The 118,003-nt window shown below is 36.7% G+C and overlaps 20 protein-coding genes and 1 long non-coding RNA gene across 31 annotated transcripts; 6 read left to right on the top strand and 15 right to left on the bottom strand.

The window, feature by feature from the left end:
- Nucleotides 1-5,865: 5,865 nt before the first annotated feature.
- Nucleotides 5,866-8,385, bottom strand: LOC118435013. Of its 2 annotated transcripts, XM_035849979.1 has the most exons (4): nt 8,150-8,385; nt 7,987-8,080; nt 7,876-7,922; nt 5,866-7,816 (listed from the first exon to the last, which is right to left on the bottom strand). In XM_035849979.1, the coding sequence occupies exons 2-4, from the start codon at nt 8,069-8,071 to the stop codon at nt 7,271-7,273; spliced, it is 678 nt and encodes a 225-aa protein (XP_035705872.1). In that variant the 5' UTR covers nt 8,072-8,080; nt 8,150-8,385; the 3' UTR covers nt 5,866-7,270. The 2 variants fall into 2 exon arrangements, with proteins under 2 accessions (XP_035705872.1, XP_035705871.1); XM_035849978.1 differs by having other exon boundaries at nt 7,987-8,385.
- Nucleotides 8,386-12,059: 3,674 nt separating this feature from the next.
- Nucleotides 12,060-13,532, bottom strand: LOC110846176. The gene is made up of 2 exons (XM_022092831.2): nt 13,376-13,532; nt 12,060-13,299 (listed from the first exon to the last, which is right to left on the bottom strand). The coding sequence occupies exon 2, from the start codon at nt 13,290-13,292 to the stop codon at nt 12,168-12,170; it is 1,125 nt and encodes a 374-aa protein (XP_021948523.1). The 5' UTR covers nt 13,293-13,299; nt 13,376-13,532; the 3' UTR covers nt 12,060-12,167.
- An 899-nt stretch (nt 13,533-14,431) lies between these two features.
- Nucleotides 14,432-17,729, bottom strand: LOC110847725. Its single transcript, XM_022094722.2, has 5 exons — nt 17,585-17,729; nt 17,226-17,498; nt 16,816-17,152; nt 15,087-16,740; nt 14,432-14,999 (listed from the first exon to the last, which is right to left on the bottom strand). Exons 2-5 carry the CDS (start codon nt 17,427-17,429, stop codon nt 14,897-14,899), a joined length of 2,298 nt encoding a protein of 765 aa, XP_021950414.1. The 5' UTR covers nt 17,430-17,498; nt 17,585-17,729; the 3' UTR covers nt 14,432-14,896.
- A 545-nt stretch (nt 17,730-18,274) lies between these two features.
- LOC110845932 (probable chitinase 10) lies at nt 18,275-20,078 on the top strand. Its single transcript, XM_022092489.2, has 5 exons — nt 18,275-18,429; nt 18,493-18,686; nt 18,769-18,929; nt 18,997-19,238; nt 19,314-20,078. Exons 1-5 carry the CDS (start codon nt 18,342-18,344, stop codon nt 19,793-19,795), a joined length of 1,167 nt encoding a protein of 388 aa, XP_021948181.1. The 5' UTR covers nt 18,275-18,341; the 3' UTR covers nt 19,796-20,078.
- A 50-nt stretch (nt 20,079-20,128) lies between these two features.
- LOC110845492 lies at nt 20,129-22,566 on the top strand. The gene is made up of 9 exons (XM_022091923.2): nt 20,129-20,473; nt 20,549-20,670; nt 20,740-20,853; nt 20,922-21,042; nt 21,123-21,265; nt 21,347-21,464; nt 21,532-21,832; nt 21,915-22,058; nt 22,124-22,566. The coding sequence occupies exons 1-9, from the start codon at nt 20,210-20,212 to the stop codon at nt 22,426-22,428; spliced, it is 1,632 nt and encodes a 543-aa protein (XP_021947615.1). The 5' UTR covers nt 20,129-20,209; the 3' UTR covers nt 22,429-22,566.
- LOC110847266 lies at nt 22,422-25,064 on the bottom strand. 2 transcript variants are annotated; one of them, XM_022094176.2, is made up of 6 exons: nt 24,866-25,064; nt 24,666-24,773; nt 24,449-24,595; nt 24,215-24,388; nt 23,130-24,140; nt 22,422-23,040 (listed from the first exon to the last, which is right to left on the bottom strand). In XM_022094176.2, exons 2-6 carry the CDS (start codon nt 24,753-24,755, stop codon nt 22,753-22,755), a joined length of 1,710 nt encoding a protein of 569 aa, XP_021949868.1. In that variant the 5' UTR covers nt 24,756-24,773; nt 24,866-25,064; the 3' UTR covers nt 22,422-22,752. The 2 variants fall into 2 exon arrangements, with proteins under 2 accessions (XP_021949868.1, XP_021949869.1); XM_022094177.2 differs by having other exon boundaries at nt 24,905-25,064.
- Nucleotides 25,065-25,208: 144 nt separating this feature from the next.
- LOC110846502 lies at nt 25,209-27,416 on the bottom strand. 3 transcript variants are annotated; one of them, XM_035849276.1, is made up of 5 exons: nt 27,140-27,414; nt 26,932-27,077; nt 25,963-26,863; nt 25,746-25,900; nt 25,209-25,682 (listed from the first exon to the last, which is right to left on the bottom strand). In XM_035849276.1, exons 3-5 carry the CDS (start codon nt 26,092-26,094, stop codon nt 25,280-25,282), a joined length of 690 nt encoding a protein of 229 aa, XP_035705169.1. In that variant the 5' UTR covers nt 26,095-26,863; nt 26,932-27,077; nt 27,140-27,414; the 3' UTR covers nt 25,209-25,279. The 3 variants fall into 3 exon arrangements, with proteins under 3 accessions (XP_035705169.1, XP_035705168.1, XP_021948973.1); XM_035849275.1 differs by having other exon boundaries at nt 25,209-25,900; nt 27,140-27,416; XM_022093281.2 differs by lacking the exons at nt 25,209-25,682; nt 25,746-25,900 and having other exon boundaries at nt 26,291-26,863; nt 27,140-27,406.
- A 1,401-nt stretch (nt 27,417-28,817) lies between these two features.
- LOC110845899 (alpha-L-fucosidase) lies at nt 28,818-30,623 on the bottom strand. The gene is made up of 4 exons (XM_022092450.2): nt 30,252-30,623; nt 30,013-30,181; nt 29,850-29,929; nt 28,818-29,777 (listed from the first exon to the last, which is right to left on the bottom strand). Exons 1-4 carry the CDS (start codon nt 30,565-30,567, stop codon nt 28,885-28,887), a joined length of 1,458 nt encoding a protein of 485 aa, XP_021948142.1. The 5' UTR covers nt 30,568-30,623; the 3' UTR covers nt 28,818-28,884.
- Nucleotides 30,624-34,644: 4,021 nt separating this feature from the next.
- Nucleotides 34,645-36,821, bottom strand: LOC118434749. The gene is made up of 3 exons (XR_004834223.1): nt 36,208-36,821; nt 35,227-36,148; nt 34,645-35,167 (listed from the first exon to the last, which is right to left on the bottom strand). It is a non-coding gene; the product is annotated as an uncharacterized LOC118434749 (long non-coding RNA).
- Nucleotides 36,822-43,749: 6,928 nt separating this feature from the next.
- LOC110846130 (toll-like receptor 2 type-2) lies at nt 43,750-47,902 on the bottom strand. Its single transcript, XM_022092764.2, has 5 exons — nt 47,092-47,902; nt 46,641-46,998; nt 45,610-46,242; nt 45,039-45,518; nt 43,750-44,973 (listed from the first exon to the last, which is right to left on the bottom strand). The coding sequence occupies exons 1-5, from the start codon at nt 47,698-47,700 to the stop codon at nt 44,042-44,044; spliced, it is 3,012 nt and encodes a 1,003-aa protein (XP_021948456.2). The 5' UTR covers nt 47,701-47,902; the 3' UTR covers nt 43,750-44,041.
- Nucleotides 47,903-49,340: 1,438 nt separating this feature from the next.
- LOC110845489 lies at nt 49,341-52,326 on the top strand. The gene is made up of 10 exons (XM_022091921.2): nt 49,341-49,755; nt 49,821-49,941; nt 50,017-50,048; nt 50,570-50,714; nt 50,784-50,911; nt 50,974-51,096; nt 51,166-51,330; nt 51,412-51,523; nt 51,673-51,797; nt 52,021-52,326. Exons 1-10 carry the CDS (start codon nt 49,431-49,433, stop codon nt 52,134-52,136), a joined length of 1,392 nt encoding a protein of 463 aa, XP_021947613.1. The 5' UTR covers nt 49,341-49,430; the 3' UTR covers nt 52,137-52,326.
- Nucleotides 52,327-52,684: 358 nt separating this feature from the next.
- LOC110846343 lies at nt 52,685-54,357 on the top strand. Of its 4 annotated transcripts, none has more exons than XR_004834461.1 (5): nt 52,685-53,373; nt 53,463-53,567; nt 53,635-53,997; nt 54,101-54,178; nt 54,230-54,357. XR_004834461.1 is itself a non-coding variant. In XM_035850173.1 (5 exons), the coding sequence occupies exons 1-3, from the start codon at nt 52,789-52,791 to the stop codon at nt 53,971-53,973; spliced, it is 1,029 nt and encodes a 342-aa protein (XP_035706066.1). In that variant the 5' UTR covers nt 52,685-52,788; the 3' UTR covers nt 53,974-53,997; nt 54,101-54,118; nt 54,230-54,357. The 4 variants fall into 4 exon arrangements, 2 of the variants coding, with proteins under 2 accessions (XP_035706066.1, XP_021948753.1); XR_002547579.2 differs by having other exon boundaries at nt 54,280-54,340; XM_035850173.1 differs by having other exon boundaries at nt 54,101-54,118.
- Nucleotides 54,358-58,356: 3,999 nt separating this feature from the next.
- LOC110847379 (delta(24)-sterol reductase) lies at nt 58,357-60,635 on the bottom strand. Its single transcript, XM_022094313.2, has 7 exons — nt 60,058-60,635; nt 59,879-59,984; nt 59,692-59,810; nt 59,510-59,604; nt 58,908-59,433; nt 58,674-58,849; nt 58,357-58,599 (listed from the first exon to the last, which is right to left on the bottom strand). The coding sequence occupies exons 1-7, from the start codon at nt 60,391-60,393 to the stop codon at nt 58,446-58,448; spliced, it is 1,512 nt and encodes a 503-aa protein (XP_021950005.1). The 5' UTR covers nt 60,394-60,635; the 3' UTR covers nt 58,357-58,445.
- Nucleotides 60,636-61,678: 1,043 nt separating this feature from the next.
- On the bottom strand, nt 61,679-63,455 carry LOC110847820. Its single transcript, XM_022094829.2, has 6 exons — nt 63,235-63,455; nt 62,920-63,159; nt 62,468-62,839; nt 62,182-62,400; nt 61,914-62,123; nt 61,679-61,839 (listed from the first exon to the last, which is right to left on the bottom strand). The coding sequence occupies exons 2-6, from the start codon at nt 63,154-63,156 to the stop codon at nt 61,729-61,731; spliced, it is 1,149 nt and encodes a 382-aa protein (XP_021950521.2). The 5' UTR covers nt 63,157-63,159; nt 63,235-63,455; the 3' UTR covers nt 61,679-61,728.
- Nucleotides 63,456-69,442: 5,987 nt separating this feature from the next.
- Nucleotides 69,443-70,902, top strand: LOC118435116. Its single transcript, XM_035850457.1, has 2 exons — nt 69,443-69,713; nt 69,773-70,902. The coding sequence occupies exons 1-2, from the start codon at nt 69,575-69,577 to the stop codon at nt 70,594-70,596; spliced, it is 963 nt and encodes a 320-aa protein (XP_035706350.1). The 5' UTR covers nt 69,443-69,574; the 3' UTR covers nt 70,597-70,902.
- A 106-nt stretch (nt 70,903-71,008) lies between these two features.
- LOC110845487 (ABC transporter G family member 20) lies at nt 71,009-74,509 on the bottom strand. Its single transcript, XM_022091919.2, has 15 exons — nt 74,304-74,509; nt 74,184-74,213; nt 74,067-74,092; nt 73,897-74,000; nt 73,675-73,829; nt 73,513-73,580; nt 73,405-73,444; nt 73,217-73,310; nt 72,765-73,144; nt 72,432-72,687; nt 72,181-72,358; nt 71,993-72,108; nt 71,859-71,926; nt 71,438-71,787; nt 71,009-71,363 (listed from the first exon to the last, which is right to left on the bottom strand). The coding sequence occupies exons 1-15, from the start codon at nt 74,429-74,431 to the stop codon at nt 71,146-71,148; spliced, it is 2,211 nt and encodes a 736-aa protein (XP_021947611.2). The 5' UTR covers nt 74,432-74,509; the 3' UTR covers nt 71,009-71,145.
- A 2,008-nt stretch (nt 74,510-76,517) lies between these two features.
- On the bottom strand, nt 76,518-78,059 carry LOC110847690. The gene is made up of 2 exons (XM_022094676.2): nt 77,638-78,059; nt 76,518-77,179 (listed from the first exon to the last, which is right to left on the bottom strand). The coding sequence occupies exons 1-2, from the start codon at nt 78,028-78,030 to the stop codon at nt 76,655-76,657; spliced, it is 918 nt and encodes a 305-aa protein (XP_021950368.1). The 5' UTR covers nt 78,031-78,059; the 3' UTR covers nt 76,518-76,654.
- A 3,925-nt stretch (nt 78,060-81,984) lies between these two features.
- LOC118434886 lies at nt 81,985-92,041 on the top strand. Of its 3 annotated transcripts, none has more exons than XM_035849436.1 (5): nt 81,985-82,120; nt 82,313-82,726; nt 83,873-90,666; nt 90,777-91,805; nt 91,884-92,041. In XM_035849436.1, exons 2-4 carry the CDS (start codon nt 82,321-82,323, stop codon nt 91,800-91,802), a joined length of 8,226 nt encoding a protein of 2,741 aa, XP_035705329.1. In that variant the 5' UTR covers nt 81,985-82,120; nt 82,313-82,320; the 3' UTR covers nt 91,803-91,805; nt 91,884-92,041. The 3 variants fall into 3 exon arrangements, with proteins under 3 accessions (XP_035705329.1, XP_035705327.1, XP_035705328.1); XM_035849434.1 differs by having other exon boundaries at nt 91,876-92,041; XM_035849435.1 differs by lacking the exon at nt 81,985-82,120 and adding an exon at nt 82,198-82,225 and having other exon boundaries at nt 91,876-92,041.
- Nucleotides 92,042-92,319: 278 nt separating this feature from the next.
- Nucleotides 92,320-93,492, bottom strand: LOC118434887. 2 transcript variants are annotated; one of them, XM_035849437.1, is made up of 3 exons: nt 93,082-93,492; nt 92,759-92,954; nt 92,320-92,591 (listed from the first exon to the last, which is right to left on the bottom strand). In XM_035849437.1, exons 1-3 carry the CDS (start codon nt 93,115-93,117, stop codon nt 92,470-92,472), a joined length of 354 nt encoding a protein of 117 aa, XP_035705330.1. In that variant the 5' UTR covers nt 93,118-93,492; the 3' UTR covers nt 92,320-92,469. The 2 variants fall into 2 exon arrangements, 1 of the variants encoding a protein (XP_035705330.1); XR_004834341.1 differs by lacking the exon at nt 93,082-93,492 and having other exon boundaries at nt 92,320-92,599; nt 92,759-93,074.
- A 2,996-nt stretch (nt 93,493-96,488) lies between these two features.
- On the bottom strand, nt 96,489-97,979 carry LOC118435080. Its single transcript, XM_035850255.1, has 3 exons — nt 97,656-97,979; nt 97,197-97,571; nt 96,489-97,123 (listed from the first exon to the last, which is right to left on the bottom strand). The coding sequence occupies exons 1-3, from the start codon at nt 97,915-97,917 to the stop codon at nt 96,870-96,872; spliced, it is 891 nt and encodes a 296-aa protein (XP_035706148.1). The 5' UTR covers nt 97,918-97,979; the 3' UTR covers nt 96,489-96,869.
- A 2,773-nt stretch (nt 97,980-100,752) lies between these two features.
- Nucleotides 100,753-105,702, bottom strand: LOC118434764. The gene has a single exon (XM_035848941.1). The coding sequence runs from the start codon at nt 105,700-105,702 to the stop codon at nt 100,753-100,755; it is 4,950 nt and encodes a 1,649-aa protein (XP_035704834.1).
- Between the last annotated feature and the right edge of the window lie 12,301 nt (nt 105,703-118,003).

Genomic DNA, 118,003 nt, shown 5'->3' with positions numbered 1-118,003 from the left:
ATGACGGGTTTAAGGTAATAGTTCACCATCTCATTACATGAACTATTCATAATAGCCGAAAAATGTTAAATTTCCAGGAAAACGCCATCCTAATTTTCTTATTACCATCAATAGCGAAACCCTCGATAGAAAAATATTTGAAATTAACCCTTTACAATGCCCAGATTCACTTTATATTTACAAATAACACAGTATCTGATCATATCTTTGTCTGTAATTATTGTCAACGACAAAAATGGGAATCATCGCCAAACAAATTAGTACAATTCTCCAATAAAAACTCATTTTCTAGTCACTGGTCTAAAAAACAGAATATCTTCACCAGAATCATAACCGCTGTTGACTGTCATTACCATTCCGTTTGTGATGACCACATTTACTGCCATCCAACCCTACGTTACATCTTTTTAGCACGTTCTTATTTCAATTTTACTCTAAAATGTCACTCGCGAGGATTTCCACCGCACAAAATTGACGACAGAAATGACCCCCATTCGTTATACATTGGTCGAGACACTTATCTCGAATGGCAACGCAGTACGAGTGAAAATACCGTTCCATATCTCCGAACTAAAGAATTTTACCATATTTTATACTGCGAAAATGGATGGATAACTGAAGAGTATTCATATTCGCATTGGACGTCTCCATTTCATAGCTTGGTTTGGCTCCTTGTCTCCTCATTTTCAGTGGTAACTTCATTAATTTTGGCCAAATTTCGAGTGACGACAGTTATTTGTAAATTATTTGAAATAATTTCATTAATTTTACGGCAACCATTGTCCAATCGGGTAGGATTTTATCTCTTACATTTTATTTTTTCATTGTCATTTACCTTCGTATGTGTCGAGTATGAGAGTGCGATAACGAGCAAAATTACTGTCCCTGAACCTCCACGGGTGCTCAAAAACTTGAAGGAATTGATAAATAACGGATACAAAATATTTTTCCCGATTTATGATCTCAGCGAAATACATCGATATGATTTACACGAATTTAAGAGTGGATTTGAGAAATACAATTTGACTCATGTCTTTTGGAGCAAGTTACAGGTACGACTTTTTGTGTATAGATAAATAAAATAGCAATATTCAGATAACAGAAAAATGTGATTACGTGCAGGGATACGATTCTCCGAGCCCACGGAAAATGGCAGCCTTTGCTAATCGAACAAATAAACTTGGGACTGATGTACCGTACTCGGAGAAAGAATTGCAAGTTTTGGACTATGGACTACCTTGTTATAAAAATAATCGGTTTTGTCACGTAACCAAGGAGCCATTCTTCCAACGGATGCATGCGACATACTTCAAAGGGCATGGGGTTTTGAGGCTTCTTTTTTTTTTCGGAAGGTTACGACAAGTTGGACTTGAGGTGAAATGGTTTAGGTAACGGATGAAACATTGGTCGGTCAGAATGTAGTGTGGATATTATTTGATGGTAAAGAACGTCCGGGAATGAATGGGAATGGTCTGAAAATGTGGTCATAAAATCACAATGAGTTATCGGAATTTTAAACTTTTTGCATATGTATAATACCAAATACGTACCTACATAATTTAATTAATAGCTAAGGCCGCCACACCCCCGTTGGCGACTAGTTCGATTTTCTTGCGAAGATTTTTCATTAAATTTTTTCCCGAAGTTTTTGCCACTTCCGAGGTGATTTTCTTCCATCGTCCTTTGAATTTTCGAAAGGTGTCAGGCACATCTTGAAGCCGGGAGTATACTGACTTAGAACGTGCCCAGAATTTTTCGATTGGGCGGAGTTGGGGTACATTAGGTGGGTTGATATCTTTTGGTACGAAATCAATATTTTTCTTTCTGAGGTACTCGGTCACTTTCTTTGCATAGTGACAAGTGGCGAGGTCAGGCCAAAACAAAACTTTATCATTTTTGTGAAACCTATTAATAAATGCTTCCAATCCAGCCTTGACGCAATTTTTCAGATAAATATCTTGATTGATATTCCCTTCGAGAACTACCGGGTCTGATACATGTCCGTGACTGGAGATGCATTGCCAAATGCAATATTTCTTTGGAAATTTGCCTTTTTTTCGTACTTTTTCTTCATAAGCCACTTCAGAGGGATCCGAGCTATGAAAAAAATGACGCCCTGGAAGATTTGATGGGTCAACCGGAACATACGTTTCGTCATCCAGGATCACTACTTTTCCACGCATTTTCTTCAACAATTTTTGACAGCAATCCTTGATCCGACTTTCTTGTACGGGCTTGTAATTTGGTGCAGGTTTTTTGGTCCTTGCTTTGATTCCTAATTTATGGACCTTAATTTCCCCCAGGTAGCTTTTGGAAATTTTGACTTTCCTGGCAGCTACAGCTACTGACGTTGATGGCTTGGTTTTGAAAATTTTTTCAATTCTATTTTTCACTCGAGTGGTCGCTAGCTTCGCCGGACGACCAGCTGGCTTCTTGAATTGCACATTTTCGGAATCCTTGAACTTTTTTATGTAGGAATAGACATTTGAACTTGGAATTCCTTCCTGCTTAAAAAAGTTCCAGGTCACCTTGGAGTCTCGGTTGGCTGTCGTGTTGTAGAACTCCATCACTCGTTTTGCTAACAGCTCCCTTTCAAACAAGCTTCTTCTACCCTTATCCATTTTTGAAATTTAAGAGTGATATACCAAATTGACCCTAATGAAGTGGGCTTTCAGAAATTTAAATTATTATAGTTCGCGGGTTTATTGATTTGTCAATATACTCGCTAGAGCGCGCATTCCCATTCATTCCCGGACGTTCTTTAATAACAACACGAACTGGTCTAATTACTCACTTATGTGTTAGGACATGGAGTTGGTCAAATGCGAATTGGAGAATGAGAAACATGATGAAAGTGGGTAATTTCACGACCGTTCTGGACATATATTCGAAAAATAAGTGGGGTCAAGCAAAGCCGATGGATCTTTCCAAGAAATTTGTGCAACTTTTTATAATTTGTGGGGTTGCTGTGGGGGCTTCTTTTGTGTGCCTGTTTATCGAAATTTTGTTTCATGTGCTATTGCAATCGGAAATAGTTGTGTATTAAGTTTGCTTATGGCGTGTGCATATTTATGTACTACTTATTATTTTGTTACCGTTGTGCATAATTAGTTTTGTGTGCGTGGTGTAATTATTATATATAAATATGACCACCCCAATACCATGAATATGTATGTAGGTAGATCAACAACTAAAAAAATACTTTTCCATGGAACTAGAGAGCGATATTGTATATATTCTAATTGTAAAATACTTGCATATTCCGTATAATTTTGTACATGTAAACATAGTTGTTTTGTACGTTGCTCTACGACCTTTAAAATGTTTAAAGCAAGTTTGCCCACTATTTACTTGATCTTAGTATTAATTAATAAAACATTTACAAATTTGGACCTTACTAAAACAAACGTTGAATTAGATTTGTATTTCATATCGTATAATAATTACGAACAGGAAAATGCGTCCCCAATTAACATAACTCTTAACAATAATTCTCCGATTACACGATATTTTCTTGATTCTTCACAATTTAGAATCCCATTGAATTATCCTCGCCTTCGAAATGTTACATTCACTCTTTGGATCGTATCCGAGCCTAAAATTGGTGACATTGTGGGACTAATTAGTAGTACAGGATCTGGATTTAAGGAAAGTGTCATATTTCTCATCATCCTAAAAAACTCGGATCAATCAAATCTCAAACAATCATTCAAACTTTTTTTGTACTCTGCAAAAATAGTTTTCACATTTTTTACACAAACTTTACAAAACAGATCAACTTATTTCGTTTGTAATTACTGTCAACAAAATCAAAACATTTTAGAACCAACACCATTAAGCGAAACCTTTCTCTTTAACAAACAACCTGAAAGTAAACAATTTCCTAAAGTATTAGCAGCAATGGAAGGAACTCAATATGACTTTTGCGACAAGTTGACTTGCCAAGCGACATTTCGTTCCGTATTGGTGGCTAAACAAATTTTTAATTTTTCTCTGTTTTTATACAAAAATGGTGATAGCATGAACCATGTGGAAGATGAAAATAAGTTGCACTCGGTTTTCATTGGGAAAGAAAGTTATCTAGAATGGTACAGAAGTGTGGGTGTGAATTATGCACCTTACATCAGAGACACGGAAGATTATTATTTACTTTATTGTGAAAATGAGTGGAAAACGATGGGATCTTCGTATTCGCATTGGACGAATCCTATTGATTTGTTCACTTGGATGTTGGTTATTTTCACTGCTGGATTTGTGGCCATCGTAGGAGCTCGGTTTAAGATGAAAGTAATTTTTCATGTAATTTCAGTAATTGGAAAATACATTTATTGTAACCCTAAAACTTTCTCATTTAGGATCTCACCCCACGATTGTTGGACTCACTGGCAATAATACTTCGTGAACCGATGGGAAATATGGACAGATTTTACATGTTACACGTTTTATTAACCTTATGCTTCCTCTGTATTAGTTTGCAAGACGAGAGTGTGCTAACGAGTCAAATAACGATCCCACCACCACCTTTAGTGGCGAAGGATTTGAAGGAATTAATTTTTGGGAAAGGTTTCAAATTGTTATTTCCTATTCTCGATACAAGAGACCTCATATTTTACGACCTGAACGAGTTTAAAAGTGGATTCGAAAAATATGGAATCGAAATTTTTTATCCAAATATCCAAGTGAGTAATTTATATTTTGTAGGTAAGTGGCAGATTGAAACAACTATTGTAAAATTTTCACAGGGAAAAGATTCTAAATCAGCAAGTAAAATGGATTGCTTGGCAAATAAGACCAACAAACTTGCGACGGATATCCCTTCTTCGGATAAAACAATGGAAATCTTATATTTTGGAATTGCTGCATTCAAAAATGGTCGGCATTGCCATTTTGCCGTAGAACCTTTCTTTAAGCGGCATTATTCTATGCATATACGGGGATACAAATTTTGGAGTTTTATTAGATTTTTTCACTTGTTAAGAGAAGTTGGGCTAGAGAGGATGTGGGTAAAGTGAGTAGTGACATCGGAAGAAATGTATTTTTCTAATTAATTACTATGCAAAAAATTATTTACTTTTTCCATTTTCAGAAATTACAAGTGGTACAAAAGGATAATAAGTATGCGAAGATTTATGAAATTGAACCAATCGGCCCTTGTTTTCGCAAAATATTCCAAAGATTATTGGCCGCCTATAAAAGGTATGAAGCTAACTGAAAAATTTGCACAGATTTTTGCAATCTGCGGAGTGCTTGTAAGTTCTGGAATTATTTGTTGGATTTATGAAATATTTTATGGCAATCATGCGATGACGAGGAATATGGTGGAGGTTTTTGGATAAGTTAATTAGCGATTATCTACTTGGTTATTTATTTATTTGGCTAAGAATAAAATATGACTTTTGCTATGGACGTTAAATTCTAATCTCAAATTGTTGTGTCACCTTCACCCAAAAAGTAAATTAATTCCTCACAACTGAAGCCACAACTTGAAGGAGTCCACTTGACTTTATTCTCACATTTCCCATAAGCTTTACCATGCACCCCATTCTCAAGGATGTGAAATGAGGCTACGTGCGAGAAGGTGAAAATGTAAGAAAGAACTTCAACTTTCACCATTCTCTCGAATTTTCTTGTACTTCAACTCTTGTTGATGTGGTTGCGATGATACGTGACGCAAATCAAGCTCGCCCATTGTATTAGTTCACCTTTACATAAATTGCCTGCGAACATGACATTGAAAACTGATTATTGGAATAGTTTGAGAAATATTTGCAATTTCAATGCGCACTAGGACATAATTGCCTCTTTCATTTTCAAGGTTAGGTTAACCTTCAATTTTTATTTTTGCCAATTCCAAGAAATCAAATAATACAACATTTTAATATTAGACAAGAAAAATAATTTAAGAGTGATTGTTGAACATGAAGTAAAAGTTGCGATGGAGGGGCTTATGTAACAGTTTTTTTACATGCAGATGTACATATGCACAGTTTCATCTTTCATGTTTTTTTCTAGTTGAGCTAAACGAACATGTTTTTAAGGTGTTGACAATCATGCATAAATCTATTTCGTATTTCTATAACATAAAGTTGTGTTGGTTGTCGAATTAATTTCTTGACTTGGTAAACTATCAAGTAGGGACTGTTCAAAAAGCATGTGATCGATTTGAGGGGTAAAGGTCACAGCATTCTATCTTTTCCATGTTAATTATAACATGGGGAAAATACATAGGTCACACGAGGGGGTGGAGATCAAAATTCTACGAAAATCCATCACATGTAACCTATTTTTGTATACTACTGATATTCACTAATTCATCATTGTGTGTATTTACAACTCATTGTGCTGCGCAGCATTTTGTATTGACTTAACAATTACATTTTTAATTTTAGTTAATATTATATATGTACATATTTACATGTAGTTGAATCTTCTAGTGTACTGTTTTTTTGTACTACGTATAATCTTTCCCTTTGTCATCAAAATATTTTTACTTACCAAACTGACGCAACTTGGTGAAAGTTTCTGAAGCAAATTTGTACATAGATTTGTAAGTAGTTGAAACTTTTGTACTTCTTGTACTAATTGAGATTCAATGGATTTGTAATTCAAAGATTATACGAATACCAACTACTTTAACTATTGTTCTCCACCAATCTATCAATCCATGGGGAACTTGAGATTTGTATTTTTAAAGTACTTATAATTCCGAGTCCATAAACACAGGTACCACAATTCTATGATTTAAGGGTGTCATTTGCAGCTAAGTCTCTACTATTTGAAGTGCGTACTACATATATATGTACACATAAATACATTAAACAGCAAAATTCAACATATACTTTCTCCCCACTTCTTTCAATCAATTCAAACAAATTGGAATACACAGAGATTTAGTGGAAATTCGAAAGAAAAGTTTGTTTTTACTCTATCTTTCGACATTTTGAGTGAGATATTTATATATTTATATTTATATAGTAATTCGAATTTTCAATCCAAACAATTAAATTACTCAGGTATTTTTTTTCTTTTCAATACAACAAACCAAAATTGCAACGATTTCCATCATTTATCTGCATACTACAACGTAACATATCCAATCAGAGATACATAAATAATTATAGCCCAAGACGACTAAGGGTCTCCAAAACCAGGTACTGCAAATTTACTGTGCGAGGTACATAGCTTTCATATCATTCATTTTTCAATCTCATAAAATAATACCAACCAACGCATGAGAAATTCTTCCCATATTTCCAAATTTTTTTAAAATTTAGATCAACGTCTCTTTTCTACCCCCAGTCTCACTCGCGAAATCAAACACGATATCATCTCCCTCTTTCTTAATTTTCATGTCGTACCCAATAAAAATGACAACATCAGCACCATTTATTTTCCCATAGTCCATCATTTCCATACTCCTTCGCCTCATTGACCCGTTATCCTCACACCATGTCGAAATACTTACAGGCTTACCACCCATTACCTGAGCCACCTTGTTACACGACCTGCATCTTCGAATTTGTGGCGAAACCAATCGCATCGGTGTCTTCTTGACGTAAAACATTCCACTCATCGAGTAAATGAGTACGGGACAGATTATGATGTAAATGCAGAATGCTATCCCAACAGCGTAGTAAATTGGGTGATTAGTGTTATCCGGATTCAGGCAATTAGTAATTCCTGGCATTTCGAAAATTCTGTAATATGAGATCAGGATCCCGATGGGAAACCAGAGCAAGATGAATATGGCAGAGTGCGTGTACATGAATCGGACATTTTGAACAGTTTTCATCATTTTTAGTGAGGTGGTTTTGGCCTGTAATGAATTAGTTTGAATGCTTATGTCGAAAGGAATTTGTTTTAATTATTTCATACCTTCAGTTTGTAGCACAGCTTAAATTTTGACCGTATTTTATACAGTTCTAAATATCAAGGGGCGAGTTGAGATTAATAGTTTAATCACTACGAGATATTATTCTCACTTACCCCATCCAACCAATACAGGTATGGTCACATGAAAGATGATGCATCTCACGATTTCTTGTATTATCTCAGTTATTAGCGAATTCATCAGTATTTTCTATCATAAAATATTTTAATTAGTTGGGCATGATTGCTTCAGTAAGTAAAACATATGTATTTAAACCACCTTGACACAGCACTCCGATTCGTCCTCATATCCAGTTGTAAACCACGTCGGAATAGCAGAAACTCCAGCGACGCACCAAATCACCGCAATTGACAGGAATATGTCCTTATCAGATGAGTTGTCCTTTTTAAATTTTTTGCGACATTCACAACTGATGAGTAATACGGTCAGAGATATTATGCTGATGTTGAAATCTATTCAAATAGAATGAAATTATTTGTGATGTCAAATAAAATATGGAAAAATTGACAAAAAATGGTGTGAAATTAATGTCTTACTTATCATGTACGATCCCAATGAACATGCAAGTTTTTCGTTAAGCATTTTATCCGCACCCGAGAAGCCTATGATGGCAGAAACTGATCCAAACACGAACGCGATGCATAAGTTGCACAGGAGGTAAACCAGTCTCCTAAAATTATGGGATTAAAAAAATTGTATTTTCTTAAAAATTCCAGTATTGACCTTACCGTGACCTTTTGTTGCTCTTCCATTTTCCCACGAAACCAATAATTGTCAAATTGAGAATTAGTGAAACAATTGCAATCATGATGAGCGCCATTGTTTGTTTCTCCATCGTGGATGTTCTTAATGATGCCCAGGTCAGACCGTGGTCCACGGTCGTGTGAGAGGTGAAAGTGAGATTTCGGGGGCTATTTATATACGTGAGAAAAATATATATCTGCTTTTTTGTAATTTGTTGGTGGGTGGCGTTTTTCTATCTACAGATACATTCATACATGCATAAACGGCATGAAATTACAGGTAAGGAGGCTTCTGTGATCTGTCTTTTTTTGTGTAAACGAGGGTGAAGCGTGATTGATTTCGGGGGAGGCTTTCCCTCAGAGAAAAAGCGATACAACAGGGCATGACTGATTTCTAGAGAAAAATGAGACGTTACGTAAACTGGACAACAACTTCAAGGTTGGTGGAAATCCAAAAGAGAAAGTCAAAGTGAGAATGTGAGATTGTTCATGTGTACAGCATTTTTCACGATTTGAGCAATACATATGTACATATATGCATATATTTAAGCTTATTTGAATTTGATCTATACGTATTTAATACAATTATTATGCATATCACAGAATAACTCATGCATAGGAAAAAATAAGATGAAATATGAAGTAAAATAATCATTAAAAAATAACCATCACTTTAAAAATCATCGTTGAATAAACCACAAAAAGAGCTAAAAGTTGCTAAATACTAAATTTTAAGGTGAAGGACTAATCGTGCCATAAGCATTTGTGATTGCGCAGTAATCCCCATGTACCAAGCACATATGTAAGTTTTATCGCATTCGTAATGCCCTCTGCTAAAGTTAACAATGTTAAAATAAGAGTTTCATCTTTCATTTTCCAACTAGAAAGTCCAAGGCTATCGACAAATTCTCAATAAAGGTCACGATCGGCATGTGGATCTTAATTAAATTTATCTCGAAGAAGACTTCAAGCATCCTCCAGATTGCTGCCCACTCGCCCACGGCTCACACATGAAAATATCTTCAAAGTCGGACCTTCATCTACTTCGCAGGTGGTAAATACTTACGAAGTCCAGCAATTCTGGACAAATTAGAAATGGTGAAATCGGACCTGTCGCTAATTCTAACTCGCTAAAATATTTGTGCGGTTGCCAGGTCACGAGGTGGGACGTTAGGAATCTGAACGGATTAATTCTAATACTTACTGGAGAATACATAGCTTCTAGTTTTTCTCTGGTGGAATTACTTATGTTTCACTTTTGAATTCGCAACTCGCGTAAATTTTGTGGAGTTGGATTTCGAAAGTCTGCTGCAGTATGTAAACACATACATATGTATGTATGTACATATGTGGAAAGAAATAGAAAAGAGGCGACGTGCATATGTTTGGTTTTTCAAGAACACAGCTGCAAATTAGTTTCCTGAGAACCTAACATAATTTGCTACTAATTAAAGCATAACTTTTTTCTCCAGCGAATTTATTTGCTTTTCCGACGAGAATATGGCGAACCATTCAATTTCAGGGTGGCTTTCTTCGAAATGAATGTCCCCGTCGGCTGTTCTACTGATTCTGAATATAACCAAAGAGGTAAATAATGGATTGGGAACTTTTTTGAGGATGACGAAGCTGATTGATTAGCTAATAAGTTTATTTAATTACACATATTTATAAGCTAAATAAAGAGAAAAGAATGTCATTTTGTGGTGGCACTTATCACTTATGATGATCTAAACCTATACATAATTAGAATTTAATTTAGTATCAGGTAAGTCAGATATACATTATCAATATTGAATACTTACTATATACTCGATTGAGAAAGGTCTACAAATGTTATCATATTGATTGAAATACAGTGCACATATACAATTGTTGACCTCTGAATGTCACACAATTGTATGGTCCAATAAATTGCTGCATTATCATTTCCCTCTTCAGAATAACATCCTTAACCAGTACATATTTAGATGAGTATATTAATAAAATGATGCGCATCGGGTTGAATATATCCGTACTGAAAAATGTGCCCATTATTAAGGGGTGAAAGCCCTTTATAAGATCGTTATGTCCGTCTGTCTGTCCGTCCGTCCGTCCGTCCGTCCGTCTGTCTGTCCGTAGCTCCGATAACTTTTGAACGAAAAGACATAGACACTTGAAATTTTGAACGTAAACTCCTAACGTCAATAGAGAGGACGAGTTCGAAGATGGGCACTGTAGGTCACACCCATCAAGGTCAAAAGGTCATGAAATGTCATTTAAAGGTCAAATTGCATACATGCATCAATTTGAATTGAAATACGGATAACACACTTCTTTCACCCCTTGGTTACATTCGTTGTGACGGTTTATTGCATTTAAGTGCGTAAATAAGTACGTAATGGAACAAATATGTACATGAATATATATTTACATTTGCACACACAACATCTTAATATATGTTAAGTGAAATCCCACTGAACGTATCTCAAATTTGTATGTGACAGATCACAATAATAATGGCACGATTGGGCTATAATGGATTCAATAGACAGCTTATCGAAGAGAAATACTTAACAATTTTATCAGTACTGACTTTATTTCTTGGCAATGAAAATAATGATATTTTAGGCTAATTGTATAAAAAATGGTGAATTTGCAGAAAGTGAAGAACGATATAGAAGTTCTTTTTGGGTTTACAATTCTCCGAAACGTGCACGGAAGTTCATTTTAATAGGAAATTAAAGAATTGACGATCGCATTCAATAGAAATAAGCTACCAAGCGCTTGGGCTTGCAAGCCCAGCCCCAAACACAGGGCACAGGGACAGAGATGAATAGAGGAACAGAGAAACACAAACAAGATATGCCACAAGCACAACTATCGTGAACTCTGCTGAGGGTGAATATATTGTACATATGTATTATGCAACGGATACAAATCAATCCGGACACAGCAATTTTTTTCATGATCCTAAGACTTATGACAAATTGGTCCAATTACGAGTAATAATATTAATTTTATGCCTATTCGAAAATTGATTTTCCATGCATATGACATATGTATTTGTAAATATCCGACTACTTTGCTCCCCACTTTTTCAGCTTTTGCACTGAAACTTATATTGTGTAATACATATCTGCACTTGGAAAATACAAATTTATAAATCAAATTGATTGATTAATAAACTAAATACTTCAAGCTCATCAATTTTGTTATTGATATTTTACTTGTTCGTATATAAATCGTAAATATGTACGTATATCGTTGAGCGATTAGTGTTTGAAGTGTATATCTGATGACATTGGCGATTGCATATTTACTTACGAACTCGTTGAACTTGGATACTGCGATCTTAAAATCATCATGTGATGTGTGTTGTATACGGACAATGCCCGTACTTTGGTCACTTAAATAAGTCCACGTACACAGACAAATTTCGAAAAAAATCAGTTTGAATGCATAATATAATATTTATTTAAACCCAAACTCATTCTATCATTAACAATTTCGTAATTTGAATATCAACCCTTTTCTCATTCCGTCATGTCGATAAATCATTTCCCCTTATGCACCTTAAAGAAAAGCTTAATATAAAGCGTCAACATCCCCCAAACAAAAAAATTGGCCGAAATCCTCACCAAGCTAAATCTCATACAATAAATCGAAACCTTGCTATTATAATAAGTCCACTTATCATGCCAATTCATCATCCCCCAAACTTTCTCTCCCTTAATATCTGCCAATTCCATGGCTTGAAAGATCAGTGACTTTGCCGTAAGAGAATACGGAATCGTAGTGTTCACCAAACCTTCAATCATTTTTTCAATGGAAAAAATTACAGATTCATCAGCCATTTTCAGACCTGGCTTTCCTAATTTCGTAACAATTTCCATATACAAATCCCGATCGGGGTGAAGAGCTAAGTTGTATCTGTCCTGAACTCCCAACATTTTGCCAATCACTGCCCAAATGTGGACGTACCCTCGAAGTCCTTCATCTTCTTGGAACGTGGTGTAAAGTCCTACCTTGTTTGGGTACACGATGAACGGTGCATACATCCCAAAAGCGACCAGGGTCACGTCTAGCTGGGTAAAATACATTGATGGCGTCCAGGATATCAAGTGGGATGGGTAGTCCGTGGTGTCCACAGATTTCATGTCTTCTCTGATGCAGGCGAGAAGTTCCTTGTACTCTGCGGGGTACTGGATTCCTTCCGGTGGAACGATCGGTTTCACGGCTGGGCGACCCAGGATCTTGTGCAATTTGCGGACACGTTGAATAGCCTGGACAAATTCGGAATTAGCTCCGCTGCTGAAGTCGGACAAAAGCCATTGGCACATCGTGGTTCGAAAGGTGGAGAGGAATCGTCCTCCGCAAATATTGTTGGGATAAAAGCTCTTGAAAACGGTGGATGCAATTTGCTTTGAGATGAACCCTATCGTATCCGCGAGCATCATTGTGGTCAAGACCACGGCGTAGTTTTGTTTCACGAATTCTCGTCCCTTGGCGAGGAGGTCGTAATCTATCCAAGGAATTTCGTGCGGCTCAATTAACGTGGGGCTGTTTCCATCCGTTACTGAACCTTCTTGGAGCAATTCCTGGAAAAATTTGCTGTGGGTGGTGCGTCCAACTTTTTTCGGAGAAGACTTTGTAGGCGTGGAGTGGGTGTTGGGAGGCATTTTTGCTCTAATAATTGGAAATGAGATATATTTTTAAACAAGATCTGCGTTAAGTAGATTTTTAAAAAATGTGCTTATTATACCGTTGGTGAAACAATTTGAAATATGATGAGGATTTGATGGCCAATAACAAACTGCGAGTTATAAATATATGTACACGTCTATTTAATTAAGGAACGAGGAAAGCAAAATTGCAGCTTTCAATCAGCTACATATTTATAAGTGCTGTGGTATCAGCATCAATTAAATAGATGGCTGGGTTGTTATTATGTTATATTATGTTGGCTTATCATAATGGATATCTTAATATGCATTCGTACACAATGTACGTGAGATACATTCACATTGAAGAGTAGTATTTATTCAATGTCAAAGTGTCATATAAGTACGCGAGAGGAGAGTGCAATGGTCCAATCTCAATCAAATACATACTTATACGGTGTACATTCATACATATGTACACATACTTGCATACTTTACACGCTATTTTTCAATGCATCTTTCAATTGGTTTTATTTTATACTATTTATTACTTCTACCTCAATGCCTTTAATGCCTGCATATATACTTAATGATAAAGTCCGAAGTTATTATGCAGTTTAAATTTTCATGAGAAGTGCATTAGTTTTACAGGAGTTAACAGGTACGTCATAGCCCTACTTAGGCCTTAGTTTGGAACAGGAAAGGGTCAAAGTAACATCTTTATGGCAAATTACGTAATTAAGGTTCTCACGCTATGTTCGTTCGAATTTGAGTAAATTTATGTCGTTATTTAGTTTCTGAACTATTAAGATAAAGGAACACATAGTTATTGTTTATCATAGTCACGCAGTTTAATAAAAATGTGGCATTATGTAACTCATAGAAACGTATGTTTACTCAAGCCAAGGGATTACCTGTTTTTTTAAGAATCGGAGCCCAATTACAAGCCTAATCGTCATGCCAAGTGCTTTCTCGAATCACGAATAAGCAAATACAGAAACCGATTGTGAATTTAATTTATGATGTCGTAAATAAACATACATTTTTGGTTTGAACGGTGAAATTCTGAAGATGTACACCGTAATCTTGAAAAATAAGAAGAAACGTTTGACATCAATTCCTATGCAACTTGTAACCTATCGTAAAACTGATGAAAATCGTGATCAATGTAATTTTATTTTTTTACGACTTATAAATTAGACAACAAGTCATTTTTAAAATTACCTAAAATAGTGTTATTTTAATACCTATATTATTTTAGATTAACACCAAATACCAAACTTACGTACAAATAAATTTGTTAGTACTATTTTTAGCCGAGTGAGGGCTTATCTGTCTGTCTGTCTATTGATTACGCTCGTAATCAGTAGCTTATCAAATCGACTTCGAAGATGAGCAAAATCTGTCGAAAAAATCAAAAAGGTTGTAGGGGTGCTACCCACCTCTATTATTTTATTAATAACAACCAAACTTTGGCTACACACTATGAGTTTTACTACTATTGCATTAGTTAAAAAAAATATTAATTGACTGATTGAATATGTAATATCAAAACAATTAGAAAATATTATATGGTAGAAATAATTAACGAATCTTTAACCAAAAATGCTTCGTTGCAGAATTCAGTCGGGTGAGGTCATTAGCTCTTTTATTGCTCTTGTAGGAAGGACATGGCACATCAGATTATCCATATTATGATATTTCATCGATTTTCGGATACATATCCTGCAATACATACATTAATGCATACATTAATTACACTATAATCTTTGTTGATTACGAAATAAATGTCATATATAAAAATCCGCTCACCCCACAAAACGTTGAAGTGTACAATTCTTTTGTTTCCCAATTTTCATCCATTCCCTAAAATTCAATACCAACTCCTCTTTTCCAATCAGCTGCAGAACGGCGTCATCAAATAAGTTTTCAATTTCATAAAAATCCATCTCTCCACCCGCCCACCACAATTTCTTTAAAACTTGCAAATATTGGATTAAGCAAGGGTGACATTTTAACAAGTTTGTCAAATTGATATGATCCGCATATACCCCATTGTCCAGTAAACTCTCCAAGATTACGACTCCGGTAGACTCAGGTTCGATGCAACGTGAGGAGTACATTCTTGGATAAATTGGAGAGTATTCATCATCAAAATGCAAGTCTTGATCATCATCTCCAGTTTCACGAAATAATGCAAGATTGTTCTGCTGACCTAGGCGAACTGCAAGTGGACAGACAGACAGTTTTTGAATTACTCCGTTGATTGGTAGAGGATATGCTCTACTAGGTTTTGGAGCCCAATTAATTTTTGGAAATGACAGTAACTCCTTAAATAAAATGAGGGCGTCGTCATGTTGGGAACTTGGTAGATATAGAGTAGCATTAACTATTGTGCTGGTTAATGGCTTCGTCTGGTTTTGGTAAAGATCATATCCACGAGTGAGGAACCCACGAACAACTTGCATTACAGACGGCAGGCAAACGTATTCTATAGTTTCCCAATTTCCGAGGCTTTTTTCCACAAAGTTTTCGAGTAACGTGGGCATTTCCTCTTCAGTTTCCAAATTACCGATTAATTTGGAATAATTCTGTCTCATGAAAAGGGACGAATCTTTTGGCATCATTTGCAATATAAACTCTACTAAAAATTCATTTCCGCTTTCCGTTGATTTGAATAAATGTTTGCAATCCAGTTGAACATTTGGCACGAACGTCTTGATATAATTTAGTTGAGACATTTTATCATTTACGCGCATTTGGAAAATATCTTCAAATTCTTTCATCCGATTTGAAATGTCCATTCTGGCATTCATGAAGACCTCTGCCATTTTGATGTCATTTCGTGACGTTGCGATGTTGAAGGCACTTTTCGGCCCGATTTTTATGAAAGGGTCAGCTCCAAGAGTAACCAAGAAATGCATTAATTCAAAATTCATTGGATTGTTTTTAATTGCACTCAAAAGGAGAGTACTTTCGATGAAGGACAAATCTTCTTTGATCGTACTTGTAGAATTGATATCAAATCCATGCTCCACATAAGTTTGAATTAGCTGTTTCGTTTCATTACATTCAAAGTCAAATGCTCGAGATCCGAGTTGATGTAGAATGAGTATGTCGGTTCCCTGAACTTTATCACATTTTAACAATTTCTTTTCCACTTTCGGCATGATCATATTAGCCATTTGGGAATCCCCTTCGAGAATACAGTAGTGAAGGTCATCCAATGAAACTATCGAGTCTGGATGACGCAAAAGGACACTGAGAACGTCAAGTTTTTTCATACGGACTGCTCGACCAAGAGGCGTGATTGCTAAATCGCGACGATACTGATTCAAAACTCCACAGTCATAACGGGATTTGGTGTCACACGCACACCAGTATTGCTCTTGCAAAACGGCGTACACCGACGGAGTGTTGACATTTAAGCCGATTCCGAGGAGATAATCCACTATGACGACACGGCCTGTTAAATAATAATAAAAGTAATATTTCAAATGCAGAACTGACGAATTAATTAATTAATTAATTAATTAATTACCTTCATCGACCGCAACATGAAGAAGAGGACGAACATCCCCGTGACCGTCATTCACGATTTCGGCCCCGTTGTCCAACAAACATTTCATCATTTCTACATTCGAGGCAACCAGTGCTACCCAATAGAGCGGCGAATAACCCACGAAATCCGAAATGTTGACATCTGCCCCTAATTCGATAAGGACCTTAGTGACCAGACATTTTCTTTGTTCGATTGCGAGGAGAAGTGGGGTGAATCCTTTCCTCGATCTCTTGGTGGATGGTAGGGTGTCGGTAGTTTGATTTATGTTGCACCCAGCTTGAATATATTTCTTGAAGATGCACTTGACATTTTCTTCCTGTAAAATAAAATTTTAACAATAAATGATGGATATATAATGATACAGAATAACAATGATAACTCTCTCTCACCTCTTCAGCCGACGTGCCAGATTCAGTCAGGAGATGAACAAGAGCAAATAAGTGGGGGACATCACACGATGGTCGGTAATTTGATAATGCAACTTGACCAGTAATAAAGATTTTGTTTAACGGCTTTGTCGGCTGTTTGCTCAACCAGGTCCAAAAATCAGTCACATGTCCAGCCTTCAATTTTGATAGTAATTCAGCTTCCATTGTATGTAGGGTATTATGAAGGGGGAGGGCCGAGGGATAAATTTACCAATTTTTTGTGTGATGTTACAACTGCGTGAATGTAAACAATGAGAGAAAATTAATTACGATTTGACTTTATATGTCAATAGAAAAACAACAGAATTAACCAATCCTACCAAGAAATTTATGAATCCACTTATTTTGTCAAACAAAAATAAAATAAAATAAATTATTATTTAATACAAAAATAACCATGCAGGCAGCAGATTTTGTTTTATTCGGGCAATCATTTGAGGATGTTTGTTTGCTGCTTGTTTTCGTGTCTTGTCTTGTCTTTGTACCATTTGAGACGAGATTGTCCATGTATTTAGACTGTCTCAATATGCCTCACATCATCAGCTTATCATGGGTGAAAAGTGACCTGCATATTTTGACTCACTCTCACTCAATCATTTACATAATTATCAAACTAACCTATGAAGTCATCCTTGTAACAGCGGTGAAATAATCACTTCAAGTGTTACAGCAATCCATTAACACACTTAAAACTGTTACAACTTCTGATACTGTCAAATTACATAAACTGATTGATTGCGAATTTTACGTTTAAAAATAAGTACGTTTTGTTTATTAAGATGTCAGGCGAATGCTGCGTGCTCGTCAAATATGCACAACGTATTTTACCACTGTTGGTATGTGGGTGGGGTGCAAACTACACACTTAAATATGTCACAATGAACATGATACATCGGTTTGATGGCTTAAGAATGTAGTTCAGATAAAGGATGAGGTGACACTATCAGAAATTATCAATCACTTTTTACATAAATTTCGGGTAATGATGCCACTATAAAATGCATTTCGAACGAGAATTAAATTTATCCTGCTTGTTACACCAACGCATAACGCATCTCAAAACTGTACTGAATCAAAATGGGGCTCTTTTTAACGAGTATTTGCCTCCTTTCTTTGGCAACTTTCCATCTGGGGGCAGCGTCCCCAGTGGACGGGGAGAGACAAGGTATTAAAACAATGCAAATTTTGATTTTTGAATCTCTAATTAGTTAATTACCTGGAAAAATAGGAACAAAAAAACTAGTCTGTTATTATACAAACTGGTCATCATCTCGATCTGGAAATTCTGCATTTTTCCCAAGCGACATTGACGCCTCGTTATGTACCCATATCATCTACAGCTTTTCTATTTTGGACGCCACGTCGTTAGAAATGGTGGTGCAAGACACAGAGACGGATATTAATCAAGGTTTCTATGAGCAGGCGAGTCAATCCCAGCCACTTTTCTTGATCATTTACATTATAACTATTTGCGACATTTTTAAATGGTTATGTACGTAAATAGGTGACAAGCTTAAAATCCCAAGGCGTCAAAGTATTAATCGCCATTGGAGGATGGAATGACTCTGAAGGGGACAAATATTCTCGAATGGTCACGAATCCTGCCTCCAGAGCAAATTTTGTCACCAAAGCGGTTGAATTTATAAGACGATACAATTTTGATGGGTATTTAATACTTATATTTAATAATTATATTTAATAATTATTATTAAATTGGTTGACCTTGGTCAAGATTGGACCTTGATTGGGAGTACCCCAGTTGTCCCCAAGGGGCGTGTGGTGATACGCCGGCATCGGATAAGCAAAATTTCGCCAATTTACTCCGTGAATTAAGGACAGCATTTTTGCCACATGGTTTCCTTCTCTCGGCCGCTGTTTCGGCATCATCATCCATTGCTGCCAGAGCGTACGATATTCCGACACTAAACTCACAATTGGACTGGATTGGCTTGATGACGTATGATATGCATGGAGGTAAATAATCACTTATTGATTAACTCAACTAATTGTATAATTATTGACTCATCATTGATGTAAATGTTAATACAGGATGGGACGGTGTCACAGGACACAATTCTCCCTTCCGAGGGGCATCCCCCAACACGGTAGACACCATCACCTATTGGCTTCAGAATGGTGCAACCGCTGCAAAATTAGTGGTCGGCGTCCCCTTGTACGGTCGCTCATTTACGTTGTCAAACCCCAATAATAATGGCGTCGGAGCACCAGCGAGTAACGGGGCTCCTGGCGAATATACTGGAGAAGCTGGATTTCTAGCATATTTCGAACTTTGCATGAACCTCGCCCCTTTCACCCATGTCCCCCAAGTCGGGCCGTATGGGTTTCGAGGGACTCAGTGGGCATCGTTTGATAACACACAGATCATTGGCGATAAGACGGGATTTATTATGCAACAAGGATTGGCTGGGGCTATGGTTTGGGCAATTGATTTGGATGATTTTAACGGTGGCTTTTGTGGGGCTGGAGAGTATCCTCTGCTAAAAGCTTTGAAAGCTGGGTTGGGAATTTAATAATTTTTTTGCTTGTCGGTACGAAGTTAAATTGAATTTTAATCAATTAATTAATTAACTTGTCACAGTTGTCACTAATCATTAACTTAATATTAGTCATCACATTTAACTAAAGTTTATTTATTCCAGTATCGTGATACTGCACCTGCTATGTAACATGTTATTCAAATTAATACGATTAGTCATCCTTGTTATAAAATCATGTCACTATTTATAAGCTTGTAGCTTGTCAGATTGGCGGACGCGTTTTAACAATAAAATGGTGATAATGGAATCATTTAAATTGAGGTGACTCTGCTCCATTTTTTTCATTGCATACATATTACACTTTATTTGCAAACACACACACCTCTAATTCGCATTCAAATACCGTAAATACTTACATAAGTGTTTAGTAAAAAAAAAAAAAGCAAAATGAAAATCACAATTTTACTGCTAATATCTGTAGTGGCCACTTTTGTGGACATTTCTTTGTCGTTGACCCCCGCTCAACAAATAGAAGTTGATGAGTTGGTTGAATCCGTTTTCATGGACTACAACAGAATTCCAGGCGTGGGTTTAACAATTGTGGAGAATAGAGGGGCAACTATTTACGTCAAAGGGTATGGGTTTCAAGACATGGAAAGTGGAATTCCGGCGAATAGCAGGACAAAGTTTTGCATTGCTTCTATTTCAAAGGTAAATTAATAGGACATAATTTTATTTTTTTGAGTATGCACTTATTTAATTTAATTTGTGTAACGTTTTTCGCAGACATTTGGAGCTACCTTGCTTATGAAAGTATTAAGTGAAAAATTTCCAGAGTTAGGTTCCCGTGCTTTGGACGTACCAATCAAACAATTACATCCAACTGGAAATTTCACTTTTAGTGATCGGTAATTAGTTAATTTATTTTTTATAAATAATTTTAATCAGTTATATAAACTCTTTAATAATATATTTAGTTATCGATCAGAGTCCATGTCATTTCGAGATTTATTAAGTCATCGGCATGGCGTTGCTACGGAAAGTTTGGGCTCATCTGCTGGTGCTTATCCGGATATCGAAGAATATATTTAGTATGAATTCAATAAATTTGTCTCCATTAATTTTTAGAACTTTTATTCCATGTACTGTATTTCTATAGTCGCAGCCGTTATGCAAAAGAAGTAGGACCATTCAGAGCTTATCCCGAGTATAGCAACACTTTTTATGTTCTTCTGGGAAATATTCTGGCTGAAATTGCAGAGATGAGATATGAAACTTTGGTACTAATTTCTCCATGATCAAAAATGCAAATTATAAAGTTAATGCATATGTAATAGACAATTCTTGTATTGAATTTTAGCTGCAAAACCTATTTGCTGACATTGGAATGACTGAGAGCACCTTTGTGACCAAGACGGGCGACTATGAGTCATTGCTGGGAATGGCGAAAGGGTATTATCTCAAGGATGGTGAAGTTCTGAAGTATAACATGTCACTAATTAAGTTAGTGCTAAACAATTATTTATTTGATCCATTTAATAATATGGAATATGAATATGCACATTAATTTATTCTCTATTTCAGTCGAATTTTCTTGGCACCCTCCGCCGGTGGAATTATAACAACTGCGAATGATATGGCAAAATATATGTCGTTCCATCTAAATCTGGGGAAAGTAGGAGAGACTCAAGTTATTCCTGAAGTGTGTTATATTTAACTACGAATTTATTTGTCTATTTACCACAAATTAACATTAATATTTATTTTAGGAAGCGATGAAATGGATGCGTCAATCGGCTTATTCACTTGACGGCATGACCTTCAAAACTCCAGAATCCAACCTAGTCCAAGGAGTATATGCTTTGGGGACCGGATTTCAACTGGGGGCAGTGAATGGTTATGCTTATATGGCGCACAGTGGGCAATTCACACCCTTCATGTGTGAAATGAGAGTATATCCGGAAATTGGATTGGGGACATTTTCTGTTAACAATGGACCCGTCAATTTGTACCCGTCGCCTTTTGGACATCCGTTTTTGCATGAGGAGATTGTGCGAATTGTTACAGGGGGTATGTAAAATTTGCATTTTTTGCATATGTAAATTTCAAAATGCATATGCATTCTTACACAAAGTACATTTTGTTTTTCTAGGACAATCTAAAAATGAACCGTATCAAAAACCAAGTGGGAATTTTGTACCTAAACCTAAGAAAACAAACTTGTCACGTTGTGATAAAGATGTGAAGGCTCTCGATCAGGGGACACTTCCTGGTATATTCGGGCACGCTGTGGAAGGTAAGAGGTTGCCATTTCAGTCTTTGATTTTATAAATCTGAATTCTTTCTTACAACTGCTTGAAGGAGAACTAGAGATAACAAATCCGAACGGCACGCTATACATGAGATATGGAGAATGGGCGACTGGTTATTTGACAACTTATCCTGACGTACCGAATGGATTCCTTATAAATTGGGATACAGATCTTGTGCAAGAAATATACTTTAATTCGGGTGTTTTTGTGGACATGATTGCCCAGTTTTCAGATGTAGACACGTTGAACTTGCACTTATCGGGTGCCATGTGGGAGTTTAAGCGGAATGTTACGCTGATTAGTTTGCCTGAAATTCCATGGAGTGAGAATAGTTGCGGACCAGAGACTGGTTAATTGGACAGTTTTATTTCACGTGTGAAAAGAAATTTAAAATAAAAGTTATAAAATATTCTCCTTAAAAAGCGTAATTGTATCACATCATGTTAAATGCTTCAGATTATGTAATGGGTAATAAAGCAAATTATCAAATTCGAATAAGTATAAAATAATAATAAAACTTTGTACATACACGTCGTGTTTATAAATAAATAAGTGCGTGAGATAATCATTTTTAGAACCACAAGTTACAGCATAACACAGTTCAGTCATATTCGGTCTCTTCGCCAACTTCTGCATACCCCCAAAAATTAAATTAAGAATTTAAAAACATTCTCTTAACTATTCAGATTCTTGCAACATTTCTTCTGCCTTCTCACTGACAACTTGCATTTCATGATTACTAGCATTAGGGAAAATTGAAGAAATCCGAGCCTTCCAAGTATTCAATGGATTCGATTCATACGGAAAAGTAGTACGAAATTGAGTTATTTGTGGTATCACAATCTCCTTCCCTTGAGAATCCATTGCTGGGAAGAGTTGTTCAAAGAAATTCGCCACATGACGTGTTATGATTATTTGTAAGGAGTGTAGCAATGGAAATTTGGCGTGGAAAAGGTTACCACCATTCTGTAAGTAAAAAAAAATTCGTTCAAATTGTATAAACATTGTCCCCCATCAATATTATTATGTACTACAAATTATTATTTGCAGTGCACCTTAAAAACCTGAGAAAATCCTAATAAATCCACGTCGCTGACATCAATTGACTCTACATATTCCATCCCATCATCCTTCAAATAAAAAGTGTACGAAAGTTTCTTCAAGTTTGGACATGTCGGCATGTCTACCGGTGGTTCAAACAGCGTTTCATATTCTTTCGAATCACAATGAATAGCCAAACTCAATTCTTTCAAGACTGGACCGTGTTTATCCAATAGATTCTGAATTCGATGAGTATCCACATCATACCGGTCGAAATGGGTTTCAATTATTTTGAGTTGGTGTGGAAAATCAATCAAAATATCCACCACTTCTGATGTCGCCCATTGTAAGCGGATTTCTTGCAAATTTTTAAACGCGACCCCTCCATCCGATGGTGAATTCACAAATTCTTGCAGCACAGCTTTTTCCAAAATACCCTCCATACTATCATCCGCGGCGATAAAGAATTTTATAATGTTTGGAAAACTTTTTACAAATTGAGATGCAAATGAGACAAGTTGTTTTGGTGGTTCATGTTCAAAACCGAAATTCAATATTATTGATTTCACTGATGCCAGGATAATTCCAGTGGGAAAGTATTTCGTCGTATAATCCGAATCGTTTGATACAAGAGTGAGAGAGAGCTCCACTAAATTATGAAGGCTTGGATCCGACAAAATATCTCGCATAAAGGCAAAATCATTTCTCCCAGGCATAATTGTTAATTCAAGATTTTTGATCTGTTGCCCATATTTTCGGATGAAGAGTAATACGTCTTCTTCTATAAATCCGTCAGAAGGATGTCCGCTATAACAGATTTTAAAGTTTTGGTGGCCGTAGGTCATTACGTTATCCGAGTAGTCGCGAAATTCTTTTTCCCAATCTGAAATCCAGGGAGATGGTTGTAATGAACTTGTGGAGAGGGGGATGAAATACTTCTGAGATTCTTTTTTCCAACTTTGAGAGACCAGGCGGGTGGATTTTAGGTCGGCGTGAGGGAGGAAACTTAAAATGTTGGAGAGGATCTGATTAAAAAAGACAATTGTTATTTTTATTTAATAGCTGAAAGAAATAGTAACAGTCTCAATCATTTTCTTACTCCTGGTTCTTTCCAGACTTTCTGCAAAGGGAGACAACTCTCTAATTCCATACTGGTATGCATTGTAGTATCTTCACTGTTATCAGAAAAATCGCTGGTGCTAAGTTCATATACACTTTCGTCACAAGATTCTTGGCTACTATCGTCATTGTCTCGCAGATATAAATCCTTCACCTGCAGAAAGTATAGAATTATAGTTTAACTAATGCCTGTACGAATACGATTAATTATTACCCTCATCCGAAATCTTGCTGACGGTTCGGCACATTCTTCATTTAACCCGATTCCCAATCTGTCATTATCGCGTAACGCGAGCCTTCCATTATATTCGTCCTTAATTTGGGAAATAGCTGGATGGTCATTTACAAAGATAGCGGCGCCCTATGAATAAATATATTAACAGAAAGTTGACGCAATTAATTTGGATTCAATTAAACAAATATCTGCATACGCTAATTGGACGGAGGTAGATTCGCCCGTTTTCGACAATTAGTTCACATCGAGTAACTTCCTGGACAAGTTGTTCTTGTTCCACTTCCATCTTTCACAACAAATAGACCTTAAAAAATCACCAATAAGAAGTTCATTTAATTTTAAATACGTTTCTTATACGTTTTAATAACAAGCTTATGGTTATTCGTAATTTTTTACCTATTGAAAAATATAATAGATCTAATTTCACCTACTTACATATAACAAATTCTGATTGTTATCGAAATTCAAGGAAACCAGCAGCACCAACCTTCCAGTGTATTACTTTATTTAAATTAATTAATTAAACGGACAAAAATTATTCCAAATTCCTTGTCCAAGTGTTGAACTCAACTTACAGTAGATACACAGTGTGTTTCAGTTCAACACTTGGACAACAAATTCCGTTTTATCTTGTGCTGACAGTCAATACAACTGGTTGACAGTGGTTGGCGGTTAAACGGCCGGCTCTGAGCGATGATGATGATGATCAACCGTTGAATCTTTGTTTCTCAAATTTTCATAATTTGTTATTCTTTTATTCACAAATTCCAAAATTCCAAAATAAAAATTTCAAAATTTTTTCTTATATATTTATATAAAGTTGAACTTAGTTGGACACTTCCCCACCGAAACCGCTGGCCCTACTGTAAGAAATTGTGTAATTGTAAAAATTAACGTAATTTCAGGATCAGTTTCGTCTTTCATCGCTTTTCCAGTCTCCCCAATTCTTGTAAGTGTTTTAAATTTAGTGGAATTTGAGTTATTCAGTTGCCACTTGTACAAGAAAAACTCTTTATCTCCTCCAATAAAGGAACTTTCCACCCATCTCTTCCGGTAAATTGGTGAAAGGTTGTTGATTCTTCCCGTTGTGGTAGATATGTCGAGATCAACATCAAATTCCGCATCTGTTATTCGCCAAGGGTACTTTATTTTCAGGGTGGTTATCACATCAGGTTTTGAGTCCGTGACCGGAATGGCAGAAATGGTGGCGTCGCTGTACAAAAAATTGGTAACCTTAATAAAGCAATAATTAGTTAAGAATGTGATAATTTTGTACATGGTAATTGCCGTGTTCATCGATCTCGGTACGGAAGAATGAATAACCTGTCTTGTTAAGGACTTTGGTTCGTGGAATCTTGACGCGTATTCGTAATATTTTTGAAAGTTGGCGACCGTCCATATCATTTGATAGTCTTGCTTTGCAATGTCGACCTGTTGAGAGATTTTGTTTATTAAAATTAAAACTTAATAAGATTATGAGTGTGTATTTTTACAGTAGAATGACTACAATCTTTCCCCTTAGGAAACCAGTTCCAATTACTGGTATCATCTCTCTTGTCCTTGTGACTATCTGCGAAGACGATTCCTTGGAGGGCTAAAAAAGTTAGGATCACGAGGTTCCCCATTGGATACAGATTTATTTAAGTTACTAATTCGTGCAGATAATTTGTGATTTGATGCGTTTACTAGATTAATAGAACTATAATTTACGCAGTTTATTTGAAGGTGATTTAGGTTTAAACATGAAATAGAATGGGGTGGGGATATAATGCAAAAATAGGGAAGCTTTATGATGTGTCGGTATGTATCGACACGCCAATGTCATCATGAATAAAAAAATCCATTTGTAATTTTATTATCAAGGACAAGTCGGACAACATACGACTTTTTAACTCTGGATTTATGTACATTTCTAACATTTATGCTATTTACGAGTTATTTATGCATCAATATATTTAATTTAAAGTTAAAATTCGATTAGCTATTTTGTACGTAAATAACATTAATAAATAAGTAAATGTTCTCTAGCCATGTCTAAACGCAGAATGAGGTTCTTCCCCATGTGTTAATCCCCCTAAACTAACGCATTCTCTCTTCTCCACTCCCTGAGAATAATTAAACTGCACAACATTATACACCAAGTCAATTTCGCCAAGGCTATCAGCCCTGTAAATTTCATCCGAATTAATCTTGTCCCATGTAAATGACAACATGGAACTTGCAGCGTTCCCCAACGACCTCAGCATGGGTGCTTTTGCCACCGTGAGATTTCCCAAATTGCTACAGATTGTTAATTCTACACGAATTTCTACATCCTTCGGTATTGACCAGGGCAGTTTTAGTGTTAAAGTTGCTTTCAGATCACCTGATTCCATTAATTGAAGAGTGGATTCGCTGAGATTAAAAAGGGAAAGAGAGATTAAATTTTGATTAGGAAATTTCTTTGATTTATTGCGACTAACATGTTTAGATTTCCAGAATTTCCACTAGATAAAGATCTCTGTTGGGTTAAGATTTTTTCTGCATGGTATCTTTTAACGATGTCAAAATATTCGTTGAATTTCTCTATCGTCCAAATGTATTCAAAATTTTTTCGTTGGATATCCATCTAAATTAGGGAATCAATTATTTAGCTGCTGTTCAATATAAAAAAATTGTTGAATTACTTACTGAAGATCGAACACATTCTTTGTCGGTGGTGAACCATCCGGCAGTTTTAGCAGAGGTGGTAGCTTTGGTTTCATGGTTTGAAATTATAACTATTATAAGGGCTATGGTTGAAAATGAGAATCCTATTTTGTACATTTCAAATGGGTTAAGATTTTGTGACAATATTTAATCAGGAAAAATTGAAGCACACGATCAAGTTCATGGAAATCAAGTTATATATGTGGATAAATAATTGTGAACGTGACGTGACCATCGTGGGGAAGGTCAATAAAATAAGTTAAGGTTAGAGTGCTGATGATGGGAACACACATATATATTTACATATTTATATGTACGTATTTACGAGTGACGCAACATTTGTTAAGCTAGATAAATACGTACATAAATACTTGTTTATTCATTACAGTTCACATAATGAATAGGTATGAATCTATGCGTAGTTTTGATTAAGCTGTATGTAGTCAAGATAAAGACGAAGAGAACATTATGTCATTACAGCAGCACCCAATTTGCATGGAGCAGGAAAGATTGACCATGACGTACAACTGAAAAACACAAATATACAAATATAAATAAATGTATGTAGCTGGATGGATTTAGATGCTGGATGCACATGTAAGTACTTACATTAGAGGTGAGCTGGATCGTCATTTTTTTGAGATCCAATCCGTCCAAATCCATTTCACCCAAAAAATTTCGGATCCAATCCATCCAAATCCATTTGGCCCAAAAAAATTCAGATCCAATCCATCCAAATCCATTTGACCCAAAAAATTTCAGATCCAATCCATCCAAATCCATTTGGCCCAAAAAATATCAGATCCAATTCATCCAAATCCAGTTGGATCGGATCAGGGCATGGATTATCCAAAGAATTATATATATAAACTCATGGTTAGTGTCCGGGGTAAATCTGATTGGACTGTATATGTGTCCATGCAACAAAAGTATGGCCCAGTTACTGTTAGGATGAGATCGGAGTGCTAAAAAGAACACTTCCTGATATTCTTTATGGTGACGAAATTTATCCAATTCGACCAAATCCAATCCACCCAGATCCTATTCATCCAAATCCATTTCACCCAAAAACTTTGAGATCCAATCCATCCAAATCCAATTCACCCAAAATTGTTCAGATCCAATCCATCCAAATCCATTTGGCCCAAAAAGTTTCAGATCCAATCCATCCAAATCCATTTGGCCCAAAAAATTGCAGATCCAATCCATCCAAATCCATTTGGCCCAAAAAATTGCAGATCCAATCCATCCAAATCCAGTTGGATTGGATCGGGCCATGCATTATCCAAAAAAATGGATATCCAGCTCACCTCTAACTTACATGTAAGGTATGTAGCTATACATATACATATATGTAGGTGTGCTAATCCTAAGTATTTGGTCCTACTTTTTACCAATATTAAAGATCCGTTAGTGTACACAGATGACAAATACGCACATATGCAAATATACCTATATATATATTTATTCATACTTATTTCGGTAATTTATGTAGGGTGACGAGAATTTTTGTGGATTCTGCCTTAGTATCATGGATTTTTCATGATTATCCGTAAGCATATACCATACTCCTTCCCAGCGACATAAAATGTAAATAAATGCATAAGAACGATTACATAAATAAATAGATAAATAATTTAATCATTTCTACAGTTGGAAACTAATTTCAACCCCAAATATTTTTATTTAGTAATAAATATGTACAACATGATCCTCATTATTTCTTTTTACACTTTTTCAATAACCAGAGTCCACGCCCACTTGGAATCAACCTTATCAAGAGCAGGTAGAATTACATTAATCCCCACCTCCGCCCCACTCCAGAGCAACATCCCCTCCGCTCCCAACATCCTCACGGCTGATACGGTCTGCATCTCAACCGCACCAAGATTAACCTCCTGGCTCCAGTTGATCAAAACTGCGTAAACCTTGGTTTCGTTCTTATTCGTCGTATACCACACATCCGGAGTCACAGTATCGTTTTGATAAAGCCACGGCACACTCTCATAAATCGCTTCCCCATTAATTCCCAACCACTCCCCCATTTGGAGGAGACGCTCCTGCTGCACCGGAGAAATTATGCCCTCCTTCGTCGGCCCGACATTCACCAAGACGTTTCCTCCACAAGACACGCTTTCCACAATCGTTTGAATTAACTTCTCCGGCGTCATGTAATCCTCAATATTGGCATTTTTTCTATACCCCCAAGATTTATCAAGGGTCATGCAATTTTCCCACTTGTGAGGTTGCAGCACTCCAGGATTATATCTGTCCGCACACGTGTAGTAGCCTCCATGCTTGCATAATGTATCCCCACCCCACCGGTCGTTCGTGACGACGGTGTCCTTTACTGGGGACGTGTTGTACAGCCAGGCTAAAAATTCTTGTGCGTGCCAATATTCCGAAGGAGCGTCCCATTCTCCATCCGACCAAAATATCTCGGGTTCGTACGTGTTCACCAATTCGTAAAGCGATGGCGTTATCTTGTTATCTACAAACTCCGTCGTGGTAAAATTGTTAGCGAAATCGCGCATCCATTGTGGATTATACCATTCGTAGAGGGAGTGATAAAGGCCAAATTTTAGAGTGGTATTTTCCCTAATCGCAGTGGCAAGATCCCCTACAGAATGAATTACGGAGAAAGATTAGATAATACTTGGGAGATTTTTAGATTTATGGGTATTTATTTTACCCAATAAATCTCGTTTGGACCCAACATCCATAGAATTCCAGGACCACGAGTATCGCGAGGGCCAGAGGGTGTAACCTTCACTATAATGCATGTCAAATTTGAAGATGCTTCCTCTGATCTTTGGTTATAAATAGTGTATTACAAATTATTTGTAAGAGCTTACTGGTGTTTTGAAGTCAACACGACGTACTTGGCTCCTGACCTGGCGAATAAGTTTGCCCACGCAAACGGATCGTAAAACTCTGCCGTGAAATCAGGAGCAAACTCTTGATAAGTAAAGTTTGGTTTGAAGTTGTTCAAAACGTACATTTCACACTCGTTGCTGTTTCCACCTACAAATTTGTGTATCAAAATCAAGCATTAAAGAAATTCAATTTAGAATATAGTAATTATACGACTAACGTTTCCAAACGTTCCAGAACCACTCAGTTCTCACGGCCGGGACGGAAAATACTCCCCAATGGATGAAAATACCAATTTTCGCTTCATCATACCAAGATGGCAGCGGACGAGCGTCAAGACTTTCCCAGTTCGGGTCGTAGAGAATGGAACCATTTACAGTTTTTTGCTGCTCTAAAGGTAATTTTGAGACGAGTTTGTTCAAATCGACGTCACGAAAGTCGAGGTCGCGTTCTTCCAAATTGTAGGATTGGAAATTTCCCCAGCCAGCGACCATGGCTGTGGCGAGAGAGATGAGAACAATTTGCAGCAGCCCCATCGTATGCACAACCTATGTTACGGGGGGACGGATGGCAAATGAATGGTAAAAAAGCTTCGGATTAAACCTGGAGGTTTGCCGTAATCCTCTTTACTTTAGTTCACTGCCATCGAACCTTACACAAATAAGCTTCTGTGGAATTATAGATAGAGTCATAATTAAAAATAACGATTAAATATTTAGATCACCTATGTTGAGCTTGTTTTTATTGTTTAACTCGATTTATTTACATTTAGCAAATATTTAAACGTATTCGTTACAATAAAAAACGAGAATAATTTTTTTTATTGTCCAATGATACACGATAACCTTCCAATGCGCAAAGGATTATGGGATTTTGATCGTTATATTGAAGGATTGAAGAGTAATCTCTGTATCAGATTAATCGGTTTACTGCCCTCTGGAAAATAATTCCTAGCAATAAAAAAACGAATTATGTACTTCAACCTTTTCATAGGACGTTACACGGTGCTATACATATGCCCATTACCTACATAAATGACAATATTAATATTGTAATATAATATAACACATAAAATGTAACATTTTGAAATCGCTAGGAATGATAAAAAAAGCATTTGCATAAATTTCAAGCCTTGTACAGATGTATGTAAGTATGTATGTATGTAGTATCTAGTGTGTAGAATATGACAACACAATTAAATCTAAGATTTTAAATGACATTCAAATTTGAATAAATAATGGAACCTAAGAGAAAAAAACATTCCCTTACCGGTGTCATGTTTCACCTCTTGTTAACAATTCGTTTGTAACGGTTTATTAGAGCGTGTGTAAATATGGCGCCAAATGTTTCCGAAAACCTTCACCCGTCATAGACCCGTAATTTTTTGACATTAAAAAATCTAAATGCCTATTCGGACGGAAAGATAAAAACTTGGCGTTTCATTTCCTGCATGAAACGGAAAGCATGTGGTGTTCTTTCTATGTACATATATTTCTATGAGGTAGAAATTGAAACAATTTAACGAATTGACTTGGCGATACATGGATAAATGCTTATAATTTTCTGTAATGTTTTGAGCAAATACATACGTTTTTCTCCAGACTAATAATTACATGCACAATTTTACAATATTTGCACATAATTGAGGGATTTGCTTATAAGCAAATCCCAATTCCAAGTTTCGTGTTTGCCGATAGAATTTGTAATTTATAAATTAGGTATGATCAAAGCACTTCAGTACATCAATAACGCTATAATTTATGCGAATTTTTGACTCGCTGAAATAAGGTAATTAGCTAAAATATTATGCAATCATAAGAACACCGAAAAACTGCATGCGACAACCAATCATAAATACATATATCCAATTACGGATAAATATAAGCTATAGTTCTAAATATTTTAAATATCTTTGTAAAAATACACTACACTGTAGTTTAGGTATTTATGCATATATACATACATATAATAAATGTGCACATATTCTTAAAATAGTAAAGTTGGAGGCCAGCAAGTATTCAAATATTTATTGCATAATAATACAAATCATAAATAAATATGTACATGCAATACAGTTGTAATATTTATAATAATATAATTATGTATGGATGCAATTTAGAAATCCCTTTTCAGAGGAATATTTTAAATGCTGAACACGTCCTTCAAAGCACGGATAAATCCTTTTAGAGTTTCATATTTTGGTTTGCGTCCAAAATATAAATACAAATTGTAAGTGACATCCTGAAATTTCATCTCCCAGAAATGTCAGACAAATTAATTTTGGCAATTATGCAATTTACATGTGTCATTTTAAATTTCTTGTGCACGTTTAAGCTCATACAACACAAATGACAACTCTGTTGAAAGTAATTCGCATAAAATTATAAATCATAAAATTATAAATCGCTCAATTATTTTTCAAACCAGCAACAAAATTGTCCACTTATGCGCTTGTGGAAATAAACAGGATTGGAAAATTTGTAATACAAGTATTTTTGACAATATATGTCATGACCTTAGTTGACATTAGTCTCTTATGGCGAACAAACCTTCCAGAAACTTGACCCGATATCTTGCAAAAAGGATTGAAATAAGGGAATTCAGAAATCCACCATGTATTCCAAAACATTTTACAACATTTACTGGGCCATATCCCTCCTGCTTACGCACGTCGGAGTGACCAGCATCCATTTCGATAGGAACAAGAGGATTTGCTACATAACTAATAAGAGTCGAAAAAAATGCTTAACGTTGTGCTGGACAAGCACCATTTTCGCCCTACACGGCACTTCAAAATCCATTTATATGTTGAAGTATGAAGGAGGATATGCAAATAAGGACTTCTTAATTGCATACTCTTTCGCCTTCATAGAAATTCTTATGTGTGGAGGATTAATTCTTGTTAATCTGAGACAGGACGATATTGTCACAGCTTTTAATTGGTTTCTCAATTACGTTCGACAATTTCAAAGTACGTACTTATTACTTCAATTCAAATTTTTCGCTAGTTTTTAATTTAAGAAAATCCTAACTAATCTACATTTACAGGGAATTGGATTCCAAAATGGAACCCGAGCAAAGAATCGTTATCACTATTTATGACCTTTCAACTTGGCTCCCAACTTCTCTTTCTAGGAATACTAGCACCTCTGTCGGCAACGGTTTTCTACATTTTATTCCCAGCCACGCCTATTTTTATGCATGGTCGCTTAACTGAGTTGGGATTCATTTACATAAATGTGCAAAGAGTAAATGGGACTTGGCTTGAGATCGGGATGGACTGGACCATTTATCTCGTAGATATGTGGTTAGTCACTTTAGGGGGTAATTATACATTATTTTGCGGTTATATTGCTGCATTATATCAATTATACTTTTGCGGTAATTATAATTATTTATAATTAGGGCAAATGGGGTTCTACGGCCTTCTAAATTTACTCGCAGTTGGCAGCGTGTATATTTGTAAGATTATATATTTTTTACTAGTTTGATAATTAGTAATCAATTAGTAATCATTATTTAAGTTCGCGTAAATTGTCTGATTAGTCACGACGTGGATGTTCCTCTTGGAAATGCGTGGCCCTGGCAAGCACAGGAATAACCGATACGTGTATAAAAGTAGCAACGATTTTCGAAGGGTGGACTTTCTCTCACATGAAATACGATGTCTTCAACTTATGCAGAAAGAATTGACGAAAATTGTGGGAGTCGCAATCGTCGTGCTTCACGGAGCATTTTCACAGCTTTGTAAACAAAATTTCACACCTACATTTTAAATACTGAATATGATCATGTCGATATGTATTGAAATTATGCTCCCATTGCAGGTTTGTATTGTAACTTTGTCGTTATAAAAAATTGGAATCATATACCCAAATTTACAAGTGTGAGTTTCATAATATGAATTTATACAAATTTTGGACATTAGATAATATTTGTAAAAATTAGAGACAAATTTTCCAAAATCAGTTCTCAATTCAATTACAGTCCAAACTTTCTTTATTACATCACCCATTATTCTACTTCAAACTCCAAAATTTATGAAATTATTTAATATTTCAGATAGCACTTGGCAGCTGGTCGCTTATGATTCAAATAATTTGGGCCTGGATCCTAGAGATTTGTGGGCGGTACAATGCAGAATCAAAGAAAACTTTGGACTCTTGGAAATTTCTGGAGCACAGGGGAAAAGAGGAGAAGAAACTAATGTCGAAAGTTAGAAAGAGCTGCCGTCCTTTTTCTTTTGGCGAGAAAGGCATCTTCGTTATTAAGAGGATGACCGTGCTAAAGTTTCTGAGAGGCATTGTAAAAGGAACTTTCAGAGCGCTGCTAACACTGGGAAGAGGAAGGTAAACTTATTTTAGGGAAGGGAAAGCTTCAATTTTCTCGTATTATTGCAGACAAACTAAACTAGTTATTGCACACCGTAAGTCTCTCTAGGAGTATATGTATTTATTTAATACAGACAAAATGCGATTCATAAAAATGTTCTAATGTTCCAAACCGTTATTTCCTTAGTTTTCAGCATGCATATAGTAGCGCATAACAGCATGGATATTTTTCAGTAAATAAATATGTCCAGAAACATATAAGCGATAATAATAGAAATTATCTCAAAACGTACAATGCATTATATTTATTTTTCCATAAATCGCTTAAAAACATACATATCGGTATTCATTCCAATGCTTAATTCGATGGGACATAGTATTTGCCATCCTCCGACTCGACGTATCCCAAATTACAAGTGCACTTTCGCACATTCTGTGGACAATACGCATTTTCTACGCAATCGTTAAGGGCCCACCTATCGTAACAAGGGGACCCTGCGAAGCCACGACAGCGTTGTTCAGCCACGTCAAATTCACCATAATCGAAATATCCATTTACAGGTCCACAATTTCTGGCGCATTGACAGCGACCCGTCGGTACGCTGACTACCGAGCAAAGCCCAGCATTAATTTGTTCGGTTTCATTGTCTTTACCAAGGATTCTGAGCATGCAAATTACGCTTTGGTCGTAAGTGTTTGTGTATTTTTCGCATTGATCGGCGCTGCTGCAAACTTCGTCATATTGTGCTGATTGCAATGGCGATCGTTGACAGGAGAAAAGCGACTATTTTGAAGGACATGGTATCTGCAAGAAAAAATTTGTAAATTTAACAAAATTATAGGAATGATGATGCAGACACTTACCTGGCAAATTAAGTTGGACGATTTTTTCAAAATGTTCCACAAGCATAGTACGAATGACAATTTCGAGTGAAGTGAAGGGTATTTATGTGTGATACGTCGTTTCGTTTATCAACGTACCAGTCTTATATATTTGTTTGAATGTTGTATTGCCCGAAATGTACGGATTTTCCACTCACACCACGAGATTTGCAATAAGAAACTTTACATGATGAGGTAGATAAGATTAGAATAAGTGTATGCAGATCGTACGGTGTAATCATTAATGTACTAACCATGTCGAAATGTTATTAAGGCTGCAGGGTTTTCCACGACAAAACGGAAAATGATAAACAGAATTGGACGATGCCAGCACAACGAAGCTCTTAAACATTAACCAAACGTGACAGGTTTTGAAGCTGCATATTTACATACATATATCTCCCAATTTAATAGAAATAATTAGATTAGGAGATAATCACCAATGGCGTTAAGTTACGAAGTATTTATAAGCATATATTCAGTTTGCATGCATGAAGTAAAATGAGTAAAAGTAGATAACGCTTTCATGTACTATATAACAATGATATGCACATATCTAATGAATTTAAACAATATTCAAGGAGTGTATGGTGTACATACGTACTTGTTAACCTATTATCCATAAATCGGAAATTGGGAATTTGTGGTTAAATGTCCTTTATGAACATCCATAATAATATGTATATATAAACAGACAATATTTTGTCTAGATCGTAAACATATGTATGTATTTGAGGGCAACGGTAATTAGAGTTTTAAAATGAAGCAATTGACAGGTATATTACTGCGTTCACTATAAATTTTCATACCCTGGGTTTTGTAAATAGGCAGCAGCTGTGGCTAAATCTGTATGTCTGGTGGCGTCCCACAAGTTCAACAATCACTGGATCAAGTAAGCGTCATTCTAAATAAAATTCCACCATTTATGACGTATTCCCCACGCCATAATCTGTAAATACTCACCTGATCTAGGATGAGATACAAAATTCACTGAACTTAATTCTATATCTCTCTCCTATCGAATGATCCGAGGTCGATAGATCGATGCGAGTTCCAATTCCAAAGCGTCATCATCATTCAATTCTCACGGACTAAATTGAACCCAAAGACTCAAGTGATGATGCTTTACTTCATAACTCGTAGATTTCAACACTTTGACAATTAATCTGTATCTATTTGTGGTACAATTATTCATGGTCTACGTGACTTGACATCCCATAGATAAATGTTCAGATTGTACCATCAAAAGCGCAAATTTAGACATTTCCTACATAATAATGTCAGGTCAAGATAAGGAAATCACATATAAACTTATTTGCCTTTCCATCCGAATTACCAATATTGATTCTGACTAGAAACCGAGACACAAGTACAAATAATTTTAAAATCGTAATTGAAATGAAATTTTCTTACAATTTCATAACGATTGCTGTGGCAAGTCTCGTACTTGTTACGTCTTATAGCGCACAAGTTGACCCAGACGTGGGTAAGAAACTCAAATTGTGACAAATTTTAAACTTTTAAATTGTTCTTTAAGGAGGACGCACCCTTCTTATGAGAAAATCCCCCCCCGTGATATTTGCCCCAAATTTTGATATGTTGTACACCTTGAGGTGCTTATCAAAAAATGTATTGGTCCCTAAGCCCTAAGTGACCTGGTTCGACTGGAAACCGAGGTCAAAGGTCAGTGCACTTTTTCCCTCGAAACCCCACAAACCGTATATTTTTGGAAAGCTACGGACCTCATGAGTCCGAATATACACCATAATAGGGTCAAAGGTCAAGTCTTGACCTTTCGAAGTCAAGTCTTGACCTTTCGAGGTCAAGCAAAAAGTTGCAAATGTGTGTTGCTGTTGCAACACAGTTGCACACACAACAGCCATAGAGTCGACTAAGCTTGTTGCCATGCACTCGGCTGACCGGAGTGCAGCGGAAGTCCGTAAGGTCCATAAACGGTCACCTTGCCCAAATAGCTGACCTCCAAAGGGCTTAGGGACCAATACATTTTTTGATAAGCACCTCGAGGTGTACAACATATCAAAATTTGGGGCAAATATCACGGGGGGGGATTTTCTCATAAGAAGGGTGCGTCCTCCTTTCTTAAATTCTGAACTATTAAATACATATATGCATGTACCTCAGCTCTTCACCTCCTCCGGGCCATGATACAAAAGTCCGAGGTAGTTAACAAAATCGTCGTCGAACTCCTATTCGTTAACATGAACATGAATAACCTTAATTCTCCTCTCTCCGACCCGATGACATTTGATAACTTTACGCTTGACCATTTCTTGGTCTTTACCAGTGGAGAATCACACACGTTGTAAGTTCGCCAATTTATAAATAAATACTAGGGAGTTTGCATGAATGTTTCCGTGGACCCTGAACGTGACGTAGAACCGTAGATTTTGAAACTACGTCGACGTTGCGTTGTGACAGTTTGCAAATTGACGTCCGTGTCGTAAACCGTAACGTAAAAATGCATCTTTTTTATACGTTGCACGGTTACGGAATTATAGTTTGCAATTCCACAAATAAATAAATACGTAATTATGTTTTCTATTCTTCCAATTTTTACTTTACAATTTTTAGTTGTGAATTATTTTAGAATTATCAACAAAAGTTTTTGTTTAAATTTCAAAACCCTTCCCAGCATTAACTTGACGGAGATAAGCAACCTGGGGGCGGTTGCACCAGACACTTTGCACCCCACACTTTTCATTTTTAAGCTTTTTTTAAAGATTGTATTTCACCAAATCCGAGTTGCATTTAGAAAATTAGTTAACTAATTAATTTCAACAATTTCAGTCCTTCTTCCACATCTTTCTAATTACTAATTAATGCCAATTATAAAATCGTTAACCAAAGTCCTTGGATTAGTTTATCTTAATTAATATTAATAAATTCATCTGCAAAATGCACCGATTTTACTCTCCGTTTTGTCCGTTTCGGATGCAAATATTGCAAATTTCATACTAGTTAAATTTTTGATCGATTGATACTTTGTTAGAAATCTGTAAGAATAGGTGCGTTAGGAGACCTCCATTGTTAGTCAATCTAACACTGAGGAGGTGTGAGGTGGTTATCGCCAATTTATCCAGGGGTTTTCCAAAATGCGAATGTTTACGCCAGTTACAGAATTTGAAAAAATCAGAATTTTTCAAAACGCTGCCACTTTTCGAATTTGAACAAACATAATTTTTAATAAGAAGTACTATAAAAATTCATTTTATAAAATTTTAAATATTTTCATGCTATTTCTAAGTTTTTTTTAAAACGCAAAACCGTTAATTTTTTGAAAATTATAAGTTTTTTAAATGGTTTTTTTTTATAATTTCAGACTAATTCTGAGCACAAACTGTGTATAATTTTTGAAATCGGGTTAAAATTCGAAAGTGACAGCGTTTTGACAAATTCTTATTTTCGTCAATTTTTTTAAATTCCGCTACGGGCGAAAACATGCGCATTCTAAAAAAACGCATAAATATGGGTCGGCATATTTCTGAGCGTGACAATTTAAAATTACTCCTGTCAAAATCGGAAATAAACACGTAACACCTCCTCATTGTAAGTAAATTCAAGCAATAAATAACTAATTATGCAAATAGTGAGGAGATAAAGTCAAATTATTATTCTTAATTGTGATAGTATTGCTCCTAACATATTAAAACATTCGAAAGAAAGCTGTTAAAATATTTGTTTAAGGTTAAGGAATTATTTTGTATATGTATTTACGCTATTATTTGAACCAATTTTGTAGAAATGGTTGAGTCCGTAGAACGTCCGTGAAAATTAGTTTTTCACGTTGATTTTTAAACGTAGCGACAGAGAAAACATCGTAAATACGTGAAAAATTACGGATGTCTTACTACGGGTCACGTTGCGTGTTTTTATGCAAACTGTCGCCCTCCGCAACGTGAAGACGTGAAAAATTTCCGTGAAAAGCTACGGAATCACGTTGCTACGTCACGGAAATTATTTACGGAAGTATACATGCAAACTCCCTACTGACTAGTTGATACCAATCCATGTTTATGCAGCAATCCACAACTTCATGGACTCAACCAATCCATTTTCACCATCGAGGCTGACAATACCACTTATAACGTCAACTTACGTCTTGCTATTCCAATTGCAACCTTAACGGGATCTTACAACCTTAACATAACCCAGTACCTTATCGGCGGTCCGCTCAATAACTTCCAAGGCGAAGGAATCTACAACCATACATTTTACAATGTCGAAATGTCAATGCAATTCACCGTGTCGGAAACTGTAGACGGAAAACGAGCGATTGTGTCCGATGTCCATTCTCAACTCAGTTTTCAGAATTGCGTCCTCTGGGCTGAAAACTTTAAAGAAAATGGAAACCTTTGGTCCAACACGGAGTGGATGGCGTACAGTGCAAAGTTCAAGGTGGACTATGAGACTCTGATCGAAGAAGTCGATGTCCTTCTATCACAAGCAATTTCATCCTATTTTGGAACGGTTTGGGGACTTTTTGTAAGTTTTATTACTAGGATAAGACCATGCGAGGTGACGTTATTGATAATTTTATACAATTTCTTAGCGATATGGTAAGGACGCTGCCCTAGACTGGTTGACATAGCTGATCTCAGACAGACCAAGGTGAACATATCCGTTGAGAAAGCAGCAATTCCTTAAAAATATGTTGACAGTATCATCAGAAATTTTACGATTAAAATAAAAGCTAATTGCATTCAAAAAGGTTCATCGAATTACGTATCAGTGATACGGTATCACATATTTCACGCTGTAAGAATAGGAAAGGAATAAAGACTTGTGGCTCGTATCGGACGAGTCGTGCGAATCTCCCTACTTTATTCTGAAAATTGCATTTACTTTTAAATTATTCTCTATTGTTGATTAAGTGAGAACAATTATGCACATATATACATAGAGCTCAACTACAAGTTTTTGTTGCAATAAAATATTGGTGCGTTCTTGTGATAATAAAACGTTCGTGTAAAATATTTATGTGCATAGAAATACAAATTTTTCATAATTTGTACACATTTTATCATGTTTTAGGGTGTTTGCAATCAAAGAAGACAATTTTACGTGTGTTTCATGTTGGGGTTGCTTCTTGTAATGCAAAGACATAGTTTTCCGATAATTTGTGTATGCACAGAATTACTTCCATACTTGGTCACCACGTCACTACCTTTGCAAATTTCGGATATTATACTATGCAAGATGCTGAAGTCATTCAAAACCTATCGTGGATTATGCATATGTACAATAAATATTTATATGCATGTATTTACTTGTGTGCATGTTGGTACACATTTTGTTCCTACTTTATTAATGTAATGGACATGAGAGTATATATGTTGCGTGTAATTAATTAAATATGTACTTATAAATAGTTATGCAAAACCTTGGTCTAGCTTTTACTCGTAATAAAAACTTCACATTATACTGATTACTTGTAAAATACCTCTTCCTGCTCTTCTTCCCTGCCTCACGCATATTTACATTTCAAGGTTTGCCTGACAATTCTCAGGTACAAATTTAAACATAACTTCTATTGAAACAGTCACGTTAGCATTTCCTAAGAAAATAAAAAAACAACCTCTCCACGTTTAAATTAATAATTATTACAACTCAAATCAGTATGGCTCACAATCAACTTTTTGTTCCCTTCGTCTCTGTATTTCTCGTCAAATTTTCCAGCTGCTTCGCCTACTGGGACAATTGTCACACCCACATAGTTTACCACCAAGGTGCTTCAATTCCTCGGCACGAATTCCTGAACAGAGTCCTAACTCTTCGCCTCATTCCCGCACACTTGGACTATAATGGTTTTGTAACCGTAAAAAAGGACCAATTTAAAATTTCAATACTGCAAACTAAACTTCCCCCCTGCATGGTGACCCTCTTTATCTTCCAACCTGAAAAAGTGTCTCTGTGCACTGACTATGATCGTTGCACCTCGACAGAAAAAAACCCCTTAACATACCTACAGACAATCCATGTCAGGAGTGAAACCTTCATACTTGACTATAAATTCCCAATACCGGAAGGATTTATGTACGCTGATCCAGTCATGCGTCAGAAGCTTTGCATGCGGTATTCTTTCGTCATGTTCAAAGTACCAAGTCTACCCGAGTCATCTCAACAAGTGTTAATCACATGGATCAGGAAACAGGTACCTATTCGAGACGCACTTAATCCATATGAGAACGGAATGCACGTAATTATATACTTGGAAAGTTCCCAAACATTTACACATCTGTCATACTATTGCCGGAAGTTTACAGAAGTTTCCTTAAATTGGAACTACCTCACTACGCCAAGAAATCAAATGATTTCAGATATCGCGAAAATTAACCAGCTTCCTAAAACCTGGCGTGTTGAGATTTCGAATTGTTTAAGTTGTGAATTAAAATATGAGAGATATGCCAGAAAAACCCATCCATACCTTCGAACAAGGGATGTGAGTAATGATCCCGAATTAAAATACTATATTCTCCGAGAAATTACCTCCAGGACGAATGACACTTTGGAGTTGAATGGGCGCAGGTTCACCTCGAATGAGTGTGATGCCGGATATCCTGCAAATATATTCATTGAGGGAAACGTTCACGAAACACATCTTCTCTTTGGATTCATGCTCACGAATTATGTCGACCAAGTTGTATTTACGAAAGTAGAGGGACACAAATTCATTACGTGTTATGCTGAAAAACGGCTATCGTTCCAAAGCTATTTGGACCCGTTTGATAAAAGTTTGTGGATTTTTTTGTTAATTTCAATCCTGACGTTTGGTATTTTGCTGATTGTGACCCCATTTTCCTATGACGCTCATGATAAGACGAGCAGGTCTAGAATTTCGCCCGTTGCGTCGTACTACATGATTATGGCGTCCCTTCTGGAACAGTCGGTTAATGACCATCCCCTTTTTCGAAGGAGTAGCAAATTAATGTGGGTCATATGTGGGTGGAATTTACTCACTTTATTGATTCCTAATGCGTACAAAGGTCTCGCAATTACTGGGTTGGTTGCACCCTTGCCTGGATACACGCCAGATTATTGTAGAAATTTGAGTAGTCGGAGATACTCGTGCTATTTTATGGATCCATTGTGCCATAACGTGTCCAAAAGGTGGGTAGTAAATTTTAACCATTTTGGTTTTTTAAAAAATCTGAAAATGCACATGTTCGTATTTTTTTTAATATTTGAAAGAATTAACATTCATTCTACTTTTTTTATTTATTAAGATATTTCAACGGTACAATTAACTTACGTACTGAAAACTTCACAATTCGTCCCCACTCATCCTGGACGTCGGAAGACTTTACCATTCTCTCAAAATTAAAGCCTGCCTACGACCTTTTCAGACCTGGGAAACAACCTTGGATGTTTGTCTGGCAAGCTTACGAGCTCCCACGTCTCTTCTGGGAGGATTGGTTCGCGTTTGACGGATTATTACCAATGCAAGGATGGCTATCACCTCTGGAATTCGCAAAATATTGGGAAGACTACAGAATATACTTGCCCGAAGATACCACATTGCAGCGGCTCTCAGAACCATTGCATTTCATAAAACCACCAGATTTTAACCTATCGAATAATTCATTGCCACACGATTCTGCTGTCGAGAAAGAGTTGACATTATGTCGAAAAACCGTCCTTGTCGCACCGACTGGGGTGATAAAACATGAACTTAATTATTTAAAACAACACTATTACAATCTGCCGTGGTCCGAGGGGAAGGAAATCATAAAAAAGAAAGAGGAAGCATGGGAATTTATGTCGACCAGTTTCCTTGAAATTCCTGACACCAGATCAACATCGAGTGCAATGAAACAATTTATGGCATCCGGAATATACCACAAAGCGGAGGAGCATTTCACTTTATCGCATTATCAGAACAGATTGAACTACACTTTGCAAAATAAACCAAAGTCGTCGAGCAGGATAAAACCTGTAGCTCTACAGGATAGTGTGCAAACCGTGTTTTACATTTTGTTATGTGGATTATTGATATCTCTGGTGGCATTTTTTGCAGATGGTGTAATCTTGATTAAAACTATAGTTAAGAATAGAATTAGAAAAAAATAGTGGAATAAATATCTATGTATGTAGATTAGATGGACATTATTATCATGATGAATTGAACAATGAAGAAATTAAAGGTAAAGGATCACGAGAATATCCTTGTTCCTTATAAAATTTGCTTGATCCAACCCATTTTCTAAATAATGTGCGTACCAAAACTTCAAACTTGGGACAGGAAATTGTTACTATGAAAATTTGAAATCGCAACATTAGGAAACATGTGAGTGCATGCAATATTCCCTCGCAAAGATTAATAATCCGTAACGTCTTTGTTAAATACTTTGATGAGGTAGGAACAGATTTATCTAAGAGAACCATAATGTGAATGTCATGATAATTGCGGCTCTTGGGAGAAAAGCAACAACTAATTTTGAGTTAGTAAAATTACACTAAATTATAAAATTGTGTTTGAAAACTGTATTTTTAGTACGAGATTGTCGAGTCAATTTTATTGCAATCATTGTCCTGTGTAACACTACTAGTTCATTATCTTATAAATCTTAAATTAAGTAAGTAGATATATACAGTGAGCATACGAATATGTACATACATATGCATAATTACATAAATGCAAACAGTATTAAGAGTATCGGTCATTCCACCTCGCAAATTAGACATATCTAATTACGTGCATCTTTGATACATATTTATGTCATTCCAATATCTATCCCCATTCAGTACAAAATTATTTAACCACCTCCCACATCAAAATTTACTCCGTCGCCAAAAAACTAGTTCTCAACCTGGTCCAAAATCTCTGCAAGTCTTGCTGTGATCCATTCACTCCAGGCCATTCTAAATATGTCTTTGTCCTCATCAAATAATTTAAGACTTTTGTACGCAAATTTGGTGGTATCACTTCTAATATAATGACAACAAATGACTTTCTCCTCGACTCAACGAGACGATGGTATGCCAAATTCATTTCAAAAGTGCACCACTGTGACTCCAAGTATTTCTTGGATACCACTATCACAACTTTCTTGGAACGGTCGACCGCATCCAAAATATTTTCCGTTATTGGCATCCCTGCTTCGAAATCTCGCTCGTGCAAACATACCCTAAATCCAGGCGATTTTATCCCATCAGAATCCGTACCAACCCTCCGAAACGAAGGGTCTTCCACTTCCGGGAGAAATTTATCCTGAATAAAACTACGATCTTCGTTATGATATGAGATAAATATGTCATAATCATATTGGATTAAGTCTCCAAGCGATGTTTTCGCCTTTCGTGGGACCGAAATGTTAAGCTGCGCTCGGAAAAGGAGGTATCGGATTTGGTCGCGCTGCTTGTAACCCACCGCGACAATTGCTATCACACATGCGAACGATACCGTGCTCACTATTGTGATTGTCGTCCAGTTGTGCGAACTTTCACCAGGTGGAGGCTCGTCAACTGGTTGGACGTTTTTCCCGAATGAGATACACGTCTCATCCGTAACATTAACGAGGGGGACAAGGTCGTCAGAAGTGGGGTTAAGGCACCTGTACGACTCCATTTTTACCCAGGTAACGCGATATGCAAATATTTCAGCGTCATTGTCATCATCGATGATTAAGTCTCGAGCCTTACAAGCCTGCTTGTCGCACATGAAGACGTTGCTGGACAAGTCCACTTGGTGAGGTTGGAAACTGATGATGTCTGGAATTTAAGACGTTACGTTTTACTAAAAAATTCTGTACCAATTTCCACCCAATGTTACCAACCTTCCAACATGGCTTCCGTAATGAAGATAAATTTATTAAAGGAAATAACAAATTTTGTCTCGAATAGTCCAGCAGTGAGATTTTCACCAGCATTAAGCGCCCTGTTTTTAGCATAGTTCGTTGGAAGAATTGGTTTGATCCAGGACTGGAGATCATTTCCATCCAAATGAAGTTCTGTGATGTTCAAATTGGTCTCAAATAGTTGTGGATAAATGTAAACAATGCTGTTATTGGAGAGAATCAATTTCCGAAGGTCCAGAAGGTACAGGAAGGGTCGGACTTCGTCTGGCTTCCAACTTTGCTCAGTCGGCGGCTCATAATCGGTTGGTAATTTTCTGAAATTTATTCTGCAGTTGGCCATGTATAAATACTGTAAGTTATGCAAGCCGTAAAATGTGAACGAGGTCAAAGGGGAAATCGATGTAAGTTGCGGATTGTTATTCAGACCAAGCCACTTTAAGGATTCTAAGCCAGTGAAAGCTGTACAAATTTCAATTAAACAATTAAAATTTATTCGGACGAGAAGAATTGAGAGTTTATTTTGAGTAAATTTTGTAAAATTTTGACTTACTTTGATCTTCAATTCCCTCCAGTTCTGTGTTGTGCATTGATAAAGTATCTAATTTGACGAGTTTGGAAAATGCATGTTTTGAAAATTTCTTCACCTTTGTGTTTGACAAGTATAGTTCGCGCAAACTGGGCAGATTAGCAAAATCAGTGTCCGTAATAATAAACCTTCTCTGGACACCTCCATTCTCGTCTTCTTTCGCATTGGGCAGAAGAGTGTTGTCGTTTAAGTACAGATGCGTAAGTTTCGTTAGGTTAGTCATTTGCGGCACTTTAGTAAGGAAATTGCCGTTCAACCAAAGTTGTACCAAATTTGGCATCAAATCCAGCGCGCCATCTTGAATATCGATCATGTTACAGTTGCTGAGAGTAAGGATTTTTAATTTTGTCAGGTTTGGGGGCAAATCGGAATTGCTCAAGTATGAGATCGGGTTCGAGGATAGGTCCAAAGTTTCCAAGTTCTCGGCAACATTTGATATCGCGTCTGTGGGAAATCTATGCAGAGAGTTGTCGCGTAGCTGTAGAACCGCCAATGGCGTGGTTCGTAATCCTTTGAAAGCGCTGGCCAGTTTTGGCATGAGTCTTGGATTTCCGTTTAAATAAAGCGTTTTCAGAGACTTCAGGAACTTGAAAGATTCTGCAAACATAAGGCAAAAATAAAAGAACGAATTTTCAAATTTTCACTTGTCCCATCGACTTTTGACATTTTTACAACTCACGTTAACCTTCGCATATGTATCTCCCACATAAGCATTGCAAAATAAATTGCGAAATTTGCGAGATTTCGCATAACTTTCTCTGGAAAACCGTGGGATTTTTGTTCGAAAATTTGCCCAGGAATTTTTCATGTTCATATTTCGCAAGAATATTTCATCCTCACCATTGCCAGTAAGAGAAATTACAGAAATCGATGGAAACAAAATAGGTGTTTTTAGTAGATTTACGAGATTGGCGAGATTTGCGAAGTCATATTTTGCGAATCTTCTTACGATATATTTTTGCCTCTAAAAATAGCATATTATTTAGCTGTAATACCTGGATGAATAGATTCCAAAACACAATAGCTCATGTCCAGCATGGTCAAATTAGTCTCACGAAGACTAGCCCACAATTGCTCTGGAATAATTTGAAGTGGATTTCTCTTCAAACTTAAGAATTTCAAACTGGGGAGCGCAGTGGGTATGTCGGCAACGTCAGTTTTGATCGGACAATTCTCATACGATTTTAACGATATCCTGTTCCCATCCAGGTGGAGTGATATCAGCTCAGTGAGTCCAATGCAAATATCAAATGACAAATGGGTCAACAAACTATCCATAATTTCAAGCGTGAAGATATTTTTAACATTAGAAAAAGCCCCCGGAGCCAGGTCCGAAATTCCATTTTGAACCATCTGAACATTGAAATAAATTGATTTTATAAAATAATTTAGTACTTAATTTAATTTAAACAGTGAAAACGAGCCGATTTACGATAAATTAATTACCTGAATATTTCCGATAGAAATATCGCCAAAATCTGCCCTACTAACCCCACTGATTTTCGTCCCGGTCAAGTATAGTCGATCCAAGGCGGTCGGAAGTCGAGGGATTTCTCGCATCTGGTAATCATTGCAGATTAGTCTGCGCTTTGTTATTTGGTCAAAATAGCAGCCAACGGGGGCAAATCCGTCGTTAATTATGCGACTATCCTCACTTTCACCACTTGTGGCTTTGTCCTCCTCGACGTCACGGGTGCCGTAGAGCATACTGCATTCTTCCGTGACGTCATTATCACTCTCACTCAATTCTGGGGGGCTTTGCGTCAACGTAGGCGCCGTGAGGAGATACGCCGTTCTTTGCTCAACTAATGCATCTAATTCATCCTCGTGTCCGGGTTCCTTGTACCTTTCACATTCTCGTAAAGTGTTCCGATAATCGAGTCCGTACTGGGAAATTAGGCCAGTCGATAACGATAACCAATCTCCCACTTGTAAATGTTCTTCCAAATTCTTAGCTTTATTACTCGGCTCAAAGTCGACGTGTCTCGCACCAGAGATCGCACACAGATGGATACAAACGAGGGAAACTAGGGCTCGGACACAATTACATTTCATTCTTGAGGATGGTATTAAAGTCGACTTTTTTTAGAGCTTGATACCCATTGGGATAATTTTATATGTAGTTTTCCCGCAGTAATTAATTTTACTAGAACTATTTGTATGGAAATGTGTAATATTTTGTCCTGTTTTTTTGCGAGGATTATTGCAATCCAATCCGTATAACATTTGAGGGAATGAGTGTGGAGATGATGCCTTATCCAACTGGACATAGGTATTTAGATTTGTTGTTATCTATTAACCCTGACTTTGACATACGTGCACTCATGATTATCTCAGCTTTACATAATAATCTTGACAGGTACGATTTATAAGCGATGATCGTGTAATAAACACCTCATTCTGGTATTGCATAACAGTGTTACTATTAATTACTTGGATTGTGGATATTTCCAATCCTTTAGAAAAAATATGTATGTGTACATAAATATTTCTGTGTTGCACATTCCTCATAAACCAGTTCATCGAAAAATCGGAGTTAGGCTAAACAATGCACCAAATTCACATTCAATCGTCAATAAAGGTGCCAAACCACTAAAAAATTAACCCAGTGACGACAACTTGCTATTAAATTAAATTACCACTTTATTATCATCTTGGCACGTTTTTCTCCTTAAATCGCATGAAAATCATGACTTTTCACACTAACCTTGGTTTTGATTATTTGTAGTTCAAGGAACATTCCATATCGGGCATTCGTTCCGCATCACGCAAAATAAATTAAATTCATTCCAAGTGTGAGTGATTAATGATTGTGTTTGTGTAATTGATGTGACGAGCAACATTATCCGGTGATAATTCCATCTCAATCCAACAAGCATTTAGTAGCATATCTGCGTATGTAATCTGATTACACAGTTAAAGTGTACATATATCATTATCAAGAACAGACTGGATTATCAATCAGCCACCAGTAAAATGTCTGCATATCCAAAGTATGCATGTGTACCTATTCATTATCTGAGTCAATACAAAGTTCACTTTTATGATGACTTTCATATTCTTTGTTTCTCACTCACACTTTCCATCACTTTTCATTATTGTTATCTTCATTTTGCACAAACTGCGACAAATTTCTAACCCAACGACTCCATTATTTGAGCAAAGTCACGCCAGGATGATGACAAGGTGTATGAACTCGTAGTCCAATTTAGCTAATAAAAAATAATTTCATTACTACAAATATTTTTCATGTCATGACTTGCGTACCAAGTAACACGGCGGAACATAAACACCGCCAGTACCGTAGAATGAGACAGTAGTCTGATCTCGTCATTGCACTTACGTTAGTACATATGTACCTACGTGGTCACGCTGCTTGAGCGAAAATGCGTGTCATCAAAGGTTGACTAAATGCATCCCTGATATGAAACTTATGACTGCTAATTGTTGTCACACTGAGTGATCAAGTCATATTATTCCGAAGCCTCATTCCTTTATTGTCGAAATGGACTTTCTCCAACAATACATACATATTTATTTACGAGGATGACCGATGAGCATTCGCATCCGACAAGTACGTAGTAAACTAACATCTCATTTCATATACAATTTACGACAATGAAATATTGCATAAGTCACAGTTTCTAACTTTTGTGATGATTGTTTTTTAATAAAATTCAATTAAGTTGTCGGTTTCCCTTTAGTTGATGTCATGAGCTCTCGTCGGTACATTCAGTGTCTTTAAGTGTCGCCAAAGCGATCGTTAGTGTTATTTGTTCATCATCATGACATCCAAACCTCTTGTTGTCGGACTGATCCTGGTCTATTTTATCATCGCGGTGCATCTGACTTTAAAAATTGATGGGGTCGACAGTTTCAGAAGCAGTGTTAGCAGATGGAAACGACAAATCCCATTTTTTAGTAGTTGGTGGGGATCCAGTTCGACAAATAAACCGGATAATGTGAGAAGAAGTAGTTACCATGGCAGCTCAAAACAGGGACATAGTTCAAATTCGTACGTCTCATTCCTTCCCGATAAGCTGCCGTCTTATCAAAATCGGAGTACCAGTACCAATAACGGGAAGGGAGTTTCCGAGCGGGACTCGAGATGTAGGGAAATTTCAGCCAAGAAGAAAGCTAAAAGAGGAATTATATGCATATTTAACTTTTTACAGTTTTGTCGCTCTTCACGCTGGTAAAATTCGACAACTCGGAGTGTCTCTCGACCAGTGGGGACAATGGGACGTGCTTTCCACAAGCGGAGTGTTACCGACGGGGTGGCGCTGTAAATGGAAGGTTTGCCATTTTCATCGCAAATTTTTGTTGGAGCAAATTTTAGTGCATTTTTCTTGACATGATTTATATACACAGGTGTGCGAAAGGGTACGGTGCATGCTGTGTGTGTAAGTGATACATAATGATTATCTATACTAAATTCCCAATTGTTGGTAATGAGACGTGACGAGTGCAGTGTGAAGTGCACTGCAAAATGATTGACGTTCAATGGATTTTCCTCCTGACATGTGTAAATGTCAAAACTCACATTTTTACTTATGTCAGATAATAATCATCCCAAGATTAAATTTTTTGTCGCATGTACTTACTGCTAAGTCGATTAAAAAAGTTATTTCCATCGTGTGATGAGCTTAGTTTTTGTCAACAAGATAAAAGTCGTATGGTATGAGTACAGCCATACTAATGTATGCATGCATTTTATATAAAGCGTATTTTACGTAGGAAAACACTTGACGCAATAAATTATATATGCACTTATGTAGTTGTTGTGCAATTTATGCACGTAATCTTATCGATAGTCTTTGCTAATTATACTGAATTTTCTTGATGTAACCACTGTTAAATAATTTATGACAACTTGTCATTTCTCCGACGATATTTCGTATTATTGTGAAATTTCAAATTTCAGTCTCGAAAACCTGTGGAGCCTCAACCAACCAAAATGGTACTTATTTCACCCATAATGGACTCACTAACCCGGGTGGTTCTTTCGATGGAACTGGCAGTTGTCAACTTACGGTGTACAAGTGTTCCCCAGATGTGTGTCAATTAAGGTACATACATAATTCCAAGACGGAACCATGCTAGAACAAATTTAATGACAAAAAGCATACAATTTCCAGACTCGACTTTGACTCTTTCGTGCTTGCCCAACCGTCAATTAACGGAATATGCAACAACGATCAGTTCATTGTTTCCGGTGCTTCGACAGCCGTTCCAATCATTTGCGGCGTGAATACTGGAAATCACAGTAGGACAAACATATTTTAAGCATGCAAAACATATTACTACCATAATCTTCGTTATGTACAGTGTACATCGACGTGGGCGTGGACAACAGCCCCGTTACGATAAGCATGGTGACCAGTGGACCCACATATTCTAGATCTTGGAAAATAAAAATTACTCAGATTAAATGCAGAGATTTGGGAAAAGGTGTCAAATTTAACTTAAAATCTATCTACTACATAAAACCAGTTTACTGAGAATTTGAAATATTTTTAGCTCCGGAAGGGTGTCTGCAATACTACCGGGGAGTCAGTGGAGTCATTCGTTCTTACAATTTCGACTTCACGTCAGGCCAACAGCTCTCCAATCAGGATTACACTTCATGTGTCCGTGTTGAACGAAACTTCTGCGGGATTCGGTACACTGCTTGCAATGATAATGGTGAGGAAAATTACTTGTAAATCTATGCATGAATTACATGTAGCTCAAATTAATCATAAAACTACTTATAATTATTTTCAGTTCAATTCAGCAACATACAGCCAACGACGACTCAAAGGTCGAGGGCGTTCTTCCTAACGGGACAAGGTCAAACTGGTTCGGTCACGGGGGCAAACCAGTGTCCGACTGATTGGTGAGTAGAAAATATGCTGTACTTCAATAAAACAATATCCATTATCATCCAACCACCTGAAATGCTTTCCGTATAAAACTATACTATTGCCAAATTGTAATTGTGTCTCTCCTTGGCAAAAAATTAGCATCTTTATGTGTTTATTCCAGGATTACCATTCCATGCGCAACAAACTCTGGTCGGACTCAGCAGTCGGGTGGGGCCGTCTGTCAGGACAGAATTTGTGGCGATGTTTTCAATTCCGAGACCAGCACAAACCCAAGTCCAGTTTACAGTGAGTTTCTAATTTCTAATGTGTCATTAGGTTGAATAACACTTTTGGTTGGACGGTTACACTACGCGTCTACTAATTTTGTAAATTATAAGCTAATTTGGGTATTTAGTACAATTTATATATTTTGCAATATTTCCAAAGACGTCTCAAACAGGTGTTTCTGTAGATATGAATTCATATCTATCTTAATTAGGCTAACGGTTATGTGTTTCATTTTTTACAGGTTACGTAAAACCGTTTCGAATCCACTACCACACCGATGGAAATGAGACAGGTGATACTGGAAATCGTGGTTATTGCCTCAACTACATTCAACAACCATGCAGCATTATTCGATAAGAAAGAGTTACAAGCAAAATGCTGTTAAATCATAACCATTACATTGTTCGTTTAACTCTGTACAAAATGCACCTGTTTTAATTCCTGTAAATCTCGTAATTAAATTACAAATTGTTTTTATTACCTGTTTTTATATTTGTTAAATACTTGAAGTAAATTTGTAGTAAATAAACATGTTGAAAAACATCAATTTATCAGTATTCTTCCAGTTACTCAGGAACATTTAAAAAAATCCTGCGAAAATGCAGGATATGATTCATACACGCGTTCCATGTGCGTGAGTTGAATGGCCAACAAAAATAAATTCTTCGTATTTGGGTTAAATTGCAACCGTTGTAGAATGCAAATATGTATGTATGGTGTGACTGACCGATTCGTGATCCGTCATTGAGGTATCATGTCACAAACCAGAATCCAGGTGAATCCCGATAAGGAGTATGTTAACAAAACAAACGAGCTCAGATCCCTTCGTATGAGTACAATTTTGTTATTCATGTAAACACTAAAATATGTACTTAAATAAGGAACATCTCCACTGCCCCACTTTCAATTTCATTTCATTTAAACTTCTGACCACATCAAGCTTTCACTTCCTCAAAAACTCTCATACATAAAGTTCAACTCCAGTTTCTCACGTTTTTTTTTACAAAAAATGAATATTTTTCATCCTGCATTTGCCATATTTCTATTTCTTAGTTCAGTTAGTTTGCCTTGCATTGAAAATTCAGTAATCGACACGACCGAATTTCAAGATCCATTTGATAAATTTTTCGCTTCAGACGAAAATATTAACGACGAGACCTTAACTGAACCAGATGTGCAAATCCAAAGACCAACCCAGCAATGGGACAATTCCAGTTGCCTCTCCATCACAATTTCTTGTAAAATAATTATCTCGGTTAAAACAAAAAATGTTCAACCCGTCGAGTTCATCCAAACATTTGCACACGAAGAAAATCAGCAATTTTCTAATTGTCCCATGACCGCTGCCAACTCTGACACTTCATCCCGAGAGAAACGTGACACTATTGAGGAGCCGATCAAGCTTTGGGGAGACGGAGGAATTTACATTCTCGAAGTTGCATTCCAAATACCACGAGAAATTCGTGATATTTTAGATTCACAAAAAACCATTCGAATTAAATTTGCATTTGATCCGGAAAGTGAGGAATACTTGCTTTACGGTGTCGGCATTGAGGGAGCGTTTCCCGAAGACGTTTACAGTTTAGTGGTAACGGTGAGTAGAAATGCATACATAGTTTTCACACACATTTTACAATTTTAATAATAAATTTAAAAATTCAAATTACACATTTTGTTTCAAAGCAATTGAAGCGAGACGCTTCCACATACAGTTTAATACCCGCTCACATCGGCAATAGTAGTCTTTGTGCGGAAACGACCTGGAGCGGCAATAGTCCATCTTCATCTGTACGTTATCATAATTATCCTCAATGCATAAATATGAATTTCAAAAAAATATTTTTTCCACATTTAGGAAATCCAGGCTTTTGTCACATTTAATGACTTCTACTTTAAAATGGTTCAACAAAGGGTGGGAGATCCTATAGAAAATATTACTGGGGTAGACTTAAGAAATTCACAAGTAACCGATGTGTGCCCCCCGCTGCCTGCAGACGCCGAGGATGAGTATGATGTCGACCCACTTGTGCACCAGTCATCACTTCCTGTAGACAGAATTATTGTCGTTTGTGCAGCAGTAGCGGGTATACTGTTTATTGGGTCAATATTAGTATTTTCTTATCGGCTTCACAACAAAGGAAGTGGAAAGATAACTGAGCCTAGGAATCCATTTTGGTGTGCTTACCGAAATTGAGATTCGGCAAACAAATTATGTCAAGTATGTCAAGTCTTTAATATTATGAATTTATGCATAAGTCACATGAGTGTAGTGATGTCGGATGCAAATAAAAGTAACATAGCACATATTTCGCAAATTACAGGAGTTCCCTGTAACGTATGTATGTACTTATGCTCATACAGTTTTTATTTAATCCTTCTACTGGAAAAGTCATCAACTCGTAAGCACATATTTTTACTTGTTACTTGTTTTTACAATTGACTAAACTTAGGACCGGATATTTGTGTTTGTATAACTCACATGCACATATTGTGGAGCTAGAAATGAGCAACACTGGATGCACGACGTAATGATGATTAAGAACATTTGACCAAGAAATTTAGTGCATGCGTACATAAGCAAATACATTTATTTATCATAAGTTTATTGATTTATCATAAGTAAAACCAAAGAGCATGGAATTATCAAATGGTATCCTTACGGAATAAGTAAATCACATTTCAAATAATAAACTAAAAACACTTACAAAGGTGACTATTTCCCCATAGTTTGGCGTCAGTTAAAGTAACCAACGCCAACCTGCATGGACAACAATGATGAAATCGTATAGCTCAAAATTGTATAATAATACATCGACTTTGTGGACATTTTCGTAAAGAAAAACAGATGATCGTTCAATCCGGCATATAATCTTAGAATTTTAATCCCTTTCAATTTCTTCTTTAAATGTTTTCTATCCTTCGTTGCCAAAAGGGTACATCTCCACCTCCAGTCAAGCACCACTCCCTCCTCGTACACGTCAATCAGCATGGGGAGCATTATTTGAATGATAATTGGAATTGTGATCCCCACCGCGGGGAAGAACAAATACAACGGCATCGGTATCACGTGGTACATTTTAATCGTCACAAAATTAAAACAAATGCTGAGCACGAGTCCAGTAAGCAATACCACTGCTTGCAAACTACTAATTTCAGTCTGTACGTTTTGTATTATTATTTGTAACTTGTCGTGACCCAGTAAAATTCTCCTTGCTGAATCGCGCCCAAAAATTAGCTTACGGGAGGTGCGTGTCATCCAATTAATGCAGCTGAGGACAACATGACACAAAACGGTGATTGCGCAAAATATTAACGCGAACAAGCGACATATTTGAATGAACGAAATAATTATGAGGAGTCGAAAAAGCGTGACAATAATTACAAATTGTGAATTTGACCTAGAGGAAAAAATCATATATTTTGCCAGCAAGTACAAAGGATCCAATCCTTCATAAATGAAGAATATTGATGTGATTGGGTAGATTGCAAGTGCAGTAACACATGCGTTTAATGTGATGCCAAGGAAGTCACGGTGACCACTGAAGTAGGATTCTGAAAATATAGTAATATGTGAGTCCACGAATATTAATTCATAATGAGTGAGGAGTAAAATCTACACGAAAAAATTAAAATAACCTCGAGCCAGTTACTCTTAAATCCTAAATAAAACCGGTGAGGCCCATTGGCCATTCTACCGTATTTAAAATAATTTTTCTTGTACTTTCTTTTTCTTCTTTCAGTTTTCATGAAACTCTTTAGTACTCCTTAGATATGATATGAGCCCACTTTTCCCTTGATGTCAAGTTTCGCATCAATTCACCAAATTTGATGATCGACTGAATATTTAAATGACCCTCACCGGTCAACTCTGATGTTTGGCATGGGGCCAATACGGCATGGGGTCCGTCCTATCCTACCGTTTTACGCCAGTTATCATAGTGCAAAAAAGGCAGACGGGCATATCTATTCGATACATACATAAATATGCAACTTACTTAATCTCAGTTCTCTTTCCAAATATGTTAGACAGTTAGCCGAGCAAGTTATTCTTTCACAAAACAGGAGTAAAATAATTTCCAAGATACAACCTAAGATGAATAACAGGAGGAGGGCCAAAGTTAGTATTAATTCGGATAATGGTATGTCCACAACACCATAAAACTCGGAACACGTGATGATGAACGAAGGAATTATGACAATTGTGAAAGTGCAGGTAATAGATCCCAGCCAAGGGACAAGTTGAACGTAGCTGTTAGTGTATTCCATTCTGCCATTTTTAGAATTCCACTCGATGGGATTTGTCCACATGTAACTAAACAATTTTTCGAGTTGGTCTAAAGATTTCCACATTAACGGAGTAACCACCATGATGATTTTCCAGGAGTTTTTGGACGTAGTAGTAACTGATTGACCACTTTCTGTGACCCGTTTGAAACAAACTTTAACCTTGTCGTCCCAATCGAAATGAATCAATATTGCAAAGGAACTCAAAATTTATTGGATAGATAAGTACATTGTGTAAGATATCATAAAAGTCTTTAAATAAATAAGTAGTTCCCCTTCCCTGCATAAGCAAAACCTAAAGTTGAATCAGTATATGGAAAACTTCACAAAACGCACATCAGTACGAATAGGAATGGAAATACATCTTAAATTATGCAAATGTAGATAGATATTTGTCGAAATTAGGGGTTCCAGTCCCGGGATTTTTCGGGATTTAATTCCCGGGAATTCCCGGGATTTGAATGACTGAAATCCCGGAATTTCGGGATTTTTCAATTTGTCATTCAGAAGTGAAATTACTTGTAATTTACTATTTTAATAGCAGTTCTATATAATTTTCGGTTATATGATTGGTAAGAAAAAGCTTTGAAGAGCATAACCAGTCAAAATTGATCCTAAAGTCGAAAATTTACATTCTAAACAATATTGGTAGCCGTATTTTTCGAATATTCATCCAAATTTTGTATTTAATTCACAAATACAATTTTTAATACAACATGGAACTTAAAATTTTCTAATTTAGATGTCAGATATTAAATTGAAGCAAAAAGAACGCCGTATTTTCGGCATAATTATGGAATCCGAAATCACGTATGCCCAAAAACACTAAAACGTTACAAGTGATTCCAAATTTTAGTCGATGAATTTAAGGCTGAATGAAAAGCTTTTTGACTGAACGAGGTAGTTCGTATATTTGAGCTTGAAATTTTTGAATTGCCAAATTCCATGTCCAATTGTAGTTTTTGAATAATTGTTCGCGATTTAGGCCAAATAATACTGCTAAACTTAAGTTTGTGCATTTCTGGTTAACATGGTGGCGAACACTTGATTAATTATTTATGTTTTCTGGAATGAAATTATCAAACTTTTTCTCATCACCTCTCCAAGATAGATGACGAAAATTGAGCTACCACAATACATCGAAATTTTGCATTTATCATAGCAGGCAAAACAATATGCTCGCTAATTTGTGTTACTATCATGTGTATGCCAGAAAATAGCATACTTTATAATAATACTTATGAATGCACATATTTGGAAAACACACATCAGTAGATATGTAAATATTATGTAATATGTAATGTAAGTATTATAAATATGCTCAGGCTCGGTACTTTTAGAGCCATGTGCACCATAATTTGACTAAGTTATCCGGTAATATTTGAATTTCGGGAAAAAATCCCGGGATTTGTCACGGCGAAAACCGGGATTCCCGATTCCCGGGATTTAAAAAATCGTCCGGGATTGGAATCCCTAGTCGAAATGACGAAATCGAAACTAAATATATTCAATTTCCTGTTTAATTTATCCGGAAAAATATATAAATTACATAGCTCTAAATCAAGGAGTATTTCTGCTTGACTTTCTACCAGATGAAATGAAGGTATTCTACAATATATGTATTTGGGCATATAATTACACATCATGTATGGATATACTTGTCTCATGAAGTTCAAAGTAAAAAAAATTAACATGACGATTTGATTTTCTGAACACTTGATACTATTTTTTACATAAGTAATATACATATGTTTACGTGTAGCTTAGAACTACATAATCCTAAGGTTTAATGTACTCAAAGTTTATATTGATTATTACTGCATCCGTTTTAAAGAATTTGTGTAGTTTTGCAGGAGAAGGGCCATGAAAATTATAATAACTACAGTACGCGTACACGTGCACTAACGTATTTATGAATAATTTATAAATTACTCGTGCAATTTGCTAACGATTTCTTGTAAGCTTTATTTGCGATTGTTACATACTTCTAAGTTGAGACTGTTTTGGTACATGCACATGTACATTCATCATCGCCTTAAGATTTTTAACTTGACAATCGTTCACTTACATATTTACATACATTCATTACTGACTGGAGTACAGACATGACTTTGGCAAGACATGCATGCAAGGACAATCTCACTTTTTTTTACAATTTCTTGCAAATTATATACACCTTTAACGTCTTTAACGCAACAAAATGAACTATATTTACCTAATTATCTACAAAGATATGGGTGCATATGTATGTACATGTACGAGTATGACAAATATTAAACTTGATGAAATCCGGGACTTCACATTAAAAAAATTTATTTGGGCAAAGATGGTTTTATTTTTCACATGATGTACATATGAATTAGCATGAATTGCTTCAAAAAACTATTTAATTCGTCTCGTAATCTTGTCGAAAACATCTGGAAAACCTTGCCTGCAACTGCTCGATGAATTACGAACTTTATCGTACGCAGCTGTACAATGGATTTGGCGCAATTCTCCTTTGGTCAAAAATATTTCCGCATATATTCCAAGGAATCTTAATAATAATAAATTTTTTTAACTATTTTGAAAAAATTGCAATTTCATCATTAGTTTGTGGGGAAATGTTACCCATTATTTTTTAACATGTACTGTTCACATTCGCGAATTCTATCAGAAATGCTGTGCTCTGAGTTGATAGGAGGTCCATAAAATCCAAGATCCATGTAATCCCCACCGTAAATCTCTGGCGTCTTTGCCATTGATTTGTTTTGCATTTTCACGGGACAAAGCCAAATCGGGTAAACCTGGGTCAGTGTAATTTTTTAGTAAATAGTACTGGCTAATTAATAATTCTTAAGCAACCTTGAAAATCGTGTCACATTTTTGCAGAAATTCGTCCAATTTTACAGTTGGGACACAAAAATCTTGAAGGAGTTGATCACCAGTAATAAATCTGATCACAAATTTTGGAAGCAGTCTCCAAACGGCATGCGTATTTAGGGGGTGCAACCACCCAAAGAGAAGCAAAATTAGTGGGTTACTCAACGCAGGCAATGTATTCTCCGCTTGCCAAAACATTCCTCGCGAATGTCGATGAAAATAGTCACGGAGAGGAAAGTATTCAATGTATTTGGCATTATTTTTGGACGATTTTATATTGTTCATCACATTTTCCACGATATTGTGAAAAAACGGTTTGTACCATCGATTAATATAATTTATGCGAGAAGGGTCGGACGGATTGGAGGTCATGTCGCCAAACATGAGCATTACGTCGGTCATCGAGTAAATAATGCCTTCCACGTACGCGTGGTTCTTATTCCTTTGCTGCATTAGCTTCACGGCGTTGGGGATCGAATCGACATGGACGTACTCGATTTGCATGTACCTGGGAATATGGGTTTGGATGAAATTAGTGATAATAGACGATAGACGGGTTTTCTCGAATGTGTTTACAGACTTACTTTCCAGCAGGGATGAGAGGTATCGTGGCGGAAGTGAGAAACCCAACCGTCCCTGAAGAACCAGGGACAGCGTAGAAATAATCCGAGTTTTCAGTCTGAAATTGAAGTTTATAGGTATAATTTTTTTCGAATCGTTAAAATTTGGAACGTATTCCTCTCGAATAAATTTGAGGATTTATAACCTCTGAACAATTCAGAACGTCGCCATCAGCCGTAACCAACTCGAAAGAGGTCACAACATCTGAAAATAATCCATGGTGATGACTACTCGTCTCAATACCTCCCCCACATATTAGTCCACCTGAAAAATTGCCAATGACTTGCATAAATAAATGAGGCCACCCATAAAACTATGAGATAGCGTCTTACCGACTGTTAAAGTATCCAATTCTGGAACCACCGGAATGGTAAATCCCTTATCAGTAAGTATTTTGGTTAGTTGTCCCATCATCATTCCAGGCTCAATGGTTAACCTCTGAGCATATAAAACCAAAAAGGATTTGCTTCTCTGCTAACTAGATAAGGAAACCCTTAAAGCCTTTTCTCACCTTTTTTACCACGTCGATTTCAATGATGTCATTTAAATCCACCTCCACTTGGTAGAAGCCTCGTTTGTCAACTTTATGGATCGAGAAGCTCTTCCACCCTGGTCTCGCCGAGCACATTTGACCTTTTCTCCCACCCTGAATCCATCGTCGAACTTGGGCTTGGACGTTTGCAACCTTTTTGGCATGTCTTTTGTGAGTTGTAAAACAATTTCGACTACTCATGCTGAAATAATCAAATATTTTAACAAACGGTCCGGTGAAAATTAAAACAACAATTAGCATAACGAAGTCCAAGATGGACCGCAAAATTGAACGAGTGGGGTGTTGAATCGGCATTGTTGGTCTGCTGGAAAATGCAAGTGCTACTAAACCAAAGGGATAATATCGTGATAATTTTATATCGTATTTCCTTGTGGGATGAGACGAGATAGGCTAAAACCAGGCCTCGTTTTGCAACAAAATTTCCACCGCAATAGGTACTTTGGGAGGTCTGTGGGAGAAATTATGCAAGTGCAATTTATCTGCAGGGAAACAAGGCTATTGTTTGATTAAACCCCTATAGCATCTAGCAAGTTACTTCGTAGATTAACCCAAATAAATGAAATCCATAGACTAAGTGCATGGTCAAAACAAGTTTTTCACTCCTCGCATGTATGTGGATATGCATATTTCTTATGTAATATGAAATATGTACATCAGAAGCATGGGATTCTAAACGTAATTCTAAACGGCTAGTTAAGTACGATTCAGTTCATCGTATTTACATAAGTCGTTTATATAATTTCGATAAATTTTTGCGTTGTATCATAAGATGATACAACGCCTAAAATTTCCCCCTTCTAACTTAAACATCCTTCATAATATCCACTTCATATCTCTGGAAAATAAGAAAGGCTAGACTGGATTATACAATTTTTAGCTTGCGCAATTAAGAGGTAACATCTGAAAAGATTCTGTTAAATAATGGGGGTATTCACGTCGAGTTCTCATCGATCAATAGAAACATTAGCAATACAACAGTTTGTAAACATTTTACATACTTGATAAAAATTTGGTTGACATAATTTGGGAATTTACATATATAGTTAGTTAGTTACTTGCATATTGGTATTTAGTTTGAATTGAAACTTAGGTATGTATGTACACTTATTCCTCAATGTTTCGGTTTTATATTATGTAAAGTTTATTTAGTTTATAAGTTTATAAGTTTTAGTAATCTCCTCTGGTTTCTGAACATTTTGACATATGAATTTTCAGGTATGCCACCATGATAACACAGGGGCATCCTTGAAAATATGCTTATTTCAGAAATAGAATGTACTATCTATATACCAAAATTTTCATAGCTTTGAGTGCTTTAAACCCCACATAAATACCGACCCTACAAAAACCCTAAAAACCCAGCAAAAACCTCTGGGGTTGAATTTTTCTAGAAAGGTTCCGGAGTTTTTCCGAACTCTGATGGAGAATGGGCAAATGTATTTATCCAGTAGTTGCCCTGCCTTGGGTAGTTGCGTACATGGTTATGTAACAGAATATGCAATAGGCTTGTGTAATTGGACAATTTTTGTGCATTTAGTGATTAGCATTGGTGTTATTAAATTACTTTTTTCGCGTACAATTAAACTTTCTCATTTAAGACAATCTTGTTCTTTATTTTGCTTCATATTTTCACTCGGAACAATTGCATCCCATTGTTGAATTAAGTTTATTTAATTTTTGATATTTTTCAACTTGAAATTGTAACATGATAACGGCATATGTCACGATGACACTCACGGTCTGCGGTTAAATTATTACCAAATGTTACTCCATTAAATTTCTAAATAAATAAATAAATAATACTGTTCAATTACCGTTCCAATAAATCCGTACGAAATAGTAAAGAAGTCAGCACCCTTCAATCCAACAGGATTTGTACACATTTCTCTATGTGAAAAATTGAGAAATGTTGAAAATTCATCATCTTTTCTTCTATCTTGATCCAACTCCGCAATGCTTTCGTTATCATTTCTTCTATGACGACCAGTGACGAATCTCATAATCCATTCAGTAAATTTACTAGCCTATTAATCATTCACCCTTTATTTTCTCAAAATATTTAGCAAATATTGATGTAAGTACCTCTGCATTGGCCTCCGCCGCAATAATCAGCAAACTCGAGTGCATGATAAATTTATGCACGTAATACAGTAAATATTCAAATGAATTTAGTTCAAAAATTCCAAACACACACCAAACGAATGTGGGAACCATTCCCAACATGTAAATGAGTACGATGCATCCACAAATAAAATTTATGGTAGACATCATTTCAACAAAACTCAAGTACGTTCTTATTATCTGGAAAAATACATAATAATCGAATGTATTTCCTTATTAGCACTCAACTGCATAAGAATTTCCATACCTCATCAGAATAATAATAATTATTATTCCCAGTAAATGAATCATATCGATTCAAACACTTAATAAAATTACAACTTGTCCAATACATCGCCACTGCTCCAACGATAGCCATAACTTCGACTAAATGTTCAACTTGTCGCAACAAGTTCATTAGCAGCGTGCTACCAATTGAGAAAATGAAAATACTCCAATGTGAAAATAGTTCCTCTTCTTCCAATTGTTCGTCGTCTCGAAAGTGAATGTTATACAGTCCAATTCCACCGTAATATTGTAACATCCCAACCCATCCTTTGACAACTATGTCGCTATAAATTTGCTCAAGTAGTAATTTCATTTCTGTGTAGATTACGACCCCCATTATAATTTTGGGACACTAAATGTAGAAAAATTTAAAGATGGAAATACACTTACATACTTTTACATGGATAGAAATTGTGTAAAATATAATCTCACCAGTGATTTAGATTCTACTTGATTTACATTAATTTTTTGTTTCCTGATTAATTTCTCAAAATATTTTTTTCCTCCCCAAAAAGTCTTAAACCAAATTGGAGTATATCCTATTTCTAGAATTAGTGAGTAGCTCCAAACAAATGCTTTCTCGGGATGTGGCATCAGTCCCTTTTCAAAATGATGACGTAAATCCGACACCCCAGATAAAAATACTAGGGTGAAGACAAGGGTGCTCATAATCTAGTGAAACATTAGCCAATAATTTCAGAAATATTTCTTTACCATGGTTACCAATGATTTTGCAAAACAACTCACCCTCTGCACTGAATTGGTATGAATGTGGTAAATCCCATTCCTCTCCTTAAGCCGGAATGGTATCAACAGTAAATAATAACCAACTCGTAGTAATGGGTCAAATAATTTGCAAATCAGTTCATCCACTGATTCTGCAGAATAGCCTTTTGGGAAATTTTCGAAATGTATATTTGAAAATTGACTCTGACTTTGAGAAATTGCATCAAAATTTTGAACCTCCATCGCTGAGACTAAACTAGGAAGTGACCAGTAGCAACTAGATCAAGTTTTTGGAGAGATCGATCAATCAATCTGAGGATGACATTATCATTAACTGACCAGACCAGAGTAGGTGTATGGTTTCTCTGGACAAACAACAGGACATATGTTTTTTTATTAAGCGTGCAGTTATAATGAGCAAGCTGAAAGATGCTTTCACTCACTCTTATCTCACAAAATGTGTAGCACATGGTCAAAGTCGATCCACGGTAGCTGTGACAATTCCGGTAGAGTCATTATCCGGCATTCGGATAAAGTATCCATCCGAACCTAATCATTCGGTTCGGTTTGGATATTTTTCAACCTGAAAATTCGTCCTCTATGGTCACCGAGAAAAATTCGCATATATTTATGCAGACAATACATAATTACAATTATGGCAGCCAGTGCGAAAAAACGCAAGAGGATTTTTTGACGATGCGAGTTATTGGCCTACCTACTAACAGGGACGAGCATTGTCAGAGTTATAATAATAGTTTATATATCCTTGGTGAAAGCTAGACGTATTTGGCTTTTCGCAGAGCACTTTCTTGATTAAATAGTACCGTATACATGTACTTACACGTGACGTAGATAGAGACAAAAGAAAAACACCCATTCATACATATTTCATGCACTACGAAATTCTTCCAGACTACGGAGATGGTCATCAATTTTGAGCATTTTATATATGTACCGCTCTGTGATTTTGAGTTAAAATATACTTATTTGCACTAACTAAAGAATTGCATTCCCTAACTAAAAGCTGATATGCATATATGTACATAAATACAAAGTTCGTACATATCAGCAGAAAAAATAAGTGCACGTAAATAAAATGATTTAATTTCTATACTGGACCAATCTAATAACATATAGGCAATTCACTCAAAAGTTCTTTCATACATCTTTATCATATTTTCTCTTGAATCCACCAAATCAATTTCAAACCAAAACAAATTATATTTACCATAAGTTTCTATATAATTCCAATAAACGCGTTGTACAAATACGCTCATTATTTTCTATTTAATATGTGTATCTGTTATTGGCTGTTGCGCATTTTGCGCCTGCACTCCAAATCTAATTGTTCGTTCAATAACAGCAGGTGTGGTGAGACGAATAAATGAGCAAAACTTGAAAAATGAGATAATAGCAGTCAATCAATTTACCTTTATTCAAGTGTTAGTCACATTCAGTCTGGTAAGACTGGTATACAAGTTATAACACATTACAAAATAAAAACTCTGTCTACACAAAACCATACTCTTCCACAAATGACGCATAAAAAATAAACAAATATGTAACCAAATATATAAAAACACACAAAACACATCATAGATCAGGTATAAAGTAACCATCTCATAAAACCAACAGTTAAAATCCATTACATTCCAAATCAAAAACGATAAAACGAGTCAATCAATAAATTAAAAATTATCCAATACCGAAGTTATCAAAAAGTCTGTTAAATGAAACTTGAATTTCCATAAGAAAGGTGGTTATATCCATGCTAAAGGTATCTTGATAACATAAATGGTTCAATATTCTTACTAATTTCAATAATAGCTTGTCATAATTTATAGTTACAGCATCATCTTTTCTAGCAATTACAAATGAAGGCACACATTTCGGACAAGTCCAATTTTTAGAAAGTAGAATATTGAGATATGATTGATTGGAAATAGAAATGTTACACTTATTTTTGTGAAAATAATTTAAACAATGTACGCATTGAAGGGCACATTTATTCGGGTCGTCCAAGTTAAAATGATCCTTGAGGACAATAGAGTACGTTATTCCTTTATTAGTAAGCGAATCCGTGATGTCCTCAATGATTTCTTCACAAAGATAGCAGACTGGACCGAGTGATTCATCGTCATCCCAAACTATGTAATCCAACTTAAAATAGACGGTCCGGTATTTGTGCTGATCTAATTTCCCGTCCAGAATTATTACGTTTGTCTCGGGCTCGGCTTGACGAATAAAGTCGTCGACGGACATAGGTGGGATCGCCATTTCCATTAGATGATGAATTGATAACGGGTTCACAGATCAGCAAGGCACATAAATAGCAAAACAATTTTTCTTAAAAAACAGAATTAGGATAACTCTAAAACGTCTCTAAATTTCATGGACTAAAAATAAAACTTGCCACGTTTGGCACTATTCAGTGCAAAAAAGAGGAGCACCCCCAGAGCGCATCATGTAGGGTTCATCTCCTCCGAGTCCAAATGATGCAGGAACATGAGAGCTGCATTTGGGAAAGTCAATTACGCCAGCCAAGGTGAAGTCCGATTAATGTAAAAAACGCAGAGAAAGAAATCCCCAAGAAAAACGGTCACCCACGGTCAGGATCCAAAATCTCATCTACCACTATCCACTTTGGCCAGATAGGGAGGGGTTACTACACTTTGTAGTGTTGGGAGTGGCGAAAAACTTTCAAATTTTATGTAAACAAAAAAAATAAAGAGAAGAGAGCGAAGGAGAACACGTCAGCTGCTCTGCTCTGGATGCTCTAAGCAGAGATGTTGAGTTATAAAAAACAAATTCTAAGCGAGGAGGTTTGAACAGGGACACAGACAGTTTGGTTGATCTTATCATGTTGGAAGTTGGTGAGTGTGGTGAACTTTCACCATAACTTAAAAAAACTTTCTCATTCCTTCATGGATTCTGCCGGTCTAAATTCTTAATTTTACTTAAAACTAAATAAGCATCAACTTTTAACTCGCGCACATTCCTCTCGAAGCCTTCTACATCAAGGGCCAAGCCAAATACTGATTCGAATAATTCATTCTGGACGTTCAATTAGGGATGCATGACCCATGATTACCTTTTACCTAAAAACCTGGACGACTGCATACTTAAATGATTTCATCTAGCCTCATCTAAGAAAAAACCGATAATCTGATTTATTCTTGTAGAGTTGAGGCTAAGATGAGGCTTATAAATCATGCCTCAACCAGGTTCAACAGGTTCATATATTACAAGACTATACAAACGAGATAATATTTTGCGGTCTCGTGCTGAGTCTAACTTTGTGTGACCAGAAGACAACAAAATTGATAAACAACATTGGAGAGATTCGACAAAAGGGAAAATTGGGATGAAAGCGGAATCATGCTGAGATTACGAGCATATTAAACGAAAATGCGTTCTTGCGGAGATTTGAGGGATAACTCATTTGTCTATTTTTCTTATTATAATACCGTATAAAGAGTAAAGGAAAATAGTTTAAGAGTGTCACTTTACTGGATAAAGAAATGAGACACAGAAGAGAATCAAAAGCATAACTTTACGTTATTATGTAAAAAGTTAAGTACTTTACGTAATACATGAGCAAGTGGCAAGGCTGTGCAAGCAATTACTCGATACCAGACTAACAATGCGATGGTGTGAAGTGTAACCCTCCGATTTGGCTTAAATTTTAAAATTAGGTGGTCCAAGCCAATACAACTAACGTTTCTTCAGGCAGTTTGTGCGATGGTGAGAGTTACTCAATATATTTGAGGTCAAAGTTCAAAAAACGGCCGACTTTTTTCAGGCGGAGTGAGAAAACTCCACTTCCAGTCTCTTCCCCTCGCTTTGATTTGCAGGTGTCTCGCTCACGCATACGCCTTCATGCTTAAATAAGTGCGATTTTTACTTATTTCTAGTACAAATTTACATAAAAGTTAATTTATAAATTCGCCAACGGTAAATAAACATGGAAAAACTTAACTTGCTTTCCATTTCGAACGCGTTGGTTCTAATATCCAATTAATTTATATTTTAAGTGCTCCTGTGTTTGTTCCAATGATTCGATATTGTTGGTACTCGAGCGGATTATGAGGTGATGAAGAAAAGCCCGAGTTTAAAAATGTAAACGACGTATGTCTTAGAGAAAAAAAAATATTAGTTGCGACCTGAATTGTGGCAATCCCACATTCATCAAATTCAGCTGGTGCAGTTTATCGTATTGTTTCGTGGACTTTTATGAAAATAATCATACGGTCACATGTACAATGAATAATTAATATTTTTCTACAAAAAAAATTAAATTTAAAATTGTTGAAATGAATTATTTTTCGGAGTGAAAATCAAAGCGAGGGGAAGAGACTGGAAGTGGAGTTTTCTCACTCCGCCTGAAAAAAGTTGGCCGTTTTTTGAACTTTGACCTCAAATATTTTGAGTAACTCTCACCATCGCACAAACTGCCTGAAGAAACGTTAGTTGTATTGGCTTGGACCACCTAATTTTAAAATTTAAGCCTAATCGGAGGGTTACACTTCACACCATCGCATTGTAAGGATAAGCCTAAGCTATTAGTATGCCTGCTATCCTAAGCCTTGTATGGCTATTAGCATGCATACTTTTGTGCTTCGTCACGATCAGATCACGGGAAATTAATAAGTACGTGAAATAAACAGGTATTTATGATCTGGTCTGATGATTAAGAGGAGTTGTCTGTTCCGAATTGTTAATAATAAATAAACTAGCTGGCATAATCGTTCAGTATTTTTTAAAATTGCATGTGTTTGGGGTTTTTAGTGTCCCAATTGACATTTGCACTCCTTACTTACATCCTGTTCAGTTTCATGGATTTAAGGTAGCAAAATAATGGACCATCAACCCTACCATAATTATACATTTATAAAAAATAAATTAGCTTCCACATTTCGATAAGTATAAAGTTGTACATTTAACTAACTCTTTACATAAATATGGCTTAAATGTACTTTTAAGCAATAAGCTGAAAGTGGGGCGAAGGGTTCACCGGATTTTTCTAAACCTTTGTTTTAGGTTTGGCAGTATAGCAAATAATGATGGACCAAACTGAAATTGAATCGATTGCAAGTATTGTCTACCTTTATTGAACTTAAATATGTTATGTCATAACATATGTAACATTTTAACCGAAGCAGAAATTATATACTCATTTGCAACTTCATAGTTATTAGTCAGAAATGTGCAATTTGAGCTTGTATAAATTAAAAATTAGTTAAATTATGTCTACATGTCTGCATATACATATGTACATATGCTTACGTGTCTGACCAAATATTAAAAATCATTACATTTCCAACTTAGGATAAGGGGTGGAATATGCATAATATTCTGTAATCTATACATGCATCTAACCTATTTTGTAAGTGACTTCTAAATGGACGATAAAGTTTGGTTGTGCGTTTAAAAAATTGTGATTCGTGATTAAGTAGAAGTGTTCTTTCAGTGACTTTCTTTCTGCAAATGGAAATTCAACCGAAAGAATTGGTACTCAAAAGTACGGAAAATTTAATTTAAACTGAAGACGTAATTATAATCGATTACCAGTTTAAAGCGGAACTGTGAGTGGACAGACTATCTCTCCAATCAATTAAACTAGGATTTATTTTCTTTCAGCAAACAAAATATGGAAGTCAATTGTAGTAATGGCGCGGTCATTTCTCTGTTAAAATTTCTTTGAAAAAAACCGATAAATAAATAATCTCGATAATAATTGATACCTACATATAATCCAAAATGATCGTGCATTTAGGCCGTAATTTGTTTGTGAAAAGTAATCTAATCATCCATGGAGAATTTTGACCGGATTCTAATCCGGAATCGAGTGTAATTCACATAATTGCTACCCTTTACTACCGCTAATGTCAAAGTGATTTCGTATTAAACAGCACCACTATTTTGTTATAAAAGGTGACCAATTTCTAGACAGCCAGGTTCTATTGTCCAGAACAGCTTCAAACGTAGCCACTAAATAGGAACAATTTTCAGAATGAAAATTAAAGATACATTTCTCCTTTTGCTCAATGCAAAATCGCAATTGCAAATCAATTGCAGTTGCAAATCAATTGCATCGTTACATCGAAAACGAGCAAAAGTTAAAGACACAGCTCATCAAAATAATGTATTTTCCGAAGTTTATTTCAGTGTTCTAAGATCACTGCTATATTTATCGAATATATTTGGAGTGACCCCAATTAAATGGGATCCCGTCAATGGGAGATTGTTTGTCTCAACAAATAAACACTTGCACTGGAAGTGTTACGCTGTTTACTCCGTAATCATTGAACACATTTTATTTACAGCAGTTCAAGCGGCGTACAGTTATCATCTGGGGACCATGTTGGATGTAGGACAGCTTTTATTGGCTTTTAGCTTTCAACTTCTTTCAGCTTTGTCAATTTGGTTATTAATTATGTCGCCGGAAGATGTCGTAATTGCAGTAAATGGTTTGATTCTCTACTTGAAATCATATTATGGTATGACGACTCGTAATAGTTGAGATTATTCCAGATTTGTAACATTTTTATGTATGCAGATAACTGGATGTTACCTCAATTGGACGTATACACTCGAAAAACGAGTCAGCTACTGGACAAGATATTAGTCACATTTGTACCTATTTCATTTATGTGCGTTTTTTTTGCGCCATGCCATTTGTTTTTTCAACCGATGTCCAAAATGTACGTGACGTCGCTATTTTCAGAACAATGGCTCAATACACATCAAGTTCTGCAACTCGTCATCCTACTCCCAATAATAATTTTGTATCTATTCGCGTGCATTGGAATTGTCACAGTGTATATCCTTCATTTCCAAATCGTTCTAACCTACATATTTTTCTTGACGCCAATACTTTGGAAGGATTTGAGACTTAATTTACCCTCATATCGCACTGCCGCTGAACTTCGGTCTAAGATTAATTTGACCCACGAGTACCGATCTATTGAGATAATTCATGCGATGGCGGTGGAAAATTATGGACCGTTAATACTGCCGTTTCACACCGTATTTATGCTGATCGCTATATTTACAAGCTACGTTGCTACACGATACTGGACCGTTTTGAATGTTACTTTTATTAGCGTACTTGCTTTCTTGGCATTTGTTACTGTTATATTTTGGGCAATAGTTTTAATCTTTGGGGGATTTTATTTCACTCAGTGCACAAGAACTATAAAATCTTGGAAACACTTTGAGGGGTGCAAAGAAGATATTTTGTACATTAAGCTTTTTGCAAGATCGTGTAAAGCTCTTAAAATTGGGGATCAAAGTCGTTTCAAGATTAATAATTTGTCACTTTTGTTTTTCATCAAAGGGGTAACGCGTGGAATTATGCGAGCATTGTTAACTTTAAGATAAGACGAGATCCGTATATTAAGCGACTTGGTTTTGATGATCTAACTTATTTTAAATTGACCGAACAATAATTGTTAATTAATTATTAATAGTAGTTGCATATGTAGAAACTAAAATTTAGCCTTAGGACGACAACAATCAGAAGAATTTTTTAAATATTCAGATAGGGACACAAATGTACGGCGCTGGTCGTTTAGCTTTTTCGAAATAAATGTATGTAAAATGATTTTATTACACGGAAGGACGCTAAATAAAAATTTAGCGTTTTTATGTAAAGAATTTTAAGAAAAGTGAATAAATATTTTGAGTCTGACATCAAATTTTAATTATGAGTATTTTGAGCTATATATTTGTGTCCCTATATATAACCAAATTTTCTGAAAGTTTTACAGATGAATATAATTGCATTCGGGAGTAATATTTACTAAAATCTTTATTTCGAAATTTTATTCGATTTAAAATTATTGCTCTCTATCTGCTTAATGCTTAGTGGGATCATCCCATTCAAACATATTTATAAGACAGTGGATTTACAGATTTCTTCACGCAAAATTACAATTTCCTTCTCATTGCAACTCGAACAGTTATAAAAAACGCAATTACGGATACCAGCAGAGGGATGAAAATCCCATAGTAAAACACTTTCGGATTTGTCACCCCCCAGCCTCTCGTCATAATGCTGCGCAACGCTCCGTTCGGATTCGTCGGGGGCAGACAATAGCAGAATGGTTTGTACCACCACGCCACACTTTCTATTGGCCAAAATGTGTCTGAAAGAGAAAAGTGGATAGTAACCACACTATAAATATTCCAGAACTAAAAAAAGTTGATCAGATTTAATTACCTGACGCATATATGCCAAGCATCACTATCGATACTTGGACGAAAATGGAATTTATGATAGTTCTGCAACATTCTGAAACTAAGGTCGTCAAAGCTATGATGTTTACACGGAGGACGTAGAAAATGACGAAAATAGAAATCCAGCTTCCAACGATTACATCGCCTCGATACCACCAGAGATGCGTGAAAATTACCACAGCTTGCGGTAGCATTATCGAAAGGTCAGCGATGTAATAGGAGAATAAGACCGTGTGATATCTCACACCCGTCGCCAGCGTTCTGGAAAGACTACTTTGAGTCTTATCGAGACTGTGAAATAAGGAGGACATTGTCGAATTGATTCCCCAAACCCTACAATAGTTAGGTGTCGAGATCCTTAAAAATTTGGAAAAAAATATTTATGTAACTATGCATTTACTTACATTAAGAGATACACCGGTGCTAGATAATGATTCCAAGTATCTGTCAAAGATCCATGGATTGGGTTGAACTAGAAAGTAGAATAATTTAGAACATAAAATTATTTACAGATTTGCCAACAATATTATTCTTATACCTTTAAAGGAAGATTGACCACACGTTTATCCACGCCAAACCAGACGGCAAGGTTTTCAAATAATTGTGACATGCTTGATACAATGTATTCTCTAGCGTAGTAAGAGATGAGATAATCTAAAAATTATAAAATTATAAATTTTCAACAAAGTATACACAAATTTTCATATGTCAAATCCCATAACACACTTGAGTTATCTAGCTGCACAGACATTGTTGATCCATCCAGGGTCTCATTACCGGCATGAATATTAAACACGATTCGGTCTCTCAAGTAATCCGAGTAATTCCTTGGAATCACAATGTAGCCAAGAATGTGACCCATTTTCAAAGATTTTAAAGCTTCAAGTTCTGAATCCTTGTGCACCTGTAGGTCACACAAAATTAATAAATATGCGTAATTTATCCTAATTTTGAATAATATGAGTAAACATGCATACCGAGTTCACAATTGTGCCGTCACCTACTAAAATGTGTAAAAACTGACAGCCAAAATTATTGACCGTGCCATCACTATTTCCAGATCTATACTTAGTTCGAAAATTTTGAATTTTTTCATAAAAGGATGCGACATCATTTCGACATGGTCTGTCATAATTCACGACACCTATTTGAAGCCCGATAGGATCATGTCCAATACCGTGAATGGCAAGGAAGCAGCCCATTAGTGTGGTCATTATTTGGATTGCACACATCCTGTCATTTTTTCGTTATTATCATTAACCGCCAAATCTCTATGTACATATGTAATTAGGAATAATGAAATGTCATACGTCTTAAATCGTATGTTGATTATCCAGTTGCGCTTTGCAAGTGCTTTCAGGCTGCTAAATTCCCTCCTAAGCGAAACCCAATTAATTTGATTCATATCGGGTAAATAATTAGCCGCCATCTTGTCAAGTACAATTTCCTCATGGATACTCGACTCCTTCAAATATTTCTCTAATTTACGAAATGCTGTGAGTTGGACGTTATTTTGGAGGCTACTTGTTCTTTTCGGTTTGGAGATAAATAATTCAGAACTATTTTCTGGTTCCTGTTTGGCTTTGCACGCTGCAAGAATGGCATCATCCAGTAATGTAACTTTATACGCTTCTAATAATCTGCTTGGAGAATCTTCGATCAAAATTGTTCCATCTCGTAAATAACCGATCTGTAATTATGCATAGTTTGCATGAAATTAATTTTCCATCTGGCTCTTAACAATTGTACAATGTTGTAATACTTTATCGCATTGCTTTGTTTCTTCCACGTAATGTGTCGTGATTAGTATCGTGGTTTGTTGAGTTTTAACCAAGCTTGTGAGGTATCCCCATATCCTGGTGAAAATGCGAATGCATAAAGTTAGTCAGACCAAAAATTCTCCTTTGGATGACATTACAGACAAAATTCTTCAAATTTAGTTGTGATTACTTTAGCCTTAAAAGCGGGTCAATCCCTACGCTTGGTTCATCTGCAGATGTATAATTTTGTTATCTTTGAATTGATGTAGGCCATTGATTGTTTTAATAATTTTACTACCAAGGATTAAAAGTTCGGGATTATGTAATAACGCGACTCCCAGCGAAACTCGGCGACGTTCTCCTCCACTGAATCCAAATCAAACACAAGTAATGTTGATAAATGGCCACAAATAAATGGACATAAATATAAGCACCTGTTTACGATAACTATTATTATTACCTGATTTCATTAATATATTTGTTCAAATGTGGCAAGTCTAGTAAGGTTTGCAGCTTTTCCAACTGATCATTTATACAGATTTTTGACATCGAGTGTAACATGCCATAGTAGAAAAATGTTTCCTTGAGCGTGAATAGCTCGTAAAGTGAGATTTCCTGGATATGAACATTTGTAAATGTAACGTCGTAAAAATGCTAAGGCATAACATAGGTATTTATAAACCTGTGGCATGTATCCTATCACACTGCCCGCAACGCCATTTCTATAATCAGAAATGTCTCTACCAAATATTTCAATCTTCCCAGAGTTCAAGTGTTGGAGTCCAACTGTGAAATTAAATTTTGATCTTAAGTCAACCCCGAAAAACAATAAATAAAAGTTTAAAAAATAACCTATGCAGGATAGAAGAGTCGTTTTCCTAAATTTAAATATATTTGTTATAAGTTAATTGAAGATCAACATGCCATTACATTCAGAGGAGTTACAATTTTTTGAAGTTTTACTCTTACCCACATCCACTCGGACCAAGTAAGGCATATCTGTTTTACATAAAATTCATTGTAGCATTTTTAGCTAATCTAAATATGCACATTTTCCACTGGTATGTACATAAATTTAACTTAACCCACATCGTTCCCTTATCCACGCCGAGATTAACTCCGTTTAATACAGGAGCACCGTCCGAGTAAGATTTCCTTGCCGCAATTAACTTTAAAGGAGGAACCTCTCCAAAAGATAAATCCATGCTTAAATCCATACTCTAATAATTTTTCCAAAATTTTTCCGTCAAGCTATATCCAGTTTAACACTTATTACAAGACTAATTAACATCATGACAAACTCAAAGTGATTTATGATAGGGCGACTTTCTCACGATTTTCATGCCTACTTATGTAGATATATCGAAGAAATAATGCAAATATGCATCCTCTTAAAGACCTGAAGAGATCTAAACCTGGGTTAATTTGCAGATATTGCTTCATAAATATGTACTACGTGTCAGAAAAGTTGAGTAGTACCTGACAAAAAAATCATCAAATTTCCAAAATACCCATTTTAACTGGATTCATACTAAAGCACACAGGATGTGGCATCTCCTCATAATTATTTTATATTTCGCTAAAGAACTTACAATGTTTCGTCTTTATCAATATTTGTTCATCAAGTGTGATCGGTTCTCATAGGAAATACTTTAACGTCAAACTTCTACCAAGGTTGGGGATGGTCATGTATGTTTATCATTTTCGAACTTGACCATGATCAGGTACGAGTACTCGTGTTATCTTGTGATATATGTGCAACAAATGTGTACATAATTAATACCTGCCACAACGTATACAACAAATGGCACATACGTACACGTACATATACATATGTAAGAATTTATACACAATTATTAAATTATGTTGCAATCAAATATGATGGGAAGTTCAAAGTTTATAGTAGATTTATTGTGAAATAATTTTATGTTATGCCTGGAAAATTGAATTAAAAGCCAGTAAATATGATTATTTCTTTTATGCATATATATTTGTGGTTGAGGTATTCGTACATACTTATTTAGTTAGTACCAATTATATAAGCTGCCATACATATTAAGCAATTTTAATCATTTTTGGTATCGGGTAGCAAATGTGAAAAATAAATAATTCTAGATGATAACCTTGAATAAATAAGGACTTCCAGAGTGCATGCATACGTGAAAATTTATGGGGCAACCTGTGCAAATTGAATATGTAGGTACTAAACTCCGTTTCACAACTCGTGATATTACCGCCACATGTAAGAGCATCGTAGTCTCACATCACCAATTTTTGCGAAGCAAAATTGCGAAGCAGAATTTAATATGCAAACACTATCACTGTTCATATTAGGGAATAAATGTCCGAAAAACTTATCATTTTACAGATATTCATGTAGTGTAAATAAATGCATAGTGCATAAAACAGGTTGGTGCCAGAACTTTCATTCAGCTTTTAGATGTCACTAAGCAAAAGCATACCTAAATAAATTTATCTGTATTGTACAAATTCAAAGCTATAGTGCATCGAAACGCACTTCGGTTTAAATACAGCATTTTGATTGATTGATTGATTGATTGATTGATATAAGTTTTTATTAACGGTGTCGTACGAGCGTCAGCACAAGTGCTGGTTTTCAGCCCTGGACATCAAGCGACAAATTCGAATATAATTTGATATAACTAAACCATTTTATTTATGAACAAATTAATATGCCTAACTGGTTCACTCTATGTGTTTTGATTTTTAGGCAAATTGTTTAGTTCACACTGGACTTCCTTACAATCAAACTTGTATCCATGTAAGAAATTTACAACCTGCAATACTAATAGAAATTAAGTCATTTACAAACGACTTATCTCTTATTAAATCATCTATCTTAATTTATTGTATACATACATACATAAGCAATTTAATAAGTCAATTAGTTATTTCTCACATGATTTGCAAATGGATATATATGTACTATAACTCTATGTATGGACCTATGTATGAACATACATATTTATTACTTAATTTATAACGGAAGCAGGAAAATTATGAATAAGCATACAAATTCCAGGTTTGGTAAGGTAATACTTACATTTTGTCTTTATATGGACTTATCTAGGCCGGGTGTAATTTTCAATCTGAGTTTTATTAATTTCATATCCAACTAGATAGAAAACACTATTCACAAAATATCTGTAGAGTGTGAGATAAAGTTTTTAAACCATTAGTAGCCAGTCGGGCCCATTAATATGTGCATATTTATGATGGCACGATGACCTCACCACATCATTCTGATCATGAGAAATAATAAAATCTGAAGTGTATACACAATTAAACGTAAGTATTATTTAATTCAATGTGTGATTTAATAAAACAAATTTGTTAATTTTTGTACGCAATTATATGACCATGCATCAGCTTTGATAAATTTTTACCCTTCGACTACTTATCAGCCCTTCCCAAAGTTCTTATCCCATTTGATTCCGCAGTCGAGATCTAAACTCTGCCAACTTGTTAATTGGCCTGTTAAAATAATCACGGTATTGGTCCTCCAGCTCTCTTCTGTACCTTTCAAATAGCGAGAGCTCATACGCAGAATTGAAAACTGTGGCTGCATCGCACCCCACGCGATCACAAGAAGCACAGGGCATAACTTGGGAAAATCTGTCATAACAGTCCTGATCACAAGTGGACCTAAAAAGTGCACCCGTCCGTGCGTACGATAACCTTTTGTCAATCGCAGCATCTCGATACTTTTCTAGCGTGGATTGCAAACGATCCATTTGTCCCAATATTTGTGATCTCTTTTCAGGCCACTGGTTCCATCCGAGTGCTGCAACTGCTGAGTGTATGGAGGCGAAGGAAATCAGTGAGGGAGATGAGACCAAGGTGCTTCCACCCTTAAATAGAGGACCCCATTCGGTTGCGTATTTGTCCAGAATTTCTTCACACTTATCCATCGCAATTGAAAGCGGAATGTTGTAACTGGAACGCTGAAGGACAAGGACACAATTTTCATTGTAATTAGTATTCAAGAACAGGCGATTCTGTGGAAATGTAAGCAAGTCATTCAGTTAGTTGATCATTATTATCTTGGTAATCAATTATGTATATATACACCCTCAAAAATTTTGGGATGTGATTGTTACCCGCGGAGGTAAGGGAAACATATATACAAATCCTGCTTAACCCCCAATGCCAACGCTCTGGTAATAAAAATATTACAGGTAATTTATTCCCTTCAAAAGGATAACTTGTTAATATAGTGTCACCACGCGGTAAAATTGCATAGTACCTCCGCCGGTAACAATCGTAGCACAAAATTGTTGAGAGTATGTACATATGTACAAGTTTTAATAATTTGTTGGCAGAAAATGAGTATCTGCTTCAAAATAAAGCAAATTTGTGCAGACATTAAGGCAACGAATGAACGTAACCAGTACCTATTTACCTGTTCCATATTACTCTGCACGTCCCTCAATCTGTTCTCAATAGTATACACTTTGGATTTAACATTTGCAATTGTTGCAACTGCAAGATGCCTCTCGATAAATTTAGATAGTCCGTCCTCCGCCCCCGATATGAGATCTCGTAGAAAGGTGCAAACCGTTAAAATAGGACCGATGAATTGCCCACCACCAGGAATGACACCAGTCGTAGCTCCAATTACTAAATCCAACTGGGACAATGCGGCTGATGAGCCTTGGCCCACAGCGTAGTCTTCAACTCCTGGGAATTTTAATTCGGGATGGGGGTACTCGTTCCAATCCGATTTTCGGTGGCAGCAGCCATGCGCAGAGAAAATGAGGAAGGACAGGAAAATCGGTACAGCGACGTTATTCATTTTATCGGTTTAAAAACTTCAGATGGATTGAGTGGTATCGTGGTTGATGCAGATTTATATATTTACGCGTACTGCTAAAAAGACGTTGTTACTTTTCCAGGAAATATTTTGAGATGACTTTTTCTTCGTACATGTGAATCAATTACATCGATTTCTATACGAATTTAATTTAGGTACTATATAAATAGGACAAACTTCAGCATCATACATTTCCAGCTAGCTAGTGGATATAGTAATTGTTCTGCTTGCAGGCCATAATAAATAGTTGATAAGTGCCTCATTCAATTAATAACTTATTCTCAAGAAATATTTAAGTCTTTCTATACATATGTATGAGGATGAGTTCATACATGTGTCATTAAGACCCAATTCAGTAGTTGATAAACTTTTCCACGATAGGCTTATATTTATGCGTGATGAACTGTGATATCTTCATCCTAGTTTGTATCTATTTAGATTAATTATATGGATCCTCTCAAATCCCATGAAGCTGGAAATTCATTGCTCATTTTTTTATACAGCAAGTAGGTTTGCAAATACCAATGTAATGTATGCATATGTATAAATGCAATATACATTTTTAAATTATGTCAGAGAAATGCTTATCGGGGTAGTTAAGCATACATACATTTTCACCGCAGTTGATACCTATGTACTTGATCCTTAGAAGTTATATATTTTTTGACACATATACATATTTTTACTATATCTATATTTTCCTCGTAGAACTACATGAATTTCGCATTCGATTTGTAGATTAGATATTTCACGTACCCCTTTCTCTGTGTGATTTTGGCAGTCATTTAAGTAGTAATTATCCTTGACAGTGTACACATATTTAGGTACATACATACATAAATGACTAACAAAAGTGGTGGAATTTGCTAGTTAGCATTTCCTAGCCAGAGAAACCGACCCTCCATATTTCATTAAAAAATATTGCTGGATCCGAACTTGACACGGAAAATTTTGGAGAAAGACTGGCATTTTCTTAACTTACACAAGTATTTAACTTGAAAGCAGCATATAACTTAAAAAAGGTTAAGTAGTGTAATAATCGTCTTTGTCATTTTGTCATTAATACCCGCTGACACTATTTTTTATATTATTGTAATTGTCGCACTCGAGCAATTTAAGATTTCCTTTCTTAAAAATACAACCGCTACGTACATATTTACAATGCGATGACGCCAGCGGTCTCGCTCCGATTTTGACGAAATAACGATAATTATGTAACAATAATTGAATACGTGTTTCGGGATTTTTCATAATGCTCAACTTAAACGAAATTATGACGTGATCCGTGAGCGAGAATTCCCATTTCCACCGTGACACTTTTCTCGTGAGGGAGAAAAATTCAGATTCACGCTTAACGATTCCATCATAATTTCGTTTAAACTTAAAATGCGTGGGCATGAAGTGGTTTTCTACCAATTTCAAATTGCTCGCACAAATTTTGAAAAATTTTGAAAATTTTGAAAATTTTGAAAATTTTGAAAATTTTGAAAATTCAACAAACCAGAAATTTTGAAAAATCAAAATTTTTGAAAACCAGATTTTTCTTAAGTTACTCGATCGAATTTTCTTAAGTCACTCAATTTCCGCTACAACCGAAATCACGCGTCTTCATGAAAAAGTAAAAATACGGGTAGAGTTATTTCGGTTGTGGCGGAAATTGAGTGGAATAAATTTTGGAATAAATTTTAACCCGAATTAAGGACTTATCGAAATGCGGTAAATTTTCAAATTTTTATCCGGTTTCAAAAATGCATAAAGATTTTTGCACAGAATTGAGTAACTTAAGAAAAATCTCGTTTTCAAAAATTTTAATTTTTCGAAATTTCTAGTCTGTTGCATTTTCAAAATTTTTCAAAATTTGTGCGAGCAATTTGAAATCGGGAGAAAACCACTTCATGCTCACGCATTTTAAGTTTAAACGAAATTATGATGGAATCGTTAAGCGTGAATCTGAATTTTTCTCCCTCACGAGAAAAGTGTCACGGTGGAAATGGGAATTCTCGCTCACGGATCACGTCATAATTTCGTTTAAGTTGAGCATTATGAAAAATCCCGAAACACGTATTCAATTATTTGTGTAAGGTTACATAATTATCGTTATTTCGTCAAAATCGGAGCGAGACCGCTGGCGTCATCGCATTGTTAGTAAATGGACACATGCTAAACTAGAAAAAAATGCCAACCAGTGAAATCTGAATATATACTCATCGAGTGTAGGACCACCCCTCCGATGACATACTTATTAGCGAAACTCATGAAATGAGAGTACATACATTTCATAAATTAATCTGATTCTTGTGTATCAAATTCTAACCAATAAAATAAGTCACAATAAAAACTAACATAGCACATGGCATTTTCAATTAACTCATGATGGTTTGAGTACAGATGAAACAGGCGAAACAAACAAGCCATCATAAATTAATTTAAACTGTCAAGTGAAATGTCCTTCCTATTTTTCAGTTAGGTGGGATTTTCACATTTATATTTAAGTACAAGTATTTTTATTATCTACGACAATAGACCAGTTAAATAATAGGGAGCATTCCATGAGTCTTCTTATGGGGTCATAAAGCTTTGGAATAAGTACTATGTATAATGTTCAGAAGAAATTCTAGTTGCAATAACCGTTGAGTCATAGTAAGAGCTGTATAAACACAGAATTAAATAGCGAAATTAAATAAACGCATACGTCCTTAAATTTAGAGATGGTATTTGGTGTACGATACGCTTTGCTTATGTTTTTAAGATTACATAACATTTTGGTATTAACCAGAACGCTTTCATTCAATGTCTACAAATTTTATGTAATCGTTATGTGGAGTGGATTTCTCATTGAATCCATATACCCTAAGATTAGTGGAATGTTGTAGACCATGCCAATGAAGCATATCCAAATATATGTATGTGTATAGGTTACGTGTATATTTAAGCTTGTCTTTGTGTAGTGCGCGTGCTATTCGCGATTTTTGGCAGAGCATCTGCACAGAAATATATAAAAAATAAGTAAGTGCAAAAATTCCTAGAACGTCTAGTGAATTAGGTTAAAGACGTTTGAAAACTTTGATTTTTGGCAAATTTGACACTTTATAAAAGCTACTTATTAACTCAAGTTTTGACCAAGGATGACACTATCAGTTCGACATTAGATGGTAATTTAAGCAGGTCATATGGGTCAGTTCGTGCTACTTTTTAGATTGAAAGGCAAAGTTGTCCTTCAATTTTTCCGTTCCATACGATGCTGAAAAATGGGGTTTCAATTATATATAAAAATTTCATCGCATTTTCTCAGAAACAATGTACAACCATGTTCAAAATCACTTTAACCAGAATCTGAGTTCGTTCTAGGGAATATTGTTTTGGGTGAATTATAGACTTATTACAAATTCGAAAACTACCCTTTTTGACCACGCCCACAACTGAAAATTAAAGCAAACTATACCAAGAGGCCAACTCATTGGTGAATTTGATGCACTAAATGTCGATATTTTGAGCCATTTTCGACACTGTGATTTCAATGTCTAGGTGTTCGATGCTTATAAACCAATAAATTATTCTGAACTTCAGTTTATCACTTGGTTCCATTAACAGCATGCAAACTTTGTTTAGTTCTTACCCAATCACACAGTCCGTTATATTCCATTCTTAAAATCAGTTCATCCTATTACTTAACTTTTGCTCATGAAGGATTTGTTGGTAAAGGCAGATACATATAATACTATCCATGATTGTGCAATTTGTTATTTGCACAAGTGAGTTCAAGTTTTATTTCGGTGTTGCATTTTACTGCGTGCATTTCATTATGGGATCAAATGTGTCCTGCTGAGTCAGATAAAAACTCGCATAAGTACTTATGTACGCTGTGCAGTCTACAAGTGAGATCAAGTTTTATTTCGGCATTTTACTATGTACGTGCATAGTTTCGTATTCATTATGGGACTAAATGTGTCTTGATGAACTCAATAATAGATAAACTCACATATTTAAGCTGTCCAGATCCAGTTCTGCTTCGACAGTCTTAGCTATTTGTTGTCTTGAGTCAGTACTTGCAGAAAAAAGCGAATAATTTTGGGTATGTAATAATTAGCATTTCCATTTTTGAAGTAGCTAGTAACTTCCTGCATTTTATACAGCTTTTCCTGGGTCACTACTCAATAGTGACTGAGAGAGGAAGAAAGTTAGAATTTATGTTATGTGTGAATTTAAACAACTCGTACATATTTACTTGTTAAGATTGGCTAAGATTTTTGTAAATATTTTACAGCCCGGAAAATGAAGGAGTTTGTTGAGGAAGACATCATAATCCTCCCAAGCATTGAAGATGGGCCTGCATGGATTGGTGACTTATGGAACTGCCAAGACTCGAGCCACGTCGGCTCCAAATTATTTTCCTCTCTCGGCCAAATGGACATCCACCCCTTGGGAGATTATGAATATGACCTGACCCACATCAAAAGCACTAAGGATCGCATAAAGTCCCTCAACGTGGAAGGATCTCTGTCGTTGGAGTTGTTGTCAGGCATGATAAAAGTGGAGGGCAACGCAAAATATGATTTTAAAGATGAGTCAAACTCTCTGGAAGAAGAATTGGTCTGTCGCTACAGCGTCAGAACCTTTCGAGTGGAAGCGAATTCAAATGCAGTGATTGATGAACACGTCCGAGATAAAATCCTCAGAGGTAATTATTATTAACAATTTGTTTCATGAAATTTTATTTTACCATTTGAATCTATACGGGGAGCTTGGTTACCATAATTGGCATTATTGCCAAAATTTTATTCGTTTTATTTCGATCCATTGGTTACATACTTTACTTTTCCAAACTATTGCTGCTGTTGCATTTGGTTTTGCAAGTTTTATATTTGGTTTAATTTTGGGATTTTTAATTCACACATGGAAAAGTGCAAAACCCTAACAATTTTTTAAATGATTTCTGAAAATTAAGCTAGCGAGAGTATGTCTTCATAATTTTTAATCCCAAACAGACAGGACTTATGTAATTGCAATGTATGTCTATCCGTCCGTCTGTCTGTCGATAACTCTCGAACGAGTTGACCGATTAATTTGAAATGTTTACCATATGCATATTGAGAAAAGGTAGGATATGAGTTGGAGCATGTGCGAAATCGGTCTAGTGGTTGCCCTACATATGTGTGGGTTATCTAGGTGGGTGGGGTATTAAGTATGCCTTTGGTTGATACTGGCTACTAATAGGAGAATATAAATTGGAATTGGAAAAATAAGTTTATATTTATCAAATTTAATACAAAAAAGTTGGACTTGGTAATAACTACAGCTAACTAAGCCTGACTCGGGCTATATCAAGTTTGTAGTGTAGGTTGCATAAGTAGATTTACGAAATTTTAGTCATGTGTTAGCAAATCCCGATCACAAATTTACTACATATCTAAATGAGTTGTGATGATTAGTAAGACACGTTCATGAGTACGCCTATTGTAAAAGTTAAGTAGTCCAATTGCATGAATTTTCCCCACCTACCACTTAGCACCTACAAGATATAAGGCTTTAATAATTTACCAAGGCGATCTTAACAAAATTTTATAGTCTATGATATCTTTCCATCCTCTCATTATTAATGACGATGTTTTAAAACGGCCTAGGAGAACAATTTAATAAAAAACTTTACAATTTTATTTTGCTTCATCAAATCTTCACCAAATCAACTAAATTTTGATTTTTTCTTGGGAATTGAGATTCTTAGTCTTAAAATTTTTATGAATATTCCAAATATATTTAATGCTTTAAATATTAGGCATATTTTTGGATGTGTCTGCGTGGTATTAAAAATTACATTGTTCTACAGGAGAAATCAAGGCAACCCATGTCGTGAAGCAGGTGCAACTTGGAGCCCATATCTCCGCAAATCTACGAATTCGCGACCGGTCATCCAATGTAAACACTACTGCAGATGGAAATTTAGCTGGAAAGTTGGTATATGGACCTGTGAGTGCCGCTGTAAAAGTCAAGCTTGGATTTTTGGACTCTGAGGGAGGAAAGGATTTTGAGAAAAATATCACCATTTCTAGTCGACCCCAGCCAAACTCTCCCTCTCAACCTCAAGATGTCAAGACAATGTTTGAGATAATTGAATCCTTTAATACTACTGTATCCAACACTTTTCACCCTACTTTCCAAAAGGACAAAATGTATAATGGAATCCCAATTCGCTTTCTCCTCCTACCCATTTCCCATTTTGTGGAAGTAAAACTGGAAATGCTCTACCTTAAAATTAAAGATGATCTGACTGACAGCTTGGAGCACATGTTCGTCACACTGAAAGACATCACATCCCCAAACTTCATCCGGAAACAACTTCTTTATAAAGTACCAGCGCTAAAACGGTTGCTCCAGGATGTGGAAAATAAACTCAATCGAGAGGTACGGGCAAAGGAAAATCAACTTTTAGTGGAAGGAAAACAATTTTTCAAAGTCGCCACAGAATGCTTACAGTCATACAAAATCCATAAGAAATCAGCCCAAGACTTAATAACTCTGGGGAATGAATTCAGCGAGAAATTCGGCGCAACGATCATTCAAGAAATACTGCAAAATTTCATTATTGAAGGAAATGCCGAACTTTGTGGAGCTGCAAATCCAACTCGAGAATGTCAAATTCAAATCCACACAAGCCTTGCTGCCCAACAGAACTGGTTCCAAACCAAATCCTTGCCTGTTAAACTTTTGTTTTCTTCTTCAAGAAATTGTAAAAATGCGTCGGACCTAGCTCAGCTTTATTCAATTATTGGTCTTCTAAATGGAATTGAAATTGATGTTTCGGTATCGCTTCCAACAGTTGGAGATGATGGACCAACGACTACTCCGAAAATTCTAATAAAGACAATATCCGACCCAGAAGAATTTGAGGATGTTGGTCATGTGGTTCGCGTACTTTCACTAATGGTTGACCAAGTTAGTGAAGTTGAAAAAAGATTTTTCACGGGCTACTGCGCTACCCGAGGAATTTCTTTTCCTCTCTCCAAGCATGCAAAGGATATTGTTGGACTGGTAACAATTCTGAAGCAAGTTAAAGGAATTAGGATTGCAAATAATTACATACAACTGCGGGAATGCCTCCTAAAATCTGAGACCAAGTATTCCTTCATTATAACTATGGAGGGATGGAACTACTTTGATTGCGTCGCCGCATATAATCTTTTGGCAGTTTGGTTGGCTGAGGACACATCTGTGAATCTAATTGTTGGATCCTTTCAACTCAGAGGCCTTCATAAGGAAACTCCTTTAGCGTTTTTGTTTAAGGGAGAAACACTCTTAGCTGTGGCTGATGATACCTTAGAGCTCAAAATATTAGTTGACGGCATCAAAAAGAAAAACCTTGAAGGGACTCTAAAAGAATTCAGGCCAGCAAGGGAATATTCAATCAACGAACAGAGACACAATTTCCAGGTAGAAATTGCAAACTTGTTTCGCAACCAAGGAACTGCTGAAAGTCTCATCAACTACAAATTTAAGCAAGTGTTTGCTTTGGATCCAGCCAAGGAGTTTAAGTTGGCCACCAATTACCTTTCAGGCTGCTTGATTGTTCAGTTAAATAATATGTCGTTGGCTTTGGCGTCTTTGTTGCAACTTCTGAAAATGAAAGATCCATCACTTCAGATGTCAAGGGAAGTTGAAGCAGAAGTCCTAAAAGCAGATCCGACTGAGCTTAATTTGATGCAGCATTATCCCCAAATACTGACTGTATTAAATACAGTCAATCCGTTCCATTCCGCAGTCAACATTGCAATACAAAGCATTAAAAATAATAACAAACCCCAAAACAATGAACGGGTTTCAGCAATTAAGGAATCAATTTTGCTAATCACTAACCATCTTTCGTGCCCTAGTGAGGTTAAGGAACAGCTAAACAATGCATCAGAGGCAGATCCAAATTTAAACGATGATACAATGGCATTCATTCATTCAATTCTGGAGAAATGCATTGCTCAAAACGAAGAAAATAGACCAAATTCACGAATTCTTTCGGCAGTGTTTGGCATCATTAACTCTGTCTCGTCAACAACAAATCCAGGAGTAGACCGAAAACTTCAAAACATTTGCTTAGGCTACTTCATGGACACCTTCATGCCCGAGCTTATTTCCAAGTTGAACAGCAGCATTGTAACAAAATTTGAGAACAACTTAGAACATCACCGGTATTATGAAGTGCTCAGCGACCTTATGCATCTATCATGCGGCAACCTGTCTCTGTATGAAATCCGAATTCTAATGAACGATACATTCACACTAGAAGCTAAGCAATTGAAACATTTCCTGGATATCGTTCTCAACCTCAACCTGAGCCAACAACAGTTTATTTTCAAAAAGAGCTCGGTGAAATATTTATTGAAGGAAGTCTTAAATTCAGACACTTGTATGGAACTACTTCAAACAAAGCTTTGCTCCAAGAGTGTGCCTGATTTCTTGCCTGACTTCTTAAAGGAGAAATTAACCCCGATCCAAATTGGTGGAGATGAAGACCTTGTGCAAATCCCTGACAAAGTGGTAACGGTTAAGGAACTGTTTGAACTCTCCCAACAGCTTTTGCACCAAGAAAGTATTCCGAGCGACTATGTCCGACTCGTATTGAATTCTTTGGGAGAAAACAAAGAATTTCAAGCTGCTCTTATGATTTCCTCCGATGAGTATGGCTACAGTGAAGAGCAAAAAGTTTTCAATCGTCCGTTTACTAAAGACACGCTTAAATTTGCTCTTGCATCAATGCGAGAGTACCTGGAGGATAAAACCAAAACTGCAGAGAACATTCAACCTCTTGAAAATCATAGAATCATTCTTGTAAATCCAACAGCCAACCACTCCTTTAATTATGTAATTGAACAAAATCCCCAGCGTTCTTCTCTTCCTCTTCCTGATGCACCAAATGTTCCACCAGCCACTAATGGTTCTCATTTTCTTCTTGGATCCCATCCCCCAATTGACCATAAGAGATTTTTAAAAGTACAGAAGCTTTTACAACAACCACGGTTCAGCAGGAATGACAAATGTGAAGCAATTACTTGTCAGATTTTGCCCTACATTTTACAAAAACTGAAGATGTGGGGAGTTTTTGTTTTGGAGGATGGATTGCTAGATCAAATGCTTCCAAATTGTCAGAAGATTCTTCCCACTTATAGTGGAGGTAAGAAATTCCTCAAAGCTGGAGACGTTAGTAAATTGAATGAGCCGGGTCCACCAGCAATACAACAGCAAAAGTCAGATTGGGATTCGACGACAATTTCAAAACTTGACATATTCTCCAGCCTTGTGCATCTTTGTGACCCTCTCGTACTTCAGGATATCGTAAGGACGCTAACCTTTTTCCCAGTAGCACTGCCATTTATAATGCCCCAACTGAATTTTTCCCTGGACGAGGAGCCAAGCAACAGAGGATTCACCTCGCTGAAATTCATTTTGCAAGAAGGCTCCATAAAATGGGAAACCAAGTCTGGCTCAATGGTACAGAACAAACTTTTTGTGGATCCTTATAAAATGATTGTCGCTATCCGAATCGGTACAAGTTCTGGAAGAGAAAGCGGAAAAAGCACAATTCTTAATCAACTTTTTAATCAACGGGACATATTTGCCTCAAAAAGCAATGCTGGATCTGCACATGGGCCACCCAAATGTTTGGCAGGTTCAGCCGAACTTATCGCTTTAACAAAGGAAACATGCTCTCCTCGGCTTTTCAAATGGAAGAATGGGATTGATGTAGAAAAACCACAGCACTCAATCGCCTCCCACTATTCCTCTTCCGAACTCGCTGAAGCCATACTCCTGGTAAATTTACACGGAAATGCGGCTAAGCTACCTGATCACGTCAACTACTTTAAGCAATACGCGTCCGCATTCCTTGTATTTTTTACTGATGCTGCTTTTCCAAAAACCCAAGATGAGTTTGACCAAATCTCTGAAATGTGGGACGGAATACAATTTTACACCGTGATTATCGACCCGTCAGACGAGAACATTGAGTCATCAGACGGAATTGTATATACGAGTGATCTTGTCAACGATAGCAGTCTGGACGGGGTTAGAAATTGTTTGATGGAATGCATAAATTTAAAGCGGATGGAACAAAGGAACATCAATAAACGGCAGAAAAGCCTTGGGAAAATTGAACCTATCGCACATATTTCTACAGAATTGTCCAACCGACTTATTAATATTTTGGAAACCACCTCCTGTGGCGTTGTACGGGGACTACTGAAATTACAAACAAGGGGCAGGAATGCTTATGGAAAGCATAAGGACGTTGGGTCCCTTCTGGAAAGTTGTGGAAATGGGTCAAGAAAATTAATACAAATAGTCAACATTCTGGTCGGTATCCTCACTTTGTCTCTTTGTCAAAGAAAGCTCGCTTTCGCACATCTTGATAGAGGAACGTCCACTTTATCCGCTAATCAGACAAAAAAACAGAAGTCGCATCTTTTCAAACTTTTGCAACAACGATGTAGTACCGTGAGTCTGAATGTGACCCAAACCTTACTTCAAGAAAATTCAATTCTTGAGCAGAAAATCCGTCAGGTTTATCAAGAAATTGAGAATAACAGTTTGGGCCTAGAACATTTTTATAGAGAATTGGGAAAACTTTACGAGTTGGCTCAGAGTCATCCAAAAGAATTAAACAATTCGAGGCTAATTTCTTTGCCACGATTTTACGGTGAGTTGGTGGTTGAAGGGCACGCAATCGAATTATTAGATGGGGACAATGGCCACTTTCATGGAGTGTGGTTTGACCAGATTTGCCACTCTATTTGTAAAATCAACCCCAAAATCAGGATTTTCGTAATTAGCATAATTGGACTACAATCCTCAGGCAAGTCTACATTGTTGAATGCTTTATTTGCTTGCAAGTTTGCCGTCTCCGTTGGCCGATGTACGAGAGGACTCTTTATGCGCCTATTGTTTTTGGAAGATGACTTGAAAGAGGAATATGGAGTGGATGCCATTTTACTGGTTGACACTGAAGGACTAGGGGCCCCAGAAAAGATGAACGATCCAGACTGTGAAAGGAAGGATAGACAACTTGCCACCTTTGCGATGAGTATCAGCGACCTAACATTGGTCAACGTTATTGGAGAATCCGTACGGGACCTCACTGAAATTCTGCAAATAGTTATTGTCACAATGGCTCGACTGGATGAGGCCGAAATGACTCCAGACATTTTAATGGTGCAACATTTAACGGAGAGAGATGCAACAAAAACCCTGCGTGGTTCTGAGGAGTTTTGCAATGCCATAAAGGAAGCTATTGATTTAACGGAAAAGAAAGACATGGATATTGGGATAAGGAACAGCAAGTCACTCACCAAACTGCTTCACCGTGTACAAAATGGGTCACATCTCAAACAGTTTCGTCCTTTCAAAAATGGATCGACTGTAAATGCTCCACCGTCAACCGAGTATCACGAGGACGTTGTGGAATTGTATTCAATCATTTTGGAATCCGTGAAAGCAAAAGCTACTCAAGATCGGCATCGAGAGTTTTGCAAGTGGCACAATTTAATTGGAAGTTACTGGGAAGCTGTGGAAGAACAAGATTTCACACTACGATTCAAGAATATCGCAGCAATAAATGAATTTATTGATCGAGGCGTGAAAATAGCAAAAGTGAAGCAGGCAGCGGAGAAAACATTTTACTGTCACGCCGAGAAACACAAGGTCATGTTTTCTGCCAAAATTAAAGAGTTGGAAGACACTTCAAGAATGGAGTTATGGGGAGTTGAAAAAGAAAATCTAATGAACATTGTAAAAATTGACCTCCGGTCAATCCCAAGTTCGTGTGGGTCCATCAATTCCAGTCAACCGTGTGACCATTGTTCAACACTTTTGACTCTAAGAAACGAACTCTACAAAGAGGTTGAAAACCAACCGTGTGCACCTGACACGAAAGCCACAATATTAAAGTTTATCATCAAGACACGGGAAGGAATAATTCAGCAGCTGGATCAGGAAGCGAATGCTAGAAAAATAAGATCTGGGAAATTTTCCGAGTTAGATCAAATAATACAAAGATGCCTCTCCGGAAGTGGAGATGGTGGTTATAGCAAACAGAAAGTTGAAATTGTGCTCCAAGCTGTTAAACAAGAAGCTTCATCTATGCTAAAAGTAGTGCCAGTAAAGACAAGAATTATCGATGAAATAAGATCGTATTATGAAAATGACACTGCTGTTCTGCAAGGCTTGAAGGGTGGTCACATACGCTTTAAAGAATTTCGCGAAATTGAAGCAATTGATCCCAAATGGTATCAAAAACTTAAAAACGCTGTACTTGGGTGCGATGGTATTCTAAGTCTTCATCTAATTGATGAACTGGAAGCAACTTTGGGAAATTTGCCTGTGCAGATACTCAAAGAAAGAAAAGAAGAAATTTTTCAAAATGGAATGACTTGGAGTTTACGATTAAAAGTAAACGAAATTTTAAATGCATTCGAAGAACACAGGTTGGAGAAAAAGAAGCTAAACTCGAATTTCAAATGGGAGGCACATTTATTTGCCCTTAACAAATATTTATTTGAGATGGAGAAACGGGAGAAACTCTGGAAGCGTGATAATGACCCATTGCATATTTTGGAGAATAATATATCAACTTATAGAGAGGTAAATTCTACAAATAAATATAGCTGATACACTATACATAAGTTACAATAATTTTATGTTTCACTTGACATGAATATAAACAAATTCCGTGTATCTGTAAAATTTTGCAGATGATAAAGGTCCGGTTGGAGAACGGATATGGATCAGAAGCAGAAGGAAAGATCTTGTGTAAACTTTTATTCGAGGCTATAAGGAAGCGTGCTCAACAATTTGCAGACAATCACCAAATCGCATTTGTCCAGAGTCAATCCTGGCTTTCAAATGGACAAAGAGTCCGGTTGAAGTATTTTGCTGGATTAGCACGAGAAGTAAATGAGGAAAACAAGGAACGAGCATTGCAACATTTCATGAATCCTAAGGCAGCCATTAGTCATTGGTTTAAAACCAAACTTAATTCTTTCACAAAGGAAAAATCAATTCAAGCATTTAAGGACACAATTACGACGGAACTAGCTACGGTTAGACAAAGTCTGGAGAACTCTGCGAATTACTTGACTATGAAAAGCTTTGCGGATAGCTATCTCAACGTTGCAAATGAAATGGTGTACAAACCAAAACAGACACCTGAGCAGGTAGACTTTGTCCAGCTAAAGACTTCGTTACTAAAAGCATTTATGGACCCTGACAAAAGGCAGGATTTGGAGGCGGATATTGCTATAGTGGACCTCTCAGAGGTTCAAAGTTTGCAAAATTTGATGGGTTGTACTTTTCATTGTCCTTTGTGCTCCGGGGTTTGTTGGGGTGCCAGTGGTCATGAAAACGATAGCGGTGATCAAGCCAAGCACCACACTTGCCATCAACCCATGGGATTTGCGAGATGTAGCAACAAATTTACACGTGTACTTTTGCATGGCTCCTGCGACAAGGAGAGGGCGAAAAATAGTTGGGAGCATAATGAAGAAAGGATCACGTGGGGAAAACTAATCGACCTTCCAGAACATAAAAACTGGATTTATGAGGGCCACTCGAAGAAAGAGTTTGATGATATGATGAAATGGTTCTTTGTCAGTCTTCACGAAGATATTGCTGCCCGTTCTGAAGGAAAATTTGAGCCAGCAAATATCCCTCATGACTTTCTTCGCTACGACTTTAATACTATTTTGTCAACCATTCAGGCAAAAATTGGACTGGAGTAAGAGGTGAAAATTATTTATGAACTAATTTTAAAATCTAAAAGAAATTCATTGTGTGATTTTTGTTTACATTTAGAAACGTAGATTTGGAAGAGCCGGACATGTTTTTGCTTTTAAATTTGATAATTTCTGTCGACGCGATCTTGCTGGTATTTTACACATTTTATGTGGTAGTAATTAAACTTATAACATTCATGCTTTCAGCATTAGTCGGTTAATAAATTGTTTGTGTTAATTGTAAATAACAATAATTTAATCTTCCGGGTATAGCATAATCTGAAATATTTCACAAAATAAATTAGTGGCAGCATAACGTATGTATGTAAGGGGAAAATTTCTGTAAGGGAACAGGCATTTACTTGTATTCAAGCTATCAATTTTAATGCTAAATTTAATTAATTAATCTAATTTTTGCTAGATGCGTCTACATGAGCGTTAGAATACTCATTATCTATGCATACACACATATAAATGACATTTAATATTTTTCAGAGCCACTATACATAAATACGTGCATAAGTTAGCTTGAAGAAAATTTTAGGATTTATTTAATGATTGCACACTATTGTTGTGAATTTATAATAATGCATTTAATGTTAAGCTACAACAAGTAAATCCGAATAACACAAATTTCTTGAGTTCCTGGCAACGACTCGGTCTTAAAATTAAATTATCCTTTGTTTGGATATCCGTAATGAGACCCATCCTTGATGATGTTCCCGTTTCGGTCAGCCGGATGGAAATGAGGTGTTTGTCCTGGTTGGTGAGGGGTGTGGCGTACTGGAGTATTTCCTACAAATCTCGAATACACGCAAATCCACACTTTATTTGTGTTTATATATTAGCAAAAGTACGTACATAGTATGCGAATGTTTTGTCAGAGTTCGCTAATGCATTCTTATAATTCATGTGCGATTTAAGTGTCGCAACATGTCCAAGTTATATATTTTAGTACAAACCTTTCCCTGCATTCCTTGCCGCATTTTCAGCAGCCTTTCGATTAGGTAAATTTTTAAAATGTTGAACAGGTTTTCCACTCCCACCAATCTTCCGTCCAATATTGATCGCACCTCTGGCGACTGCACCCCACACGGCTTCTGATTCGCGTGCAGACATCAGGACACATACCCCAACGAAAAAGAGGAGCAATGAAATCTTCATTGTTAAAGTAAATTGAAAAATGTGTGTTAAAACTTTGTATGCAGATTGTATTTTCCGAAACTGGTTGGAGTGTAGGCAATCATGCACTGCAAATTTATTAATATATGCACTGAATTTATACCTTTGAATGCCTTTCCCAAATAAGTGACCGAAGCATTCTTGGTAAACAGGAAACTCTAATGTCAAACTATCCTTCTTTTTTAGTGTACAAATACATATTATGCATTTGACATATTTAGCGAAATTGCAGTTAATGCAATAAATATGATAAGATAGCTCATTTCCAAGAAGTTCGTATTCGATGAAAAATGTGTATTACTCCATGGATCAAATGTGTCAACATATTGCAAGAGGTCCACATGCATATGTACATATTTACATATGCACTTATGTATGCATTTGATTAGTCTTCGATGAAAGATACTTATGTAAGTATGTATTAATAATACTTGTGTGTACAAATCTACTGCTGACTGTAATTCAGTGAATTTTGGTATCAACCTTTCTTGGTGTATAAATATAATTCTGCATGTACATAGTTGACATGACATATGAGAATTAAACATTTGCGTATGTTTCATGGCATTCACAATATTAAATTAATAAATTTTATTTTTTTATAACAGCTCAATGTCCAAATGGTTTTATATATTTATTAACTTTGAATTCAATAATTACTTGGCTAATTAGACAATTAATTCGTATAAATTAATCAGTAAGGAAATTTTTGTAACATGCGACAGATCTTAAATTTAGGCTGAATTGAATATATTGTGATTTACCAAACTTTATTAAATATCAGGATTTAACTCATCAACAGTAATGAGACGGTCTGATTTAAACAAAAATCCAAAATCGTAAGGGACGTCATTTCATCGATAAAGTTCATCCCAAACCTTATCTTCAGGGGTGGAAATGAATGCGCTTTAGTCTTAAGTTGCGTCCTTCTCTTAAAACCACACAGCATTTTCCACTTTGCAATAACCACGTTCGACTTTGAATGTACGAACCCTGCCGACGCGAAATCAACTCCAATAACCAATAGTGCATCGGTTAGAATCAATGGAAAAAATAAGAAGCCAGGCATTGGGATTGCATCGTGCAGTTTGATGCAGACGTACAGCACAAAAATCAATGCGTTGGAGAAGAATGCGAGCCCAATCGGGATGAAGAAATCTTGAAAGGTTACATTCATTTGTTTTACCAGGAGTTGAATTTGTGCGTAATAGTCAAATACGGCAATAATGTCAGCTTCCTTTGAACGAGAAGATGTTGAAATAATTATGGTGGCCACATCGCTATTTTGTGAGAAGAAAAATATTTAGAAAATGGATTTTACATGAAACATGTTCAAAATTTAGTAAATTATATACTTGTACAACACGGTCAAATATTTCTTTAACGACAGAGAAAATCCAAGCATAAAATTTCCCAATGCCATTGCGCACGGCATAGCAACCTGCAAATGACGCACATTAGCGAAACCAGACACATGAAAAATACAAATTATACTAAATGTGTACAGATGTACATGAAACCACATGGATCCATCAAACGTTGCCCCGATCATAGTCACTGCGTACTCAAGTTTTCCATGATAAGTTGACCTGCTGGTCATGCACTTATCCATCATCGATGCAATATACGGAGGTGTGCAAGGTTGCATACACAAAAGCATAAAAATTAAAAACCCGAACGTTGCTGTTGAAGCCGTTCCTGTGCCAAACACTAAGAAAGTGTAGATTGACCCTTTTCGAATTAAGGGGTCCATACCAGAAAATCCTTCAAAATTACAAAGTATGTACACATTGCAATGTAAAAATTCCATCTGATGCCCTTGTAATTTCATTATACTTACGCTGGAGCAGATTTTTCTCAAAGTGCAAGAATGTATTCAACAATAGCAAGAAATCGGTTTCCCAAATGTAAAAAGTCAGTCGGGAGATTCCACAGCAGGCGTATGAGAATATCACGACGAGTGATTTCAGACAATCGGGCAAAGTCATTAGCTGGTAATGCAGACCGAGATTCGAGCACATCACTATGAAATAGGTGAAATGCAACAGAAGGGTCAAAATGTACGCTTTTCTATGAAATTTCCCAATTAGTTTCACAGAGTTTGAAGCGTTGTCCCACTTGTAAGGGACTGAAAAGCAGAAATTGCACAATGTCATGGCACCCACCCACCAACGAAAATACGCTTGACCTTTTGATAACATTTTGGAAGTTGTGAGAGAGTGAACAGACAACACCAGCAAACAAAGCGAAATGATGCCTGAATTTGGGTGAAAGTTGAATTTTATTGAAAAGAGGAAGCATATTCTCGACAACATTCTTATTAAACTAGTTGGTTATTTATAAATACCTACATACAAAAGCGTATGTATTTATGTATGTATGTACATATGCACATACAGACATACGCATAGAATGAAAAATTAGACCAGGTCGCATAAATTTTCGTGCATATTATACGATGTGACCCATCTGATGGGAAATACATAGTGCTAATTATTCCAGTGTCTCATGAATTTGATGGAAATTTCGTATTTCGTGTATATGCCTACATCCAACGAGGAATATTATAGAATAGAGCTCGACGTGAATTTGACATCCTATGTTTGATAATTTATTATGTTCTGCTCGTTTCAATCAAGTATGAGAGTTATCTTTTGCTATGAATTGATAAATTTTTTATAAGGTTACGAGTTGCACTAATATGTAGGTAAGCCATATAATATGAAGTTGTGGAGAAATATTAATTTTATTGCCATGGAGAAATGTGCGGTGTATATGGCGAATTTATTTAATATTGTGATCAAAGCAAACCCAAAATGAATGGAACGCTATTTGCATTATTGAATATGTACGTACGCAACAAAAACCCATGATGAGATTAATAATTTATTTTGTTAGTGAATTTGTGTGAAAACGATGTCCAGTAAATTTACGGTATTCTATTACAGCACAGATTTCGCTGGCCGCATTGCTAATTTTGTAATGTTATAATATGCAACAGGAAATTTTACGTCTTGATACACATGCATACGGAGAAAATAAGTAAGCCTAAAAACTGTTAAGCTTCAAGTTTTTTGTTCTTACATAGCAGTGTTCGTAAGTACTTGAATTATTTATTTTGAAGACGAGGACGCACAATCCTTAAAAAGCGATGATACAAATAATTATTCGCGCAAACGATTCATTTCATAGCCACAAACGTATGCATACGTTACATATATTTATTCAGTTCATTTTAGAGAACATACGTATGTTCTCTCAAATGAACTGAAGAAATATCTCAGTGCATTAAGAACGAGTTGGTTTCCAGCGATGCAAAACTGTTGAATTACAAATAGTGCGTTGAAATATTTTCAGGAAGTTTATGTATCTGAAAAGAACGTCACAGAAAACGCTAACAAACTCAACACGAATACACGATTCCATCGTAAACAAGTTTCCACTGGAACGGAAATGAGTTTGCCAACAAAACTTGTAATTAATTGTAAGTAAGCTCATAGTTTTCAAAATTCTTACATAATCGCAAAAAGTGCTAGCTAGAGAGGATGTTCCTTGAAGAGAATCTCATCCAATGCCAACAACGAATAAATATTTCCCGATTTTAAAACCTGTAGTGGTTTAATCTGGGGCAAGAGACGAGTAACAACGTCCATCTGATGTCACGGGATAATACTTTGAGAGTTAGAAATTCGAATGTGTATTATGGATATACAAATGCATCCACACGTTAATATATATGTAGCCTAGGTAACAATTAACCCTTGTCGGTACATATACAAATCTACATATGCAAATGTAGCATTTTTTAACTTTAGTTATTTATTATTCAATCATTTCAAATTTCAGATAGTGTCATAGCTGCTTCTACTAATCATATAAATAACTGTACCTTCACCCATTAATACTTGATACCCGCATGCAAAGAGCAGGGCGGCCTTGCCAACATGGGGCGGGATACCAGGAACGGTCTGACCCAAGGAAGGTTGCCAAGCAGGTTTGTCCTGTTGGGTCAGTTCGTGGTTGCCCTTCCGCCCACCACTGAAATTTATTGGAAGCCGCATTTGGAAGTGGGACATCTTGACCATTCGAAATCCAAAGCCAGTCACCAGTTAGCTTGGCAGTACCCGCGATCCAGAAGGAGGACCCTGGGCAAAAATATTTTATTTTAGATCTGGATTTCTAGAAATCACTGCTTCGCATAGATTTGTTTAGGCTAACATGTCGCCGTAGCTGTTGTAACGCTCCATCGTACAATTGTAAATTGATCTTCATCCCGATCAATGGTTGCTAATTGCAGCCCTCGTGATTTACAAACGTCGTATGCGTCACTCCATTTGGAGGGAGGTCGATATCCGTAAAATTCTTTCTTGATGAGACCAACGGTAGAAATTCCGATTAATGTGAGTTCCTCCGAGGTGGGTGGTGCTGGGTTGGGATTGGGATTCGTATAATTGGTGACACATAAGGGATGACCAAGGCCATCGCAAGATGCTGAATTCCAAACAGTCTGGTTAACGCGGGAAGATTCAGCACAGTTCAAACTTTGAAATGGGACGACACCCAGCCCTTCTTGGTACGATGAGATGACGTATTCTAGGATCAGACACATAGGTTTTTGATATGCGACATGGGGGTTAAGAATTAAATTAAAGGAAACATCTTGTGCAGGAACCTTACCTTGATAGTTTAGCGTTGTTGCCCACTGGCCAAGCATGACGCCTTCATCGTAAGTGTCGACAGATGCGATATTAAGCGTGTATTGTGAACAGAATTCTTCCGCCTGAGTTAAATTGAGGAGGACATTTTGCGTATAAAACTGTTTGCCGTATGCTGTAAATCCGATGAAGATGAGCTTTGAAGGAGAAAGTGGTGGGTCAGGAACTTGGCCAAAAACCGTTGAAACTTGAAGTACAAAGCAAATAATAACGAACAACTTCATTTTGGAAAGACCCTGGAGTAAATTGTCGATAGTATTTAATTCTCCATTAGGAAATGGGGAAAGAAAATAAATAACTAAAGGTAAATTAAGGTTGAACTAGTCTATTTATTGAACGCTTGATGCTTTGTCAAGGTTAACTCATGCAGAAAATGTTCTATCGGTGATATTGGTTAGTTATTCCAGGTGACAATTAATTCGAAAAGAGATCCCGCAGGTGTTGGCGAAGTTTTTGTCGAATTTCAACTAATTTTAGTGCCGCTATCATATCCTGTATAATTTACATAAATTAGATTCATGAGATTTTGCAGTATCGTCTCTACTAGAGACACAATTAAAAAATTTCTAAAGCAGATGTCATTTGATGTTTAAATTATAATCTTACTATATTTAAAATGTAACCAAGTACTCAACCAAGTGCATTAAAGTGGCATCATTCCCATTTCATAGTTCAAGTTCAAGCATTGTATTGTCTATGCGTCATTTGCGAATAAATTTGTGCAAAATATGACGACATTAACCTATGTACATTTGCATGCAGTTATGTAATATGTACAAATTGTGCACACTATTTACTTCATTTGATTATTAGCTCACCCTGCGTAGCATGAGAGCTATTGAATTCCTCTTGTCCGTCTGTCTGTCTGTCTGTTCACGAGTTTTTTGCATCAATTGATGCTAATTAATAAGTCCCACGACCATTTCAACCCTAATTAGTAGCACAATTGGTATCCGACAATTGTTAACGCAAAATGGTGCGAAATAATTAGAGGAATCGATGTATTCCGCAATAATGGTTAGGATTAACTGAAAGTTCTAGTTAGCCTTGGCTGCCATAACTTAACCTTGAAATCGTGTCAAAATTTAGTCCCAATTTTAACCATTTCGGCTGCACCATTGGTGCAACATTATATCAAATTTCTGTTACCCCCCGTTTATTCTGTACCATTGATGCAAAATTATATGAAAATTATGTATCCATTTTGTCCGCTTATTTTGCACCTTTGGTGCAAAACTATATCCTAATTATTATTCCAGGGTGAGCTACTTCTAACGTTACTACGGTTTATTAGCTCGCCCTGCGTAGCAGAGGAGCTATTGAATTCCTCTTGTCCGTCCGTCTGTCTGTCTGTCTGTCCGTCTGTCTGTCTGTTAACGACTCTTTTGCATCAATTGATGCTAATTACTGCGACTTATTCACGTTCGTGACAGACTTAATAGCACCACTGGTATCGAACAAGCGGCGACTCAAAATGGTGCCAAACAATTGATGGAATAGGTGAAAAACGCACAAAAAGTGCAGAAGAACCGAAAGAAATGACTATAATTTTTACTATAAATTTGCCAATATTTCATGTCAAAATTACTGTTTGTTTTCCTTCATTTATTTTCCACCATCGGCGCAAAATTATGTCACAATTATGTATATATTTTTTCCGCTTGTTCTGCACCATTAATGCAAACTTATACCAAAATTGCATATCAATTTTATTCGTCTATTCTGCACCATTGGTGGACAATTATGTCAAAATAATTCTCACAGGGTGAGCTACTTCCACCGTTACAACGGTTACAAGCGGCGACTCAAAATGGTGCCAAACAATTGATGGAATAGGTGAAAAACGCACAAAAAGTGCAGAAGAACCGAAAGAAACACCTATGACTTTTGACGTCAAGTTTTTTTTATGTTTTTATGTTACTCACCAAAAGTGCAGAGTATCTGGATACAATTTGTCTCCCTTTTTTACCAAGAAAAAGTCGAAATTATGTCAATTTTATGGATCTATATTCCCCGCTTATTTTTCACTATTGATGCAAAATTATATCAAAAACATGCATTTATTTTCAAATCATTGCAAAGTTATACACAACACCAACTGGGTTTCGGCTCTCTTTAAGCCCAAGACAGGTCGCTACTCCCGTTCATCAGGTAACCAGCAGGTTACGACCCAGTGCGATTTCTATTTATGAACCCATGACATCTTACATCGCATCTGGGCCCTGGTAATGTATACTTCAACATTACCAGAGCAATTTGATGAACCCAGGGTATGATAGAGATGCATATGAACCAGAGGTATGATAGGGCATAGGAACCAAGGGTATGATAGGGATGCATATGAGCCAGCCGCCATTAGATGCCACTACCTGTCCCAGTCAGTATCTCATTTGGGAAATAATTTCCTTGTACTTAACTCCGACCAGGAGTGCACTCAAATGAGACACTATTAATGACTTGGGACACCCTAATCTCGATGACTTCATTGCAAAAATGCAATAAAATACACCTACCTTTTTTAGACGAACTTGGGTAACTTTGAACCTTGACGTATCGTTTGAATCTGAAAAAATCAATTAGTGAACCAATCAAATAACTTGGATATTCCGATTGAACCAATGAAAGAAAGATGAAGATCTGAAAATTGAATAAACTTAAATAAGATTAAATACATATATGACACTAAAATTAAATAAGGGCTGGTAGTGGCATACTATGGCCGCAGTACGATAATACGTTAAAATTATTGAGGGGATGATGAGGTGATGCAAATAATTTTATTGTCATTTTTAATTACCAGAACAATTTTCAATGATTATGATAAAGATGCATATGAATTTGTACTGTTTTATGAGCTAGTTCTGGTAATGTGTGTTTCAACATTACCAGAACAATTTGCAATGATTATGATAAAGATACATATGAATTTGTATTATTTTATGAGCTAGTTCTGGCAATGTGTGTTTCAACATTACCAGAACAATTTTCAATGATTATGATAAACATGCATATGAACAGCGTGTTTCAGTGCTAGCAGATAGTTAGTTTTGGAGGTGGAATTATATCGATTTGTATAGGAAAATGTATCCATCGCCAACGCAGTGCTTAGAAATGTAGACTTCGTCATCATCATAGATTATCCAATCATTCCCACGCCTAAAATTCACAACATAATGGCCTGAATTTAAGGAATCCCCCAAATGACTAACTATAAGCGTCAAGGCGTAAGCATTATCTGAGCCGGGCAACATAAGAATATCCGATGCAAATGACTTTTCTAGAATTTTTGTGCCTCGATTTGTGAAAATTTTTAGATTAACGAACAAAGCCCGTGGTGCCAATACTAATTTGGAATTGAAATTTGCTAATCCTGCCGATTTGCATGTCTCACAGAGATATTCTTGTTCCCCGATGAAATGATTTATGATGCAATCCTGTAAATTCGTTGCTGTCCTTCCGATCGACAGAGAAGTACATGATTCGTTTCTCGTGCTTTTAATCCCACAAGAACACGTAACTTCGGTTACTAGCGTCGCAACATATTCTTCCAGAGACATCCCTGAGTTGCTTAAGTTCTGTAGTAGGTCAAGAAGAAATAGATGAGGGTCATCCTGCATTCCAATTGGATATGAAGGCATGCATGCAACTAACTCTTGCCTAGTAGTTCTTAGTTGACAAAGTGGAACTGGGGTGAGTAACGCGTGAAAGAAACCTCTTAGACAAAGAGATAGACGGTCTCGACTAACTTTCAGGAAGTCTTGGATGGATACAGACTCATATATTAAGTGAAGAATTGCGTTAATATAGCACGTGTTTCCTAAATTTGGAATACCGAGATGAATTGAAAGTGATTGCTCGCAAAGTACATTGTCTGCAGATAAATCTTCGTTATCTATTTGTACGTCCATTTCCGACTGTTCAGTATTGTGTCCTATACCACTTTCGCTCAAACTTACTTCCATTGGTTCTGCTTCTTGTGGACAACTTTCTGATTCCACATGTGATGGCAATATATGTATGTCATCTGGCCATGTCACACAAATTGGCTTATGGTAGCTGAAATAACTTTCATAGAAAAAAGCGGACACACCAAATACATTTGAAAAACATGCATCGATACATGTATTTCCGTCGGTACTATTTTCGGAGGGAGTTATTAATCTGAAGCCCATTTTGGTGAAAATTTGCCTCATTTGGAATCCATCTTTGGTCATGAAATTTAGATTAAAGTCACCAAAGACGATCATCGGGGTGCCTTTTTTGCCACTCAAAAGATCTGAGACGTCCTTTAAAAAAGCTGTCGCACTATACTGGGGACTACGGTATAACATACAAATCCTAACATTTTTCTGTGCCCATTGAACTAGTTGTAAATGTTTACTAAAACTCAAATTTATTTGTGAGAATTTACAATCTGATATGCTTGAACAGTGTGAGTTACTTTTAAACACCAGTGTTCCAATAGATGACTGGATAGTTGGCGAGTCAATTCGATGAAAAACCGAAAATCCAGGAAGCTCAACTACATCTGAAATCAAAGTCCGGGTTTCACAAAAACAGAGCACATCGGATACCGTGTAGTTTCTGTCAGCAAGAATGTCTTCGTAGTGTGCTCGGAAAGATTGAATATTGTGGAATACAATTCTATTGGGCTCGTCTTGGTCCGGTAAATATCTCAATGAATATGGGAATGGTAATTTACGCAATCTGGAGAGCTCTAAAGGCACAAGATGTCTTAAAGGGTCGATTGGACGTGGTGCATTAAAAGTCCCGCCAATATATAGTCCTGACAAAGTAGGTGCACGACTCATGGCTACGTACATTGCATCCCGTCTTAGTCCTCGGGATGGAATATTAGCAACGGTATTCGGAATTGACAGGCTTTGCGATTTATGAATAGAAATGGCATTAGCAGCCACCAACGGAATTTGACGTCGAACAATTTGCATTCCTTGATAATGCCCAAAACTATTCAAGGGTTTGGTTTCTGAGAAGATTGGGGTCCAATGCAACGGAATTCCTAATTTTTTTAGCAATGCTAGATTGTTCGACCTTGCAAGTTGTCCTACCAATTCCTCCGAGAATTCCATAAATACAAGTTTAACAGCTTTCCCCCCATTTGTTAATGGCTTTTCCACTACCCCCCTTAGTTTACCTGTAGCACCATTAAACAACCCATCACTTACGTCGATGTTTGTTGTAATCATATAACGAAGGCCGACTCTTAAAGCAACATGATATGGCATACCCCCGGTTTGTTGCAGAGTTAAATGTTCGGCTGACTCTAACATTGCTTGTTGAGACTTTAGTATGTTTCCACCCTGAACTCTATCTATGGCAAATGAATTGTAAAGTGGGCCCACTGCTCTACTTATTGCTTCACGATTGAATTTATCACAATCAGCGTTGCTATAAAATAACCATGTCGCATCGCCTGGAACGACTAAGTTTTTTCCGATTTCTCTGCTTTTGAACATCTTAATGTCTTCTTCCTCAAGCATCCCTATGGACAGTCTGTTTAATGCAGTTGCAAATTTAGCGTCATCTTTTTGTCTCATGATCTCGTTGAGCTCAAATAACCGAAATCTATCCCAGAGTGGATTCCCAATGATTGATCCTAAGATTTCCTTCGAATCCTCGAAAACAAATTGCCCAAAAACTGGACTAAGCTGGTAGAAATCGCCAACGACCAACACACTAACCCCTCCGAACAGTTCGTCTATGCCTAAAATTTGCCTAAGCCTTTGATCAATTTGAGCGAACATTTTAAGGCTAACTAAGGAAATCTCGTCAATGATCAGAACCTTCAAAGCGGCAAACTTACACCTCAATGTATTGCATGTTCCATGATCAAGTGGAGACATTTTTCCTGCGTATTGATTTGGTGGGAGTCTAAAAGCAGAGTGCAAGGTCATGCCAGAAACATTAAATGCAGCTTTGCCCGTTGCTGCTGCAACTAGCACGGGAATAGCTTCACCACTTAATCCAGGTTCCTTGTCAAACATCCGTAATATACATTGAACAAATGTATGAATTAGTCTACTCTTTCCTACACCAGCCTGGCCATGAATTACGTGAAAGTTTTGCCCGAGCTTTCCCTTCAAGCTATGCAGAAGATTCAATAGATATTTCCTCTGACCTTCGTTCAAAGTTATCAGTAATTTGCGATAATCGTTTGTTGATATCAACTTTGGAGGACGAATAGACATAAATTTCGAAGTATTAGAATCGCCTAACTCTATACCAAAATCTTGATCTTCTGCAACGAAATCTATTGGAGTGTGGTCAAGCAAATCATTGTCAAACGTCTGTTCGTCTCCCTCTGCCATAGTGAGTCCTACCTCCAGTTCATCTTCTAGAAAACTTGGATCGTACACCTTTCGCTTTTGTGAAATTACATCGAAGCGGTCTTGATACACACAAAAATGGTCAATATCAAGAACATCTTTGTTTTCATCCCGCCAAGGTACATACAACATAATTTGTTCCCTGTAAAAATTTTCCGGATCTTGATAAAGGCCGAATCTTCGATATCGAATAATTCGAGGAGTCGCTCTTTTAGTTATGTATCCACTATTGTCGCTCAAGGTTAAGACGGCTGCCGGCGGATTATCTGATTTCCGGCGAGAACATGATAGTTTTGTAAAGTTGTAATTTGAGACATAATCAGCTAAGCAAAGATCATCTAGTGTACTTGGTCGCACGACATAACGTTCCAAAATACCTTTGAGTGCTATATCAGATGAATCGGCATCCATTTTCTCAAGTTCTTCGGCAGGTTTCACGAAAATTACCCGGTCGTCGGGCCGGTTTGTATTTATAAATGTTACATCACGCGAACTTTGTGTCATAGGAATTTTGAGCAAACAACAGGCGGCTTCCTGAGCAGATACTTCCGAAGACTTTGCAAAGGCGTTGGCAAACGAACTTAGTCGTTCTTTCAAACCATAATTCCCCTCTCGAATTTCTTTACTTACTTGTCGTAAAAGTTTCGACACCCCTCGATCTGCCTTGCTTATGTAATTTACAATGTATGTAGCACATGCATAGGGATCCAAAACAAATTGAATGTCAATATTTGCTCGCCAGCATAAGAGAAGCTTCCTATTGTATGCATTTATATAGATTTCATGGGTTCCACGCCGAAGGAACACTTTAGGAATTCTGAGATTGGAACGGATCGAGAGTATGTAATTTTCTTCATTCAAACCCAACTCTTGAAGAAAGGTATCAAAGTCAATTTCCTCTGCATGTCGTCCATATGTGGAAAGCTTTTCTTTAATGTTGGCAAACTCTTTTTTATGTAACTTTACTTGATCGGCAGGTAATGGAAGTAGTATTCTTGTCTTCCTCATAGGGGGAATGGGATAACCGAACCTACAACCTCGCCTCTTGTCTTCACAAGTATGTGAGTGATTATGGATTTGGTATGCCATGACTTCTTTCATATCGTCAGATTCGTCTTTCCGGCAGGTTATAAATTCGTCAATAAATTCACAGCAAGCTTGGTGTGTTAAAAAATTCTCTTTGTAAAATTTCGGAGCATCCTCAAACCAGTCCATTCTGTGAGTGTGGATCGACCCGCGTTGTTGCACTTCCTTCCTCTTAAAGAAGTCCTTGTGCGAGTAAGGGTAAAATATTCCACCAATTGGCTTGATCAGAAATTTGTCCATTGCCTTCTCTCGCCTGTCGTAAGCCATTACACATCCTATGGGGTCATTTCTTATGAGATCTGCTTTAGCATCGAATTTGAGATTGGAAACTTCTTCGTCGGTTAACGCATTCTCAGTTCCATATTTCCTATTGTGAAGCATCGAAATCAACTCTGGCCATTTCGTCTCTGCGGCAGATGTTGTAATGAAGAATGTGGGCAGGCCCAGCTGCCGAATCATAGCCATCACGTCCTTTTTCTTTTCTTCCAAATAGGACGGCGAGTTGACAATATTGGACAAAAGGCGATACCCGTCATCGTGTTGAACTAAGTTTTGAACACATTCGTTGTTAAGCATGTTCCCAGCAGTTATAATACCGCGCCTTTTCTTTTTTCGTAAACATATGTTTATGTTGCTAGCAATCCTGTGAGTTTGAACTAGACGGTAGCTGTATAATATTTTGTCTGCAACGTGGGTCAAATCTTCGAAGTTCCGACTTTGCAATATCAGCATAGGACAAGTTAGCATCTGGATTAAATTTTCTTTTGATTCCGCAATAAATAGAAGGGAAGGATAGCTCCTCAGCGTCCAAATCCATAAGCAATGAGAGCGGGCGCGTTCCTTCTCCAGGTGCTACTGCCATAATCAGTTGATCTTGCATTAGAGTTTCCGTTAAAGGTGCATCGTTATCTTCAGTTTGGGGTTTGTCACTGATAGATAGTTCTTCAATGCTCTCAATGTCTGTATTGCTCTCGGTAGCATCGTTAGGGTTTACTATATATTGTACAGTGTCGGTTGAACAGTTTGCCCAGTCTGATGAAAGAAATACGTTTTCCTTTCTATACAACTCGGTACGCACTAGGTAATTGGCGGCATGAAAAACTTTATGTGGCCGTATAGTTTGAAACATGAAAGGATGTTTATAAGACATTCGGCGCTTTAATTGAACTTGAACGGTACTTGTCTCATCGAATCGGCGGGGTATCACTTTAGCAACAATATCCATGTCATTGGGAACATTGACCACTCCACCTCGGATCCCGTACTGACGGTCACTCCCTAAAGATCGTATCTGCGCGAACGGTAATCTTAATGCAACCAGGCGTTCCTCCAAAGTCGTCATGTTCTGTAGTTGATGTGGGATTGGGGGGAAATACAGTCCGTTTGACATACATAATCTTGGCACGTCACCGTTCTTCAGTGAGTCGTGACATGTGGCACATAGGAAATACTTCCCATCTACTTTCATGTGGGCGAACGGTTTCTTGGGATGAAGTTTGCGCACGGTTTCTGTTGTCGTTGGGTGCACAGAAGTTTTATACCAAAGTCCGCCGCATGAACTGCATATCCATTTAGGTTGATCAGCTATTTCAATTTGAAATGAGTTGAACAAAATATCATAATCATTTTTGGCATTTTGACGAGAAACCGCTTTTCTGATTGTATTCCGCGGTTGTTCCGTCTGCCTGTAAGTATCTTCTTCTCGGCGGGAAGCATGCTCCACTTGATTACGGTCTTTTTCCACTTCGCGATAAGACTCATTTTCTCGGCGGGAAGCATGTTCCACCCGATCCCGCTCTTTTTCCACTTCGCGATAAGTCTCATTTTCTCGGCGGGAAGCATGTTCCACCCGATCCCGCTCTTTTTCCACTTCGCGGTAAGTCTCATTTTCTCGGCGGGAAGCATGTTCCACCCGATCCCGCTCTTTTTCCACTTCGCAGTAAGACTCATTTTCTCGGCGGGAAACATGTTCCACCCGATCCCGCTCTTTTTCCACTTCGCGGTAAGTCTCATTTTCTCGGCGGGAAGCATGTTCCACCCGATCCCGCTCTTTTTCCACTTCGCAGTAAGACTCATTTTCTCGGCGGGAAGCATGTTCCACCCGATCCCGCTCTTTTTCCACTTCGCAGTAAGACTCATTTTCTCGGCGGGAAGCATGTTCCACCCGATCCCGCTCTTTTTCCACTTCGCGGTAAGACTCATTTTCTCGGCGGGAAGCATGTTCCACCCGATCCCGCTCTTTTTCCACTTCGCGGTAAGACTCATTTTCTCGGCGGGAAACATGTTCCACCCGATTCCGCTCTTTTTCCACTTCGCGATAAGACTCATTTTCTCGGCGGGAAGCATGTTCCACCCGATCCCGCTCTTTTTCCACTTCGCGGTAAGACTCATTTTCTCGGCGGGAAACATGTTCCACCCGATTCCGCTCTTTTTCCACTTCGCGATAAGTCTCATTTTCTCGGCGGGAAGCATGGCTTATCCTGTCCCGCTCTTTTTCTTCTTCTCGGTAGATGTCAATCTTCCTAAGTTCAGCGTGAGCTGCGGCGTCCCTTTCTTGCTCTTGTTGTCGCATATCTACATCCATCCTGTGTAATTTCTTCGAGATAGAGTTTTTTTCTGCTTCAGAACGACGGAACTCTTCGTGTTTCCTTTTTCTCCGCATCCTTTCTTTCATACTTAGTTTTCGAGGCATGATTTACCCGCTAACTAAGGGCAACACCAACTCAATAAACGTAGGTTACGTACCTGTCGATAAGCCACTTAGCGATTTGCAATGCTCTACTCGATAAGCTACTTCACCTTTCGCTCCACTTCTTGACAAATTTCTCCTCCTCCAGATAAGTCGCTCCACCCCTTCTCCTCCAGATAAATTTCTCCTCCTCTTGATAAGTCACTCCCCCTCTAACGACCCCCTCTTGATAGTTACTTCTCCGATTTGGAATTTGCGTAATATAGAGCGAGACGTTTCGATTATTCAGAATTAGAAAATTCAGACGCAGAATAAATATTGAAATCCAAGATTTGTTTTTCTCCTGTTTCTGTTTGTCTGGTCTAGCATACGTTAGCATAGTTACAAAACTTATAATGAAATGATGAAATTTATATTCATTTTATTTCATTTTAGTTTTTTCTTATTATTATTATTTTCTTCCATTCATTCATTATATCCTTCAAATTTTCTTATGCATCCAAATTAAATATGGTTATGCTTAAATTACACTATCTATGTTTGACTGAAGATTATGTCAAACTTATGTCCCATTGAGTATTAAAGGGCGAGCTACTTCTGCCGTTACAACGGTTTATTTATATTACTTGAATCATGTACTGATTGCAAACTCAATTAAGATTAGTCCGTATGGATCGAATGATTCGAGGTTACCTGATAACCCTGAAATATTGCATATAACCAACTTTTTCCACACACATAATGCATACAGTAAGCAAATGAGTTCAAATCCATTTTACGACACATTGCAAGTCATTCCGGCGGGCAGAAATATGACTGACATTCATCCGAATACGAAAATGGGTGCAGAAATATAAAAGTCTTAATTAAAATCTGTCCTTGTCTTCCTGATCCCTGTTTATTATCAGGGTTATCATCGCTGTAATCTTACCCTGGCTCGTTGTGGAGGGTGCTGGTTTTGGGAATGGGAGCTGTATGTAATCCTTGGAAATGTGTAGCGAATTACGATATTATTCTTTTTACACTCGCCTCGTTAAATTTTACTGTTATTCCTCTCTACCCGTTTTTAATGTCAGTTATTTAATTGCAAGCTTTCCTCGTGTATATTGAAAGTGCGAAAAGAATTTATATATTTCTGGCGGCATGGCATTTAATATGAAAGCTAACGTCATCTGGGGACATCAAAATTTAGAATTTATGCAAATGTTGGTTTTTAAATAGATCCAGCATTTTAATCTTGACAAATTTATATGGTTTCAGAAATGTCATAAAATTTGCGATAAATGTTTCATATGCGGTCAGTATTTAATTGGTGCACTGTTCTTGATTACGCATCTCCAGGAATTTTTGCACAGAGTCGTTTCAGTTTTGGCAGAGGGGCGATTGTCTCATGTCTCATAATTCACCAACTCTTGATTGCAAATCCTCCCCAACTTCTGCTCTGCATGATATAATCTCTACTGGAAAATGAAACCGAGTAGGATTCCGCAATATCAGCAGCATTCCACTTCATCTTCATCAAAGTGGGAACCAAATCGAATCTCCTTTTGCACGAAGGGCTGCGTAACGAGATATGTAGCCGGTGGCAATTTGCGAATGCAATTACTCCTTATCTAATCCCCTAAACTAGAGATTTGCACAAAATTTGTCCATTTCATTAACAAAGGGCGACTTTCAGAGATAGCAAATTAACGAGAATTTCGCATTCCAATCGTATTTATGTAATTCGATTCCCACTAAAAACATGTTGATTATGCAACTTGAATTCTAAATCGGCATTCACATTTCGTTTGAAAAGGAATAGAAATTCAATTCTACGTCCAGAATTTCATTCATTTTGGAAATTGCGATAAAGCAGACGTTTTAATTGCTCATTACTCGTCACAAAGCGATCACCACATGAAAGGGGCACAACAATAAATAGAAGAACCGTCACTTTAGGGGGTAGTTAAGCCATTACTCAATGCATCAAGTTTTCCCTCGCTTTTGCCACGACTCCCGTCGTACAAAGTAGTTGTCCCCATCACCAAAATGTGGACAAATAAATTATTTTTATTAATCTCAGGATTTTGAGCTAAGAGAATTCTTTTGACAAATGGCAGAGCGGGGCCACGCGACGCTGGGAATCATTATCTGCCCATTTTGTAAGAAGCTGGGGAATAATTTTGTTAATTACTTGAATCCATTTGGCATAGGTAATCAGTCAGTCGTCTAAAAAGTCAAGTGTTGCACGGGCTGAGGTATTGCACAGCCAAAGAACTTTCTCCTTGATGCCGTATTTTGTTCGTGCATGACTTTGGGAGGGAACCACCGAAGTGGATCAGCTTCCTCTCGTTCCGCCATGTGAAATGAGTGATTATCGCAATTAGCTTTAATTACTCGGGATTCCGGATGCCCACCATGCGGTCTTTGTCTCTTCGCTTCGGAATTATTAAAAATGTCAATGAAAAATTGCGGGTGGTGATGTAGAGATTCCGGAGAAATGGTGAAAGGGGCAAATCAAGAGATTTTTTTGGGAAACGTCGCTGCTTTCTCTTTATTATGAAGTTGAAAAGCTTTATTTCAATGAGCAGCTCAATTGTGGACTTTTGTGCTGGAGTGTCAGCCTAACAATTGTTTGATTGACTCGCATTGTTCTAAGGACAACAGACACACGTTTTTAAGCCATTGTTTGGAATTGTAAGAGTTTTGACGGTTTACTGGCAATCGTGTGTGTGGTGGCATGTGGAGCAGAAATTGGAGGGAATAACTTACACAATTTATAAATCTAAATGTTACACGAGTTCAGGTAAAGAAGGCGTCTGCATTGATTTTTTATCAATAGTTAAATTATGTAAGCGTGTTAGTTACTGGGACATCTTTCGAAGCACAAAAAACTTCATGTATAAAGGCAGATTTCATGTTCACTTAACGTTTTCTTTTCAACATAACAAAAACCATCCACTCATTGAATATGGTTTTTAGTGTTGCTTTTTCTGAAGGCGTAAATTTAACCGATCTATTTTTAAGGTCACCTGTACTTCTGCAGAGATTTAAGTTTCACCTGATCAAAGGAGTTAAAAATCCATGTTGATGATCATTTTTGTTGGGCGAGATGCGAGAATACGAAGGATCATCCCATTGTGGATCAACCCAAAAAATAAGGGTCGATTATAATAAGCACGAGAGGAATACGGTGAAATGAGCCCTTGCTATTCCACCCACCAGCCAAATATCGACCAGTAATTTGGGTGCAGAGGGAGATATAATTATGAGGGATTTCCCCACGTTAAATGTTCAGTGGTTGCATATTGATCGCTTGGTCGTCATTATGCGAACACCTGCATAATTTTTTGTACCCCTCCTGGAGTTGTTCTCCTGTGCAGAAGCATTGACCACTTGTGCCCTCTCGAACCCGAATTTGATAATTAGTCTGATAATTTCGCATTCTGCATGATCGAAAATGGTTGATAAATAATTCATGCATTAACAAAGCAAGGGCATGAAACATGCTGGTCACTGGTCAGACAGATATGCTAGATATGTTAATATAATATTTCGGGTGTTCTCAATCCACCCCAAAAGTATCGAGGAATTACCAGGTGCACGAGTTTTCAGAGGGTAGCGATATGTCTCAACTTGCCTCCAAGTTTCAAGCACTGCTTTGTGTGCATATTCTCATTTCCATAAAATGAATCTCTTAAAAGCTCCGTCCAATAATTCCAACTTTTTTATGGCTATTAGTGAAAAAGTCATGAGTTTAAGTTTGCCAGAAACAAACTCAAAAATACATTCTGTCCAGAATTTAAATACAAATGAAGAAATTCTTTAAAAAACGTGAAACTCTAACCTGTAAAGATTTGGTAAATTGTATTAAATCCTTCATTTGCATTTTTTCACTCGAGTGAATCTGATGACAGAAAAAAGATCTCAAATTGTCAATACGTTTTTTGAGAGGATATTTTAATGAAGATTGAAATGTCGGTGTAAAAAACGCATAAAAAATGCAATCACCCTTAATTTGAGCTCATAATTGAATAATCCAATTAACACCGAGTTAAGCGCTTACCGTATTTTTTTGGATATTTATGCCTATACATTGCCTAAGCATTCAACCATCCATTTTCCAACACAAATAAATTCCCTTTGCTTGTAAATTAAATGAGTGGAACTTTTCACTTTACGGAAAAAGACAGACGGGGATGTCAAGTTACAAAGAATAAGTCAATGCCAGAAAATAAGGAATTGAATGCCACTAGCAAAGTGAGACAGACGAAAAAAGTTGCGCATTACTTCCACTGCAGTTGATACGCTGTGCTTTCTATGAAAAATTCCCAATTCGATTACTGTCTGCCGTTGGGAAAGTAATTAAAAAAGCCAAAACGTGAAGCACACATTTGTAAATATGTCTTGAGGGTGGCAGGCACAAAACGGGGGACGTATGCACACTTCAACCATAACATCAGTAAATGGTACGATTTCTAGTTTCTTGAATGACAACATTTTTCACCATAAACGGCAAAATAAACAGAAAATACTTCAGATTTTTCCGTTAAGTCCAGAATTTTAGGTGGAATGTGGGAAATTCTTTGGTAAATAAGGTGTCAGTGTGAAGAAATGCGAAACAAAGCAGTATAAATGTCCATGTTATCAGCAGTCCATTTGTAACTCAAGAATGTAGACTAATTAACAATGGAGTAACATTTTTCTGTCTGTATCCACAAACATTGGAGGCAGAGCAGGCAATGATTTTATAGAAAATAATTGAAAGCTACAGTGTATTTTTCCCTAAAGAATAATATGTTATTATCATCAGAGCCACTATGAAAATAACGTAAAAAACCCATATTACAAAGACAGCAACAGACCAACAACATCAGGATCAATCAGATTATTTGTATTTATTTTCTGGACTGGACAATCGGATGAGTTTTGTGAACGAAATGTCAACACAAGATGCTCGTCCCTTCTCATCTTCGCCACACAATCAAACAAATGAGACAATAATCGTATGCACTGCTCCGCCATCAATTCCTGCTGCGTTCGGCTTTGTGTGGGAGATGGGACGATGACCAAACGAGACTGCATAAAAAACAGCGCAAAAAACCAGCAGGACAGTGAGAGTGGGGACGAGAGCAGGGATTAAGGGTGAATTAGGGGAAAATGTTTGGATTTTGGGGGGATTTGAGGGATCGCTCTGTGTCAAAGCTGCACTGTCACCGAAGTGGAGGAAATAAAGTAGGGGCTAATGAGCTAGAGAAAGAAGAGGATCAAAAGTATCACGTTTCTCGGATAAGAATATAACAGGGAAGTTATAATAATTGTTTTTTCGTTCTTTATACATATATTTTTGGGACAAATTAACCTTACCGTGACAAGATCGGGCACTATTTGTTCGGTAATATATCTGTGGGTAATATCTACACAAAAATAAAGGTTTAACGCTCATTATGTTTTTGCAAAAAAAATTATTCGTGCTGATCACTTCATATTTGGAAAATATATTTATGTATGGAACAATACGTGTTTGGTCAAGCGAAATGAAGACATGAATTTTGTCCAGTCATATACAGCTCTGTGGTGGATCCAGTAGAATTTATCCCCAGTTTTAACGTGACATTTCAGTGGCAGATGGGGTAGGTTGGCTTTTCGTTTTATGTCGCTCTGGTTGGGTCGGTTGTATTCATTTGTATTCTGCAAGAGGGTTGAAAACCTAGGGGTTGCGTTTTATTTTGCGTTATGTATTTCGTTGGGCTCGTTTGTTGTGCGAGATTTCTATACTTTTACTTGTTTTCTCTAACCAATCTCAACACGACATGTATCATATTAAGGGACGTTGATAATTTCGTAACGAGTCTTGATATCTTGGGCTATGATATTTTGGGATGCATATTTGCAAATTTGCGGGATATGCACAACTCACGCAAAAATATGTATATCGCCTACTTTGACACGTTGCCTTATGAAGGAAAATGTTGTAAGTTCTATTATGTCACAGATGGTATAATTAGCTTGTTTGACTCAAATGGCTGACACTTTGACAATGAGGTGACCAAGAAAGCCATTACGTAATATGGAAGGGTTACATTTGCTTAGTTTTGTAACATTTGAGTTAAGCAAAACTGTCAATCAAATCTGAACTGGTTACTGATGTGTGTTCTTGTTTGGAGCAAATTGGACATGCTGGTTTTCCATGTCATTATGTGTTGGACGGTTTTTTTGTCCACTTGATCGCTTCGAGTCAGTTGTTAATTGTTAATGGTTGGATTAATAACATTATTCTTACGAGAATTATGGAAATGTTGTGCATAATCGAAATTTAGATGTCAAGCACTCGACTCATTTCTGTCACTCTCCACTTGAATCGGAACAAGTGTTCGGAAAACGGGGATAACTACTGAAGCTGGGCTCGGTTCTGCGATGTCTACAAAGTCCTGTTTTGATGGGAATCGAGCGTGCACGCGCTCTCACCTACTTTAGCACCGATTCATGTGCAATTTTAAACTTTGACCTAGAGATGCGAAATTTGGCATGGACATGCCCCAACATATGCTGCATCATAATATAACATCAATTCCCGTTCCGTTCGCTATAAATTTTTCAGGAAAAATCAAAAACTAAATGTTATCCGTATTACATTTAGTTTTTGATTTTTCCTGAAAAATTTATAGCGAACGGAACGGGAATTGATGTTATATTATGATGCAGCATATGTTGGGGCATGTCCATGCCAAATTTCGCATCTCTAGGTCAAAGTTTAAAATTGCACATGAATCGGTGCTAAAGTAGGTGAGAGCGCGTGCACGCTCGATTCCCATCAAAACAGGACTTTTTAGACATCGCAGAACCGAGCCCAGCTTCAGTACTTGTCAAGCAAGAGAATCCAGTGTGCGAGGACCTTTTATGACCATGAAGGGGCCAGATGGTCAAAGTGTTCTGTTGTTTTTTGTTGTTGTGGCTTTTTCAGAAATGAGGAAAAATATGACAATTAAGATTTATATGCGGGTTCGATTAGTCATTGAATATGCCATGGAATACATATTGAAGAGTGTTTTTTACTAATGTAAAAAAGCCATGAATTACGCACGCGTCATTAACCGTGTAAAAAACAGACCGCAAGTCAAAATTTGGGTGGTGGCAATAAAATTAAACCATGAATGAATTATTGAAAATGCACATTAAGGTTTTTGAATGAAATTTGATAGTTGTGATTCACCGGAATTCTGTGAAATGTAAATCCTTTTCGAAAATCAGAATTTTATCTGTTTACAACTTATTTCCGTGTCATTGTTAATTTTTGTGCCCAATTTGTATGTACTAACGGTGCCATTTGTAAACTTTTTCAACTTAACTGAAGGCACACGTCGCACAATGCATATTTTATTACACCCTCATTTACAGAAATTACTTTGTTACAAGGTAAAGGTCAGAAGACGGTGGTGCGATTTAACACCAATTGGTCGACTGACACTTTTATGACTTGGCTTAATCTCATCAGCCATGCATCGTACATTTTAAAATCATTTTAGCAATAGCTTTTGCAATTCATTAACAAATAACAAATTAAAACACTGAAACCTGATTATCATATGTATCTGTAATCTGAGATCTTGTGCAACAAAGTTACTAGTTATATTGTATATTCTGTGGTCGCTACTTTACTCCAAAGAGGACAATAAATTAAGTGGAAGCTCTATTTTCGTCCATCATCATCATCTCATCCGTCCAAATCTCTCACCCACGCACTTTGTCTCTCCGTCGTGTCCGTCAGGATTGTCTTTTTTCAGATTGATTGATTGCCGAAATGTGTATGGAGTTGGGGGAGGAAAAAGTTTCCGTGGCTGACTTTTCCCTGGCTGACACAATGAGTCATTATTATTATTCATTGTTCTCAATAATTTCACATGTTCCGAAATATTGGCACCACACACAATTCCAAATTTCGAGAGAGGAGACTCGACGCACGCACGTGACATGCAATCACTTTTGAAGTGATGGACACCGAAAATCCGGGCGACGCGACTCCTTCACTGACTTTCCACATTTTGGACTTTGTGAGAATTGAAGAGGTTTTAATGAGTGCTCGCCTGTCTCAAAATCCTGCCTATTTTACGGATGACAATGGGTGACGGACGACTGGACAGTCTCATCATGAGTGGAACGAGGTTGTTTAGAAGCATTCACAAAACTCACCCAGAGTATTTGTTTCTCGTTGCATTTCCCCTCAGGAAGAAATTTAGTTGTGCAGTGCGTGTGTGCATTAGGTAGCTAAATTATGCTCGTGATGAGATGAATCATTTTGAAGTGGACCATCGTGAAAGTTGTAATGAGGCAATTACGCACAATAAAAAACCCACAATGGCAATAAAAATACAGATTTCTTATTTATTTCAACAACTTTTCTTCACACTTGAAAGATAACTTTTTAAAATAGTGATGAGATCGGTACTCAAATCGTCATCTTGTCTGCGATGCAATGTCATCTTCATCCTGCCGGGCTTAACGGGTATTTTTAAGTCTACTGGATCCATTTCTCGTCGTCCAGTCATCATCACGCCGAAGGGTTTTCGATAAGGGGTTATCATCACAGCTTTAGGTTTGAGGGGCTTCATTACACCGAAATATGGGTGCGGACGGGGGTCAGTTGCGACAGCTGAAGGATCGGGGTGCCTGATGTGATGTGTATCTGAATATGGATGTGGATTTCTAACTGCAACAGGGTGACCTTGAGGGTTCATCCACGCTGGTGGGTGTGACTTTGGGGGATATGGTACTGGATTCATGATGGCGTTGTGGTGTGAGGGGAGATGATACGACCAGGCGAATTTAATGCTCAAGAGAAGAATTGTCAGAATTTCGGAAAATTCCATCTAAAAGTTACAGAAAATATATATGAAGTATTAGCAAATTGCCTGAAATTATATGTAGATAAATTTATGAAATTTACAGCTGTATTCACCTTATTGAACTATAAAAACGTTCGTAGCACTTCAGTCTTCTCTGATACGCAACTAAATCTTAAAGTCCATTCAAGCCCGGCTTTTATACCAAAGTAAAATATCTATCTGTAAATTTGGGACACGCACGTTCGCAGAATTTCAGATTAACCATTGACAACATACACACGTATTTAGGCATTTATAAGGTGTAAATGAACGTAACTGTCTTGCGCATACAAGAAAATCTACACTAATAATCATAATATTCATTGTTCTGCGAAAGTTAATCCTCATGGAACGCATTTGGGTACAAATTTTACTCTCCAAATCCCATTGTTCGCTAGCTTTCAGTCCAAACAACAAACGAAAAGAACTTCCATACCAGCCAAGAAAAGATCCACACATTGATATGGTTTCCCTAAAAATAAAATGTTTGACGTGCAACATACTTATTTTCATCGATTTTCATTCATTTAGGTTAATATGACCCAGTGGTGTAAAGTTTACACCCCTTTTCAACACCTTTATCCTGCAGCAATCATAACACATTGACACATTTATGTCACCCTCATTAAGTTTTGGACTACATCATAATTACCTTTTTTGACGGAAAATCTATTTATATGTAACTCAGAATTTGGGAATGTTGGTTGTCCAAAAATTTATGACCTCATCACAGAGAAATTCCTTTACAACCAACTCTCGAGAGATCCGTTTATGACTGAAACATTAACAACGGTATAAATTTTATATATTTATCTCCTCGGCATTCGGATTTGACTCAATGTATTCGACTATAAAGTCCAGTCTTTAGATTCCTCTCATTAAAACAAAATGCGATGCCTACACCGAATCAGATCAGAGAATTGTTTATGTCGTGGACTGGCTGGACTGTTAGGCAAAGTCGGCAATTTCCGGATGTCAAGTGCTTTTGAGGAGAGGTGCTGGCCGTCGTCGCAGAGTTGTCATTTGATTTTATGACGCCGGAGATTGTGGCGAGATGCGAACGAACGTATGATTGTGTGGGTGACGATGAGGGTGAGTTGCATAAATAAATAAGTGGAAATGCGATTCGGTTTGGCAGATGAAGTGGATGCGCAGAGACGACCAGTGACGACGACGGGGTGGACAATTGTCATAAATTAATAGAATTGTATTGTGTTTCATGTGGAAATGAGAATAAATGCTCAAACCACCGTGAAAACCAGTGGTCACTCTCTTGCTGGGATTCTATTTCTGTGTATCATCGGTCGAAAATCTCACAATTTCT

Source organism: Folsomia candida, unplaced genomic scaffold (assembly GCF_002217175.1).
Source record: "Folsomia candida strain VU population unplaced genomic scaffold, ASM221717v1 Fcan01_Sc003, whole genome shotgun sequence".
Lineage (NCBI taxonomy): Eukaryota > Metazoa > Arthropoda > Collembola > Entomobryomorpha > Isotomidae > Folsomia > Folsomia candida.
This window is presented reverse-complemented; position numbering and strand designations above follow the sequence as displayed.

Excerpts from the sequence above, each read along its gene's own strand:
- LOC118435013 (XM_035849978.1), bottom strand. The coding sequence starts at position 8,071 with ATGAATTCGCTAATAACTGAGATAATACAAGAAATCGTGAGATGCATC. Across the intron at positions 7,923-7,986 it reads ACCTGTATTGGTTGGATGGG|AACTGTATAAAATACGGTCA; the intron begins GTAAGTGAGAAT and ends CTTGATATTTAG. Across the intron at positions 7,817-7,875 it reads AGCTGTGCTACAAACTGAAG|GCCAAAACCACCTCACTAAA; the intron begins GTATGAAATAAT and ends AATTCATTACAG.
- LOC110846176 (XM_022092831.2), bottom strand. The coding sequence starts at position 13,292 with ATGCCTCCCAACACCCACTCCACGCCTACAAAGTCTTCTCCGAAAAAA.
- LOC110847725 (XM_022094722.2), bottom strand. The coding sequence starts at position 17,429 with ATGGAAGCTGAATTACTATCAAAATTGAAGGCTGGACATGTGACTGAT. Across the intron at positions 17,153-17,225 it reads CTGGCACGTCGGCTGAAGAG|GAAGAAAATGTCAAGTGCAT; the intron begins GTGAGAGAGAGT and ends TTTATTTTACAG. Across the intron at positions 15,000-15,086 it reads ACACTTCAACGTTTTGTGGG|GATATGTATCCGAAAATCGA; the intron begins GTGAGCGGATTT and ends TATGTATTGCAG.
- LOC110845932 (XM_022092489.2), top strand. The coding sequence starts at position 18,342 with ATGGGGCTCTTTTTAACGAGTATTTGCCTCCTTTCTTTGGCAACTTTC. Across the intron at positions 18,687-18,768 it reads ATCAAGGTTTCTATGAGCAG|GTGACAAGCTTAAAATCCCA; the intron begins GCGAGTCAATCC and ends GTACGTAAATAG. Across the intron at positions 18,930-18,996 it reads AGACGATACAATTTTGATGG|ATTGGACCTTGATTGGGAGT; the intron begins GTATTTAATACT and ends ACCTTGGTCAAG.
- LOC110845492 (XM_022091923.2), top strand. The coding sequence starts at position 20,210 with ATGAAAATCACAATTTTACTGCTAATATCTGTAGTGGCCACTTTTGTG. Across the intron at positions 20,854-20,921 it reads GATATCGAAGAATATATTTA|TCGCAGCCGTTATGCAAAAG; the intron begins GTATGAATTCAA and ends GTATTTCTATAG. Across the intron at positions 21,465-21,531 it reads AGACTCAAGTTATTCCTGAA|GAAGCGATGAAATGGATGCG; the intron begins GTGTGTTATATT and ends TATTTATTTTAG.
- LOC110847266 (XM_022094176.2), bottom strand. The coding sequence starts at position 24,755 with ATGGAAGTGGAACAAGAACAACTTGTCCAGGAAGTTACTCGATGTGAA. Across the intron at positions 24,389-24,448 it reads CAGCAAGATTTCGGATGAGG|GTGAAGGATTTATATCTGCG; the intron begins GTAATAATTAAT and ends TACTTTCTGCAG. Across the intron at positions 23,041-23,129 it reads GATTTTCTCAGGTTTTTAAG|AATGGTGGTAACCTTTTCCA; the intron begins GTGCACTGCAAA and ends TTTTACTTACAG.
- LOC110846502 (XM_035849275.1), bottom strand. The coding sequence starts at position 26,094 with ATGGGGAACCTCGTGATCCTAACTTTTTTAGCCCTCCAAGGAATCGTC. Across the intron at positions 25,901-25,962 it reads AAGATTGTAGTCATTCTACT|GTCGACATTGCAAAGCAAGA; the intron begins GTAAAAATACAC and ends ATCTCTCAACAG.
- LOC110845899 (XM_022092450.2), bottom strand. The coding sequence starts at position 30,567 with ATGGGGCTGCTGCAAATTGTTCTCATCTCTCTCGCCACAGCCATGGTC. Across the intron at positions 30,182-30,251 it reads GTTCTGGAACGTTTGGAAAC|GTGGAAACAGCAACGAGTGT; the intron begins GTTAGTCGTATA and ends ACAAATTTGTAG. Across the intron at positions 29,930-30,012 it reads GTGTTGACTTCAAAACACCA|TGAAGGTTACACCCTCTGGC; the intron begins GTAAGCTCTTAC and ends CATGCATTATAG.
- LOC110846130 (XM_022092764.2), bottom strand. The coding sequence starts at position 47,700 with ATGAAATGTAATTGTGTCCGAGCCCTAGTTTCCCTCGTTTGTATCCAT. Across the intron at positions 46,999-47,091 it reads TTTCTATCGGAAATATTCAG|ATGGTTCAAAATGGAATTTC; the intron begins GTAATTAATTTA and ends TTCAATGTTCAG. Across the intron at positions 44,974-45,038 it reads TACGGAAGCCATGTTGGAAG|ACATCATCAGTTTCCAACCT; the intron begins GTTGGTAACATT and ends CTTAAATTCCAG.
- LOC110845489 (XM_022091921.2), top strand. The coding sequence starts at position 49,431 with ATGACATCCAAACCTCTTGTTGTCGGACTGATCCTGGTCTATTTTATC. Across the intron at positions 51,097-51,165 it reads ATGCAGAGATTTGGGAAAAG|CTCCGGAAGGGTGTCTGCAA; the intron begins GTGTCAAATTTA and ends AAATATTTTTAG. Across the intron at positions 51,524-51,672 it reads AACCAGTGTCCGACTGATTG|GATTACCATTCCATGCGCAA; the intron begins GTGAGTAGAAAA and ends TGTTTATTCCAG.
- LOC110846343 (XM_035850173.1), top strand. The coding sequence starts at position 52,789 with ATGAATATTTTTCATCCTGCATTTGCCATATTTCTATTTCTTAGTTCA. Across the intron at positions 53,374-53,462 it reads TTTACAGTTTAGTGGTAACG|CAATTGAAGCGAGACGCTTC; the intron begins GTGAGTAGAAAT and ends TTTGTTTCAAAG. Across the intron at positions 53,568-53,634 it reads GCAATAGTCCATCTTCATCT|GAAATCCAGGCTTTTGTCAC; the intron begins GTACGTTATCAT and ends TTCCACATTTAG.
- LOC110847379 (XM_022094313.2), bottom strand. The coding sequence starts at position 60,393 with ATGCCGATTCAACACCCCACTCGTTCAATTTTGCGGTCCATCTTGGAC. Across the intron at positions 59,985-60,057 it reads AAATCGACGTGGTAAAAAAG|AGGTTAACCATTGAGCCTGG; the intron begins GTGAGAAAAGGC and ends TTATATGCTCAG. Across the intron at positions 58,600-58,673 it reads TACATGTTAAAAAATAATGG|ATTCCTTGGAATATATGCGG; the intron begins GTAACATTTCCC and ends ATTATTATTAAG.
- LOC110847820 (XM_022094829.2), bottom strand. The coding sequence starts at position 63,156 with ATGAGCACCCTTGTCTTCACCCTAGTATTTTTATCTGGGGTGTCGGAT. Across the intron at positions 62,840-62,919 it reads AAGTAGAATCTAAATCACTG|TGTCCCAAAATTATAATGGG; the intron begins GTGAGATTATAT and ends TTCTACATTTAG. Across the intron at positions 61,840-61,913 it reads CGTACGGATTTATTGGAACG|ACCGTGAGTGTCATCGTGAC; the intron begins GTAATTGAACAG and ends ATTTAACCGCAG.
- LOC118435116 (XM_035850457.1), top strand. The coding sequence starts at position 69,575 with ATGTTGGATGTAGGACAGCTTTTATTGGCTTTTAGCTTTCAACTTCTT. Across the intron at positions 69,714-69,772 it reads CTACTTGAAATCATATTATG|ATAACTGGATGTTACCTCAA; the intron begins GTATGACGACTC and ends TTATGTATGCAG.
- LOC110845487 (XM_022091919.2), bottom strand. The coding sequence starts at position 74,431 with ATGGATTTAAGCATGGATTTATCTTTTGGAGAGGTTCCTCCTTTAAAG. Across the intron at positions 74,001-74,066 it reads GACTCTTCTATCCTGCATAG|TTGGACTCCAACACTTGAAC; the intron begins GTTATTTTTTAA and ends TTAATTTCACAG. Across the intron at positions 72,359-72,431 it reads ACGGCACAATTGTGAACTCG|GTGCACAAGGATTCAGAACT; the intron begins GTATGCATGTTT and ends TGTGACCTACAG.
- LOC110847690 (XM_022094676.2), bottom strand. The coding sequence starts at position 78,030 with ATGAATAACGTCGCTGTACCGATTTTCCTGTCCTTCCTCATTTTCTCT. Across the intron at positions 77,180-77,637 it reads TGCAGAGTAATATGGAACAG|CGTTCCAGTTACAACATTCC; the intron begins GTAAATAGGTAC and ends CTTGTCCTTCAG.
- LOC118434886 (XM_035849436.1), top strand. The coding sequence starts at position 82,321 with ATGAAGGAGTTTGTTGAGGAAGACATCATAATCCTCCCAAGCATTGAA. Across the intron at positions 82,727-83,872 it reads CCGAGATAAAATCCTCAGAG|GAGAAATCAAGGCAACCCAT; the intron begins GTAATTATTATT and ends ATTGTTCTACAG. Across the intron at positions 90,667-90,776 it reads ATATATCAACTTATAGAGAG|ATGATAAAGGTCCGGTTGGA; the intron begins GTAAATTCTACA and ends AAAATTTTGCAG.
- LOC118434887 (XM_035849437.1), bottom strand. The coding sequence starts at position 93,117 with ATGCTTCGGTCACTTATTTGGGAAAGGCATTCAAAG. Across the intron at positions 92,955-93,081 it reads TTTGGGAAAGGCATTCAAAG|ATTTCATTGCTCCTCTTTTT; the intron begins GTATAAATTCAG and ends TTAACAATGAAG. Across the intron at positions 92,592-92,758 it reads GGCAAGGAATGCAGGGAAAG|GAAATACTCCAGTACGCCAC; the intron begins GTTTGTACTAAA and ends CGAGATTTGTAG.
- LOC118435080 (XM_035850255.1), bottom strand. The coding sequence starts at position 97,917 with ATGAAGTTGTTCGTTATTATTTGCTTTGTACTTCAAGTTTCAACGGTT. Across the intron at positions 97,572-97,655 it reads AACAACGCTAAACTATCAAG|AATACGTCATCTCATCGTAC; the intron begins GTAAGGTTCCTG and ends GTCTGATCCTAG. Across the intron at positions 97,124-97,196 it reads TACAACAGCTACGGCGACAT|GGTCCTCCTTCTGGATCGCG; the intron begins GTTAGCCTAAAC and ends ATTTTTGCCCAG.
- LOC118434764 (XM_035848941.1), bottom strand. The coding sequence starts at position 105,702 with ATGCTTAACAACGAATGTGTTCAAAACTTAGTTCAACACGATGACGGG.